We start from the raw sequence: 119,872 nt of genomic DNA on the forward strand, positions 1-119,872 counted from the left end.
CAGCGTTTTGCCGCGCATCCAGCAAAAAAGTATGCATACAACAGGACGTCACATATGCTGGATACCACATAATCGAGACGACTTGTAGGGACAAAGCGCTAAAGGTAATTTGGACGCGGCACTCGGCGGTCAGCCTCGTCTGTAGACACTAGACAGTACCGAAAAGCCTAAAGCTGGACCGGGAAGGCCGAGCGAGAGGCCGGAGCTGAAAAGTTCTTGGAAAAATCATGGGCATATGTGAGCTTTCATAGTGAGTTCTCAGATCATTCCATAAAAGCAAAGCCAAGCTTGGGGCCTTCTCTTGACACTTCCTAGCCTTACTTTGAGCCAGTAAGTCGCTTGATATGCGGGTTGCCCGGCCCGGGCCTACGGTCTACGCCGCCACGGAGCTCCGAGGAGACCTCGGGCGTCAACGCGAGGGAACTGAAGGACCAGGCCTGCACTCTCTCAGCAGTAAACGGAAGACTAATAGAGATTTTACTTACCAAATACCAACATAGTGAATCTTGATTCATTAGGTTAGGTTAGTGAAATGAACAGTTGAGGCTTGAGCTCCGCTCTGCTCCGCTCCCAAGATTACTTTACTACTCGCCGCTCCTATGGAAAGGGAAAACTTCACGCGTATTGGAGAATGCAGGGGCTGCCATATGTTCCATTTTTGAACTGTTGTTTTCTTTCCTGCGCATACGAGACAAACATTGGAATGAAAGATTTTCAGTGAAATATGTGGAATTTTGACAAAAAATCAATTATGCCTTGAATTAAACTATTATTTATCATCCAGTCGAGCCATTTACTTAGGTATTTAGATAGCCTTTAGAGAAAGTGGAAACAAATAAATATTGAGGTGAGAAGGAAATTTCAGCATTTGTTCTTGTCTGTCATAATTCTTGTTCTTTTTGTATTTCAGTACTTAGCATTCACAAGATCAACACAGCGCGTTTTATGACCTTCTAGGTCCTTTAATTTATGATATCCTGAGGCCAGGTTTACCAACGAAATATTGCCAACAGCGGCTTTGCCGCTTTTTTGCAGCTCTGAAGTCGTATCAGGATCGGTTTTGCCGGCGTAATCACTTATCAGCTTGTACTTTTCAGGTGGGTGCTGTGATTTAAATAAGATCATAAAAAATAACATCTCCATCAGCAGCCTGTGATTTTCCTTTTGATAAAGCTGACATTTATGATTTAAGTCATCTTAATTTAGGTGTTAAGTAGTTGTCAGGCCTCCAGAGTTCAGTGACTGATCTTACAAAATATCTGAGATTGTTACTGTCCCTTTTACCTATATTTATTTTACCCTGGTTACTTTTTTGTTTGTAAATATTTAAAGGCCTTCATTTTCACATCAGTTTCATCCAATAAGCCATGTAAATTGAGTATTTAAAATTTACATCCAAAACTAATATTCTTTCATGTTGAGAATTTCAGACTCAGTGCCTCGGACAACTGATGCAGTTGGTGAAGCTCTAGTGCATGGGCATCCGCAAGGCACAAGGCAAAAAGTAAGGTAAAGTGTGTTATGGTTCATTGACCTTAAGCACTGAATGCTGGAGTTAAGACACAGATGTCATCTGAATCTACAATATATGCTTAATATAAATTGCAAAGTTTTTAGAAATACTTATGTAAGGCCTTACCACAGTCCAAATAGACTATGGAGACATCCATGCAACACCACTCTGTTCTAGAATTGCCTACCTACTTATTTTGTCAGGTGAACCAAAGATAATGCTAAATTTCACCAGGTATTATGGGTATTATGTATACTGCACTGCCAAACAAAAATATTTGGTGTGAGGGAAAATGATTTAACAATAAGTGCATCACAAATACAATTAATAAAAAGCATGTGATTGTGCCCTCTGCCCAGTGCTTATGGTGCTGCATCAAAAAGACAAAGGAGAAGAACTTGCAAAGCTTGGATGCAGTGTCCCAAAATTTGCCAGTTTGGGTGGGAAGTGACATCCAAATCAAAATAATTTTCCACTCTCACCTCCAATTTTCCAGAGCGATTTTTCACTCCCTAGTTTACCAATTAAGAGCATCTGCGTGCACTTTGTACCTCCCTCCAAATTCGATTCAATGATCTTTTAAGACAGCTCCCACGTCCTCCAACACTCACAAATTAGGTAATTGTTGATATCTGTTTTCTGCTCTTTTTGTACTCTTCTAACTGGCAATTTTCCACTCTCGGCCCTCTTTATAGTGACGAATATTCCCCTCTGACACCCAAGCCAAAATATAATTTTGGGACACTGCTTGGATGGGTTGTGAAACCTCATCTTCCTTACAGCACTGACTTGGCAGTGCACTGTCTTACTTCCATCTGTTCAGATCACTGAAAGACTTTTGACATTGGCAGTACTTCTTATGTACTGATGTAATATACATAAAGACTTTGATGAGCTGCTGCCAGAATATAAATAAGGAGTTTTCCAAACAAGATCTCAGTGTTGGATGGGATGCTGTGAGAAGCATGTGCTGTTGAACCATGACTGTGAGAGGTTTGAGTTCCACAGGCCTGGGAACCTGACTGATATAGCCAGATAAAAAGATATAGCCACTTTAAACACAAAACTACAATGGACATGTGGTGCTGGGTCTAAAAACGGTCTTGAGTTAACAGTATGTGTTTCTTTCACAGATGGACCTGAGTGTGGAGAACGGTGGCGACCTGGGCCGGCTGATGACGGCAGCCGGTGACAACGGCCGCCGCCTCACCGGCTCCAGCATGGAGAGCTCACAGGCAGACGAGCCTGACGCCAGCCGGAGGAAGAGCGCGGCCGGCCGCTCCCGTCGGCGCCTTACCCTGGAGATGACTGCGGCGCTGCTGCATCGGGCCCGCCGCGAAACGCGCGGCAACGAGCTGGACTTTGAGCGTGCAAACACGCTGGCGTTTCACGACACCGCCGACACACTGTCCACCGACATGTCGGATAAGAGCGGTACGGCGAGTGCTGAGGAGCGGGCGCGCGCCTTCTTGGAGAGCGGCTGCGGCGGCTTGTCGCTCCTGGACGCCAGTCGACTGCTGGAGCAACTCCGGTCGCCACCAGGCACACGACGCACTCGACGGGGCACACGTCGCCTGGCATCGCCCCGCGCCGACGCCACGCTGGCAGAGCTCGGAGAGGACGGTGTGGCTGCTCTGTTACACATAGTCGACGAGCAGCTCAATTCATTTAAGGGGTCGCTTTCGGATAGCGAGGGTGATCTTTCGTCGTCCGAGGAGACTGTACTGGAGGCTGAGAGGACCCTCACCTCGGAGTCTCACGAGGTCGGCGGTACGAACTCTGTCGAGGCCGAACAGGAAACCGAGAACTCTCAGCCGTTCGCCGAGCCAGCGCCGGTGTCTCACCGTCTCGGGAAGTCGGCTGTGCCCGTCGGTTCACCACAGGGCGCAACGACCGGTCTGGAGCGACGCGCCGCACTGACCAATCTCAGTAACACTGCTTTCGCTCGCGACCGAACTTCGGTGGGAACGTCGGACATCAATCGCAGCATTGTGGCAGGAAGTCTGGACCAGACTGTCAACTGGTCTGGGCGTAGTTCGATCGACCGTTGCCGCCTGCGTGGTTCGCCAAGGGCCTCCATGGGTCTTTCCAGAGCAATGCCTTTATTGCAGAGCACTCCTAGGGTTTCCAAAGCTGGTTCGGAGTTTTCGTTACGACTTGAAGACTCATCTACAGGTTTGAAGGACGTCACTGAAGCCTCGAAGTGCGTTTCTAGTGGGAATGCGCTGCTTAACCGTCCACTTGGGGATAGTTCGGGTCCAGTGCGAAAAACACGAAGAAACACACGGAAGAAGAGACAGAACACGGAGGAAAGTGCCTCCGCTCTGCAGAGTAAGAGCGCTACAGACAGCGAGAACGATATGTGTACTCGACTTCAGAGCTTGTCGCTTTCCAGCACCGCAATGGCACGGTTAGCGGAGTCGTGTGTCCTGTCAGAGCTAGAGCCTTTTACACCTTCCTCTGAGCTTTCAGAGTTTCAGTCAGCAGCTCCTATGGACGTTTCAAACCGGCAGCAACCACAGCTGTCGTGTGTTCAATCTCAACCGGAGCTTTCTTGGTCAAACGCAAGTGGTCGGCGACGAGGGAGGAAACGAGGCCCCAAACCAAAACCTCAGGCAGTGAATGCTACGAACACAGCGCAGAAAGAGAATGATGCAAGTCAACACGAATCGCAGCAGAGAAGCGCCATGGGTGCCTCGGATGTATCGGCCAGTCGTGCCGCCAAGGTTCGTCGTCGCACGATCGAGGTGACTGCTGCTCTGATCCAGAAGGCTTGCTCCGGGGTCCCCGTGTCCAGTAATGTGGTCGATTCGCTCCTGTCTTCGTTCGACTGCTCGCTCGGCTCCGCCTCTGCCGGTCAGAGGCAGAGCGCCGAGGAGCGGGCGCGCGCCTTCTTGGAGAGCGGCTGCGGCGGCTTGTCGCTCTTGGACGCCAGTCGTCTGCTGGAGCAACTCCGGTCACCGCCAGGCACACGACGCACTCGACGGGGCACACGTCGCCTGGCATCGCCCCGCGCGGACGCCACGCTGGCAGAGCTCGGAGAGGACGGTGTGGCCGCCCTGCTTCATATGGTTGACGAACAGCTGAACTCGTTCAGGGGTTCTCTCTCCGATGAGGATGACGAAACTTCATCGGAAAGCACGATGTTGGAGGCTGAACGAACTCTGGTTCAGGAGGAGTCACAGGCTGAGATGGAACAGGGTAGAGATCCGTCGAGTACCGAAAATCCCACAGCCTGTGCAGATAGCTCGCCAGATTCAGTGTCGGACAAGTCCAGTATGTTTCACTCAGCTGTGGACGACACACCGGCTGATCAAATGTCGCGTGAGTCGGTTGGGGCGTGGCTGGACAAGAGTCGGAGCTACCAAGTCGGCAATCTCGAGCAGACTGGTCGCGCTGATCGCAGCTTGTCACAGGCCTCGCTGCGCCTCTCGACAGCCGCCCCGCTACTGCAGAGCACGCCCAGACGCTCCGCGACGGGCTCCTTGGCCTCGCAAATGTCGCTGAGACTGGAGGCGTCATCTACTGTCAATGAGGCGTCCAACTTCTCCAGAGCGACGAGAGCATCCACCACTTCTCGAGCTTCAACGACATCAAGGGCCTCTACAGCCTCGCGAGCGTCAACTTCTTCAGGACTGTCGGGGATGGAAAGACGCTCAGGCAATGAAGGAAATGTTTCAGCCACATGCGAAGAAGTCGATGTGCCAGTGCCAGAAGCGGATGCCGCTGGGACTGCGCTGTCAGTCGTGATGGAGGACGTCACGCCTCCTATGACTGAGGATAGCCATTCCTCAACGCAGGCCGCGGAAGAGGAGTGTTCTGACAGTGACGCCACTTTGGAGGATGAGGAGGGAGCTGACAGCGATGCTACGCTGGAAGGAGAGGCGGTCGTCAACAACTGCGACTATGTGCCTGACTCAGGGACAGTGGAAGACCTGACCGTTACACCGAACGTCGAAGAAGCAGAGAAACGTGAATCTCTTACGTCATCCAAGATTCATCAGGATGAGAATCCATCGAGCTCCTCGCCGATCGGATCTCCTCCCTCTGCCGAACCGCGAGTTCTTGCAGCTGCCTCCATCCTTTCCGAGCCAACAGAGACCGTCACAGCGCCTATCAGTGCTCTACTGTTTCCATCTGGCTCCAATCCTGGCGTCATATCGGCCACCATGAGCTCATTCCGGGCTCCGGAGCTGCGCTCCCCGGTCACAGCTAACAGCTCACTGACGGGAATGTCGGAGATATCTCTGCGTCGGCCGGTGGGTCGGGATTCCACGCTGGCTCCGGCGGTGTCGGCGGCGGCCTGCGAGCTGTCGCTGCTGGCGGGTCCTGAGGCCAGTGGTCGACGGCGGAAGGCGCGGGGAAGTCGGTCGCGTGTGACTCCACCAGGTGCGTCGTTCGTGGATGAGACACTTCACGAGGAAGGGGAGGATGAGGAGTGGGAGGATGCGGAGGAACCGTCGGATGAGAGGAAACGAGAAAAGGGCGAGGAAGAAGAACTAGAAGACCGAGGACAAGATGTCGAAACGGAAGCAACGTGTGCGGAAGAACAGATGGAAGTTCATCATCCAGGCATCATTCAAGAAGTGGATGATATGGGTCATGTGGACTACGAGGGCCACACACGATCAAGTGAATCGTACACGAAAGCAAAGAGTGTCAGTAGAGTAATGGCCTCCCCGGAATCGGTAGTACCTGGCCAGGATGCTGAGGCAGTCAATACCACCCCTGCATTTGACAGCAGTACCAGGTCTGCACGGGGCGGGTCTTCGACGCGGCGGAAGGATGGAAGGCGCTCTCGGGCCAACCGCAGTCGGGTGATGGAAGCCTCCGCAATGGATTCGTCCAACATGGACCTGACCTGCATCACAGAGACGGTGACAGCAGCTGTTCCTCTGCTCAGCTCTACAATGAGGGAGGACTCAGAGGGAGCCGGGATACGAGTGGGTGGCCCACGGAAGGGTGCCCACAGCCTGTCGTCGTCTTTCGGCGGCTCCGGCCGACGTCTGATGCTGTCGGCGTCTCCGGTCGACTCCCCGGGCGAGGTTAGTGCCCTGTACCGAACCTCGTCATCCAAACTGAGCCGCAGTCGTTTGGGGACGAGCAGCCGGCGTGGCTCGGCGACTAAATCGACCAGCCGTGGCTCCCGGTCGCGGTTGGGATCGTCAGGCAGTGGTGGCAGGAGCAGGGACCAGTCGGCGGTCTCGGCACTCCTGGATGAGACCATGGATCGGGTGACGCCGGTGCCGGCGCTACCCATGTCGCGCCTGCCGCTGGTGGGTGGAAGTTCGAGTGGTGCTGATATGTCCAGCGGAGCTGTATCGAATGCCAGCCGCATCTTTCGGGGCTCTGGAGCGAACAGAAGCCGCTCACGGGGTGCCAACTCAAGCTGCAGCTCTAAAGGAAGACGCAGTCCACCCAGCCGCATCGACCTCGGCGCGGCAGGAGACGGTGCCACTGGTGGTGACGAGTCTGATGACCTGGAGAGCACGCTGGTAGGCGAGGAGGGTGCCGTCGGCCGCACACCGACCGGCCCGGACGCCGCTGGCGATCGACGGGGACCACTGGACTACAGCTCCATCAACCTCCCGGGCGTGAGCCTCGCCCGGGCGTCAGTCACCGGCGACCCGGCCCGGCTCAGTATCGCGCCGGGGGACCCGCTCGCCTCGTCAGCGCTGCTGAACGAGTTCTCCGGCGAGCTGGACGAGCTGGATGAGGAGTCCTACTACAGTGAGGAAGAAGAGCTCGGCGCGGGCGCGGCCGGACCGCCGCAGCCTCCACGCACCGCCGCCGGCCGCCGGCCCACGCGACAGGAGCGGTTCGCCGCGCTGTTCCCAGAGGACGCCGACAAAGCTGGAGCTGCAGCTGCGCCCAATGCCAAAGCAGCTGGTCGTAGGAAGCTGGGCGCGCTCCCTGCCACGGTACGCTCCAACGTGCGGCTCTTTGCCGTGGCCGACGCCGACCACAAGCGGTGGCTGAAGGCCAACGCCACGGGATTGAAGGTCACCGCCGACGCCCAGCGCGAGGTGAGTGGGAACCGGGGGTCGTGGCTTTGCGTGCTGCAGCGGGTAATTGCTGCTTTTCTCTGTTATCATTTTTTAGCCTGCAGGTTGTCTTATTTTTCACTATTCTTTTGTCCCCGCAGGGGGCTGACCGTGGTCAGAGCTGCTGCTTAGCCGGGGTAACCTAGCCCCGGCTTTGCGGCGGCTGTGACTTCGGCCAGTAAGGGGAGTAGCGCCCCCTCGGCCCCAGCTTGACGCGCGTTTGACTTGGACTTGCCTTGCTTACTGGATGGATTGTCTGCAGGATTGGCCCCGCAGGGGGTTGGCAGTGGCTCGGGTTGCTGTCGGATTGGGTTCCTTGGGCCCTTGCCCCGCGGCGGCCCTGGCCTCGGCCAGCAAGGGGAGTAGCGCCCCCTCGGCCCCAGCTTGACCCATGCTTGCCTACGACTTGCTTTGATCGCTGGATGGACAGATGGTACGGCCCGACTTTTCTCGGTTTCCGTGGTTTTGTTTCTCTTGAGCGGTCTTTGTTTGCTTTTGCTTTGCTTCTCACCGGATGTCCGCGTTTCGTTCGATCACAGCTTTCTGATTCCTTTTCTCCCCTTTTTCGTTGTTTTTGCACCCGCAGGAACACAGCCGAGTTGGGCTAGTGTAAGGGGAGTGGCGTCCCCTCGGGTACCAGCCGGTTTTACTAGGCTAGGCGAGCCGACCCGTACCCCAGGACAACGGGATCCTGGAGGTTGAGCCCCCCACCGTGCGGAGCCAGTCGCGGTGGCTGGGCAACACGCCTCTTTGGCCCTGAGTTCTGTAAGGGCGGGACACTCAGTGGGGCGCCGCACTTGAGGAGCCATTCCCAGTCGTGATGCCGCCGGGGGTGGTGTTGGAGAGGTGTCGCCGGCGGGGTTCGGGCACTTGTGCTCGTCCTCCGTCGGTGGGGCTGATCTGTCGCTGCCCCTGGCGGTGACTCGGCGAGGCGTCAAGGGAGGAGGCGGTATCCGACCGTGGGGGGTGGTGAGCCTCTCTCTCCCCCTCGGAAGGTGCCGCCAAGTCCCGTACAGTCAGCTCGGCCGTCCCAGGCCTTGTAGCGGCGCCGTTGCGGAGCGTCGGCGGCCGAGCTGGCGGAGACCAACTCTTTCACATGGATAACTTGACCGATCCCCCTTCCCCCCAGTCCAATCCCTCGGCCTCGGCCGATCCTCGCCCGTTGGCCTCGGCCGACAGGCGAACGGTGCTCGACAAATGTCCACGATCTCCTAAGATCCTTATCTTCCGGAGCGCAGACAGGGAGCTGAGCTCTCTGTCGCCCTTCCAGCGGAAGGATGGCTGCGACCGGTTTGGTTCAATCGTTCGTTGTGACCGGATGCGTGATGGCGCGCTGGAGGTCGAGTTCAGGAAAAGCGAGGAGGCGGCGAAAGCGTTGGACGCTACTCGCTTCGTGTTCTCCGAGGGACGGGCATCCGGCCGGAGGCTCGTCTCCATCCCGCTTACAGTGGAGCCCCACCGCTCTAAGAACTCCTCACGAGGGGTCATTAACTGCTTCGATCTGAGGGGAGTGAGCGACGAGGATATTGCGGACGGGCTCGCCGATTTCGGCGTGACAGCGGCTCGCCGCATCATGACGAAGAGAGGCACGGTCTCGACCAACAACATCATTCTGACTTTTGACTCTACTGACTTGCCGAGTGAGATTCGCGTGGGCTACGTGAAGGTTCGCGTGCGGCCTTTCGTCCCAGCGCCCATGCGCTGCTTCCGCTGCCAACGTTTCGGCCACACAAAGGACAACTGCCGAGGAAGACCCACGTGCTCCAAGTGTGCTTCGCAGGACCACACTGACGAAACCTGTGACTCGGAGACCCCCCGATGCGTCAACTGCGGAGAGGGGCAGACGCCGCACTCCGCGTATGATAGGTCTTGCCCTGCATACGTCAAGGAGAAAGAGATCATGACCATCAAGGCTACCAGAAATTTGTCTTTCAAAGAGGCCCGGGAGGTGTACAACCAGAGTCACCCGAAGACCTCGTATGCCCAGAAGGTGAGAGTCACAAACTCTACCGATGCCTCCCAGATGAGTGTAGCACAGCTCGTGCAGCTTCTCAAACGATTCGGCCTCACCGTCGTAGCCACTGGTGACTCAGCGGACACCACGGCGCCTCGTGCGCCGCCGAGCAACACAGAGCAGGCTGCTCAAGAGTCAGTGTGGGGTCCACCCAGTCCCGTTCCAGCCGCGAACGGTGATGGAGACGGCTGGGCCGTCGTCCAGCGCCGACAGGGTGGTCGGCGCCCCCCGGCGCAGGGTAAGGCGCCACCCACCCCGCCCCGCCCCCGACCGTCTACGGCGGTGCAGGAGGCTCTGCGGCGGGGGGAGGAGGAGAGGAGGGCACGTGAGGCGAGGAGGGCTCGCCTCGTCCAGAAGGCCCTCGAGGCTAAGGAAGCCTCGTCTGCCGACTCCGCCTCCGGGAGTGCCAACGCGGCCGCCGCCGCTGACACCCCGGAGACACCTGAGGCGGGGACTCGGCCCATCATGGGTCCCCCGCCGCCTCCTCCACCTCCGCAGCGGCGGCCACCACCGCCGCTGCCAGAGACGCCTGTGTCGAGGACACAGGCCGCCGCCTCGACATCCCCGTCGGGGCGGCAACAGTCCTCCGTGGCTCCAGGGCGCCTCGCCAAGCGGCAGACGCCCCCGAGCTGGTCGCCCTCGGAGGGTGACGCCCCTCGGGCGAAAAAGCCCCAGCAGGGCTCGAGCCATGCCCGATCTGCCTCCGCTGAAGGGAGGCTTCACCGAGAGGGCTCGGGGCACCCCCGCATCCGTTACGGGGGGAGCGCCTCCTCGGAGTTAGAGGACCTAGTCTAGTCTTTCAGTCTAGTCATTTCCTCTTTTATCCTTTTATCTTTTTCGCGCTATTGCGCTTTTTTACCAGGTGCATTTCTCTCTGTGTTTTTTGCCTTTTTGTGGTCAGTCAGGTATCTGCGTGCGCCTTTGCCTCATGTTATTCGCGCCCTTTTTGCGCCTTTTTAACCACGCCTTTTATTCTACAGTGGAACTGTAGAGGCCTCCGGGCCAACTACCAGGACCTACAGTCTCTTATCCGTTGGCGCACACCCCTTGTCTTAGGTCTCCAGGAGACCAAGCTAGCGCCAAACGTTACCTTTGCCATCAAGGGTTACTCAGTTTTTAGAAGAGACTTAGACACCCCGACCATTGCCCATGGAGGTGTACTTTTGGCAGTGCACCACAGTGTGCCCACACGTCAGGTTCCGCTGCAGACTCCTCTGCAGGCGGTAGCCGCTAGAGTTGATTTCAACCACCGGGAGCTGACAGTTTGTTCTTTATACCTTCCACCAGGTATAGCGCTCCCGGTGGTTGAGCTGCATCGACTTGTCGATGAGCTTCCACCTCCGGTCCTGGTAGTCGGCGATTTTAATGCCCATAGCCTGGCGTGGGGATGCGACACGACTGGCACTCGTGGTCGACTTTTAGAATCTTTTATCCGCGATGAGGCGCTGTGTATTTTAAATACAGGACAGCGCACCCATTTTACAACACCCTCCGGTCAAACATCGGCTCTGGACCTGAGCTTAGTCAGTCCGCGGCTAGCTCAGCTTTTTACCTGGTCCGTCCATGACGACCCACTCGGGAGCGACCACTTCCCAGTGTGGCTGGAGCACCAGGAGTCCCCAGTGTCAGGCAACCGTCCACCTAGGTGGAATGTTCGGAAAGCCGACTGGGGCGAATTCCAGGCCGCTGTAGAGGCTTCTGTTTTATCCAGAGCCGACCCCTCTGTGATGTCTACAGAGGATTTTACATGTTTACTCATTGACTCCGCAAACGGGTGCATACCCAAGACGTCGAGTCAGCCTCGTCGTCCTCCGGTCCCGTGGTGGACCAAGGAATGCGGAGATGCGATTCGTGCCAGGAAGCGCGCTTTTAGAAAGTTTGACCGGAGTAGTACTACTGAGAACCTCATCGCTTTTAAGAGAGCGCGGGCTTTTGCCCGACGCGTTTTAAAGGAGGCAAAGGCTGTTTCATGGCGCACTTACGTAAGTTCCTTAAACCGTTTTACTCCTACGACCCAAATATGGGCACGCATGAAGCGCATTGAAGGCCGGTTCAGCTCTGTTCCGCTTCCGGTTTTAAGAGTGAACAACACGGACATATCTCACCCTTCAGACGTCGCAGAGACGATAGGCCGTGCACTCTATCAGCGCTGCCGAGGAGAGCCGTCCTCACGACCTGCACCAGCCGCCGTGGACTTCAGCACAGCTGAAAATTTGGTGTACAACGAGCCTTTCTCTATGGCTGAGCTCACGTCTGCCATCAGCTCGTTGCGCAGCGTCTCAGAAGGTCCGGATGCTGTCCACAACGACATGCTCCGTCATCTCCCCACAGTTGCCCTCGAGGCGCTGCTAGCAACCTTCAATTCGCTTTGGGAGACTGGCACCTTCCCTGAGACCTGGCGGGAAGCCATTATCATTCCTATCTTGAAGGCTGGCAAGTCGGGATATGACCCTCTCCATTATCGGCCCATCTCTCTCACATCATCGCTTTCAAAGCTGATGGAGAAGATGGTCAATGTGCGTTTTAGCTGGTTTCTGGAACATCACGGTGTTTTTACAAACGCCCAGTGCGGTTTTAGAAAGCACTGCAGCCCTGTTGACCACATTTTAGCCCTTGATTCCGAGATACGCACCTGTTTTACTGAAAAGAAGCACCTTGGAGCACTGTTTTTTGATATTGAGGCGGCCTATGATACAGTCTTACGACACAGCATACTTTCCAAAGTATATAAGTACGGCATACGCGGCCGGATGGGCCTCTTTATCAAGAATTTTTTATCGGGTCGTCGGTTTAAAGTCCGAGTTGGCAGTGGTTTCTCGAGCAGTTTTACCCAGGAGAACGGAGTTCCCCAGGGTGGGGTGCTCAGTGTGGCGTTGTTCGCGGTGGCAATCAATGACATCGTTGACGACCTCCCGGTTTCCATCGGGAGATCGCTTTTTGTCGACGATTTTGCCATCTGGTTTGCTGCTTCAAGCGCTCGACACGCGGCTAGACAGCTGCAGCTCGCCGTAACACGTTTGGAGAGGTGGAGCGGTAAGAATGGTCTTCGTTTTTCCACAGCGAAGACCGTGGCAATGCACTTTTGCCGCCGACGTTGTGACGACCTAGCTTTGGGAATCAAGCTCTACGGACAGGTGATTCCCACTCGGCCGGTGGCGAAGTTTCTTGGGATTTATTTTGACAGTCGCTTGACGTATAAGGAACATTTTAGAACGCTTCGGGAACGGTGTTTTAAATCCCTGAACGTTTTAAAATGTGTTGCTCGCACATCTTATGGTGCGGACCGCAGGACCCTTCTTCTCCTGTACCGATCGATAGTTCGGTCGAAGCTGGATTACGCTTCTTTTGTCTACGATTCAGCGAGCCAATCCAGCAAAAAGGTCCTCGACGCAGTCCATCATGCTGCAATCCGTGTCGCCACCGGAGCATTCCGCACCTCGCCCAGCAGCAGCCTTCTTGCTGAGGCGCACGAGCCGCCTCTATCCCTACGCCGCCAGATGCTTGGGATGCGCTATGCGCTGAAACTGCGTCAGTTCCCGACGCATCCGACGTATCCGTACGTCTTCTCCACCTACTACACTCGACTTGACAGAGCGCGACAATCGCTCTGCTTTGGAGCGCGCATGAGAGGTCTCTTCTCCGCAGCCAACATAGGTTTACGTGTCGTACGACGTAGCTGGGGTACGTCCTCTCCGCCTTGGAAACACGCAAAACCTCAAGTAGATCTCTCACTCTCCGAAGTTAAGAAGGATGACTTGCTGCCTTGTGAGGCGCGAGTCAGGGCCTTGCAACACATCGTCTCGTACGATGGTTTTAACACCGTTTTTACAGACGGATCAAAAACACCTGAGGGAGTGGGATGTGCTTTTATCGCAGGTCGCGATACCCGCTCATTCTCTCTACCTTCTTTTGCCTCGGTGTTTTCATCTGAGCTAGTCGCCATCGAGAAGGCTCTGTGTTTTATCGAGGTGTCGGACGGCCTTTCTTACTTGATTTTATCGGACTCCCTAAGTAGCCTTTTGGCGTTACGGAGTTTTAATCCAGTTGACCCGATCGTTCAAGACATTTTAGCTCGACTTCAGTCAGTGGAACAATCGGGAAAATTTGTTCAGTTCTGCTGGATTCCCAGCCACGTCGGCATACACGGCAACGAGCTGGCAGATGCGGCCGCGAGGCGCGCGGCCGCAGCCTCCTGCACTCGACGTCTGCCATTGCCGGCGCGTGACCTTTATTCGGCTGTGCGATCTTTCATTCTCTCTGAGTGGCAGGCAGAGTGGAGCCTACGTGGAGGCGGAAAGCTCCGTGAGGTGAAGCCGACTTTGGAGCCATGGAGGTCTTGCTTGCAAGACAACCGGTCCAACGAGGTGATCTTGTGCAGGCTCCGAATCGGCCATACATATGCCACGCATGGCCACCTCCTCCGCGGAGACGAGCAGGCCATTTGCAACGGTTGTTCCGCGCCTCTTACCGTCGCTCACGTGCTCTTATCTTGTCCACTTTTAGAACCAGACCGGACGCGCTACCTCGGCCGCATCGCTCCGGGTACCACTGTCCGCCACCTGCTGGGTGACGAGTCACCCTGGGTTTTATCTGGCAACATTTTTTCCTTTATCCGCGCAGTCAAATTCAAAGCGATTTACTCGACCTGACCCAAATCCTCTCTAGTCTCCTTGTCTAGTCAGTTGTCTATTACGACGCTCTTGCGTTGTTTTATTTTACCCTGTCTTTTTTTTTATAAAGTCTTTTACTTTCTAGTCTTGATATCTAGAAAGTTTCTTCTTTTGAAACACTTGTTTTACTAGCGCGACGTTATGGGCGCAAAATGACCTTTGCAGTCGACGCGCCCTAAAGCCCCAATAAACAAACAAACAACACTATTCTTTTGTTTGATACAGGATGAGCGACAGCTGACTTTACCTTCATCGCAACGTATTATTACTAGCTTGAAGTTCGACATGATTAGTTTGATGCCGAAACAGGTGCCAGAATTACATTTATTTACCGTAAATTAAATGATGAACTCCATCGGAAGTAAATCGAATAGGCACAGCCGTGTCTTCCGTAATAGCTCTCCGTTTGTGCCTATATTTGACCGTTTGGTGTGCCTCCTCTTCTGTCCCATCACAGACATTGTGTCGTGTCCCTCTACGTCCTGTGTTTCTCTGTTTCTCTATGCCGTCTCCGTTTTTGCCGTGCTGAGCTGCCTGTGTCCGCCATGCTGACTGTTGTGTCTCACGGTGTCATATTTCAGTGCCACGCCTCGTCTGTTTTGTTTTCTCTCAGTTCCTAGCCCATGCTTCTTACGTAATCGTATCGATAGCTGTCGTGCTGTATCCGTGTCGTTTATCCGTGTTGTGTCTCCGTGCCCTTCCTTTTAATGTTCGTGGCCGTTGTGCCATATCTGAACCTTCAAATAGTGCATCTCCGTGTGCCGTCGTACCGTGTCTCCTTGCCCCGCCGTTTGGTTTCTCAGTGTTTCGCCGTGTGGTGCCTTATAAACTGCCGCTCGATGTCTCAAGATCCTGTCGTTCTGTGGCTCAGTATCTCGCCATGCTGCGTCCCCGTGTCACGCCATAGTCCCTACCGTGTTCTTTTTTCCCTGACACCTCGCATGCTCCTCTGGCCCCCAGTTCGTGTCTCAGTATCCCACTGCACGGGGTGCCTCGTTCCCAGATGTACCAGCTCACCCTGCCATGTGTCCCTTAGTTCGTGTCTCAGTGTCCCGCCCGTGCCACCTCCCGTGATGCACCAGCTGACACCCCCCCTCCCCCCAGTTCGTGTCTGCGCTGGAGCAGTACGAGCAGCTGGTGCTGGCGCAGCTGACCCAGGTGCTGGACGGACGCCGTCGCGTCACCACCGCTGACGTCCTGGAGCTGCTGCGGCGCTCCGGCGTGGCGCCGACCGTGGCCGACGTGCGGCGACTGGTGCGGATCCACCTGCCGCTGGAGGCGCAGCGCGAGCTGGTGCGGGTCACGGAGGCCGGCGGACTCTACCCGGCCAATGATCCGCTCAGCGAGGAGTGAGCCCGCGTAGTCGGCGGGGTGACAGTGTTGGAGGAACTGGGAGAGGATGGAACTGAAAGGGAGTTAGGTGGTGCGGTGGTAAAGCTATGAAGAGCTCCTTATGGACTTATAGTGTATAGTATGTTTTCAGTGACCTCTGGGGCTCTGACTTGGGGCTCGGAGCAGAGCTTCCTGTGGCGCCCTGGCTGTAGAACAGGCCCGTTGGCCATTCGGACGCCGTATGTGAAGTAGCTGCTGGAACTTAGGGGCCTGAGTCGGGTGTGTCCGGTCCACTTAGCCCCAGATTCTGTGTCCTAACACGACCACGCTGGGACTTGAGCGATTGATCGTAAGTCGTCAATTATGAGAAGTTTTGTCTTCTTTTCGGCATGAAATGTGGAGTGTGAGATACTGCGCCGATCTGGTGAGTTGTGACAAACGGTCCCATCTATTTTAGTCCACTTCTCTGGTGCGACAGTGCTTGTAATAAATAGCTGTTTCTGTTCGACGCATTTTATGCCATTTGTCGGGTCCTCCCTGAAGCGTGTGCATCGCTTAGCTGTTGGGGGAATGAATGCACAGCAGTTAGATCTCAGTGGTATGAGCGTATTTTCGGCAAATACTTGCATGATAAAAGTTTTATTGCAAGGCGATGCCGTCACTCAAAGGTGGTGTAAAGGTCGAAACTGGGCTCGGAAAAGCGAATCATACTGTAGCGAATGAACTGCAAGTGCAAACGGAGCCCAGAGATGGCCCAAAGGCCATTGTGGTTTTATTCTACAGATGTGATATTGCTTTGATTGAGGGTTTTGAATTTTAACATTTCAGCTAACGACCCCTCTACACTGAGCTCAACTTCATCATGAACATCTGTAGATAATTCAGTAAAAGAATAACTTACATGGAAATGGAAACCTATAGAGGAAAAAAGCTACCAAATGGTGGCTTCAAAAAAGACATACATTTATTGCGCAGCTGATACGAAAGTGAAATAATCGTCCGCGCGCGTTTGCGTTGATGTTGATGTTGATGTTTTTGGGCCTTTGGTGGTAGGATCGTTCGGTATGAAATGTAGCTAAAATTTACCGTTAATTCGTGATTTTTTTTGTCATTTGTCAGTATCTAACTTCTATTAATCTGCAGATACCTGATGCTGTGTGGTAAAGTAAATGGGACGAGCTTTTCCTGATCGTATTACCCACCAAAATTTAAAATCAATCTGCTTATTGTGAAGACTGCAGACATGAGACAGGGGGGAAAGCTAGATGTGATTATAAATCCTCTATCTTCTTCTTCTTGTGTAGTCGGCTCTATCCAATGGATGCAATCCTTAGCCTTTTAAACACTTAAACACTACCGTGTTATAGGCGCCGTGCCAGAGAATCGAAGGATGGGTTTGGTACCCGCGTTTCGGTGTTGTTTTTGCCACTTTTGCTTGTAGTTTATGTACATTTTCAGGGGTAAGTGATTGTATCCACAATTTTCTAGCTCGATCTATTGTTTCTGACATTGTGATGTGGCTTTCATTCAATATAGTCTGGGGTGCAAAAGAGTGATTTGACCAAGGATGGTCATAGAATTTCGGCCTGTCTCCGTTTCTCATTTATTTCGACCTGTTTTGCTATTAATGAGTTGAGAGATCCATGTAAATGATTATTTTAGCTCATTGACATATCATTCTCTGATCTGTTTGGCAACATTAACCAAACAAATAGTTTTTGAAGATCAATGATTGTTTCTTCCAATGGACTTTCAAACCAAAGCAGTAGGCAATTTTCAATGTTTCTTTTAGCTTTAACTGCTCTGAGGGGTTAGCACTTAGCAGTATGGATCTATCAGGACAAGGCACACTGAGCTGGGACACTCATGCTGCATCAGTCATACAATGCTTTTTCAGCATACTCAGTGGTGTGTCACTTCTGGAGCCACCTGCCATCGTCCGTTCTCTCCGTGCTGGTCACGCTCTGGTCCTCTCGCAGGTCCGGTACTGCATGACGGTGTATGGCAACGGCTCAAAGAAGAACCTTGCCAAAATTCAGGAAGTTATTGATTATGGGGTAAAAATGATGTTGGGCCGCAAGAAGCGTGAACATGTATCCCACATGCGTGAGGAGCTGGGGTGGCACAGCGCGGAGAAACTTGCATCTTATCACACTCTGTCTCGTACACAAGGTGTGCAATCACGGCGAGCCCCAAGCTTTAGCCGGTGGCGGATAGGCGCGAAGCCATGGGTACACTGGCCAGGACGACTCGTCAGGACCGCGACCTCTATTGTCTATGTGCCCCGGTCACGTACCGAAATGGGGAATAGGCGCTTCTGTTGTCGCGGTCCTGCTCTCTTCAACTCACTACCATCGATACTGACTGAGCTACCTGTGACCGCGTTCCCTCACCACCTCAAACGTTACCTATCTGAACCACTGGACTAATGTTTACTTTTACATACGCCGTACTGTGACGTTTTATCGATTTGACCTATTCACCCGTTTGCGTGTATTTCCACCCCAAACTTTTTATGACTTTGTATCTTTGATGAGAGGTAGTAATAGCCAGAAGCACTGTGGATCGCCTTATAAATGGCTATGTCTATGTTTATGCCTATGACATGAAGGTGCCTCACTTAGTACTAAATTAAATGTGTATATGCATTGACACTGCAGCTGGGTTGGTTATTACAGATATTGTTATACCACCTCTCAACACACCTCTGAGATTTGACATTGGGAAGATATGCGATCCAAGCCGAAGCCACGCTCGGCGGCCCGAGGTCGCGGACGGGGCCGTGGTGCAGTAGTGCGGTACAAGGCAGTCGCCCCCCAAACAGGAGCAGGAGACTCCAAACAGGTGGTGCAAAAAGGTGAGCTTGCTGCGCACTGAAGTCATTACATGATCGCTGTGAATATTGTATTCCACACTCAGTTGCAAATGGAAAATGACCAATGAGTTAGTTTGACAAATTTGTGTTATGCTGTTCATTAACCTCTTTTTACATTAGCACTGGAGTCTGTCATTGATTTTATTCCCGCTAGTTTTTACAAACTTGTGTTATGCTGTTCATTAACCTCTTTTTACATTAGCACTGGATTCTGACATTGGTTTTACTTCCGCTGACAGCGTCCAGCGGTGTGCCCGTCTGACGCCGACCCTCTGCCCCCAGAGGCCGGTGGTGCTGTGCTCCACGAGTACCCGCTAACGCCGACTCCGCTACCGGTGCGCGCGCAGCGGCAGACCCGGCGCAGCGAGGCTGGCTTCCGACCGCGCATTGTTGAGTTAGACCCAGTGACCGACCGCACTCTGCACCCGACCCCGGCGGTAAGTTCTGCGCGGCGCCGGATGAGGACGACCTGTCAATGTTGCTGCTGCTTCTGGCGATTATTGTAAAGGTTGGGGGGGGGGGGTGGCTTGGGAGACTGTTGAAACTTCGGAACACATTTGAGACATGTGAGTGAGTTGTTGCAGCTGTTCGCCAGATCGTAAATTGTATCACCATATATGACTTCGGCTCGATGCTTTCTGTGACGAACTGCAGTACCGTCGCTAGCTTGTGCGATAAGCGTCAAGTTAATGTTCCTTGGAGATCTCTAACTCAAAGTCCCTCACCCCTCCCTTTCTCTATGACTTTCTTTCACTCACTCGTCCCCTTTCTATCTCTCTCCCGTCAGCAGCCGCCGTCGAGCGTGGGTCGGCGCTCCAGCGTGCAGAGCCGCCTGTCGTCCGTGCCGAGTTTCTCTCCGGGTGGTGTTGTCACCAGCACGCGCCTGGAGAGTCCGGCCGTGCAGGCTCCCCGCTCCAGTGTTTCCCAGTTCGTCAAGCCGCGCACCCCGCAGAAGCGGCGCAGCGACCGACCGGCGGCCGTCGATCTGCCGCCGACCCTGACACCGACACCTACACCGCCGCCGCCGCCGACGGAGCAGGAGCAGCAGCAACAGGAGGGGTGAGTGCTCCTGTGGTGGACAGTTGGGGTCGGTGCGTTTGAGGATCGATGGCGTTAAGGATCGACGAGTGTCGAGTTTGAGCGTCAAGCCATGGGATAATCCAGGCTGTTTCCAGGTAACAACTGACACAAGCTAAGTGATTTTGATGTGATTACCACATACCAGCGATTCAGCAGTTTATTGTCAGATACTCTTGCTTGTATGCCGCCTGCTTATCAAGTTGACATCGTTATTGGATTCATTTGAGTCAATGGTAGTGTACTCTACTCTGCCAGATTAGCTTATATTGTTGGTCATGGCGTATTCCACTGCCTTATCGCACTCAGACAGTCTTCCCCTCGTATTCCGCCCACTAGCTGCTGAAGCCTCTGTATATGATTCGCGGTTCCACCCCCGTAACTCCCACTGACGGTCAGTCCCTGTCTACAGTGGCGACACACCCCAGGCCAGTGGCGAACCCACGGCAAACAGCTGGGAAACGCCGAAGACGCGGCGCTCGGCGACCAAGTCAGCCTCCTCCTCTGCCTCCAACAATGGTGAGAGCACAGGCCGAGGCATACTGCAGCGAGTCGCTTTTCGGACAGTCTTTTCGGACAGTCACGCCTTCTTAGTTAAGATTGATAACGAATTTGTTATCTGATAGGTGTAACGTTGCAGCCGTGCAGCTATTTTGAAGTGCTTTTTGAAGGTACCTAGCTTTATATTTGCTATTTAAATGATTCTTTGCTTCGTTCAACGGCATTTGGGCACCTAACGGCATTTGGGTCATTTCAGATAAGTAATTGAAATAAAGAAGCATGCATCTTACGCTTAAATAGCATTGAATAGAACTCGCTTACCGATCTTTCGTTAAAAAGAATCGCTCGTATCCTTGGTGTGCTATAGTAAAAGCCACTCGCACTTGACGTGACTTGGCACGACAGCGGCCCATTTAAAACGCATTTGCTCTTTCAGAGACACCGCCAACCGCCCAGAACACAAAGATATCGGCCAAGCAGGTGCTGAGCGGCAATCGCTCCTCAGCACACGGCTCCTCTGGTCGCCGCGACCTCGGCGGATCAAGGGCGGGCTCCACCCCGGCGGTCCGGGGCGGCCGCTCGACCAGTCGGGGCCGGGGCCGCGGCGCCGCCTCCCGCTCCCGCAGCCGCACCGACCGAGACGAGGAGTCCGATAAGGAGAACGAGGAGGAGGAGCGGGATCAGGAGTCCGGAGAGTCCGCCGCGGAGTCGGAGGATGCGGAGCAGCTGGAGCAGACCTTCAACGACTCTGTGGACGACCCGTCGTTCCATCCTCCCGATGAGCCTGAGTCGGGGGGTAGCCGCGGCCGGAGGAATAACTCCCGAGTGGCCCACAGTCTGACCTCGGCGACGGGGCGCGCGAACGGGACAGCGGCGTCTAGGGCTGCCGGGGCCAACGCCTCAAAGGCGTCCAAAGGGAGGCCGTCCACCGCGGCAGCAGCACCCGATAAGGGCAAGAAGTCGACACGCAAGTCCAAGGATACGACGGTCAGTATGGGATTTTTTACTGTAAACGTACTGCTCAATAATCGACCTTATGTAGTCTAAAATGCGCGGGTGTCTCACAAGTTAGTGCTCTTACAGCCCGTCACTCAAACTTCAATATTAATTTAAATCACCAGTTACTTTTAACTCGCTTTATACGGCTCGCACTCGTACGTTTCACTAGAGTTTCTGGCACATACCCTCACCAGCTCAACCTTCCACCGCCAGGCAGCCAAGTCCCGTCGCTCCACCAACCACCCGGCTCTGAGCGCCGAGTCCCCTCCGGCGCGCCGCGGGGGTCGCCGGTCGGCCGGCCAGCGCCGCTCCACGGCCCTCCGGTGTCCTCTGACGGTGCGCGTGGCCGGACGGACCCGCACCGTCGCCGCCGACAACCGCGCCGACATGCTGGAGACCGCCGAGGACCTGGTGGAAGCGGCCCGCAGCCGGCCGCTTCACTGCTACGGCGACGTCGGCAAGTTCACCTGGGACCTGGATCAGTGTGTTATCGACCTGATGGCGCTGAAGGAGACGGGCCGGTACGGCGCACCCAAGCTGCTGAGGGCTGTGAAGAAGAACCGCACGGCCGTCGAGCTGCTGCTGAACCCAGTGAAGGTGAGGGGCGCGATACGAGGGCTGGGAGTGTCTTTAGTGGGGAGTGATTGTTTGAACCATGTCTAGATCAGGCGGCGGGTGTGTCAGATCTCAGTAATTCCTCTTCTCAGCAGTAGTGATTTGATTGGATTAAGCAATTCTACTAACTGGTTGATTCGCATTCTGCCCGGTTAGATGGAACATGGGTTTTTAACTTTTTTAACCCACGCCCGCACAGGGGGGGGGGGGGGGGTGTTGCAACCCGCCCCAAGGTTTTTCGCAAATAACTTAGGTAAAAAGCGACCAATCGCAACGAAACTTTCAGTTCCCTCGCGTTGATCAATTTTACACCTACCCTGCAAATTTCATGACCCTGACCCACTTGACTTTTGACCTGTGACCTATTTCCGAGACCATGTTTCGCCGGAATCCCGATTCGGCGTATGTTGGCTCGCATTAGCCGCGCGTTTGCAGTCTTTTCGTGGTTTCAAGCGTTTAAATATGTGATTTGATGTTGCTCCCATGCATTAGGGTGGATGTCAAGGTCACCTGAAGGTCAGGTCAGGTCATTGACCTTTGATGACCTCGGTCCACTTTATCGAATTTTACATGTTTCTATGCTAGTTTTTGGAGCTAGTTTCGAATTTAGCAACCATTTGAACATTTACGAAGTAGTTTTGGTGCCTTCGTAACATATTACGAAGCTGTCTGAGCCCAGAGGCGGTTGACACGTATATACTGCGAATACCCGTCAGGACCCCTACTGGTTGTTCTGACCTGACCTGACCCGACCTGGTCTAAATGCTTAAAGACATCATCTATGATCAAAACTAACATGATATTTGTGATCAGCACCCCGAAAACCTCCTCAGCAGCCACACTTACGACGTTTTAACAGGTCCCGATTTTCCCGACTTTTGGATCACTGACCTGACTGACCTGGAAGGTCAACCGATGACCTAGGACTTAAAAAATCGGGTATCATTGGCTTCCTCTCGTCACGGGCAGCTCGCTCGTTTTTTTCCGCGAAGCTCTAGCTCGATCGGGGGCCAAACACGAGGGGGGTCGTACCCCCCCCCCCCCTTGTGCCGTCGAAGGACGCAAAATGGCCATTGCCGGCGAGGGTTGATGCTTTCGTTTTCATGTACGTCGTAGGACTGACTTATGATCCCAACCTGTCAGGTGGAACTAAGAAGTGTTCACTTTCAGGAAGTTGGAACTGATGTTTGTAGATCTCGTGTCGTACGATATAGCTGCCAACTGGTGGACATGCCGTATTTAAGCCCTTCCAGGAGGAGCTGATGTGTTCTGTAGCACGTGATATTTACTCTCTTGTCCCCCTTCCAGGTGGAGCTAATGTGTTTTGTAGCAGGTGATATTTACTCTCTTGTCCCCCTTCCAGGTTGAGCTAATGTGTTTTGTAGCAGGTGATATTTACTCTCTTGTCCCCCTTCCAGGTGGAGCTAATGTGTTCTAGCAGGTGATATTTACTCTCCTGTCCCCCTTCCAGGTGGAGCTAATGTGTTCTGTAGCAGGTGATATTTACTCTCTTGGCCCCCTTCCAGGTGGAGCTAATGTGTTATGTAGCAGGTGATATTTACTCTCTTGTCCCCCCTTCCAGGTGGAGCTAATGTGTTATATAGCAGGTGATATTTACTCTCTTGTCCCCCTTCCAGGTGGAGCTGGTAGAACTGTACAATAAGGCGTACAAGGAAGACGCCGACCGGCGCCGGGACGAAGCCGTGCGCGCCTTCCTCTACGACGACGATTCCGACGAGTAGTCTTCCAGAAGTGCCTTCACCAGCTCAGTGCCACCCAGCGACTGTTTGTGCCTTTGGACACTGGATTATTGTTCTTGTAGTGTTTTATCATGCGCAATGAAGTGTAGAAGTGTAAGTGAACCGTCTGGATGCACGGATTCAGCGAAAAGCGATGGTTGTTTCGTGGTTAGGTTGCGCTGGGAAAGATGGGACCAACGACCGTCATTCCAGTGTAAGGTTTGCTCAGCAAGAGATCTGTGGCAAACGGGAAGTATTTTTATGTACCTACATGTTGTAACTTTGCCTTTGGTGGATGCAGAGGAGCTGCTGTTGAGTGTTTTTCATAATATGTAACTGTAAAATAGTGACGCTTGGCGTGGCCAACCATGAAGAGCTGCACTGTGCCGTTAGTTTTGCTATAAATACAATTACGCTATTATCAGTAAGCCCTTGACCGACCAGAGGTCCAGAATTCCATCCCTTGGTAGGTAAAGACGAGATCAACGCCCTGGAGACTTTAGGGCCACATATCTGTAAGTCTCACTAACGTTCAGACACTTTGCAAAAATAACTTAAAGGAAAAGGGCCACCTTCGTGAAATATGAAGATATCGTTGTTTTTCATTTTGACATTATTATTTTTCATTTTCTTTTTAAAACTGGTGCCAGAAGTGCACAATTCGCGAAAAAGTATTTAAAACTATTTAACATATTGGTACTATGTTGATACCAAGGCCATATAAGTTGATACTCTCTACGGCACCTACTGTATGATGGCATAGCGATGACGTCACACTCAAGCCAATCAGCGTTCAGGAGACAGACTCGTCGGATTGTGTCAGGTAAGCTGATTGGTTAAAGCTGAGCTGGTTGGAGCTGATTGGTAAAAAACCAAAGCCTCGCCGCGGGTGGCTGTATTGTCGGATAAGAACGCATTCCTGGGATAAGGACGCATTCCTGGCGTATTTTCTTTTAAAATTGCCGATAACTACGAATGGAGGCCGAAATCGGCCGTAAGGAGGTAGACAGACTGGTTTTCGGACACGGGCTACAAGATGGCTATCTCAGTTTCAATCCCCATGTTAAAGGTGGCCCTTTTCCTTTAAACGATTCGGCCCTCGGGAAATTCGCACCCACATCTGCTGACAGATGACAATGGTCACATCGAGCTTACGTTCACAAACAGTGGAATGCTTATTCAGCGCCGCAGAATATCAGGAATGCGGTAACACTTCGCACTAAGTAAAGCGCACTTGACTTAACGGAACTGCTTCCAAATGGTGACGACGTCATTTGCAATTCTGTGCAAAACTGGGCATCCGTTTACCAGTAGGTTCAGTAACTATCTAAACATTGCATCTATTATATGATCCTGTCCTGATAATGTTATATCTACTGTATGTAAGTGTGAGTGTGTATCAGCTCTGCCGGCGGTGTTCCTACAGTTCCCGATCGTACTCCCGCGTCACCGTTACTTCGCCACCCGTGTCGCCGTCGCCTTGGATCCCCGGGTAGCTCTCCCTGGAGCCGCCTAGATCCCAACACGTCCGTGTGGAGGCAAGGTAACTACGGCTGCAGCTGACCCGTGAGCTGCACCACCACTCTCCCCAGCACCCTCCCCACTCCTCACCGTCACACACAGGGCGGTTCGCGCGGCGCGGGATGTATTGGACAATGAATCAGTGTTCGACACCGTGCGCAGCCGCCGCCTTACGCTGCTGCACCAGCACCTGACCGAGCTCCTCGCGCTTCCTCTTGCCGCGCACGTGGCCGCCCAGCTTCTTCTTGAGGAACTTGAGCGCGCGCTTGTCGCGCGAGATCCTGAGCAGCTCCATGGCGCGCTTTTCGTAGGGCGCGAAGCCGACCACCTCGCGCACCAGGTCGCGCACGAACTTGTTGTGCTTGGTGTTCACCTGCAGAGAAACAAATCCACTTGTTAGGGGAGAGCAATGCTATGCAGCAGACATGGCGAGGGAAACTGCTGGACCGATAAATCACAAAACGGATCAAGTTGATGCATTTGCCATGGAGTGGTGCGTGGAGTACCTCTGCTATCATTGTGGGCTCGGACAGGGTCAGACTCTGTCAGCTTGTAGCTTTGATGTCGTCAGGTCGGCCAACGGGGATGGTATCCACTGGGTAGACCAATTACCTATTAGAGGTTCCCTGCTCCTGCCACCCTGCACAGTATTCACTCAGCCACTGGCAAGGGAATTTTAGAAGTGTATGCTCGCACTGAATCCTGCTGAAAATTGAAATCATTATGCATCCCACCTGCTACAGGTACTACCCTGTAGCATTGATTTGACCAATGCTACACTGATTTGACGGTCATTGATTATGACCGTCCTGCGTCATAATCAATGATAGAGTGGAATAATGTACGAGAACCTCATTCTACCTTTTGCATGCATTTTCAGATGGCTTTAAAAGACTGCCTGTTGACCTTTTCTGCCATTAACATTTACAGTCAACTAAGTTGACTTTTTGATGATTTTTTGGCCATATGTTTTTACTCTAATCTTGCCTTACATTTCCATTACATTCTTATCTAGTAATGATTTTTTGGCCATATGTTTTTACTCTAATCTTGCCTTACATTTCCATTACATTCTTATCTAGTAATATCATTGCATTGTCAAGCAGCAAAATTAGCCACAAAGTCCTAAACCAGGCACACAATTGTTTTTGACCTTGTGATTGTGAATGTGAACGATCAAACTAGTGTAACATCCTGTAGCACAGTTTACAGATTGTTGGACTCTGATGGTCAGATCTTGAGTTTGAGTCGCTCAAGTGCTTGCTATATGAAAGTGACAGGGATGGTTTTGATCAATTGTGCTCAAATTTGGTATATAGTTATGCAGGGAGTGGAAAGTAGGGTGCCATGCAAATGTCAGATACGACCAAGTTTACATATACACACGAGCACGGTGACCCTCCAAGATCTCAAGAACAGGGCCAATTGCACTCAAATTTGGCACACTTCTATAGATCGGTTAGTAGTGCCATGCACAAGTCAGTTGGAGGCACCCCCTTCCAGTCCCACTAGCTCCTCACATGCAGCCCAGGAGTCACTCCCTCACTCAGTTGTTGAACCCTAAAGGTGTCTACTAGTAAAATGGGTATCAAATCTTATCAAGAAAACCTGTTAAAGAAACAAAATAATAAGCATATTATAGGTTACCTCTCACAGGCTAGTATAGCTTTATGAAAAAAGCAATAGCATCAAGAACTACAAGCAAACTAAGCACAAACTCTTAACTAAGCACAAACTCATTACAGGATGACACGTCCTAGTGCAGAGCCAAGAACAATGGGATGTGGACGTTGATACTTACACCCTTGGTAGAGGCAGGCCTGGGCTTTAGTGTCTTCTTGGTCACTGGGAATCCCTTCTTCAGACCAACAGCAATGCTGTAGGGAGCCACCTGGGCCTTGGGCTTCTTACGGCTCCCAATCTTCTCTGCCTTAGTCTTCTTGGCCATTTTGTCTGAAATAGGAAAAAAACATGATCAATGGCAGAACTTCTACACATGAATGGCTGGAGAAATCAATGAAGCTTGTAACCTGCTCTTGTTAATATAATTGCAAACATGAAAAACTGTTCCTGCGGGATAGCACTTCTAGTCATCTTTTTACCTTTCTGAAAGGAGAAAAATATTAACACCCTTCTATTATTAAAAGTCCAAAAAAATAATTGTGCAGCTTTAAAAGAAAACTGGGAATCTGCGCAGTCATGCAAATCATCCGTTACAAAGAGCAGCATGAATGTTGGCAATCAGGCATAACTCTTACGTCCAAACTTCAGTTTAGAGCAGCAGCCAAGGCACATATACAGCATAATTTGCAATAGCATCCCAGTTTTGCAGCTAAGCAGCTCAAAAAGTGAGGCTTGGAATATCCTATTTTTAGAAATGCACAACATCTAGGATTTAAAGACAAAGGAACATCCCTCTATCCACTTTGAAGCAGCAAAACTCCCAGGTCCTTACACTAATAGCTGCTTTGTTTTTGTTGTACATAAATATGGCAGATGGAGACAATCAAATTTTTTTTATCAAATTCCTGGTAATTTGGCTATTGAATGTAAGATTATAAAGGTAAACCTAGCTGAATAAAACCATTGGCTGATGGGATAATGGTTGCTTTGAAAACTAATTGGCAAACATAATAAATACAAAAACGTGTTCACCTATTTTGTGACCCAGAATTTTGGAGTGTTAAAAATGACTTGTTAAAAGCCTAAATGCTACCTTAACACCACTCAAAACAAGGAGAAAAATCCACGCAATCGTTTGACACAGACGCGCCATTAATGTGTCATCTGGCTTGTTGTCAAAATAAGTCAAAATCGAAGGCTGATCGCCAGAGTGCATTCGTGTAAATCGACATGAAATACTTTCTTTCATTTAATCATATGAATATCACACACCGTTTCTTCGATGTAATCGAATAAAACTTACCAAACTTCAGCCTCCTGTTTACGCAGGAAACCGAGATTGTTAAAGGACGTTGCCATGTGCTGAAACCCAAAGTATTATTTTATCAACTTTATTGACACTTTTGCGAGTTTAACCATTTGAATAATTCTTAAGAATGATTCAAAATGGTGAAATGAAGTGAATCATAAAAAAGAGGATAAATTATATTGAGAAACCACCATGAAAACACGAATCAAAATTAGCAGAAAATAAAGGAATATGGTAGCAATATTGCAGTAATTTTTTTTTAGTAAATATGGCGCAGCTAGGACATTCAACAAAATGTAAACAAAAATGATTACATAAGGAAAATACAGATTGAGATAGGACGATCACAAAGCAGGGCGTTATAACAGAATTCTGAATAACTGAATTCAAGGCGTTATAACAGTGTTTTTATATAGTTACCTTGACTTAACTTTGAAGAGGCTCCGATATTGGTATGAATGACTTCTTTGAATATCCATTGATATTATCTGTCTATGTCATTGGTATTTCATTACAATTATCAAATTAATTCATTTTTTTTGAAATGCATTTGCATGTTGATACCTTACCTTACCTTAATTTGATCGGAATTTAGAGGCTACTATGCCTGTAGGGAACCGTTCTCATCGAGCTCGTAACATGTGGGACTTGTCTAACTCCTGTCAGGTATCAGATACCTGATGTTTGCCCAATGGGCGTCCAGTCTTGATTTGAACTGTTCGACAGAGACCAGTCGGTGACACTACAGGGAAATAAGCTAAAATTAGAGCGCTCTATTTATTGCTCCCGCTACTTCACCGTCTCCCATAGGGTCCTGTGTTGAGCTGGTGTCTAGGCTCTAAAAATGACGCCGATTTTTGCACCCTTCTCACGAAAACCGCTCGGACCGCCTGGAAACTAATTGTTCCGCTCTAAAAATTTCATGATCGACGGGAAAATGAACGAGGAAAAGATTGGTCCTGAAATAATTCTGAACTCCCTGTAGAACATATCGAAATATGGCTGCAAACTAGGAGCATGTCAAAATCGACAAAACAATACAAATAAATTTCCCGGGATTTTTTTATTTTCCATGCATCTGTGTATGAAATCAGTCGGTTTTTCGGAAAGATCGTCTTCTTTTTAATAAATAATTCCATAATTGCAATCGAGAAAAAAAAAACATTTCTGCTGTGACAGCAGTTTTGGCATTGTGCCAGTAGTGTGGCGTGCGCGGTGCTGCGTGGTCGTCGGGACGGAGTTGTGAGTATTTTCGGTGTTTTAAATGGTTGATGGCCATTTGAACCAGCTTTATATTATTTCCTACCAATTTTTGCATCAAATTTTTGCTTTGAATGACCATTGAAACCCCTTATCTCTTCATGAAACACGATCATATTCATCGTCGACGAAAATGGCGCGGGACTCCATGTGCGTTTCGATCGAAATAAATCGTAAATTAAATAATATTCGTTGATAAGTATCATATTCTAGTGACACGTTTTCATAGAATAAGGCATAAACTTTGCAAGGAAGTCAACATTGGATAATTGGATTCTTATTTTGCTCACATATCCTTGTAGTAGTCAAATGGCTCAATTGTTAGATAAATGTAAGTATATGTTTTGGCTTGATGTTTGCTGTGAAACCACCCAGCCACTTGCTAGTTGAGTGGTTTTCTGATAATAACCTGATAATCATTTCTCCTTTTCCTTAAAGAAACTAAAATTCTTTTCAAAGTAACCCATTTTTAGGAAAGGCGGCTTGCTCATTGACATTTCATGTTCTTGTTTTGTTATTGCTGGCAGTATTTTGATACAATAATGCAATATGAATTGTGTTTTGTAATAATAAAACCTAAGACAAACTTAGTCAATGCGTCAATCAAACACCCAACAGAAAGATTGTGAGTCCTTGTGACGTGAAGTAGAATATTCTATGAATGTGTTTTATAGAATATGCCAAATTCTAAATTAATTTATTATTTGATACTGATAGCTGAGCATGTGAATTATGCCACAATATAATTTCATTTTCTGGTATTGAAATAGCCGGCAGTATTTTACTTCAACAAATGTAATATACATGGAATACATGTTGTTATGTTATGTTAAAAGTTTAATAACAGCCAACAGAAGGGGCTGTTTCAGCAGATAATGTTTGTACCTTATGCATTACCTTTCTTTTCTGCAGGACCATGCTTCCGCTGGGTGGTCGACATTTGCCTCCTGAAGAAGTTGAGCAACATGAAGACCACCAGATGAGGTGTCTGCAGTTCATGTGGAACTCTGCAGACTACAAGTGTTATGCCAACCACAACCAAAGTGCTGTGATCATGGAGGCATGAACCTCATAACAACACTTCAGATTTGCAGTTGTACCAAAGTGTGATTCAAACCACCTGTGGCATCTCACTCAATGCGTGAACAGTGTGATCATTGTGCAATGTGCAGTGTTCAGCTGCAACTAAGACATATTTTATTAGTGACTTGTTTTGCAATTAGCCACCAAAAGCATTTTTTGGGCTGGCTGCTGTAATATGTTGTGCACTGCGCAATATTGGTAGTGTTTTGTCACTTGTCAAGTTGTCAGTTGTGCATGTTGCATGTTTCTCTGCCCTCGGCCCTCATTATCAGCTAAGTGGTGAATTGACATCACTCAGTCTCCCCAGATCTCCATTGACTGTCTGTCAACCACCTAACTTGAGATGGTATTTATTTGCTAATAGTGTCAGAAAGGAAGTGATTGTAGACATTTTTTAGGAATATGAGCTCCGTTTCATGCGTGTTCCAGTGGTCATTTTGTCACATGTCCCATAGTGTAATAAATGGAAACTGTTGTTCCCTTTTGAACAGGGATGCGGAGCCGTGGAAATTTCAGACGGCTCCGGCTCCGGCTCCGGCTCCGGAGAAAAAAATCGGCTCCGGCTCCGGCTCCGGCTCCGGGTGAAATGTTATGGCGGCTCCGGCTCCGGCTCCGGCTCCGAGTAAAATGGTCCGGCTCCGGCGGCTCCGGCTCCGGCGGCTCCGGCTCCGACTCAGTACATCCCCTATGCAATCAATTAAATACGGGTGGAAGAAAAATTGGATTGGTTATACGCGTTACTCTTTGCCATGACCGGCTCATGACCGTGTCCCCGCGCAAACGCACCTCGGAGAGAACTGGCAGAACAAAGGACTAGGAAGCGATGGCATTGGAAACGCAGTCGCCGCGAATCGGAGTTCACTGAACCATCGTAAGCTGACACCCGTCTCGGCAGAGACGGTGCTGGGAGTCGCAGTCCACTGCACTGGCTTGAAAACAATGGCCGTCACCTGATGACCGGTCCTCATGTTCTGGGGATGCAGTAGACGTGGGGGGGGGGGGGGGGAGGAGCAGACAGGAAGTTGATTGCGTACTGTGGGATACTGGGGATATTCGGCTTTTTTCATTCACTTGATGGCCCATGACGTAAGTACATACCATATGTTTCACTGCCTTGTACTGTCAAACCGAACTAGGTCAATTATTTTTTTCCTCTTCAAAAAATAAAAAGGAGCCGGAGTCGCCCCCTTTTTTGGCGGCTCCGGCTCCGGCTCCGGCTCCGGTCTAGATTGTTTCACGGCTCCGGCTCCGGCTCCGGCTCTGGGCAAAATATGCCGGCTCCGGCGGCTCCGGCTCCGACTCCGGCTCCGGCTCCGCATCCCTGCTTTTGAAGGTACTCGCGGATGCAGAAAGCGTTGGGCCTAATTAATTAGAAATCTAATTAGAAAGCGTTGGGCGCACCCTCCTATCAGCGACGCACGAAATCGACAAATATCATCCTTCTTAGAACAGGAGGAAACGAAAACTTGTGAACATAGCTGTACCTACAACAGTGCATAAGGAATTGAAATTCTGGGAGTTTTTGAAATTCGGAGAAACTCAAGTTGTCGACAAGTATGCCCCCTTGTACGTCAAAGACCGCTTAAAAAACAAACGTCTACAAATGAAGGCAGTATTCGTATGTTCGTTGTAATTGCAGCAGCCTAGCAACATGCATTGCGGTCCGATGGCGAATTACACTCGTGCTCAAAAACTATGCCGGTAACTGCCAATGCACTTAGGTCATAGGTGAGGAGAGGAAGGGTTATGTCAAATGTCAACATCATAGAAATGGCTTCATCTATTGAGCTGTGCCTATTGTACATAATTCAACCAATCTATGCATTTCGTTTCTTGCAATCTACTCATGCTTTCACTCCAGCTTCAGAGTAATCATCCCATATTGTGCGTCTTAAGATATTGATTTCTATGGCGGTTTGCAATTGCTAGCCACGTCTTACCTCAGTTTGGTGGCCCCGCATCGGCCCACTCGGCCTTGACTCGGCCGCTCTAAAATTGACTTGCGGAGGAGGATGTTGGCTTTTATTTTAGCTTCTCCGCTGACTGCGGGGAGCGCCGTCGCCGAGGTAGGAGCAATAATTAGCTTATGTTTGGGACTAATTTCCACGCTTAATTAACATTTTAATGTTATTTTAATTAATTCATTTTAATCTTTGACGCGTTCTCTTTCTATTGATACCATCCACCGGTCTGAGAATTACTGCCTTGCTGCGTAAGGGCCTATAAAAGATCACGTTTTTAGGGGTATCTCTTCAACATGGGGCAGGAGCAATAAATAGAGCGCTCTAATTTTAGCTTATTTCCCTGGTATGTCACCAACTGAGACAGCTCCGACGACCGACGAGGGCAAGCTATTCCAATCGTTGACAACCCTCACACTGAACGACTGCCTTCTTGGTCGGCTTTCAGCTCTGGGCTTCTGGACTTTGCGCGAGTGGCCTCGGGTACGATCGTCAGTGGCAGTCGAAAAGAAATCCTCCGGAGACAGGTCGACCCCTCCATTGAACAGCTGGTACATCTGGATCATATCTCCACGTCGTCGACGGTAGGACAGTGTAGGCAGTTTTAGGGTTTGCAGTCGTACTTCATAGGGGAGGTGTCTAATCGAGGCCACCAGGCGTGTTGCTCTCCTTTGGACCTTTTCAATAAGGAGTTGATCCGCGCGGTTGAACGGACCCCATGCCACATTTCCGAACTCCAAGTGTGGGCGTACCAGGGTCTTGTACAGCAGTGGGAGTGTGAACTCGTCGATAAGCTCGAATGAACGCCTAATGACTGCCAGGATCTGGTTGGCCTTCGCCGCAGCAGTGGCAGCTTGCTTGCGAAATTTAAGCGAAGAGTCAATGTGGACACCAAGATCGCGTTCTGTTTCCACCGCCTCTAGTTCGACCCCTCTCATGGTGTACTTGATTCGAGGATTGTTCCGTCCTAGATGCAGGATCTTGCACTTCCCCTCGTTAAATGGGAGCTGCCATCGGTCAGACCATTCCACCAGGGCATCAATATCGCCTTGAAGTGTCGTTACGGCTGTCGGGTCTCGCGCCTGCTGCATAGGCGATGGTCGGGCAGAGTGGTATCTGACATCTCTGACATGAGAGACAGCCACCTCTCCCTCTTCATCGTCCTCAGGCAGGGCTCCAACCGTGTTCAGACGTCGCTCTTCAGGGGCGCGCTGGGTAAGTTGAGTGGAATGGTTCCTGCCAGCCCTTTGTTGGGCGACAGCCAGTTCCACAACCTCAGCGGCTACAGAGCTCGAGTCACTGTCATGAAGCGTTGACACGTCCCGATAGAGCTTTGTATCATCGGCGAACATTTTCACAGAACAGTCTACCACAGAGGGGATATCGTCGACAAACAACAGAAACAAGAGGGGTCCCAGGACCGAGCCTTGAGGAACTCCGCTTCTGACAGCCAATGAGTCTGAAAGGCTTCCGTTTACAACGACTTTTTGATTGCGTCCGGAAAGAAATGCCTCAATCCACTTGAGAAGTTTGCCGGATATCCCAGAACACCTCAACTTTTTCAGAAGTCGGTTGTGTGGGACAGAGTCAAATGCTTTTCGGAAATCTAAGTATGCCACGTCGACGGGATCACCCCGCTCGAGCATCTTGGTCCAGTCGTCCAGAACCTCCATGAGTTGAGAGCTGCAGGATCTACGGGGACGGAACCCGTGCTGGTGCTTGGACAGCTGGCCAGTGGAGGCGAGGAACTCCACGAGGGCGTCACGCACCAGAGACTCCATGATCTTGCATGGGATGGACGTCAAACTGATTGGTCGGTAGTTTTCTGGGGCACTCCTGCTACCCTTCTTGTGGATCGGAACCACTGCCGCAGATTTCCATATTGAAGGGACATGTCCTTGTTCCAGAGATTCAGCGAACAGTGATGACAGTGGGCCAGCCAGAGCCGCAGCACCAAGTTGTAGCAGCTTCGGGTGCAAGCCATCCGGGCCAGGGGCGGCATCTGTCTTCAGGTGAGCAAGTTTTAGCCGAACCGCTTCAGTTGTAATGGGAACAGTCTCGATTGGCTCGCCTGTGAATTGGTTGGTTGGCTCCGGAATGTGAGATCTGTCCTCGTCTGTAAAAACACTGCTGAAGAACGAGTTGAGTAATTGGGCCTTATCTCTGTCATCGCACACGATGCTCCCGGAGCCATCTACGAGATTGTCCAGTCCAGCCTTAGTCTTGAGTCTTGAATTTGAATAGCGCCAGAATACCTTTGGGTTGGTTTTGACGTTTTTGACCAGTTCCTCCTCGAAGTCCCTCCTCAGCTTCCTAGTCAAGGCCCGCAACTGGTTTCTACAGCGGGTAAATCTGCTGTAGTCTAGGATATCCTGGGTTTGAGAGTATACCGTCCAGAGTCTTTCTTTCTCCTTTTTGAGTCGTAGGGCTCGGCCATTGATGTAGATGTTCTTGCGGTTAGACTTCCTCTTGCTGGTCGGGAAGCATTCTTGTGCACTTGTTTTGATACAATCCGTGATAAACTGGTACTTTTCGTCGATCGTGAGGTTTGCCATTGGGTCCCAGTCAGTGTCGTGGAGCTTCTCAATGAACTCTGCTGCATTCCCTTTGAAATAGTTTGCGTGGGCTGCGGGAGCGATTTGCTGGTAAGTGTAACAACGCAGATCGAATCTCAGGATGACATGGTCACTTCTGCCAAGTCCAGCTTCGTGATGGATGTTTTGCACCATCCCATCCGCATCTGTCACAATGAGATCCAATAGGTGGGGAGTCTCACCTGGGCGGAAACGAGTTGGTTGGGTGACCTGCTGATTGAGAAAACAGTCATCCAGTGCCTCCAGGAACCTGTGTGAGATATCCAGGGGTGGAGCCGGGGAGAAGTTATTTTCCCAGTCAATTTGAGGCATATTGAAGTCTCCCGCAATTAGTAGATGTGAGTGACCTGATGAGTAGGCAGCATGTAGAAGATGACACAGTTCATCAGAAACATCTCTTGTATTTTGGGAGGGACTTCGGTAGATGCATCCAATAAGAAGCTTGTCATCGTTTGTCAAAGGTAGATACAACCATAGTTGTTCGATGTAAGTCGTTGAGCTGACAGTTATCTCTGAAGCTTGGAGGCAGGTCTTTACATATATGCCTACTCCTCGGCGACCACTGGATCCCAATTCAGGTTGAGAGGGATCGAAGTTTGTGTACAGAGTGTAGCCAGGAATGGAGATTACAGCCTTACTGATGGGAACTGATTGTGCTTTTGGAATTACCTCTGTGACTAGAATAAGATCCGGTTCATTGCCAGCTATTTTCATACAGAGCTCGTCTCTTTTGTTTGGGAGTTGATCTGCGTTTGTGTAGAGAACCTGCATGCTTGTCATCCTTTGCGCATTGCCCCTTCCATGTAGTCAATTTTCAGCAAAGATACTTTTCTGGGCTTCATGCCCAGGGGCTTGAGCAGGTGTAGCAGTGTGTCCTGCACCCTTAGCCAAATTGTCCAGCTGGGCAGACTGCCCATTGCCAGCATCAGTTCCCATGGGAGTCTGTCCACCATTGAATGAGTGGGCAGTTTGAGCAGAGCGGTCTCTGACAGCTCCTGCAGGAGCGACAGCCGGCTCTGCGGCCACAGTCCTACCAGCTTGGGTAGCAACTCCAGTCTGCCTCTTTTCATGTAGCTGAGCAGTCTGTGCAGAGCGGTTACTGGCAGTTCCCGCAGGAGCGACAGCCAGCTCCGCGGCCGCAGGTCCAGCGGAGTGGTCACTGACAGCTCCCGGGGCTGCAATGGCCAGCTCCGCAACTCCAGTCCCATTTGAGTGGTCACTGCCAGCCCCCGCGGGAGCGACAGCCACCTCTGCGGGCACACGTCCAGCAGAGTGGTCACTGACAGCTCCCACGGAGGCGACAGCCAGCTCCGGGGCCGCAGGTCCCTGGGCAGCTCCACTCTGTGACTGCTTTCTTCCTGCTTTGGCAACAGAGTTCAGGTTGACTATCTTACCGCTCCGGATGGCAATATTCGTCTCACGAGTACCTTTGCGTCTGTTCAGCTCATCTCTTAGTTTCTTGTTTGTTTCTCTTTCTTTTCTAGTCAGGTCTGGGGTCACATATATGTTCACGTACTTCTTTGAGTGCCTAAGCTGTGGAGCCAGCTTCAGGATATCATGCTTGGCAGAGGCCTCTTCTAAGGTGATTATAAGCAGTCTAGCCTTACTCTCCACTTTCTTTCCAACTCTGAAGGACTTCTGCACTTTCACATTCAACTTCATTTCATCTCTGATCATTGACCTGAAGAGTTCCGCATCATGTGCAGCTCGTTCAGCCTGAGAGTCAGAGGCTTGTTCGGGCAGGTTATGTACAACAAGGTTTTGTTTTCTTTTTTCCTTATCCATGTAGTCGTCTAGGGCACCTGTGAGTTCGTGAGCAGCAGTCCTGTTTGACCCAGCCATGCCAGTTTTGGGGAGCGCTGAGATTTGGTTGCTCACCTTTCTCACAACTTCGTCGCAAGAACCCTTCACCATGTCAGCATATGTCCTTTTGAAGGTCTCGTTCTCCTTCAAGGACTGATCCAGGATGAGGATGTTCTTCTCGTCTTGTGCTTTGAGCTCAGCAAGCTGCTTCTCAAGAGTTGCCTGCTTCTCCCTGAAGGAGTTTTGAACATCAGCAAGATGGTTGCGAAGGGACTCGCCCAAAGAATCTACCTTGTCAGCAAGAGATGCAAGAGTTACCTGCTGTTTTCTGTTTCTTTTCATTTCGTCTTTGCAGTGGGTACAGAGCCAGGCCAGCACTTTGTGTCTGTCGAGGGCTCGCAGGGCCAGTTTGGAGATACCCTGACATGAGGAATGGTACCAGCCGTGGCACCTGTCACACTGAACACCCGAATCATCAGCACGGACAGCCTCTCCGCATGCCTTTCCTGAATCCTGGTCCACCCTTGCATACAACCCCTTCGCTATCTGCACTAGTGTCGCTAGATGACCGAGAAATAGATACAGAGTTTTGCTCCCATTTTTCATAAACGCTATCGTCCAGCTTACCAATGATTTTGTGGGCTGATCCATCCATACCTTGAGCAGTTGACTGTTGGGGATCTAGTTGAGCCGTTTTTGCAGCATTCCCCTGATCCTGCGTTGCAGAACTCGAACATTCATGTCCGTTTTCGGTTTCAACCGCCGAACCACATGCAACCGCTTTAACTTGCGACAATCTCGGAGGGGGCGTTTGAATCGTTTGAATTTGAGATCCCGCATCAGCTGATTTCGACGTGGCAGCAGCCTTCTTTTTTCTTGTTGGTGGAGGCGAATGTTGAACCGGCATCATTAAACTACAAGAAAAGGATTAACGAGGAAAAATGCTAGCTGAGTCAGGGTGCCGATGAGGGTCGGGGTTGGAGCTCGATGAGACACGTCCGTTCCCGCCGAGAGCGCAACGCGGAATCCCATCCCGACTTGATGTTCTCTAAATTTAAATTATTTTGTATCATTTTATTGCTACATATATCAGAGAGGTCTAATTATCAGCTGTAACATATGTTAGCATATTTTTTCTTGATTTTTGAAATATTTGTGGAATGTGGTGGAAAATGAAATATTTTACAAGCAGGGCTGCAGAGTTAGGGTCGGAGTGGAGTTAAAGTCAATTGGAGTCGATAGTTCTGGCGGAGTTGGAGTCATCAAAATCTTACTGACTCTGACTCCGGAGTTCAAGTTAACAAAGCGTGGCTCAACGTCATACATTGCACCTGTTTGATTGATGGTACTGCGCTCAACATCATATTTTGAAGAAAAAAGGCCATTTTGCAAGAAGCTAAAGACGGTGATTTCCCCAGAGTCTGCTTTTTAATTCTGCATGCTATTTTTAATGCATATTTACAACACAAAGTCTTGGAATGTACAAGGGATTGTTTCAGGCAAGATACAAACATAACATCTGTATTATGAATTTCAATATCATATGGATTTTGATAGTCAGAGTCAGAGTCTGAGTCGATTTTGGAAACCGGAGTCTGTGTCCAACTCCTCAGTCGGAATCACCCTAAAATCCATCGACTCTGCAACACAAAGCCTTGGAATGCACAATGATCGTTTCAGGCAAGATAAAAACATCTATTATGAATTTAAATATCATATGGATTTTGATAGGTAGATTGTCAGAGTTGGAGTCAGAGTCTGAGTCGATTTTGGAAACCGGAGTCCGAGTTGATTTTGGAAACTGGAGTCCGAGTTGAGTCAGAGTCACCCTAAAATCCATTGACTCTGCACCTGCAGCCCTGATTACAGGTGAACTGTAACTGGTACCTGCTTAGGTGCCCATATAATTTATCGGAACTTTACCTTGACCTAGGCAACTCTGACATGTCAGATATGGGCCGGTGTAAACGGAATGCCATCGGAACAGGGGCTTAGGTCGATATGGCTCTATTCCAGTTAGCCAGTCTTTGCCGTAGCGCTCCGGAGTTGGTAGGTCTCGGACCGCCAAGTTCGGCTCAAGTCCGGCTCCCTGCCACGGCGTGCTACGGCCGGGTCCGGCTGCCTTGTAGCTGTTCTTGCATACTGTGGCTGAAGTACGGTTGAGGAAGGTACGGTACAGCTGAGTGGCGCGGTTGAACTTCAATCGTGTCAGCTCCAGTAGGCAGTTGAGCCCCAGACCTTGTCCGTATTTCGGCCACAGCAAAGTACCGGAGCTAGCCAGAGTAGGGCCAGATACGGGACTGCAGCTGACACACGATCCCCAGAGCTCGTCCGCACTATTGCCGGACTTGTGCCGCATCAGCCGTGCCGTACCTCAACCGTACTTCAGCCATAGTAAGCCATCCCAGCCAGCAAATTTGGTCTGGGCCATAGCTGGTTTTACTCTGGCCAGCTCATGCATTTGCTCCGGCCAGAGTACGAGCGAGGTCTGGGGCTCTACTGGAGCTGACACACGACCCCAGAGCTCGCCCGCTCCACAGCCGCTTCTCAACGGAAGTCGTATCAGCCGTGCCGTTGCAATCGTACTTCAGCCACAGTAAGCCAGAGCAGCTACGATGCAGCCGGACCTGGCCGTAGGGAGCCGGACTTCAGCCGTGGCAGGGAGCCGGATTGGGCCAGACTTGGCGGTCCGAAAGCATAGCAACTCGGGAGCGCTACGGCAAAGGCTGACCAACTGGAATAGGGCCATATCAACCCAAACCCCGGCTCTGACAGCGTTCCTTTAGACCGGCCCAACTCTGGCATGTCGGTTAAACCAAATTGCCAAACCAAATTGCTGGCTGGGATAGAGCAGGTGCGATGCAGCCGGACCTGGCCGTAGCATGCAGTGGTAGGGAGCCGGACTTGGTCCGAAACGATATCAACTCCGGAGCGCTACGGCAAAGACTGACAATGCCTCACTTGTATTTTCACTACCTCTGTCGTAGTAGATAATGACATAAAACTTCAAATTGCACCAGCTAAGTGCCCGAAGTTGTCATGCTTTGCAGTCTGGTCCTTATCAACTTAACTTCAATAGGTAATAAGTTGTATTCTGTGTTCCAGAGATGGCTGCTCAACTGCTGAGAACAGCATTAAGTCGCCAATGCTTGCAGCTTCAAAATGAGATTCGTTTGACAGGTAAGGATAGTGATGGTGATTTATTTTCAAATGGTTCCTTATAGTACCGAAGTTATCACAAAAACTGTGAAACTTTAAGAGTTTTGTCATGTGTTGTCAGTGGATAAAACATACGTCTCGTAGCTCGTTGTCCACGAGTTCGTGGCTGGGGAGTTCCAAGTGTTGGACCCCGTTCCTATATTCAGCTAAATTCGCCGACAAAAGTACGCATAGCAAAGGTATGTGGGACCATAAACCTCTGTACACCTGGACTGAGCGCAGAAATTTCGGCCATGACTATAGTGGCCCTAACTTTCAGATGTTATATCTCGAGATCAGTAACACCGAGATAGGTCCAGTCTTCACTGTTTGATGGCCCCGTGCATTAAAAATTGAATGCAATGTCTCCGGGAGATATCGGCTGGCACAGAGGAGGGTGTGCGCGTGGCGCGTGAGGGGTGTTTACAAAGTTGGTCTAATGATATCTCCAGAACCGCGTCACTGATTGAGCTCAAATTTGGTATGTGACCAGATACAATACATCCGACACTATCACATTTCTTAAATAGGTGGTGGTGGTGCACGTGCGCACGTGCGCACGTGCGCACCCCTTCTTTATATCTCAGTAACCACTGGCCCGATTGAGCTCAAATTTGGTATGTGCCCAGATGACATACATTAGCCACTGGTGCATAAGTAGGAGGGCAAATATTCGCGCGTAAAAGCACGTAGGCGATGAAGGACGTAAGGACAGAAGTACGTATCGGTAAAAAAATTAACTTGCCCAACTCAAAAAGGCCAACTTGATCTGACCTGACATTACTTACATAACCCGTCCTAATCCAACCTAACTTACACTTTTGCCCATACGTCTTTATACATTACGTACATTAGCGATACGCGCTTTTGTCCTACGTAGGTACCTACATTTGCTGACGTACATTTCCCATATGGACATTGTCGATGCGTACTTCTTTTGTCAGCAACCCGTGGTGGATCCATGGTGTCATTCGCAACAAGCTGACTGGCCTTCCAAGTCAGGTCAATGACCTAATAGTCGGGCAGATCGTGGCCTGCTAGAACATCTTAAACTTGCTTTTACGTTTTTTTTTCCGGGGCTCTGATTCCGAAGTTCGTAAAAGATTTGATCAAAGACGATGTTTTCATGCATTTGTGGTAGGTCGTGTCAGGTCAGGCCAACCAATAGGAGTCCTGCCGGCTCTCCGTAGTGGGTGTAAACCACCACTGATAGTTTCGTAACATGTTTCGTAGACACGAAATTACTTCTCAAATGTTCAATGAACACCCCTTCCCCGCCCCTTCTAACTTGGCTACTTGGTCACGGAGTGACACGCGGTAGGCATCGTTCGAAAGAGTATCAAAAGTCGTGAAGAAATTGCCTCGGTGCTGCGTTCCTAACCACTCACAAATGCGATTAATTATGCGCTTTTTTAAATGAGCGGAGTAGAAACGTTAGTGTAACAGTGCAACACTTAACAAAATAATAAGGCATGCTGCTGCAAGTCACAACATACGTATAAACATAATTTAGAATATCAGTTCTTATGTCAATGTCTTCCCTGGTACCCTTCATATTCTAATTCATTCGTTTATTTAACTCTCACTCAGCTGCAGCTACCGCAATGAGTTCTGACATGTCATGTTCCAGCTGCCCGTGCCCTTAGTGTTTCGGCGCAAGCAAAGCAAGAAACACCCAAGGATGGAGTGACATGTGGCCGAAGTGCTACCAATAACCCGGTGAAAGCGAAAACGCCCATAGGTAAGAAAATATAGCAAGACTTGTCATGCACGTAATTTGTATGATTCAGGTAGGCGGTAGCACCTCCCTTCCCCACTAACTCATTGCGTTTAGTTGCGTTTAGTTTGGGGGTTCTAAGTTTCTCAGTGCTTGTGCGAGGATCATTTTAGAGCATTTTAATTAGTGACCTTACCCTCGTAGTTAAAAAAGTTAAGTTCAAACACTTGTTCCTTAATAATTTCTAGCACAGCTCTTCATCAGAATACAAAGCTAAAAATGTCACGATAAAATCCAATCTTTGATCCAATCTTTGAATCTTTGGCTGTCAAAGATTGGATTTTTATCGTGACATTTTATATTTGTATTCTGATGAAGAGCTGTGCTCGAAATTATTAAGAAACAAGTGTTTGGACTTAACTTTTTTTAAACTACGAGGGTAAGGTCACTAATAAAAAATGCTCTAGTTTTGGGGTTGTTTATCTGTAGCGGCGATTGCTATAGCCTACATTGCTTACTTACTTAGTCCACAAAGTGTAGACCACATGGAGATCGTTAAGTGCTTGCTTGGGATGTCGCGTTCAGCAGCTTACCATTAATTTTTTTTTCGTGATCTGTCTGTCATTCTGTCAAGCTTTGTTATATTGGTAGCGATTTTTGAGAAGTGAGATACATGGGTCAGCTTTGCCACCCCCTCCGCCATCCGGTGTCTCCCGCCGCAGCCCACAGCACCCCTCCCCCCTCGCGGACAGGTCGACTGGACGAGCCAGAAGAGGGCGCTCGCCACCCGTACCAGGAGAAGGAGCCGCTGCCAGAGTTCCCGGACGGTGTGAACCCGAGCACGGGTGAAATCGGCGGCCCGCGCGGCCCCGAGCCCACCCGCTACGGAGACTGGGAGCGCAAGGGACGCGTCACAGACTTCTGAGCATAGATCTCTGACAGAAACATAGACTTCTCAGAGGCCCAGTGTCGGGTGGTCCCTGGTACAGAGTTGAGCGATCGTACAGCGGATGGTGCCACTTTGATATGCGTAGGCTGGTTGAAGAACTCCGGATGTCATTGAATGATCTGCGGGCTCTGCGAGCTGCTTGCGCCGGTTGTGAGATCATGAAGCGCCTGTTTGAGATGTAGGGTGCTCGTGAATGTGGATTGTGTGCCAGTCGTTCCCAAGCTTTAGTGGTTTTCTGACAGGATTCATGCATACGTTATGCTCACCTTAGCTTGTTAGCCAGCAATGTCCCAAAATTTGTCGATTTGGGTGGGAAACGACATCCAAATGAAATTCATTTTCCCACTCACACCACCAATTTTTAAGAACAATTTTCCACTCCCACAAAAAACTAGATTTTTTACCTATAGAAAGAGCAGTTGGGCGGATGCCCAGATCAGCATCAAGCATCCTACATTTTTCACTTGTTGGATCTAATCGAATCAGCAGTTTTTCACTCTCTCCCCTCTTTTTGGTAGGTAATTTCCCCTCTGACACCCAAGACAAAACTCAATTTTGGGACACTGTTAGCCAGGAGATATATAGCACTAGAAAGACAAGAGGCTGCAGTTTTTTTTTCAAACGACTGATATTCTACTGTGACTCGTAGTCAATTATGCTGAATGGTAGTGCAATACTGTGCAAATACATGTCTTGTTCTTCATCAGCGTTGTCATGAGATGTCGAAAAACAGTTATTGACAGGAACTTTCACCTAATTCATAAAGCAATGATCAATGGATGGAATATTGCGGCTGCAAGTCCTGTAATATTCTCAGATTCGTCAGAAGCTCATACATGTATTGCGCAGTACATTCACACATTACATTGTCATCAGATGAAGTTGCATGCCATCAGACAGATTGTACAAAAAGTACCCCCTTCTGAATCGAACTCAACCGTGCTGTGAGAAGATAACTAATAGTCGCATGAAAAATTCCTTCTAACGAAGGGTAGAGCTGCAAATAAATTGCAAATGTAGTAGAACACCACGGTATAACAGCCGAAGAACAAGGCTTCCAGCAGTTACGTGCGTCGTACATTCCACGCTCGCTAACTTCTTCCTGCTCTACGATTATGCTTCTCTATGGATGCTTGGAAAAATTGATGTGCCCTTTGTCTAAACTGGATATTTTCAGGCATGGATCCCTAAGCTGTCTACACTCTACACATGGTATGATACATGGTTCTATTTGTTTCTTCTATTGATTATATGGACAATAGCAAAATAGACTAAGTCTGGCTAGCTACGATAACAATGAGCCATTTACCTCTTCAAGCCATGCATCCAATGTGGAGAGTATTTATAACGCTTGCTACCGGCCACAGGGCGAGCGTTTTTCGCTTTCTGACTCTCTTCCTTTCCGATCACGAAAGCGACGTACCTGTCTGTAGTGAAAGCCGCTGCATACTAATGCATAAATGTCTGATGAACTTATGTATGGTCGTCACAAATACATGTGGAATTAAGACTGTAAAGCTAAAAATTAAGATGCTTCTGGGGACGAAAAGCGTTTGCCCTGTAGCCAGTGGTCGTCCGCACTAAAGTGTCGGATTGAAACACGGTGTTAACCGTGACAGCGATGAGAAATCCTAGTTCAGAATGTCATCGATACTCCTAGAGTTGGAGCATTGGGTTGGACATAACACAGAGCACAGTTTTCATGTTTCAACACACTCGACACAGCACGTGATACACCGGATCATTGGACGGCACCCCAGCAGGGCGATATTCCCACGGTCGTGCTATTCGGGGACAACTGGCTGTAAGACGACGCCTGGACGAGCTTGGCCACGGGCTTCACACTCTCCCGTGTACTGAATAGCTCGAATATGAACCGGCCCTCTTACAATCGATAGAAGATGAAGAACACGTTACAAATCAGCAGATCCACCTCCCTCGTCTACCACCACTGCCGGTTGGACTTATCCTCTCTTGGTCTCCCACCTTTCCTCTCCTCACTCTCTTTCTCTCTATCTCCCTCCTATCGTTCTATTCCCCCTCCCCCTCCCCGTGCCGCACAGGCCGTCCCCCACGCCTCTCACAGCTTGGTGTCCATCGAGTCGGTGGCGTACGCCCGGTTCTCCTCCCCGGTGGGTTTCTCAGTCATTGCCGCCGCCTGACCCTCCAGCTTCCTGCAGTGGGGACGGATACACTGGTTAGGTCAAGTCACGTTACTGGCGTGCAAAAGCAAAAACTATTATGTTGAGCCTCTGCCCCAACACGACCTGACCCAACATAGTAGTTTCTGCCTTTGCACGGCAGGACTTAAGTCACGGGGCCATATCCCGAAAGATCAACATGGGTATTTTGTTTCGAGTGACCTCGAGGAGAGTGTCGATTATCAGGAAGAGAAAACCAAAAAGATATTCCTCAGGTATTTGGGTATCGCATGTCGATCTCGTCACTCACGTTCCGAAGACCTCTCCCTGTTCGATGGTGTCCGGCAGCGCCTTGCCCTTGGTCTCGGGTAGCAGCAGGGCCAGCAGGCCGGCCAGGATGGACGTGATGCCGAACAGGATCACCGGCAGGTACCGGTACGCCTGGGCGCCCTGTGATCGCGAGTACCGAGTATCCGTCATCTATCCACTCAGACTCAACCACATACCATCAGACAATGGAGTATCAGTACCGGCCTACGGATTATCAATCACCCATTTATCCATCAATGCAGTACCGCCTACGGTCAGCGGCGTGAAACAGCGAGTCGGTTTTAATCACAAATCGGCAGGTTGACGCCTCTTCAATATGTGATCTCAATCGGAGATCGCAAATATGCAATATGAAATTATGAACACGGAAGAATGACGATCAAACGATTCTTCTTTACGGGAGCTCTTTCCTGCACGTACTCCATCTCAAATGAAGACTATAGCACGGCTACTCATACGCATTCACTTGTCGTTCCATATATACACTTTTCTACTGAGTTCGCCATGACGATGCATTTCTATCAGATAACGCCACCACCTCTGGCCTCCGTGTACTCACGTAGGTGCCCACGTAGGGCGCCACGATGCTGCCGATGCGGGCGCACATGGACGAGCTGCCGACGCCCGTCGTTCGCAGCACGGTGGGGAACACCTCGGCAGAGTAGACGTACACGATGGCGAACGAGGCAGAGATGCAGAACTTGCCGATCATGGCGCACGTGACGATCGGCCAGTCCAACGTGTAGACGTCTGTGGGCGGAAAGGGACGGGGTGTGGAGGCGACGAGACAGGCTAGACACGGTCGGCAGTGGGATCCTTCCAGCGTGCTCGCTGTACTTAGATAACTGGGTGTACAAGAGTACGCTTGGACACTTAAAAAGTCACGGACAGGGAGCAGCAATGATATCCAATCGCTTCTGTTCCTGCAGCCCTTCCTTCACGTCACCCAACTCAACCACAAGTCATCCCCGATGGCCTATTAACATTCCCGCCCGACTCACCCTTCTCGAAGATCATGGTGCAGAGGCACGCCACGCCGCCGATGACCATGCTGATGCAGAGCGGCAGCCGGCGGCCCGTTTTCAGCAGCGCCAACGTACTGAGAGCGTAGGCCGGAATCTCCACCGCGCCGCCAATGAAGATGTTGACGAACAGGTCGCCGCCCAGGTTACCCGAGTTGAGCGACAGGCCGTAGTAGACGAAGCTGTTGACGAACCAGTTGTAGTAGAAGTTGAGCGTGCGTATGCGCAGGTTGGGCGTCCGGAACAGGTCAAGGATGGTCACTTTTTCGTCCTCGTCTTCGGTCGCCCCCTGTAAAAGAAGGATTTGGTCAACGACCGCTTCACAGAATCCAGCCAGATTAAGAAATTAAGAAATGCCGAATCGAGCTTCGCTGAATCGTGAATCGTAAAACTGTTTGTCATTACAAAACTGATGAAATTTTCATCAATAGTGGCTGCAGCGATGCATAGTGCGGCGGCAGTGTTATATCACCGCCAGGCAAATGCTCGCCAATCTGGTTTTCGAGGGCGAGTGTCGGACCTACCTCATCCACCACTTTCATAGTGGACTTGTAGGGCCGTCCGTTCTTTCGGCAGATTTTCTCGATGATCTCTCGGGCCTCCTCCTCTCTGCCCTGAGTCAGAAGCCACCGCGGGGACTCTGGGATGACGCTGCGTGGAAAGAGAACGTATCGTGGTTTAGAAGAACGAAGCCAAACTTGAAGTTCGCAGCGCAATTCTGATTTCTGACGAGGTAAAAAGCTGAAGGATCTTTGGCGCTCGGCGGTCTTGGCCACTTACTGAATGTGTCGCTTTTTTGGTGGAGGTTGGGATGGAGGTCGGTGACGCGGAAATATCAACGGGCAGTTCTCAACGTGTTTAAGTGTGATTATCGAGACGTGAATTAGCAAGATGAGTTGAATAAAGATTGGATATATTGGAATATATTATGAAACGTAAATGAAGAAAGGGTGCCGTCGGACTGCTGGCCCTCAGGTCGATGATTGAATTTGCTAAACAGTAAACGTGACTACCTAAATATGGATACGAAATACCTAAGAAGCATAGCCTACATATTGGGCAAATCAACCGGCAGCTGCCAACTGAAATATAATCGGTCACGTTAATCTATAAAGATCTTGATCGCGGAACACAATCAATGAAGCATTCAGTATTCAGGTGAACAACGAATAACGATATAAAGCCTTGAAGAAGGCTTATAAAGCCTACATCATTCCGTCTCGCGAGTCACCTACCTACTCTACCAACCGATCGCCTTTGTCAGATGACGGCTTACGCAGACGGAGTAACAGCAGCTGACACCTCTACCAGGCGTAGTTAACAGGTGCACACATGAACTGACACATCCCACCTCCTCGCATACCGGGTGAAGAGTCGTACCTACCAGACGCACACAGCAGTCACACCCCCACTCACAAGTAGAAGGAGAAGAACACGACGGCCGGCAGGACGACGCACAGCTGCAGCTGCATCCACGGCTTCAGCACGTAGGCGATGCCGGCCAAAGACATGAAGCCGATGGCGAAGGTGTACTCGTAGGAGATGCCGAGAATGGCGCGCCACGGTCCGCCCACAGACTCCAGAGCTGCCGCACGGGACGGAGCGGGGTCAGCGGCGAGGCAAGGGTGGGTCTACTCTATTCGTACTTTTGCTCATCCTATTATATAAAATGAGGGCCTTGACGTACCCAAATAAGCATATTCAAAATGTAAATGATATATAAAAACCAGAGAGCAAAACCGTCCACTCATTGATGACAAAGCGAGCCTAGACGGACGGTGGGTGCTGCACGTTATATCGTTTCGATAAAGAAAGTATCATTCCCGATGTCACCACAGATGAAAATGATTTATCCATGTTCATAGCCCTTAGCTTTTACGGGTCTCTGCGCTACACTAGTGTAAAAAGAGCATGCATACAAGAGGTCATCTTTCGCTCGACACACGCCGTTTGCTGGCTCCCTCCTGGCCTGAATCGTACCGGTTTGTACCGGGGATCTGCACGTACCATATACGAAGCCTGTGGTGAAGAGGGCCATCATGTTCAGCGCCACGAAGAAGCGCAGCACCATGAAGGTGAAGATGTCGGTGGAGAAGGCGGCGGCGATACCGAAGATGAGGAAAAGCGCCGTGCCATAGAGAAGGACGCGCCGCCGGCCGAACCTGGAAGAGCGCGAGGTGAGGAGAGAACGAACGGCAGCGTCAGAGGACGGCTCCGATTGGTGCTGTAGACACTGAACTGAGCAGTCACTTAGTGTACGCTCAGTGTAGAGCAATTAATACACATTTGTATTTGTTCTGTTAAAAAATGCAGATTGAACGCTAAACGGCATGCTATTCCATATAAGGGCTTTTAGTTCACGAGTCATGAGCACTTTGTTACAGAACGTCAAAATCAAGAGAATCGGCATTTCGATGACCTTTAGTGGCCCGACCTTTGTCCTGAGTTGAAAAGTGTCCGTGGTAAATTCGTGATGATTATTGAAGCCGTATGAGGGCTTATGCGTTACGTGCTATATTTCTCAGGATTTGCATAGCACCCCAAACCATATAGGTATACCTATGAACAGAACATAACACATATAGTGATCTACATATAGCGAGTAGCGCATATGAATTTCTGCATCGCTTCGACAGATTATCATTCCACGGACTATTCAAACCGGCATTGGTCATACCTATTTCTCATTACATTGCTAATATGATTCAGCCCACGCCCGTCACGCAGAATCATTACCAGTTCGTAGCAGACCTAACCGGGAATAAATGTTCTGACCCATCCTGCAAAAACCCCGAGCAATGCCAATGGTAACATTCGCAGAAACGGGACGTCACAGTTAGAATACGTCAGCCGGCGGCGGCGCTCGTCGGTCTCTCAGGAACTGGAAATACAGGTTTTAGGGGGCGGATGAGGGGGGGGGATGTCTCCAGCCTGTCCTCCAGGAGCGCTCAGCCGCGGTAGCTGTAGCTAGCTATAGACGCTATGGGTGAAACCGGACGGCCCGGTCCGATCATACTCGTGAATGTCTGGCACAGTATGGCTGATACGGAATCCGCCTCTGTCTGAGGGCCATTTTGACGATTCAGCAGTGAGTCAGTGTTTCTTTAAAAATACGAACGGATCCGATGTGGTGTAGTGATCTGGGAACGGGTGCTATCACGTTCATGCATCTCACCCGATTACATAGGAGCCGAGGTAATGCACGTGTGCATAGATAAAGCAATGTCACTTTCATTGAGGCTTCGTGTTTGCAGAGGTCGGCATAAAAACGCTCCGGCATAAAGTTCCTCACTAAGCTGGTTTATGTTTCGCTTTCTACTAAGGTCACATAAGCAATCGATCATGTATATAATACCTATAGATATTCAGGAACATGTATCAAAGTACAAACCAGTTGGTTTTGAAACGGACACCGTATGCACCTCAATGTCTACTCATACCTAAATATACACCCCACGGCCACGGCCTGCACTGTCATATATTTGTGACTAATCTGTCGTGTTGATTTGGAATTCCCTTACCGGACGGTTGGGCCTTTCAGTGGGCCGTTGACTCACCAGTCGGCCAGCATGCCACCGAGCACGGCGCCGAGCAGAATGCCCACCATGTAACTGGACTGGGCGTGGGCCACGTACCCGGCCCGGTCGCACACCAGGTCAAACTGAAATGTGGCAGGTCATAGACCAGGTCAAACGGCAGGTCAAGCTGAAATAAACTAGGTCACATACCACGTCAAACCGAAACACCCTGCCGGGTCAAACTGAAATAATAAGGTCAAATACGAGGGGGTATCGAAAAGTTCTGATAATCACCATGAATTAGATGCGATAGAAATTTGATTTTTTTACATGATGTTCATTGCTCTTTTACAAGTCACCACACACGACCGCAAACTTATTGCATCGTTTCTTGAGCTGCCTCAGGCGGTCATTGTAGGACCCTCGCACTGTCCCGTAAATCACTGCTCCAACTGATCAATGACGTCATTTCTGTCCTTAAATCACCGGCCATACTGTGGATTCTTCATCTCCCGTAACAATCAAGAGTCAGTTAATACCCGGTCAGGTGAAGTTCTTAGATGCGGTAGGATTTAATGTCCACATCATGTTGTTTCTTCAATCGCAGCTCAGGACGACTGGGCGGGGGCGCTGTCAGTGCGGATAAAACATCTTTCTTGGGCTTTTTTGCGGCGATTCTGCTTGAGGCCATCTCAAAACTTCTTTAAAAGTGTGCAGCAGTGCTTGCTTATAATTATCCGACCATCATCAAGACAGTCGGTAATGACTATCCTACGTCAGATCCAGAACACTGATAGCATTGACCTTCCATATCGGCTTCTGCATCTTCGCCTTTTAAGAAGGACAGATGTGCCGTGCTTAAACTTCTTGATCATCTTTTTGTCTCTGGATCATACACATAGATCCAGCATTCGTCACAAGTCATCAAATGATCGAAGATGTCTTCAATTTCCTAAAAAGGCCTAGTTTTCATTTCGAAAGGCCAAGACGCATTTTTCTCTTGAACAAAGTAGACACACGAACTTCTAAGCGGGCTGACTCCTTTATCGTCTGCAGTTCTTCGCTGATAATATTTTCAGGCGCTGCCAGCATTGAAACCTTTCTGTTGCACAATCATATGAAAGGTCACACGACGATCTGTAAGGATGAGGTCCTCCACTTCCTTCACAATCACCACCTTGTCAGTCACTGGTAGTCACTCACTTCTTGACTCCCCTGCAAGGGCCATGCAACCAAGTTGAAAATTATTTCTTCATTTTCGGTAAGTGCATGAGATGGGCTTTCCTCGCCATAAACTAATTTCACGTTCTTGATGTATTTTCTCAGTGTGATACCGTTTCAAATGCATTACTTGGATGACGGTTCGGTCCTCAATGGGCCCAATACTCATCTTTTTTACTTTTAAGTCTCTCCTACATAAGATAAAACCACTTCTCAGGATTTTCTTTGCGGGAACATTGTACTTAAGAACTAAATATAATACCAACCAAAAATCATCAAAATCGGTCTATATCTTCTATGTGATGATCAGAACTTTTCGATACCCCCTCGTACCAGCTCAAGCTGAAACACAATACAGGGTGTCCCATAAGTTCGTTCTCACCTAAATTTTACGTTTTTAGGCTCTCTTGTTTAAAGGCACGCTGAAATTGGTTCGTAATTGAGCTTACGTGGTTGCCATGGCTAGTAGGAATATGCTCCACAGTAGCTAATTTCTGTAGACAAAATAGTTTTTGCTAGAGAGCCCGCTTCCTACAGAGACGGCTAACGCCGCAACATAAAGGTCTCTGATACGGGTAGGGGAGAGTGGGGCAAAGCGGCCACCCGGGGCAAAGCGGCCACCCATCGTTTTAGCCCTTCGTAGCTGGCGTCAGTTCCAATTTATGGTTTCCAATTATACTTCTCTTCACGGTCGTTCGAATGAGCTAGACCGGGGTTTCAGGCCCATCACCATTGTTCTGTGAAACACGGAAAAGCATTTCTTGCCATGTTACCAACTATGTTTACAATTTTCAAATGTTATGTTATTCCATAACCGTTTGGAATTTTTTATAAGCGTTCTTGTCCATGCATTGCATGGTTATCGTACATGCATTCTACCAATTTTAATGTTTTTTACCCCACTAAAAGCTAAGCTGGAATATTTTTGTCTCGGACGGTATGCGCGGGGCAAAGTGGCCGGGGCAAAGTGGCCACCCCCCTATTGGCCATAAGTTGTTTCCATCTGGATAAAAAACATTATTTATATTCAAATGTGTCGTCATGCATTCATCTTGGCCACTTTTCAGTTGTATGAGTTACCAAATAATGCAATTAAATGTTTTTTCATGAAAATCCTTTCTTTGTTTACCTACAGGTGGAAGATAATAACGTAAACATCCATCCTCGCTTAAACCTTGTCACCATCAAATACCCTAGTCGTACATGAGGCAACTATGTTGTTTCTCATATCGGGACTTGAGAAGACGCCGGTGGCCGCTTTGCCCCAGGGTATGGGGCAAAGTGGCCAATATGCATAGGTTTAAAGTTTTGTCGATATCTTTTATATGTGAACGCCTTTGGAAATAAAACGCAGTTGAAATGAAAGGCAACTTAATAGGGATCACATTGGTATAGAAAGAATCTTTCCAAGTTTAAAAATCAAGCGTTGGCATCGTGAGAAGCGTTAGGGTGGCCGCTTTGCCCCACTCTCCCCTACGTCTCAGTATTTGGTCAGCACGTGACCATTCGCGACGATTGAGGGTGATTGAGGCCTACCAGTCTGCAGCCAATGTCCATCGCTAACTGGACGCACAGTCAGCAAGTGACGCCGATGATTTGTCGGGAGTCAATCACTGCAAGTTTATCCTCTTTCCAGTCAGCCCTCAGGAGTGAGCCAAGTGGCCAAAACTGTGTGGCGCCAAAGTGGCCATCAAAAAGGTCAACGGGTTAGAAAGTTGGTAAGCAGACTTTTCAGGATGGATTACCAGCTGTTTAAGAGTGTTCTTTCGGGGTACATAACTCGAGGTGACTTAAGCTTTGCTTACCGGAGGGCACAAAACAGTCAAAAACGTCTTAAAATGGCCAAACATGAGTTTCGTTATGCCTTAGGCTAAACCAAACTAGAGGGCTGATGACATCAACCAGGTCATCTGGACTAACTAGTCCACATTCGAGATGAAACACCCGTCCAAGCCCGAAAACAACCCCATAAGGGCGAAGGAGGAGGCCTCCGTTTCGTCCCGTTATGCTCCTATGCAAAAGGCCAGGGTCACTGTGTTGTGGGATTATAGGCTTTCTGGAGTTGAACAAGCTGCAAGTGGCAACCAAGAAACAGTTTTGGGAAGCAGAATGCTTTTTCAAGAACATCTAGGAGGATTTTTAGCCCTCAAGCTGAACTCGAACCGCGAGTATGCACACATTTATAGAGGAGAAAATGGCATCCGGGAGGTCGTAGGCCCATCTTCAGGCAAGACAGTGCATCAGTGCACAGGTCAAGCAATTAAAAGCGGTGCAAGGAGACTGTGACAGGCGTTTGTGGCAAGATCACATGCCAGGCACTTCATCGGATCAAAATTTCATAAAAATTTGTTGGTTATGCTGAAATTGAGGCTCGTCGAAGCGTAGCGCTGTTCCAGCCTCGAGGAGCTCACGGCGCATGTCAAGTCAGTCTGGGTTAACTTAAAGCCTGCTATGCAGCCAAACATGCCGGTTGGCATGCCGCTGCATGTATTCATGTGTTTGCCTATTAAATGGGGAGCACATTGAGGGGTCATAAACATATCAAAGCGCAATGTACTCTGTTTCACATGCAAACATAATGTGAGAACGAACTTTTGGGACACCCTGTAGGTGAAACAAAAATACACCGGGTCACCATTAATGACAACAGGTCAACCTGAAATATACCAGGCTAGGTCAAATTGAAAGATACCAGGTCAAACTGAAAAAGACTAGGTTATGTTCCGCGCACTTATTTGATTTGATTTTGCCTCTAGGCGTATCGCCAGCTTATACCTATGGAAATAAATCTACATCAGCTGGAAACGATCTTTTGCGCACCACAAAACGCAAAGAAGATATCGCTGTTTTCTCTGCTCCTATACACAGCCGATCTGTAAGGTATAGGTGTGGCTATATTATCAGCATTGATAATTTACTTGTCCAAAAACGCCAAATCTGTAGGAACCACATTGACCTTTACAGTTTACATAGTAACTTATGGCGTCTTTGCTAACGGACATAAATATCTTTTTTTAAAGCGCACTTTGAAGTTGCCTTTGAAGAACTTTGAAGAACGCTCCCTCCCTCCCTCCCTCTCTCTCTCTCTCTCTCTCTCTCTTTCTCTCTCGCTCCCCTCTCTCTCTCACTCTGACTCACTCTTTCTATCTATATCTTTGTCTTTCTATCTATATCGTTCTCTTTCTCTTTCCTTGTGTACATGTGCCCGTATTTACTTCCCGTAATAAGTTTCGGAAGTTTGCATTGTTGAAACACGTCATTCTAAAGATCATTGCAGATTTTCCCGATCACTCCTCGGGCGTGCCTCCACTTTCTGCGCTCCCTTGAGTGCGCACTAATGCACCAGCCAGCAGCCGGTGCCGATGGGTTTTCCGAGCGGGCTGCGTCGCTGCCGGGCCCGCCGAGCTGCCAGCCGCGACCGCGTGGCCTTGGCCCGCCAGCCCCTCCGAGCGTGTGTGTGTGTGTGTATGTGTGAGTGAGCCCGCGGCGTGCGTTGACACAGTGGGCCCAGCCGGTAGTTATTCCAGGCTGTTGTTTTGGGCGGCAGCGGCAGCCGGCCGGAGCACGGAACATGCAGGGAGAAGCACCGCCGCCGCAATGAGCGTATTATGAGTAACCACACCATTGAGAGATAAACGTCAATCTGAGGGACAGCTGCCCTGGCGTGACGACTGACGTCAGAAACAGAACTGCGCGTACGAACTGACTCATGTCTAAGACGTGCGCCACTCGGGATAAACGATGTCAAAACGCTCTGGTTTATAATAACCGGCTCCTAAAAATAAACAGTCGGTAATTTGTAGAACCACTTGTTGTGACGGCAGCATGAGTGTAGGAATTTTCCTGCGAAGGCCAGGGGACTGGCGACGACGCACTGCTCCATAGATAAAAAAGCAGCACGCGGTTGTAAACGGATGGACTTTGGAGCGGGTCAGACGTAGCGTAAATGTTTGCAGACGCATGTGTCTGGCGCTCTTAGTGTCTAGGCGTCCGCAGGTTATGAAAACGATATGTTTCGACATCTTATGTCGTGCAGCGAGATTTTGATTCATCGCTTCAAAACGTACTTGCTACTGCACATCTAACATGGTAAACATATCGTTGTGGAAGGAGCTGAAGTCTGATTTCGCAAATAATATGGATGAAATGAACTAATGTAACTGAAATGGAACCACCAGCGACTTCGCTGCTCACAGCTGACCAATAACCGGGAATTGATATATTTGCCTCTGTTGTGTCTTGTGCGCGCCTGTGTGCATGAGTGTTTGCACTTCACCGTCATGTATGTATATGTATGTATATATGCAATATGTATGTATGTATGTATGTATGTATGTATGCATGTATGTATGTATGTATGCAAGTATGCGAGGATCAAGAATGGGTGCATGAGTATTGCGCACACATACCTCTATAATCACTAATCACTTATTGGCCCTCACCTCACTGACGGCCGAGTCGACGAAGCGCGTCTCGTTGTACTGGTAGGTGCGGTTGGTGCCGCTGCCGACACTGACCGGCCACGAGCGGCAGGGGATCACCGAGCTGGCGGTCAGCTCCTGCTCCGGTATGGCCGGACCCCGCACCACCGGGCCGGAGGGCACCGTGTCGTAGCTGATGTTGAACATCCGACACTGGTCGAACCGCACCTTCTGCCGGCGGCGGAGGGAAGGGCGGTGTGAGAGGCGGGTGCATGATGACGCCTAGGCGAAGACATTGACCGGCAGAAAGTGTTGGTGACGGTGATACCAAAATAATGGAAGACAAGTAATATGAGCTTTTTGAAACTTGACCATGATTATTTCTAAGAGAAAATGTAGCGATTTATTCCATGAATGTAGACATAGTCTCCTTTAATTTCCAAGTAAATTGTGAAAAGAAAGATAAAACAGTTAGTGATAGAAAGTAACTAAACATAACTAACGAACGAATCGTCATATTTTCTACCACTGAAGGAGTAATAAAAACCTATACCACTACCTTTACTCCCTATCAACTCCCGAGTTCAGCATGCCGTCTCACTCACCCCATCATACGCCTTTGTGGTGGGGATGGCGTACAGTTTCCACTGTTCGGGGGACCAGTCGGCGAACGCCGGGGGCGGGGCACACCAGTGGTCCACTCCGGTGGGCGCCAAGAAAGTGATGGCCAGCATGTTCCACGCGGCCGGGATGCCTGTGGGGCGGGTGGCCACCGGTCAGAAGAGACAGTTGCTCATTCATTTCATGTGAGAATAATGATTGCAAGCCGCTTGCGTCTCAGTTTTCGCTTATCTTATTCACCAATTCGTAAACACTGCAGAATCTGAAAATGAATGCCTTATTGAGCAATTAACTCAACCTGAACGATCATCGAGAAACAGCTCCAAACAGAGAGCTGTGTGGATGTCTCGGTAACTCACCCAGCAGAGAGAGCACGAGAAAAGTCAACAGCTGCCATCTTCCCTTGTTTCCGATGACTGTGAGCAGGCTGTCTTCGGCCTTCAAAGGCTCCCTGAAACAAAATAATCGGCACATTTAAAAAATCGCATTAAAACGAAAACGGCATTTCTCTCGATGTTAAGTTAAATTTGGAAGAAGTAAGAAATGCTCCCATAATTAATCAGTGTTCATTTTCAATATCTTTGCATTGAGGAACGCCTTCAGAAGTTGACTGTACAAAAATGAACCTGAAAACGTTTTCCATTTATTGCAACAATGCGAATTACAAATAATCATGTTGCATTCAGTATAGGCTGAAACTTCTTTGCTAATTGCAATGATTAATGGCAATTTCCCTTTCCTTGCTCATTTATGATTTATCTATAGGTACAGTCAACTTTCAACACGGGGAAGGGGACCAAAATTTCTGACAGTTCAAAACGAACTATCACTGCACAGTTTCCAATCATCACATTACCTTGTGCATATTATAGTGTTCAATCACTATGCATGAATATAAACTTTATCGAACGTTTTTTTTTAATCGTTCCCAATTCCCAAATCAAGAGTCACCTCTCTGTGCCATCACTCGGAGCGACCACGCAGTGTCGGCTTCCCGTTCTTTGACTCGATAGCGCTGAGTCCTTGTAGTCACACCCGTCCCTGTTCTGCCGTCATGGTGGTGAGGCTCGAGTCGCGCTGCACAGCGTATTCAGCAGGCCACAATGGCCGTGAGTTGAAGGTCGGCGGTACGTGCGATTCACCCTCCGTGAGTGCCACAAACACTCCTGTGTTGGACGGTCCTGGTTCACACTAGCTTATGTAAGGTGCGTGCATTTGTTTGCACAAATATCACTTGGCTACTTTTGGAACTTCGTACTTCCCCTGTCCTGATTTGTCTGAAGCATTGGGCGTTGTGTATGTGTGTGTACTTTTCAGTGAACTTTAACCCGCGCTTCTCGGCTCAGAAAGTAGTCACTTCACTTTGTACTATTCAGATTAACCCTATTCCTGGCGGGGGGGCTCAGGAGCCCCCCCTGAGGTTTTTTGGTTATTTCTCCCAAACGCGTTGAGCTAGGAAGCTCAAATTTTCTGACTTTTCCTAAAAGGCTTCTACGCAACATGTCTGAAAATTTTGAGTTGATCTGACCTCAGGTCAGGTCACCAGAGGCGGTTTGGTGACCCTACCTCAGAAAAGTTTGCAATCACGCCAGAGCTAGAGTTTTTGACCGATCAATTTCTTCTCTTCAAGCTTTAGTTAGGATACCAGTATGTGCAATTTGTATATCTCGGAATTTTGATATCGGTGACCTAAGGTCAGGTCAGTTTCGCGACCTCCCCATTGTAAGTCAATGGGGGAAAAATCAACTCCCTGTTTTTACCACTAAAACGGGTCGGAATGGCCCCATATACCATACATGACTTCATATACGATCAACCTTCACTACCTTGAGGTCTGTTTTGCTGTTGGGCAGCTGTGAGGTCATGTGACGTCATCAAAGGTCACCAAAGGTTTTTGGCCAATAACTCCGTACAGGAACAAGATACAGACGCGTGGATGGTCTCATTGTGTTCAGCTCGTCAAGACGCATCGAATGATATACATGATGACCTCGAGGTCACGTGCCCTGAGGTCAACCTTTGACCTTGACCTTTCGAGGTCAACATATATATCATTCGATGCGGATTGACGAGAGGATCACGATAATGCCCTTAGTTTGTTCCTATCTTGGCTAATTCGAAAGTTATTCGAGAAAAACTCTCTCCATATCTAGCGCCGCCATTTTGACTTTTTCGACCCCTGTGACGTCATCTTTGACCTGACCTGAAAATGACCTTTGTAAAAATTGTAGATCTTGACCGTGCGTATCCGATGCCGTTTACCGTTTGTCGCTGCGATGTGTAGTTTTTGAGATCTGAAGGGGGGCCGAATCGGCCCCCCCGCCAGTTTCTTGTCCCGGCGGAGCCCGCCAGGAATAGGGCTAAGTCTCTTGAATAAATACACATTACACGTGCTTACACGTCCTAATAATATTACAAATAATCTTACACTTGTAACCATTTTGCCCATTTCCGCCAGAATGAAACGTGTGTAACGTCATGCCAAGCGAATTGTCCAAGTCGACAATGATATCGGTCACTATGTCTAGAGAGTGAACAAAAATGACGTACCATTTTTGAAAACTTTCATTCGTTTATTTGCTAGGAGGAGAAGCCTCGCTGGCCTTATCACGTGATTCGTGCCCCTGTATGTGTCGTATGCTCGGGGTCGGCGGAGCCAAAGGAGAGCGGTGTTTTCGCTGGTGTTCCACTGTCGACACGATCAAAACAGTCGACCCGATCAAACATAGGCCGCCTCTGATCGGCGCCCCAAACACGCCTGTCGACTTCTCGTGACCCCTGAGCTGACCGGCCACCGGTGTAGGTTTCCGTGGGCCTGGTATTCGGACCAACTGACCCACTATATAGCACAATCTGTGAGATCGGTAAAAATCGCAAAGCTTTAGCAGTGCTGTGTCAAAGACAACTTTCGCTGAACTCACTTCTCTCGGATGTTATCAATGCAACCCGCTGTACCTCTCATCTCAGTTTCTCCGAATCCCTGCCTGAATTATCATATGCACAGCTGACATGACAGATGACCATCCCTACCTACTGTGCACGGTAAAGTGAAAAACTAATTTCTGATCCTCATATCCCGTTTCACGGTTTCACTTCTCCCGTCGTGAGTTCACTAACCCGTGCCCGTGGCGACCCGGGTCGTCTGCACTGTTTGTGCTGTTTAACCAGTCCTGACCGCTCTCACGGACCCACTGTCAGTCGGTCAGCGCATACACACACCACGGGGGGAGTGACACTCCTCAGCCGACGTGACACGGACTCGGCGACACGGCGGTGCGACGCGTCACGGGGCGCCACGTCAGAGCACGTGCCCCGTGCACGGAGTGGTGGGGTGCATTTGCTCACGTCGCGTCGGTCCCACTCGACTGCAGGTGACCAAATTCCGGAACAACAGCATGTAACATAAAAACTACGAACGAAGAAAAACGATAAGACAAATCTCAGCAACTTTAAACTTCAATGTTGTTCAAAGCAAAAAACAAAAATAAATGTTGATGAGTGGGATAAATGCAGTCCCTCAACTGACTAACTGTGGTCGCTGTATGAATTGTAAAACCAACTAAATCGCACGCAAATAACACATGCACGAAAAGCTTGTTATTGATACTTCCGATGCAGATGGTTGCCAGTTGTACAGCATCGATTAGATAAACGGAATGACATCGATTTTCTACACACTTGGCTCACAAGTGTTTTGTCGCAGGTCATGGGTGAGGCTTGACCCAGCGCCCGTGGGGGCCGAGTGGGTATTCATTTAGTTTACCTACTGATTTTGGCGGCTGTTTTACTCAGTAAAACCGGTCACAGTCAATTGTTCACATTATTATAGCATGTTGCGAAAAACGATCACACGAAAGGTGTTCAGTGCAGATATGAGTTATACACGTAACCATAAGGTAATGTTTCCTTTCTTCGGTGCTCGTATAAAACTGATGACCGAGTAGGTATACCATATACATTATACAATACAAGCTCATGGAATAAGGATGGATGTGCCTATGATGATCCACTATAGGTTGAATTGAAAACCAATACGGTAGGTCATCAGTCATGAGTTTGTGATGACCATTTTATTTGGAATCGGGAGCCCTTTTCCTTCAGTGGAAATAAACGTATCTATCGAGTTTGGCGTAATGTTTTGGACAGTTTTACATCATTTGGGTTATTGGGTTCTTGTTGATGCTCATTGCTCAGTGATCCATGCGACAAGGGTCCTTCCTCAGTGGGGTGCTCGGGACCGAAACTACCAAACATTTGCAGTTTGTTTGATCCAACAAAGACGTGATGATTAATGCGTCTCTTCTCATGTGATGCCTTTATTTCTCAAGCGAGAGAACGTAGAAAGCTTAGTTATAGATTTAAGCAGCCAGTTAGAGTCATTATTCGGTTCATGGTACGTAATGCACCAAACTTCCGTTTCACTAAAACAATAACAACGCAAGACTTTAAACAGCCTTGCGTTATTATTCCACAAGAAGTCCACTATGAACATCACAGGAAAAAGGCTGTCATATGTGGTTAAGCTTTGTGCTTCTGTTAGCTGTTGTGAACTGCTGCGGATTGCGCACTTAAAGGATTTTTTAAACTGAGATGCTGGAAGCGATGAATTGTGAAGGAGAGGCAGTGAGGATTCACATTGCTTGAGCGCATTGTCCAGTTAGTTGTAAAAGCAATGGACATTGGACATACACTTTTGTTGATGAGAATGAAATGTAAACGGTGATTTCGTCACTGATTGCATTTTAATTTTGATCAATAATTGGCACATTGCGAATTTTCAACGTTTTTGCTGGGCTGTAAAACAGGAATGAATGAGCGCGAAATGCAAACTTGGGACTATCAAGTGTTAACTTTTTTGAAGACAGTATAAACAAAACGCACCTAAAACGGTGTCTCGAGCCGACCGCTCAAAACCCTCCCCTCTCCCCATCCCCACCGTCGGAGAAACCCGGACGCTGCTCTGCCCAGTCATCTAACCCGACACGGGCCATTCAGTGCTGCTGACGCGGTCGGCGATGGCACAGACGGCCGGCACCGGTGGACGTGCTACCAAAGGTGCGCACTCATCCCTGCGCGTGAAAATGACGAGCGAAAATACACGGCATCGGCGACAAACACAAGTGGATGGGTATTCATCCGTAGAGCTGGACTATGCAGACATGGGTGGAGAACCTGCCCCGGCCACCCCGGCCGTTGCCGGGGTAACTTTCAGCCGACCCCGGCGCGGCCGGGGTAACTTTTTCCACTTTTGTAAATCCTAAAAGCTGTCTCCATACGAAAAAAACTGCCATATATAAAAGCGTCTCTCATTATTCTTATCTACCTTGAAAAGTTCTTGAAAATTTACTTATTTTCATATTGGAGCTTCTATGTTTTGAAGTCTTTTCATCGCGGAGCCCGACATGTTTCATCAAACAGAAGTAAATCATATTTAACCCTCGCCGGCACAGGAGGGGGGTGGTTGATGCAACCCCCCCCTAAGGTTTTTGGCGAATAACTCGCGTAAACAGCGGCCGATCGCGACGAAACTTTCAGTACCCTCGCATTGATCAATTTTACACCTACCCTGAAAATTTCATGACCCTGACCCAAATGACCTTTGACCTGTGACCTCTTTTCCGAGACCATGTTTGGCCGGAATCGCGATTCGGCGTATGTCGGCTCGCATTAGCCGCGCGTTTGCAAGCTTTTCGTGGTTTCAAACGTTCAAACATGTGATTTGATGTTGCTCCCATACATAAGGGTGGGTGTCAAGGTCACCCGAAGGTCAGGTCAGGTCATTGACCTTTGGTGACCTCGGGTGACCTCGGTTCACTTTTTCGAGTTTTACATGTTTCTAGGCTAGTTTTTGGAGCTGAATTCGAATTTAGCAACCATTTGAACATTTACGAAGTAGTTTTGGTGCCTTCGTAACATGTTACGAAGCTGTTAGAGGCGATCGACACGTATTACGAATACCCGTCACAGCCCCTACCGGTTGACCTGACCTGACCTGACCCGACCTGGTCTAAATGCTTAAAGACATCGTCTCTGATCAAAACTAACACGATATTCGTAATCAGCACCCCGGAAAACCACATAGCAGCCACACTTTACGACTTTCTAACAGGTCCCGATTTTCCCGGTTTTCGGGTCATTGACCTGACCTGGAAGGTCACCCGATGACCCAGGACCTTAAAATTGGGTATCATTGGCTTCCTCTCGTGACGGGCAACACGCTCGTTTTTTCCGCGAAGCTCTAGCTCGATCAGGGGCCAAAGGCGAGGGGGGTCGTACCAACCCCCCCCCCCCCCCTTGTGCCGTCGAAGGACGAAAAATGGCCTGTGCCGGCGAGGGTTAAGGGCCGTTATCGTAAGATGGCACTGTAATAACATCACAAGACAGGACGAGGGTAATATCAGTGAGATAGAAGGACGAGCTGCTGGGGCTCAAGGCTCCCCCAACTTAACCCGCGCCAGGGTGGTGGCCTTATCGTAACACGTTGAGTCGAGTGGTGGGCTTTTCACGCTCCTTCTAACTCGGCTACTGGGCTACGAGGCGAGAAGCGGAACGACGTTTGAAAGAGCGACAAACGTGACCAGAAAAATCTGGTCATGTTTTAGGCAAGCTCAATAATAAAATCACCATAGATCATCAAAAGCCAAATTTCTCTGATTTTAGCGTTCTCCGACAACTTTTCTCACAGTTCATGAACATAACAGAGCTTAAACACTGCAAACAAAACATTCGATTACTCGTTAAAGGCTCGGTCGCGAATAATATTTCAGGTGCGAGCTCAAATCAATAAGAGGGTCAAAACGGTCAAATTTGACATTTTGTTTTGTGTGGGAAGGTTGCAACTTCCACGGAATAAGCTTTGCCATGGGCATGATGGCATTTTTAGCACGATCATCCAGCAAGCTTGACCTGATGACCTGACCTAGCACTAGGTGACATGCGTCCGAAATTTTAAGGCGTGTTGCAAAATTGTTGTTACAATTACGAAATCTTCCGCAAGTGCGTGCAGCAGTTTTCCCTAAAAACGTACAAACGGCAGACATCCATTATTCTTTGCCACAGAATAGGGTTTTTTTTATAACCGTTGACAAATATTTGAGCATCATTGTCTTTCTGACTTTCGGTCGCCGGCCGGGGTAACTTTTTCAAACATTCTCCACCCGTGTATGCAGATGTGGTTTTGTAGTCTCTGTCCTCGGAGCCATGATGAGGTCCAGTAAACAAAGCGGATACAAAGGCTTCGGCGATGAGTTGACGGGGAAAGTAGCTTGTTTTTTTTTAGTCTTTGAACAATACCACTAGAAACAAGATGTTTTATCCGACATGTTTTGCGCCACACTCACCGCAGCCTTCGAGTCCCTTTTCAGGTTTGATTCGAGTCTGAAAAATTGACGTACGCTGCTAGAAGAAGTAGGTAATTATATCGCATTGGAAAGTTCCAATAATAACGTCCTATTAAATGAGGCAGATCCACCATTTACCACCGACAATTTCTAACTAATCATCAGTCCAGCTCCAAACCTCACGTCCGTTATTCACTGACCAGCCCCGACTTCCTCCGAACGCCGTCCTTCAGCGCGGACCAGAGCGGGGCGGAAACAGTACCGTGGGGTGAATTACAGGGTGGTCGGTCCGAGCCGCTCCACTGACAACTCTGCCGCCGCTGTGAGAGTGTGCCCCCTGGCCCGTGACCCCGCCAGGTGCTTTTTACGCCTCTCCGCCTGTCGCACGGCACCAACTGAGTACCTACGCCGGTGAGCAAACTGAGCATAACCAAGGCTTCATAGCTGCGATTGCTGTTCGATTTGCGTTGAAACTTAATTCGTTTCTAACTAAAACAAATAATATCAATAGACATATACAATTAAATTGCTTAGTTTTACTACTTTAAAGCAGAAGGCACTACTATGCATTTCAGACCCCATGAGACCCTAATTTTGGCGATAATTTGTTCAATATTTGTCCAATTTGCTTCAAATTTTCACAATGCACATTTCAGCTCAAGCGCCAATTTTCGCCAATATGGTCTCTTAACAAAATATCAAATTTTAGGGTACTTGTCGTTGCCTCGTAATGTTAAAATCGGCTCCGTAAATCCGTCAGTGGAGTAGAGGCTATCCGTGCGTAGGTGTGACGTCACAAACACGTGACCATTAAGCTCCGCCCTCCCGGCGGACGGGGTAGTGACCTTGGCCGGTCAGTCGATTGCGTGGAGCGGGCGGGGCAGTAGCTGTCGCACCGGGGCGGCTCGCATGGACCGTAGCTGCCGTGCAGTTGTCGTTGCAGCCGTAATTTCATCGAATGAGCTAAATAGCGCGCATAAGTAACGCACCAGCTGAAGCCCTCGACTAATTGTATCTATCACAAATGTACGTACACCTTGTTCAGTCACAAAAAAATATATATTTCCACACAAGATTCGGGGCTTGTGAAAAACGCGCATAAAAGACGCTGTTGATTTAAAATGATTGCGTAAGATTATGTATCGCGTCAGACTACGTCAAAATTGCAAAACAGAATCACCATTAACATGCTGCAATTTATGTGTTTGATATATGAAATTTGATTAGGAATGTATGCCGGCGTGATCGATTTATATCATCCCGGAGCAACTAAGCATTGAACACCTTCAGGACTAATCCATTTGATCATCGACTTAGGTTGAGGAGGTCGCCAGACTAACCTCGCCCCCAGAGCTTGTGTGTTGAAATGCAAACATGAAAAGTAAAAGCCTAGAGATAGTTTCCTCACCATTGAGGACATACCTACTGTTACTTAAGTTTTACAAAAAATATACGAGTTTATTGATGATCTTTCTCGTGTAGTGCCCAACGTCCGCCTGCCACATTGCTATTTCTTTTTGTGCACGTCTTAACAATATATCACACACATGACACCGCGATAAAGGCCATTTCTACCATACGACACATTACGCTTCTGCCCCACCCGGCGCCCCGCACCGCTTCACGAATCACGAATACGGTCGTTTCGCTGGAGCGATGCCCCAGGCAATCGGCCGTGCCCGAGACTCTTCATCCTACTTTGTTGTTTTCTGCGCCTTCCTAAGAAACCTTTATTGGCACTGCCAAATATATCAATATTTTTGGGTTAAGCACAGGCTTACACATGATCTTAGGTAATCGGGTAGTGACCTGACCCAACCTGACGATGAGATAGGTGCAACTCCGGCTTAAATAAATGTTCAGAGTCCAAGAGTCTATCCATCTTTCCTTCTACGGCCGGTTCCGTTCCAATAGATCCTACCTTGATTCTGATCATTCTGAATATTCTGAGCTGGTTCGACGCTTAAATACCAAAATAAGGTGAAGAGGATACCAAATGCCCTCAAACGGATAATTTTTTTGGCTTTCGTCCCGAAACAACTTTGCCAGCTTCACTTGTCTCCAGTATGTGGTCCCGCTCCGACCTCTCCGCGGTGCTGACACCGACTGAAGCGGCATAGACCCATCCCGGTCACGGCCAGTGGGCGGAGTTTAGTTGGGCCCGGCGCAACGTGATTGGCCAGCGCTCCTATCCAATCCGGTGCGGTAGCGAGCGGCCTCTATCCGGGTGCAAAAACCGATTAACATTACGAGCCAACGACAAGTGCTCTAAATTTTGATATTTTGTTAAGAGACCATATTGACAAAAATTGGCGCTTGAGCTGAAATATCGTTTGCCAAAATTTCAAGCTAATTGGACAAAAATTGAAGAAATTATCGCCGAAAAGTAGGGTCTCATGGGGTCTGAAATGCATAGTAGGTAGCGTAAAACCCGTCACTTTCCTCTGCACCAGGTATCACTTTAGCCCGTAAGTACATACGTGTTATCATTCAGCGCACACCCGAAAACAAGGTCGAAGGGAAAGCTCTCGCGCCGGCGCGCGCCCGAGTCCGACCTCGCGGCTGCGCTGCAAGGTGACGTTAGTATGCCATCGAGGCCTACATCCTTCCATCTGCCGCCCTTCTCGTGCAGATCGCCTGTTCAGAACAAAAATACCTGCACCATCCAGCCGACCAACCTTCTGCGATTGCAGCAATAGCCTTCATGTTCCGATCAATCATTCTTGCATGAGTGTTTCCACGGCTTTAGTTTTGACGCCTGGGTGAGGATTGCCAAGGCAAGTTTGCGACTGATTTTACTACAAACGGATCAGTCCAAACGTCGACCTTCGATTCCAAATGAAAGCCTCCGCGTACCAAGCCGACCCACATGCGACTGCGAGGTAGGCTGGTCCATCGAGACCTCAGATTCACGGAGAGCATCCTATGCATAAATTTATGACTCGAATCAGCGGCGTGCGCGGAGTCCGACCCGTGAAGTGCGGTGACAGAGGACTGACTGACCGCGGCATCAAGGTCATATGATTCGGCTGGGATGGACACTGATAGAGGCTGGTCAGGTGAGACAAGAGAAGGAGAGAGTGAAAGGGAGAGGGAGAGAGAGAGAGAGAGAGAGAGAGAGAGAGGAGGGACTATGGAGAGAGGAGAGAGATAATAAGGAGAGAGGAGAATGAGAAGAGGTGAAAGGGATGCAAAGAAAAAGAGCGAAGGAGGGTGTGCTAGAGAAAAGGAGAGTGAGAGAGAGAGAGAGAGGGAGAGAGAGAGAGAGAGAGGGAGTGAGAGTGAGAGTGAGAGTGAGAGAGAGAGAGAGAGAGTGAGAGAGAGAGAGATTAAAGAAAGAGAAAGGGAGTGAGAGGCGAGGAGGGAGAGACGAGAGAAAAACGGATACGGGGATATACAAAAGCAGACGTAAGCAGACAGAAAAAGACACCAGAAAGAGGAAGGAGAGAGAGAAAGAAAAAGAGAGAGAGAGAGGGGGAGAGAGAGAGAGAGAGAGAGAGAGAGAGAGAGAGAGAGAGAGAGAGAGAGAGAGAGAGGAGAATGAAAGGAGTTGAAGGGATGCAAAGAAAAATAGAGCGAAGGAGAGTGGGTTAGAGAAAGGAAGAGTGGGAGAGAGAGAGAGAGAGAGAGAGAGAGAGAGAGAGAGAGAGAGAGAGAGAGAGAGAGAGAGAGAGAGAGAGAGAGAGAGAGAGAGAGAGAGAGAGAGAGAGAGAGAGAGAGAGAGAGAGAGACGAGACGAGAGAGATAATCAAGAAGGATCATAGGATGCCACTATAGTCCTGCCTACACGGCTAGTTGTTTTGAAACAGACAGTTGATGTGACGCCGCGCTTCCACGGCCTTCAGATAAATGTGCGCGATAAACGCACTTCCTTAGTGTGAGACGATAATGCAAGGGCGTAACGCAAGGGCAGGCTGTAACTTTTTCAGAGTGCTGTTTTTCTACCGAACAAAGTCTCATTTTCTGGTTTCAAGTTTATCGTGAAACACAAGTCTAAAGACATTTCGCTCACCTATATCCGGGGTAGAAGTGTCGGAACAGCATGCTGTCATTGTGCCTGAACGAGCTGCTGCCTCCTGACGCGCGAACCATGTCACCACTCTCTGAGATCACAGAACCTATCCGAGCGCCGTGTCGACGGAAAATGCCCGGAGTCTGGTCCGAGCTCACTACCTCAGAGGGGTGACCTGAGGCGGCATAAAGTGCGTCCCGGCAGCGGCACACATCGGGAGTGCTCGTGTGCAGACACAGGATGCGTGCCCCGTGCACGTGAATGGTTTAACTGTGATGAGACGTGCAAACGTGCGGGCACATTTTATTCGTTCAGTTCGAGTACACACGATTGTCAAAGTTTTCAAGGCACGACTGACGACACCTTTGGTCATTGAGCAGGTTTGAATTGTTTCGTTGCTTCCACTTTTGAATTAGTTACTTAGAAGTATCACATCTTGTCTGCTTCACTAATCGGCTGCGGAAGACCGTGTATTGTAAATCTGCAGCAAAAAAAAAGCTGAAAAAAGCAAGTCGCTGCGTCCTAGACGGTCTTTTTACTTGAGATTGTTAAGTAGGTAAATAGTTGTTTTGGTTGACCTTAATGTTAACTGCCTTATTCATGACCAAAACGAGGAAATTAACGCGACGTGACATAAAGGTTGACATAGAGCTTAGGAGACTAAGCTCTACCCACAATAACTGCAGCGATGAGTGCTGCTAGCAAGCTTACAACACCTCTACTGAATATCATTACCAGCAAGGCTCATGAAGATATTCAATATTGCTCAAGTATTTCGCAAGTCTAGATGTGACTGTGGGTATGTTTCTGCGCACCCAAAGCGCTTCATACCCAAATACCTCACACCTTAGTGGGTCATCACTGCTCCACCAGTCTGTCTCTCTCGGGCCATCACATACGTTGGCCCGCAGTTCACTGTTGACCGCGGGTTCGGTTCAGTTCAATGCAGTGAGTCACCTTGGGGGATAGGTAACCGCCCAGTCCCTCTCTTGCAACAGTATAATATTTACGTGCAATTAACCCGTGGCTCACTGGGGGGCTATTTATAGCCCCCTCTCGTTTTTCTGCAATAACTTCTAAACCGCTTAACGTATCGACGAGAAACGTTGAGTATTTACGGCTGCATCAATTTGACATTTTTTGTAAAAATAAAACTTCGAAGCTACCATAGGCCGGCCGGAAATGACGTCAGGGTGACGTCATGTTCGGCAGATTTTGATGCAAAACATTGAGCTACGGCAATCGCTCTCAAGAGCTCAGTTGTTAAGCTAGATCCAACTTCCTTGCATGAGATGACTCAGAATACACAGGGCTATCGAATTGCGATCTCAGATTTTCAAAATGCTGACAATTTTAACATAAATATAAAATAAATCTCAAAATTTATTTTTTTTGCTTTTTCTGCAACTTTTTGACTTAAAAAACGGAATATTTGTGATAGGACACATACCGATGATATACTCTGGAAAGTTCTAGCCCGAAATCGTCAAAAATAGCTAAGTTATACGCAACATATAGTCAAAATTCTTCCATAATAAAGATTTGAAGTCAATTTTTAAGTACGTTTTTACGTTATGCATCAACATAAATAGCACCATTGTGTTACGCACCTTAAATTACATCCGATAGACATCCTCTTTGTTGAAAATTGTCAACTCGTAAAGTTGACCTTTTTAACTGAAAGTGACCTGACATCAGCTATATTCAGCTGAAAATGACCTCGAATGACACAAACGACACTGATTTCGAAATCTATGGTCTAACTAAATGGACCATCATGTGTCACGTGACCGATGCATGGTATAAGATTTCCGACCCGTGACTTGGGGTAACCTGGCCTTGGCCTTAACCCGCGCCCTGGTGGGGTCTGTTTATTTCACGGCCTGGGGGTGGGCTATTTTTTGCCCCTCCCCCACGTATCTCAGAAACTACCTACTGGACGGATGCGCAAAGTTCAAACGGCGTTCGCTAGCCCTGTCAAGTTTGTTGAGGAAAATCCAATTTCATTGACCTCGGTGTCACAAATGACGTCACAGGTCAGGTCAAAGATAACATGTTTTACCGTTCACGGGGCTTCTGCAGGGAATGCGCTATAACATCGAGTAAAACGCATTTTAACGAAAATCAGCGATAGGGCGTCAGTTGCCTAGTTCATATGCTGCTATTAGAGGCCACTGATAATACCAGGCCAGGTCACAGGTCAGGTCACCAAGGGTCAGCACATGAACCCAACTTTGCTAGGGCTGTGCGATGCATGTTTTATGGCTAATTTCCATTCCCAACTCAATGGTGTTGGTTATAAGACCATCAGGAACGGTTTAAGTCACTTTGTGCTGGAGGTCAGGTCAATGTCAGGTCAAAAAAGATTAACCCGCGCCGGGCCGGGGGTGTTTTAACACCCCTGCGGTTTTTCGCAGATATCTAAAAAAACGGCGACGCGGAGCGCCGCCGTTTTTGGCACACCTGTTCGTGCATCTTTTCCGCACATGTTGTGAAAATTTCAGACCCAGGTCGCCTTAGGTCAGGTCACCAGGTCACGCCAAATGATCTCACCTCAGAAAAAATAAGAATGCTCGTCATAGCTACACCGACTGATCGATTGCCTTGAAACTTTCAGCGATTGATTAAAGCAACATTATCTACGTTAACCCGCAGATACCCCCAGATTTTTAACCCTCGCCCGTAAACGGCGATCTGCCACCTTCGCCCATGCAGGGGGGGGGGGGTTGGTGCGACTCCCCCCCCTTGGCGTTTGAAAACGGAGCGTCGTAGAGCTTAGCGGAAAAGACCATCGGATTGCTCTCGCCGAGATCTCGCGATTGGTGGTATATTTTTTGGTCCTAGGTCAACATTTGACCTACTTTTGACCGGTCAAAGGTCAAATTTTCGGAAAAATAGACTTTTTTCAACTTTCCGCGGCGATTGCGGCAAAACGGTGGGCGATATCGACTTGAAACCTTCACTATCGTGTTCCTTGATCAATTCTCTATCGTTTGGTATGTATTTCGTTTCCCTAGCTCTAAAAATGGCGCGTTGGGAGCGCCGGAAGTCGGCAAGGTCACAGTCGGCGGCAGAAATTCGAAAAATCAGAATTTAAATTTTTGAAATCTGATTGTATTTTTGGATTTGGGAGGTCCATTTGCTCCCTATAGAAGCTAATATTGCTGCATATTCCCATTGAGGTGACAAGAATTAGCAAAATAGTGGTTCGGGCGCTTTTCAAAAATAATACCGGACGCTGTTCCTCTTGTGACGTCATAGCTCCGTGACCTGACCTGACCCGGTCAAGTTTCTTATACCATATGATAGCCAATACTTGCCCCAACATGCATGGGAAGTTTCATCACGATCCATCAACCGATGTCCGTACCACCGGCAGGAAACCTCGGGCGTTGGCACTCAGTTTGTGAAAATCCGGCCGGAGTCTGTTCCCTTTGTGACGTCATAACTCCGTGACCTGACATGACCCGGTCAATTTTTTTTATCAAAAGATGCGCAAGGTTTGCCCCATAAGGTACCCAAAATTTGGCGGCGCTGCGCGCCGCCGTTTTTACACCATTTCCGAAAAACCTCAGGGGGGGGGGGGGGTTGCACCAACCCCCCCTACATGGGCGAGGGTTAATCTGGCAGAAAATTGAAAGCGTCTGTTTTGAACGAACGCTATTCTAGACAAGCTCAAACATCGAGATGTTGGTAAAATTGACACACTGAACCGTAAAATGGCAACTGTGACCCCTCGTTATGTCCCCGAGGTCATCTCAGGTCACGAACGGAATCTAAAAGTCTAGAGCGCTGAAAACGCCTTAGAAGTGTTCGGCTCGACGTTGCAGATCGACTAATATGCAACATGACGTTTTCCGGTCAGGTCATGACCTTGATCTGAGGTCAAATTTTCAAGTTGACCTTTCAAGGTCAAATTACAGTACATTCGACGCGTCTCGACGAGAGGAACACGATGCTGGCAAAAGTAATATCATGGCTCTTTTGAGTCAAAAGTAATTGCCGAAAAAACGTATTTCGTAAAAACGGCTATTTTTGAAGTTTTTGCCCTCTGGAGGCTAAACCGTTGACCTGAGGTCAAATCTGAGAGCATTATTCAGAAAGGTCTGTAAAAGGGCTATCGAATGCGCTTTTCCGCAGCGCTGTAGCTCTATCGGTTCCCGAGATAGCCGTTGGCAGTTTCCAAAATGTTGAAATAGTCAACATTTTACCTTTGGTGACCTCTGGTGACCTGACCTTTGACCTGACCCGAAAAATGACCGAGTGTTTTCGTCCTTATTTTGGACGTTCTTTCGATTGTCGCTTACCGCGCGTAGCTACGTGGCCCATGAGCCGAGTTAGAAGGGGTGGGGGGTGTTCAGACACCCCCGGCCCGGCGCGGAATCTCAGAGCACCGGCCCGGCGCGGGTTAAGGAAATTTATTAGGTTCGTTTCAGTTGTATGCTATGCAAGGCCCGAAGTAGTAAGCACATTTATCAAATCTTTTAAGTTACTTTTACTTTAAGCTCAACTCGGATTTCCTTTGCGCATGCCCGATGCTTTCACTTTTGCTGCATGCCTGTTAGCGTCTAATCTGCTTCGAATGCATTACGTTTCGAATAAAAGCCGGCGCAAGTTGAACAGTACGTAGGTACTCATTATCGACTCTAAATAGCTATTTTTTTCCTGGGTGCACGTGCAATACGAAATAAGTTGTGAATATCGGAACACCTTACTTGAATAATTGAATATGCTTTGGACGATTTGGAGTTATTTCTATCCGGCTATCACCTATATCTACCTATACATATTTGTGCCGTAGGTACCAGTGGTCGTACCTATCTATGTTACAGCCAACACGGGGGACATATCAGATGCAGCGTGTCAGCACCAGATAGATGGAGCATTCCATCATCCCAGCACTACCGAGCCTCACGAAAAAACGGCAGGTGGTATTTGAATGCTGATTAAACATTGTTTTCCAAGTCGCTCCGGTCATTCTTAGCCAGTTTGGCTGCATGTTCATCAAAAGGGAGGCTTCCGGTAGATATTTCTCGACAGGTATCAAACATTGTAACAAACTTGAAAGAATCGAGTAAGACATGTTACCTTCACGATATAAGGCACCCTAGATCCGAATGCATGCCGGGGCCCAGGACAATACAAAACGCTTACATTTCGAAATGGAGGCCAATGCGTTTCCATGTCGAGTTCTCGCCCCCCCCCCCCCATTTGTTGCCACTTGAACCAGAGAGCTGATTAAAAATGTTTTGCATCTCGACAAATAAATAGTGTAGCACCGCACACATGTCTTTTTTGGGCATGTAAACTTAAGAACAAACGGTCAACACGAAGGTAGGCACTGAAGTATTTATAGGTCAACATTGCAAATACAATAAACTCGGGGAACTTGAACTCTGAGTGATGGCTGGGACGTTCAGACGTGTTTTGATAGTAAATAAAGAGCTTGCAAGTCCTTAGTAACAACTGATGATAGACGACAGCTCTCGACCTACCTAAACACAATTCAGATGATGATGATTTTCCGGCACTGTAACCATAACGAGTAACAAATGACGTTCCAGTTCTTATTTTTACGACTATCGGTTTTAAATCCAGAAGTGAATAGGCATAACAGAGAAACCCAAAAGCTTTCTCCTTTGTTAGCGTAAACTGCCATAGCGTATTCATATGATCTATTTTATAAGCATGCTCTATTTATATTAATCCCCCAACACGTTTCTTATTCACTGTATTGCTCGTTTCCACCCTTCTAGTCACCTTTGTGTCACCGTGAGGCGAATGGTAGGAGTAATCGCTAAGCACAAACGTAAAAAACGTATTCTTGTAACAGGACAAGAAACGCTGCGCATCGTACCTTGTAGCCACCTCACTGAAACACAAATAACACCTGTCGATGGCAGATTGACTCCCATCACTTACTCACCCCTCTCCTCTGGCCATGGTGCTCCCGTCTGCTGCCGGTTCAGTAAGACACTCAGTTCCCCGGCACCTGCTCGACCGCCGCTCGCCTCGCTCGAACACCACCACCCCTCGCGGACCACTGCCGAAGCTGCCGCGCTCCGTGAGCCACCCGGGCCGCCGCCGCGCGGCGGCAGGGGCCTGAGGGCACGAGCCAAGGCCCGGGCCGGCCCGGCCGGTCGGCCGGCCGTCACCGCACCGTGTTTTCACTGCCAGTCAAAAGTGCCGCCGGCTCCTCGCGAGGCGCTGTCAGACAGGTGCTGCCAACTGCAGGGCTGGGATAGAGAACGGTGTGTGATAAAGCTCCGGGCTTTACAGAGTATGCGTATAGTTCGGTTTTTGTTTAAAGACAAAAACTATCTCCGAAAATCGATCGATCGTTCGGATGAATCTAAATAAAATGTTTCTTTTTGTTGAGATTCGTAAAACACTTCGCCGCAGTTTCGGTACGATGCGGTTTGACAATATTTAAGTTTGTGACCTTGATTGGATTGACCTGAGCCCACCGGCATTATATATGTACCTATATTTGCATTTTTTTCATCGCCTTTAGGCCACTTAATTTTTCGCAAGAAATTATTGATCTAACTATAACGTGTGTAATACTTACTTCTCAAAATTCTAACTTCGAACTGTTCTGCCTCTTGACGTTTTTACGCCCCGACTTTTTACGTCCTGACCCTTCTGTTCACTGCTGCACTTATAAGTTATAAGTTATAACCATCAGTCATTTCCTAGACGGTCCCGTGATGTATCTCTTCCGCTCGGCGTGCATGTGATAAAAAAAAAAAATCAGTCTCAGCCCCCAGGTGATGCATAAATGTCAAATCAACAGGATACGACGAGTGGTGCTACATCGCTGAAAAACTTAATGCTTTACTCATTACAGATATGTATTTCCTATTCTACTAGCACTGATACATATCTGTCTGTCTGTATATCTGTGTGTGATATATCTGTATATCTGTGTCTGCATATCTGTGTATATCTGTGTCTGTATATCTGTGTGTGATATCTGTCTATCTGTAAAACATGCTCTCCAAAATTCCCACAACTGTATTGCACTACAAACACCCACAAAAGTACAAAATACAATTACACCACAACAGACACATCAAGGCCGTAAAGGTGCACGAAGCCTAGATAAAATATAGACGATGTTATAACAGATAACAGATGAATGATTACATCGAACCTGAGTCTAGCACACGCTATTGCACTAATTGTTAGACCTACCTTGGTATTGACACTCTGGCTGAATGTAACAGACCGACCGACGTAAAAACTTTTGCGTTTGAGTTGAGACAAATCCTCGGTGTTACCCTCAATTAGAGTGTAAACCTATTTCGTCACCTTTACATTCAGTTAAACTGTTTGGCATCAATGAAACTGCTTTTAACCCCCTAAAAGACTCGGCTGGCCGATATCCATCTAGTCAGCTAAACGCCTGTCGCCGCAAAACGGCCACAATTGGCAATTCTCCCATATCGTACGAGCAGGTTCACTCGTCGGATTCACTGCAGCCTTATAGCCAGTTCCATCTAGGCTGCTGAACATTGCACCTGTTCAAGTTTCATTATAACATCGACGGCAATATCATAAGCCTATCACCAGTGATGCAACAGGACCTCCTGCTGAGCTGCATCTCTCCTTGTCCTCACCATTTGCCCCGTCACTGGACCTAACGTTCGACCCGTCTCCTGGCGTTACGTTCCGCCCGCAACGATGGCAAATTAGACAGTGTCGCAACGCCCGGCCATCTGCCCTCCGTGACGTCATACTGCTGAGTCTGTGTCGGAGCGAACCTGGCGGACTGTTCTCGTCATTCTGCACTGAGCTGAACGTGGCAATGTCAACAGGTAGAACGGCGACTCAGCAGACGGAACACCCGACGACAAGACGTCACTCAAATCCTGTCTTTTTCCACAGTCCATCACAGCTCAGTGCTCTTCAACCTGTTACACCACCTTGAATGTCTCTCAGAGTCTATGACCTCATATTCGGTGAGCAATGTTGTGTTGACCCTACGGAACACTTTTGACAGTTTTGCGGCATGTCGCAAGTCACAACACCGTATCACGGTCTTTGTTGGCTGGTGGCGTCACCTAGAAAAATCTGCCTCAGATGCTAGCGACACCTGTGGCGACTTTCGTCATTCAGTGCCTCTGAGCTCCGGCGACGGTGTGGCCGTGGAGGATCTCGTTGAGCGCGTACAGGCTGGGTGACTCGGCGCAGTTGACCGAGTACCACCAGTCGCAGATGAAGTACTTCTGGTTGAAGATGGTGCCCGGGGGACAGAGCATCGAGTCCTGGCGACCGTCCGGATGACAGATGTGGAACACCTGACGAAGAGAACCCTCGTCAACACAAGCTGATAGATAAATCTCACGGCCCGTAGTCCGCAGAATATTGGCAAAATAACTAACTATTGAATCATTACTTCAATATTATATCGACAGCGATTTAGTTTGCTTTCCAGATCCAAAACGGTACCCAGGAGCGAGGCTTGGGTTGTAGACTAGAATGTGACGTAAGCTCTTTTCACATACCACGCAGCTGTTAGTGAAATCAAACCTAGCCATTAATCAGCATGGACATAGCTGGGGAGGCGATATCTAATAGAAGAAGGAATCGATTCTGTTGGGCTTGTGTAGAATGGTTTGTAATTCTAGGTAGCATCATGCAAGTTCAGCAATTAGTCGTCTCCGGCCTTAACCCGCGCCCCACTGGGGGGGGGGGGGGCTATTTATAGCCCCCCTCCCGTTTTTCTGCAATAACTTTTAAACCGCTTGACGTATCGACGCCAAACTTTCAGTACCTTAGGCTGCATCAATTTGACACCTTGTGTCGAAATTTGAAGTTCGTACCTACTATAGGTCGGCCGGAAATGACGTCAGAGTGACGTCATGTTCGGCCGATTTCGACGCAAAACATTGAACCACGGCAATCGCTCCCAAGAGCTCAGTTTTTAAGCTAGATCCAATTTCTTTGCATGAGAGGACTCAGAATAGACTGCGCTATCAAACTGCTATCACGGATTTTCGAAATTTTGAAAATTTTGAAAATTTTATATAATAATATCCAAAATTTATATTTTTACATTTTTGCAAGTAAATGGCGAAGTACTTGTATGAACAGCATTATGACATATATATGTTTTCAAATATAACCTTATGTTCAATGATTGCGAAATGCAAAAGGTTCCAAAATTAATTACAAAATGAATATATTTCGGACACTGTCCTTCTTCAGTTCAGAATTGCAAATTAAATCATTTAGTCACAACAGCGCCAGAATATGTCGATACCAGCTAAGTTAGGAAGTCTCACATTGGTAAATTCTCGCGCAAAATAGACAACCATCTTACAGTTGAAATGTTCACAAGGTACCTCTTTGACTTACAGTTGAACATTTCAACTGTAAGATGGTTGTCTATTTTGCGCGAGAATTTACCAATGTGAGACTTCCTAACTTAGCTGGTATCGACATATTCTGGCGCTGTTGTGACTAAATGATTTAATTTGCAATTCTGAACTGAAGAAGGACAGTGTCCGAAATATATTCATTTTGTAATTAATTTTGGAACCTTTTGCATTTCGCAATCATTGAACATAAGGTTATATTTGAAAACATATATATTTTTACATTTTTTTCAAAAAGTTTTTGACTTTTCGAAAAAAACGGAATATATGTGATAGAACGCATTATTATGACTAATTCTAGCAAGTTTTAGCTAAATATCTTCAAAAATGGCCAAGTTTTACGCATTATTGCAAAAAATTCACAATTATTAATTTTTCAAATCAATTTTTCAGCACGTATTTGACATCGTACGCCCATATAAATAGCACCATCGTGTTCCTGAGCTCAAACTGCATCCAATAGACACCTTTTTTGTTGAAAAATTTCAACTTCAAAATTTGACCTTTTTTGACCTGAAAGTGACCTAACATAAGCTAAATTCGACACAAAATGACCTCGAATAACACAGACATCAAATTCGAAATCTCTGACCTAAATGGACCATGAAACATGTGTCACGTGACCGAAGCATTATATAATATTTTCGTGACCTGTGATGACCTGACCTTGACCTGAAAATCAAAGTACAAGTTTGGTACCCTCAGGGTAACTAGAGCATCTGTTCCCGAGTGTGTGATCCAAAAATGAGCCTGATCTGACTTGTAAGACGTCGGCCAGAGCCCAAAAAGTGATCAAGCCAAAATGCTAATAATTTTTACTTTGACCTGACCTGTGACGTCATCGGTGACCTCGAGGTCAATGAAATTAGGTTTCGCTCGACAGTTTTTCCGGGGCTATCAGACGCCATTTGAATTTTGACGATCGGCCCAGTAGTTTCGGAGTTAGGAGGGGGGGGGCTATGAATAGCCCCCCCCCAGTAGGGCGTGTTATACGCAGACCCCAGTGGGGCGCGGGTTAAGGCCGGAGACGGTGGCAACCGAGCAGCTGTTAAAGTCTCAGGTGCAGCCCGAAACGAGAACAAATTGAATTAAAAGATCAACCCAGGCTTGAGTGTGCTATACATGACCTCAGCTAGAGGATCGTAAGCTATTCGCATCAAAAGCAGTGCGAATCGTGAGCACTATGGAGTGGTCATGACCGTCCGGAGGGCAGAGAGACGTGCACGTCCAACCCGGCCCTTAGTTTTTATCGGTGCAGCCGAGGCTAAGAGTTCTGTGCCGGTCGGGTCCATTTCATCCCGTACAAATCCGAGCCGGTAATTGGGGATGACGTGACTGCGACGGCACTGTACCGACGGCTGTGTGATGAGCCGACGGTGGCCGGCACGGCACCACCCACCGCCAGGCCGCGGTTTCACCCGATCTGCCGGCGACTGAGGAGCGGCGGCCCAGTGGCGGCGGAAGGTAATTTTGGATGGGGGTGCAAAGTTTTCTCAAGGGGCCCCTCTGGAAGCTTTGGGCCCCCTTTTATTTTTTTGAGTGGTTATTATTAATTTATGAAAAATGCGAAGAATTTGGAAAACTATCCCCATACACACAAGTTCTGTAAAAGGCTAGAAATTGCAGTATAGGTACCTACCTATCTCAAATAATGAAAGCATAAAGAAGCAAATGCAGCTAGTTTTTTTATCGGCTAATCTTTTAGTCTAGCCACCACCTGCAGCGTCTCAAACCACTTTTCTGGATCCGCAGTGGACCATTGAGGGCCCTACGAGGCCGTTCCAAGAACTAAGAAGACCGTGTTTAGAAGCCCATTGGAAACCGACCACATAGGGACTCCTCCAGAGACCTACATGACTCCCCATGCAGACTGAATGAGCCCTCCGATCAGGGTCGGTCCCTTGAAAGTGGCTGAAAGGTTTCAGAAGGCAGTATGAGCTCGAAAGTCTTTTGAAGGCTCTCAGAAACCGGCATCGGACCCCAAAAAAAGCCTGTATGGAGGCCCTCAAAAGCCGAAATGGAGGCCACAGGAGCCGATGTTTCGCCTAAAGAGCCGGTATGGAGGACTGAATAGAGGAAAGGAGTCTCAGTGGGGCTGGGGACATTCAGGGGCAAGCGTTTGAGCCCCAAAAGTATGTGTGGGGTCTTAGAGGCAGGTAGACCCCTGGGGTATGCACGGGGTCCCAGGAGCTCGCGTGTGAGCCCAAATATTCGGCTGGCGGCTACTAGAACCAACATGGGGATTCTTAGAAGCCGCTTAGATCCACATTTCATGGGTCATGAGTCCCAAGAGTCGATGTAGGGGCCATAAAAGCCGGTGTAGGGCCCATGGCCCCATAAGTTCCGACATTGAGACTCTCAGAGGCCGGCGACGGGGCACCAAGAGCAGATTAAGTGCCTCAACAAGCCGACATGGGGCCTGAGAATCAGTGTGGAATTCCAGGAGCCTGCGTGAGCTCTCGGCGACCTTCGTATTTCGTAAGGTCCACAAAGGTCGTTGGGTCCTGTGAATCTGAATTCTGCGGGGCCCTCAGAGGCCAGCATGTCTCCTGGCACCTGCCTGCGTTGAGTTGAGAGTTGAGACTCTCTGAGGCTAGGGTTCTTCAGAGGCCAGCGTTGGCCCTTGAAGCCTTCGTTAGGCCCTAGAAGCCGTCAAGAGGGCCCTCAGAGGTCAGCATAGCCCCTGGAGCCTGCCTGCGTCGAGGCCCTCAGAGGCCGTCGTGGGGCCCTCAGACGCCAGCGTGGGCCTTTGGAGCTTGCGTTGGGTCTTAGAGACCATCGTGAGGGCCCAGAGAGGTCGTCGTCAGGGCCCTCAGCCCCTCAGGGACCGTCCTGGTGTCCTCAGAAGTTGTTGTGAGGGCCCTTAGAAGCCTTCGAGAGGATCATCAGAGGTCGTCATGAGGGTCCTTGGCCATAGTGAGGGTTTTCATGGGCCCTCAGATACCTTTGCAGGGCTCTCAGAGGCCTTGGTAAGACCGCTAGAGGTCATCGTTAGGGCCCTCAATAGACCGTTGCAGGGCCCTCAGATGCCAGCATAGCCCCTGCAGCCTGGTTGTGTTGGCCAACACAACCAGCGACGGCCTCTGAGGGCCCCGGGGCCCTCAAAGGCGGTCGCTGGGCCGTCTTAAGCCAAATGGGCCCTCAGACTTGAGTTGGGTCTAGGGCCGTCACGAGGGCCCTCAGAGACCGTCGTAGAGGCCCTCAGAGGCCAGCGGGGCCCCTGGAGTCCTGTGGGACCCTCAGCGGTCGTCATGAGAGTCCTTAGTGGTCGTTATAGAATATAGGGCCCCAGAGGACAGAGGTCGTCGTGAGGGCCCTCAGAGATCATCGTAAGGGCCCTCAGAGGCCGTCATAGGGGCCCTCAGAGGCCAGCGTGGCCCCTGGAGTCTCGTTGGGACTCTGGAGTCTCTGTGGGACCCTCAGCGGTCGTCATGATGGCCCTTAGTGACCGTTATAGGGCCCCAGGGGACAGAGGTCGTCGTGGGAACCCTCGGAGATCGTAATAAAAGGGCCTTCTGAGGCCGTCGTGGGGGCCCTCAGATGCCGCATGGAGCACCAAACGCGGCTCGGGACACTTCTAGCCGGTGCGGAGGCCCCAAATACTAGCATGGGTCCCTCCTGCTCATAATTGGACATTCCGGATGATTCCACATCAGTGTTCGTTTCCCGATCACTGGTTTTCAGTAAGAAATGTATTGGATGGTGCGACGGGCCCCTTGTACGGATTTTGGGGGTGCAAAAAGATATGTTTGCACCCCCATGTTTTTCGATGGGGGTGCAGCTGCACCCCCTGCACCCCCTATTCCGCCGCCACTGCGGCGGCCACCGAACGGGACGGGATCAAGCTGGGGTAGTGCACGACAGTGGCACGTGACTGATACGGAGAATTGACATATCGGGAGAATTTGCCAACTACCAGCACTGAACCCCGAATGTCACCTGCATATACATATGACTCCGTCGCCTGTCTACAAAAGTAATTGTTTCGCGGAGATCCGAAATCCGAATAATAAGTTATCTTGCATATTTCGCGAAGACCTTTCCTTAATTGTTATTCTAAAATCGTCATAAGCTCGCAAACCGTTAATCGCTAGTCGTTAATTCGTTATCAAGTTTAAATTAGACACATTAATTGCCCACTCGTTAATTCCTTATCAAGTTAAAATTAGACACCTTAATTCAACGCGTCAAATTCAACTTGATAACGAATTAACAACGACTAGCGAATACCGACTTACGTTCTTATGACCATTTTAGAGTAACGATTAACGAATTTTTTTTGCTGCATCTATAGGTACTCTCATCAAAGAATATGTTCGCTTATTTGGCTACATCTAACCCCAGACGTGGCGGCTAGGTTCATGAGACTCATTACGCTCCAGACGTTTGTGGTAACATTGTGGTAGGTATGGTTCGGGGCGGGGCTGGCATGAGGCTGTTTGCTCTGTATGAACTGGGACACGAACATAAAATTAAAACGGTTCAATTTCCAGATTCAGTTTATCTACACTTTACATAACCTAACCTAACCTAAAGTTTCGCCAAACTATGTAAGCGCGCTATGGAAAGAATTAAGAAAACATTCTGAAGTAAAATATCTTTATTGATGTATCTAGATCCTACATCGATGCATCAGCAATCACCATTGGTAGGTACGTTACTTTGCATTTTGCAATGAATTCCTCTCGCGCCAACCGGTTGGTGGACACTGTGACAGTTTCGGCGAGGTGTCGTCAATGACGGCGCTCATGTCACGCTCGACCGGCGCGGCGGCGGGTGGCGCGACGGCGGCAGATGACGCACTTTCTCTCGTCTCTCAGCTCCCACCAGTGGCGGCTGTGCGCGCGTTTCCCGTTTCGGTCCTGTTTCGTACTGCTCACCAGTGGACAGAACCACGGTTGCGAGCGGCGTCGACGAGAACGACCGAAGCCGAATTCCAAACTGGTCCAGTTAATTGGGAGAGTTATGCCTTTAAACTTCGAATTTATGTTTGATGCCTGTTGCAAATAAAGCATCAATGTGCCGAAAAAACGATTAAGTGAAATTTCTACAGACAAATCATCATGCAACAACTAGACTAACAACGGCGGCTGACGCGGAACTTACATTCAAAATGTTGTGTGCACTGTACTCGAACGCTTTGTGTTTTAGCTTTGCAGCTTGTTTCAAAACGAATTAGACCGCATCCACTGTTGTCTGTTGATGCCCTGTTCGGCTAGGTATATGTCCGGTAAAGCATGGAGCGTCGAATGTCCGATAAAAGTGGCGAAATTCGCCCGGCTGTGGGCATTCTATAATCAGTAAAACGCCTTTTGGGCGAAGAACGAGCGAGCGAGATAGTAAGCCCTGCACGTGCGGGAGGGCGAGAGGGTACTTCCAACGGGCTTGTGCAAAGCACCCTTCTAACCGGTCGCTAGCGGTGTGCCAAATTTGAACGCAATCGGCCCAGCCGTTCCTGAGATCTTGAAGCGGCATTCTGCACGTGCGCACGTGCAAAAGGGGTCCAAACTGACTTTTGCACGGCACCCTACTAACTGGTCCCCAACCGTGTACCAAATTTGAGCGCAATCGGCCCGGCCCTTCTCGAGATCTGGGAGCGCCCCCTGCACGTGCGCACGTGCAGTAGCACCCTAACCGCAGCACATGGGAATGCATTGCCTGGTGGGTGCCTACCTGTATGCCAAGTTTCAGCGAAATCGCCCCAGTAATTACCGAGTTATTGAAATGGGAACAAATTTGGCACCTCTTCTTTTTGCATTTTGCACGTGCAGTGGGGGTCACTCACATAGATCAAGAGTATCCGACCTTTGGTATAAGAGATGCAGCTTCCCTACAAAAATTACCGCAAGACAATCGCCCAAGCGGCTGCTGAGATATGGGCCTCTCAAAATCACTACTTTTGCAAAACAGCTTGAACACCCTTGACTTTTCACGTGGCACGTGCCACGTCGGTCACTAAGATGTATCAAAAGTAGTCAATTACGGGGTAGAAGGGATAGGGCTACCCAGCAAAAAAGACCGCAGGCCAATCGGCCCAGCGGTTGCTGAGATATAACACTCGCATGTGTAGGGGGGGGGGGCGGATGGACCCCCCATGGTTTTTCGCGAATAACTCGCGTAAAAAGCGGCCGACCGCAACGAAACTTTCAGTACCCTCGCATTGATCAATTTTACACCTACCTTGAAAATTTCATGACCCTGACCCAAATGACCTTTGACCTGTGACCTCTTTTCCGAGACCATGTTTGGCCGGAATCGCGATTTCGCGTATGTCGGCTCGCATTAGCCGCGCGTTTGCAAGCTTTTCGTGGTTTCAAACGTTCAAACATGTGATTTTATGTTGCTCCCATACATTAGGGTGGGTGTCAAGGTCACCTAAAGGTCAGGTCAGGTCATTGACCTTTGGTGACCTCGGGTGACCTCAGTTCACTTTTTCGAGTTTTACATGTTTCTAGGCTAGTTTTGGGAGCTGAATTCGAATTTAGCAACCATTTGAACATTTACGAAGTAGTTTTGGTGACTTCGTGACATGTTACGAAGCTATAAGAGGCGGTTGACACGTACTACGAATACCCGTCACGACGCCTACTGGTTGACCTGACCTGACCTGACCCGACCTGGTCTAAATGCTTAACGACATCATCTTTGATCAAAACTAACACGATATTCGTGATCAGCACCCCGAAAAACCCCTTAGCAACCACACTTAACGACTTTCTAACAGGTCCCGATTTTCCCGACTTTGGGTCATTGACCTGACCTGGAAGGTCACTCGATGACCTAGGACCTTAAAATTGGGTATCATCGGCTTCCTCTCGTCACGGGCAACACGCTCGTTTTTTCCGCGAAGCTCTAGCTCGATCAGGGGCCAAACGGCAAGGGGGGTCCAACCGACCCCCCCCCCCCCCCCTATACACATTAGAAGCTGGCAAACGCCGCACACATGCGAGGGATAAGCCTCTCAAAAGCGTTACAGGCCAGCCCGGCCGGGCCGGGCCGCTCATACTGAGATTTTTCCGTTATATTGAGAAGACTTCGCTGCGCTCGCTCGCTCGTAATTCTCATACTGAGATTTTTCCGTTATATTGAGAAGACTTCGCTTCGCTCGCTGCGTCACAATTGTCGACTAAATATTCCCGATGAGAAACTGACCACTGGCCAAAACTATTGCCTTACGTTACGAGGGTTATAGTCAGCCCTAGGAAATTTTTATGAACGACTTCAATCCACGACTCTTCAATCCTTATTCACCAAAAAGAGATCATTTGATAAATAGGAACGTCAGTCCGTCGCGATCCCCACGTTCCGTCTCGTGCGGCCAGTCCCACGCGGACCGCCAGCCCACAACCACAGCTCGACCACCGGCGCCACCGACGGATGACCGTTCCCGCCCCGCCTCGACAATCACGGCGCGCTCGACACACTAACGGCGCACTGCGGCCGCCGCACCACCAGCTGAGCTCGGCGGGTGGACTGGTGGCTGGACCACATGGTTAGACCGACGGTCACCTGAGTGGACAGAATGTGGCATCTAGCCGTGCAAATTAATTACTGATATCCAGGGTTGTGCTTGACTCATGAGTCGAGTCAGAAATTTGACTCAACTCTGACTCAAATGAGTCAGATTTGAGTCGAGTCGGATAAAATGCTGAGCTGTTGAGTTGAGTCAGAGTTGAGTCGGACAAAAATATTAAGGCGTTGAGTTGAGTCAGAGTTGAGTCAGTAAAATAACTTTTGACATTGAGTTGAGTCAAAAACATTTAGGAACATGAGTCAGCTGACTCATCTTTCTAGAAACAATCTACATAAGCTTTTCATTCTCCCCCTGCTTAACAACTTAGGCCTGGCCCTGCTGCAGGATTTTTTTCACCCCCACTCCCCGCTCAACAACTTTTTTATCTGAGTCAATTTTGAGTCAACTCACTTGACTCAACAAAAATTTGAGTCAAGTTTGAGTCAACTCATATTTTCATTGAGCCACTTGAGCCATGAGTTGAGTCAAGGGAAAAAATCAGCTCCTTGTTTGAGTCAGAGTTGAGTCAGGGCTTTCTGAAGTTGAATGATGAGTCGAGTCGGCAAATTTTTTGAGTCGAGCACAACCCTGCTGATATCCCCCATTACCATTTAATAGTAATTACACTTTTTTTCGGCCGTGACCAGTCAGGTCAGTATCGTATCTACGCAATATGCCACATGCAACGTCATTGCCAACGATTTTGCGGGCAGACTTCTTTGTATCTGAACTTTTATTCCATTTATTCTACATTGGTGAATTGAAAGGCATCGTCCATGAATATACATTGTGTAGAAAAGTGGTGGCGCACGGGAGTCTATATCCAGCCATTCGCGACAAATCACCCACTACCAAACCTAAGTTACTTTCTTTATAAACGATCGCTAAAGACGTGGCTTGACCATCAGCCTCTGTGACAATGGATCCCGCCAAGATTCGGCCGCCGGTCAGCTTTCTCGGTTGGCGCACTGGTTCTATTTGATAAATGGTCCAACAACGCTCGGATCAGAATCAGCTGACAGAGCGGACAAGAGAGCCGCTACAATCGACGCCGACACGCCACATTTGTCACCAGCCTCCTTAGAGCGCTGTTGAGACGGTCAGCCGCGTCGAGTTCGTCGCTAATGATCATAAGCCACTAGATCGTTTGCTTTGATGGTCAACACTAACAGTGTTTTAGAGGAAATCCAGTGACCGTGAAGGAAAGCTGGCGAGACCGCAGCTTCAAGTTAACCACTCCCCCAGGCCCCATGTCCTAATTCCCTTTCAGCGCGCCTTTTCGGTGGTCTTCTCAATCATTGCAAATAAACATGGCCCGCCTACACACTCCAAGTATCGCCTGACATCCGGTCTCCGGTGACATCCGGACATCTCATCTCTCCAGTCTCCATGTCTCACCTGTACTAAAAAAGAAACTAACATCCCGCCTCCACCCATCACGTCTCACCTGGCATCCTGCCTCGACGTCAGCGTAGTAGCCTCCGGTGCGGTACTGGTGTTTACAGGTGAACCTTGTCAGTGGCACCTGAGTCAGGTTCGGGTAGTCCAGACCGGTGGTGCCTGAAAGGTCATACGACAGGTGAGGGTCTAATGACGGGTGTCAGGTGTGGTTATGCTGTAGGATCTAGGGCTGGCTTCAATTAGCTGAAAATTACGGGATGCGAAAATAAGTCGGGCATGATCAACAATATCATAACTAAACGAAGCTGTTCAAGACAAGGCGATCCAAGTTCCCATGTCCCAGTCTGACATCCCCGCCCGGGTGTTTCCCACAGCCGCCGTCACTCACCTGGCACGCTTCCCCACAATTTGCCGGCGCGGATGAAGCCCGGCGAGTAGCGCGGTCTGCCGCTCTCGTCGTGGTCGGCGGTGCCGTCCGCGTGGCTGCGCTGGTCGTCCCAGTACGGTCCCTTCGTCTGGAACTCTGCTCGGTACCGGCCGTTGTCGTAGTGACGGGTATGGTTTCGCGGTCTGTCGTACTGGCCACCAGGCCTGCCGTCATCAGAGAACTGCGGGGCCGGGTTATTATACTGGGAGGGAGAGGCGTGCGAAGGGTGAGGATGCTGCTCGACCATGTGTGCCTCGTGGTCGCGAGAAGGACCTGCGTAGTCACCTGATGGTGCGTTGTAGCCCGAAGACGGAGCGTTGTTGCTTGTGGGTGGGTTGTAGTTGGAATCTGGAACTGGGTTCTTCATAGGTGATTGGTATTTTGAGGGAGGGTCTTCGTATTTCGTCGGTGGAGCCTGGTAGTTGGAGGACGGTGCGTTGTACTGTGACGTTGGTGCTTCGTATTGAGATTCAGGGACTCGGTGGCCCGATGGCGGTATCCTTGGCATTGAAGAGGGACTTTGGTATCCGGAAGGTTCTTTGTAATCCACAGGAGCTTTGTCATATTCCTTAGATGGCACCTTATAGCTGGAAGACGGTGCCTCGTAGTTGTTTGAGGGCGCTTGGTAGTGTGATGGTTGAGAGTTGTGGTTTGTTGCGGGGACGTCATAACTCGAAACTGAGGCGTCATGCATGGTTGAAGGAGCATCATACTTTGTTACAGGGGATTCGTAATTCGCCGACGGCTTACGATCCCTAGTGGGTGCGTTGTAGCTCATGGCAGGCGAGTCGTATTGGGTTGAAGGTGTATCATATGTCTTGGAAGGATTGGTGTTCTCTGAAGTCTTGTAGTTGGTTGAAGGATTCTCATAATCTTCCGATGGTGCTTCATAAGCTGATGGCTGGCCATAAGTCGTTTGAGGAGGCTTGTATGCAATATTCGGCAGTTCGTATTGCTTCGATGGCGGTTTGTAATCATAAGCGGCATCTTTCTGATGGTCATTTCCTGTGCTTGAGGACTGATATTGTGTGCTCGGTAGGTCATATTCTGTTGTGGGTTTCTCGTGTTCATGATAATCCTCTTTCGGCACCATGTGTTGTTCTCTATTGGGCAGATCATACTGCTTGTTGGGCGCCTTATAATCACTCCGCGGAGATTCATATTCACTGGCTGGCTTTTGATAGGTCTTCTCAGGAAGATCGTAGAATGGATTCGGACGCTTGTAGGAGACATCTGGTGTTTTGTACACCGTATCAGGTTTTGTGTATTTGGTCTGGGGATGTTCATATCCATCATGCGGTTGTTGATGCACATTGGAGTCCTCATAGTCGGTCGATTCCCTGTACATCTGCTTTGGTTCCCTGTAGGAGGTGTCTGGAGCGTGGTATTGCTGCTCCGGTGCCTTCTGAGGCAGGTCGTAAGTGCGACTATGCTCTGGATACCCCTCCTTCTGTGGTGGCACGTATTCCTTCTGCGGGAGGTCGTAGAACGGGCTCGGAACGGCAAACATTTGCTTCGACTTATCATGCGAAGCCTTCGGTGGTGAATAGTCATCCTCAGGCAATGAATACCCCTTGCTTGGCGCTTTGTAACTCTCTTCTGGAGCATTGTACCTGGTAGCTGGAACTGCATGTTGCTTTGATGGCTCCTTGTACTCAGCGGCTGGTGGGGTGTAATGTTGACCAGGCGCTTCATAATCGCTGACTGGAGCTTCATATTCACTGCCGGGCGCAACGTACTCGTCGCTGGGAGCTTTGTAGCTCTTCTGTGGCGCGCGGTAAGACTCCTTTGGTGCTGTGTACTCCTGTTGCGGTAAGTCATACAGTTTGTTCGGAATCTTGATGCCGTGCTGAGTTGGTCTTCCCTTTGAGCTTGGAGCACCGTACGTTTGAGACATAGGTCTTGAGTGCCCGTTATAAGTGGACTTCACACTGCCGGTGCCGGGATGAGGGAGTTCGTACCGCTGTGGGGGTATAATCAGCTTCACGTCGTAGTGTTTCACCGATTTGTATCGCGATGCGGGTGCGTTGTATGTTTGCTCAATGGCCTCTGACGTGTCTGCTGGTCCCTGATACACATTCGACGGGGCTTGGTACGCCTGATCCGGGGATTCATAGCTTTGTTCTGGCGCATCATATCCTACGTCGGGATCTTTGTGTGCCTGAAGAGGTACATCGTACCCCTTGGCAGGGGTTTGGTAAACCTGACCAGGAGCCTCATACTCTTCATTTGGAGCCTGGTATGTCGGGTCAGACGTCTGGTATTCATTTTGGGGAGCATGGTAGGACTGTTCAGGAGCATTGTATGTCTCTTCAGGCGCTTGGTATTCTTTAGCAGGCGTGTTGTAGTTCACCTCAGGCTTTCCATGGGCAATACCAGGAGCAGTATATTTCTCCTCCTGAGTTCGATGATGATCACCTGGTGATTGATAATCCTTAACCGGTGCCCGATTTCCTTCTGCAGCCGTGTAGCCGCTCTCAGGGCTTTCATATTCCGTTGGTGGAATTCCGTATTGATTATCCGGTGCGCTGTAATCCTGTTCAGGGACTTCGTACTGCTTCTCAGGTTCCCGATAGCTCTCAGATGGTGCAACATACTCTTGATCTGGCCCAGAGTATCCTTCGTCGCCTGGTGGAACATATTCCTGATTGGGAAGATCGTAGACCTTCGAAGGAGGATTATAGCTGACCTCAGGAGCAGCATAATCGTCGTAGGGCGCATCAGGATGGGTGTCAGGAATCGCATTCATGGCAGTCGGAGTACCCTGAGCAGAGTCATGGTAGTAAGCAGCCTTGACTGGCGCTTGGTACGTGCTTCCTACCGGCGCTTTGAACGCTGCATCCGGGTCCTCATAGTCAGCCACATGTGGCAGAGGTCGCGACTTCGGGGAGTTGTACCGGATGTGAACAGTCTTCGGCTTCCTGATTGGCACACGGACATTGCCAAGCTGGATGGTGCTGGGAACACTGTAGTCGCTGGCGGGTAAGTCGTATGATTTTGGAGGGGACGCAGCGTAGTCAGATGATGGCTTGGGTCGTGGAAGCTGGTACTGACTGACAGGTGCCTGTGGTTGTTGACTATGCGCATTAGACTTCGTCAATGATTCCGGTTTATATGATGATGGAGGAGCCTTATATTGATCTTGCGGTGCTTTATAGTCATAGCCCTGCTGAGGCTTACTTTTGTGTTGTCCGATATGCTTCTCGCTGGGGTATGGAGCCTCGTAAAACACGGACGGTGCTCTGTAGCTTACCCCAGGTCTGCCATGGTGCTGAGGTTTCACTTCGTCATATGCTTGAGGTTTGGGCTCGTGCTTGACGGGCTTACCATATTTTGATGCAGTCTTGGCCTTTTCAGAGTTTGATTGTTCCCTATAATTACTTTTACGTGAACCGTTTTTGTAGTCCGTGGTTGGTGTTGCATAACTGTTGGAAGGTTCCTTCTTTTCAGGTTCTGGCAGTTTGTAGCCCGTACTAGGCTTGTATTCATCAATGGCTGCTGGTGCTTCGTAGCTGCTTTGAGGAGTTTGATGGGCCTTCATTCCCTGTTCTGGATATTCCTGATGGTGTTCCTGTGGCGGACTGTAGGTGCCTCTTGGGGTCTCGTAGTTGTTCGGAACACTTGGCCGGTGATCGGTGTAATCAGCAGGATGAACATCTGGCGATTGGTAGGGCTTGGAAGGCTGGTAATCAGCGGAAGGTCGTCGAGCATAAGTCTGAGCAGGTAGATCGTAGAATTTAGACGGAGACTTGACCTTGGTTTTTGTTTTGGGCACGCTATAGCTAGCCTCCGGGGCTTTGTAATCGAGAGGTATTTCGTATGAATCTTTTGGCTCTTCATATTGATAGCCCTTATCTTCATAGTTTCCAGGCCTTGATACTGTTTCATCTTGATAACCCTGTCCACCGTTAGCATGAGGAGCAGCATATTGGCCTGCCGGTTTCTTGTATCCCTGCTCAGGAGCGGCGGGAGCATAATCGTCCTCAGGAGCTGCGTAATCACTGTGAGGCGCCTGGTACTCATCGAATGGTGCGTGGTAGTTTGAATGTGACTGCTTGGCTGGTACGCTAACCTTAGGTCTATATGTGGTTGGCCTCTGCTCATGCGTATCCACTGGGGCGTCATAAACACCGTCGGGTTTGTGCTTGCCTGAATGTCCCACAGGTCTGCGACGACCCTTTATCACCTTCGCCTCTTCACGGATCAGGGAAGCACTCTCCGGCCTGCGGCGCTTCAGGCCTTCGATGGTGAACTTCACAGTGTAGCCGTTCTTGTGTCGAGTGACGGGGTCTCTGATGACAGGACGCACCACAGGACTGGAGGTGGTCGACACCAACTCTGTGAGCGGGGCCAGGTAGGACGTGACGGGTGGCGCTGGCCGAGGCGTTGGCGTCGGTCGAGAGCGGTGACGCTTTCCACCGCGTTTAGCCGATGTGGGTGGCTTCGGAGCTGCAGTATCAGGACGTTTGCGAGGTTTCAGGCGCGCCCCAAAGCCAAAATCCTTTCGCACTGGATCCTTGTAGTCCAGGTTGATGAACATCGATGGATGCGGATAAGTCAAAGACGAAGGAATGTACTCAGTAACGATTTCGGGAGCATCCTTTACTCTGGATTTGTGCGTAGGACGATGACGCTGATGCTTTGAATGGCCTTGATTATAGTCGGCAGGCTTGTTATAATCCGTGTCAGGGGCGGTGTAGTCGTTTGAAGGCAGGTCATAGGTTTTTGATGGGATGTTGTATTCGTTGCTGGGTGCATCGTAGTCCTTCGAAGGCAGATCATAGGTCTTAGATGGGGCACTGTAGTCCTTTTCCGGAGCCTTGTACTCTTTTGGAGGTAGGTCGTAGGTCTTTGATGGTTCGTCGTAGCCCTTGTTTGGCGCATCGTACTCCTTTGATGGTAGATCGTACGTCTTCGATGGTGCTTTGTATTCTTTCGAAGGTAGATCATATGTCTTGGATGGTGCGTTGTATTCCTTGTTCGGAGTACCGTAATCCTTTGAAGGTAGATCATACGTCTTGGATGGAGCGCTGTATTCCTTCGAAGGTAAATCGTAGGTCTTGGATGGTGCGTTGTATTCCTTGTTCGGAGTACCGTAATCCTTTGAAGGTAGATCATACGTCTTGGATGGAGCGCTGTATTCCTTCGAAGGTAAATCGTAGGTCTTGGATGGTGCGTTGTGTTCCTTGTTCGGAGTTCCGTATTCATTTGAAGGCAGATCATACGTCTTGGATGGAGCGTTGTATTCTTTCGAGGGTAGATCATATGTCTTGGATGGTGCGTTGTATTCCTTGTTCGGAGTACCGTATTCCTTTGAAGGTAGATCATACGTCTTGGATGGAGCGTGGTATTCCTTCGAAGGTAAATCGTAGGTCTTGGATGGTGCGTTGTATTCCTTGTTCGGAGTACCGTATTCCTTTGAAGGTAGATCATAGGTCTTGGATGGAGCGTTGTATTCTTTCGAAGGTAAATCGTAGGTCTTGGATGGTGCGTTGTATTCCCTGTTCGGAGTACCGTAATCCTTTGAAGGTAGATCATACGTCTTGGATGGAGCGCTGTAGTCCTTCGAAGGTAAATCGTAGGTCTTGGACGGTGCGTTGTGTTTCTTGTTCGGAGTTCCGTATTCATTTGAAGGTAGATCATACGTCTTGGATGGAGCGTTGTATTCTTTCGAGGGTAGATCATATGTCTTGGATGGTGCGTTGTATTCCTTGTTCGGAGTACCATATTCCTTTGAGGGTATATGATACGTCTTGGATGGAGCATTGTATTCCTTCGAAGGTAAATCGTAGGTCTTGGATGGTGCGTTGTATTCCCTGTTCGGAGTACCGTATTCCTTTGAAGGTAGATCATACGTCTTGGATGGAGCGTTGTATTCTTCCGAAGGTTGATTGTGTGTCTTGGATGGTGAGTTGTATTCCCGCGAAGGTAGATCGTAGGTCTTGGATGGTGCGTTGTAGTCGTTGCTTGGTGCACCGTATTCCTTTGTAGATAGATCATACGTCTTGGATGGAGTGTCATATTCAGAATCTGGTTTAGTGTATTCATTTGAAGGCAGATCATAGGTTTTTGATGGAGCACTGTACCCTTCGCTTGGAGCGTTGTATTCCTGTTCTTTGTATTTTTCGGTAACACTTTGTTCTCTTGAAGGTAGGTCGTAAGTCTTTGATGGGCCCTTGTACTTTTTACTGGGAGTATCATATTCCTTTGAAGGCAGTTGGTAGTTCTTAGATGGGGCTATGTATTCTTTGTTGGGGTCTTTGTAGTCTTCCGATGGCGAGTCATAAGTCTGAGGTGGGCCGCCGTATTCCCTTCCAGGTGATTTGTGTTCTTGTGCTGGTAGGTCGTACGTCTTGGATGGAGTGCTGTAGTCCTTGCTGGGAGCCTTGTACTCTTTAGAAGGTGCCTTGTATGTCCCATCTGATGGACCATAGTCTTTTGCGGGTAAATCGTATGTCCTGGACGGGACCTTGTATTTGTTGCTAGGACGGCTATGGGCCTTGGAAGGTGTACTGTAGTCATCTTCCGGAGACTCATAGGATGTGGATGGTGTCTGATATTCTTTCGGCAATTCGTACTGCTTAGATGGTAGGTCATATTCCTTGGAAGGCGCGTTATATTCGCCTCCAGATGCGGTGTTGTAACGTTCGCCACTATGCTTGCTCGAAGGCTTTTGTTCTCTGGGCGGATGTCGTCCTCTATCTGGTAAATCATACAGCTTTGAAGGTATCCGAATCTCCTTTGAAGCTTTCTTCTCGTCTGGTGAAGCATATTCATGTACCGGTGCTTCGTAAGCCTTAGGAGGGGATTCCAGACCATACCCTGGTTCGCCCGAATCCTTTTTGGGCAGCTCATACTTGTCACGTGGAGGAAGGTAGCCTATGCTTGGCGCTTTCTCCTCCTTTTCTGAGCTATATTTGTTGGCTGGAGGGAGATATCCTGGCTTAGTTTCGCGGTGACCATCCGAATCTTCGTATTTATCACCAGTCTCACTTCTGCTGGGGAACACATACGTCCTAGCCGGTGTCTTTCCCCTTGCCTTCGGTGCCCTGCGCCCACCAAAGGGGCTCTGTTTCTTGGATGACCCATACTGAGTCCTCGCCCTTGTTCGACCTCGGCCGCGTCCGCGGGTACGAGGAGTGCGTGTCGGGATGGTCGGTCTCAGCGACTTGTGTTTCGGGTCGTCCTTCCCCGGGTTGATTCTGTGCAGCAGGGGACGGGGACGGACGAACGGCGCCCCGGCCGGTCGGGCCACGATGTAACCCGGCGGGGGAGGCGGGTGCCGACTGCTGGACGTTGCCGCGCTGCCGGCCGGCGAGGAGGGACGACCCGCCGCCGGACCCACCATCGGCCGACGGTCGCTCGGGATCTGGTCGTTGAAGGCCACGCGGTGAGGACGCACGCCCTTGTTCACCTGCCGCACGATCACGGTCGCCTCGTAGATGTCGGCGGGGCTGATATCAGGACTCGTTGTCGCGTCCCTGTGAAGAGCCAGACCCCGCTAGGTCACGTTTCCCTCGCACACTTTTTGCACATTCGAAGGGATGGCCTCTGCGTGATACATGAGCTACTGTTAGCACAATAACATGATCAGAACGCATGTAAATCCGGAGAACAATCAAGGTCGGTCATTTTGCATGAGTGTGAACTTAAAAAAAAGATAAATGGGTAGGGTTGAAAGCGTTGTGCGCCTATACCATAGAGCTCACAAAGAGTTAGAGCACTTCATGGGCCGGATAAATCCGTTATCCACGGATAAATTCGCGGACCGGATAGGATTGGATTCTAAATTTGTTAAAAAAGAACGGATATGGGCGGGCCGGATTTGGGAATTGAAGGTTGAACCCGGATCAAAACGGATCAAAATTTTAACATTCAACATTGAAGTTCTTAGAGAACTTCTTAGAGACATTGTGTATTACTATTGAAGGATGATACCTAGTTTACCAATGTGGTGATTTTCATGTGGTTTTAGGTTTATAAGCATGGTTTTTGGAACCATGATGGTCTGTGAGATGTATGGCTGTCTGGTCCCTTAGATTGAATTTGTTAGTCCAGTTTTGGGTGAAACCAGTTATTGGTGAAACGGATTATTACGGATATTTGTTTTTGGAAGTTTGGCTGCAATACGGGCCATGGGTGGGCCGGATTCTGATATTCAAAGAAAGGCGGATAATGGGCGGATCTGGATATGACTTGCCGGATATGGGCCGGGCCGGATCCTAAAAAGCCTATCCGTGAAGTGCTCTACAAAGAGTCTTATGAGTCTGCGCCACCTATACCCACAAAGTCCCACAATGACAATGCACTCTAAACCGTCACAATAGGGAGGGCACTGCTAGCCATTACTGGCTATTTTGCACTTCACCGCGTCCCTAATGTCCAGTCATGTCACGGTCGCTTGACCCCATGGTGTTATGTGAAGACTCGCCTCACAAAATCATCATTACCGGCAAACAAATGACCAGACGCCGTCACGATTGAACAACGGCTAGATTCCGATTCTCTGTTATTAATGATTTCACTTGCAACCTGTATTGACGACTTTGGACTCTATTGGTCAGTTAAATAGAAAATGGGTACAGTTTTTATCGGTGCTACTATGCATGGCTTCTGTCGATTTAATCAAGCAGACTGAAGCCCAACGAGATATTATTTGAAACAATATTCATTTGCCCATTCTCATCCAGCATATACCACCACCAGACCCAAGTTGCAGACATTTTTATAACCCTAGCGTCCAATCGCACTTCCGGTGCTTCTCAGCCTGTGTGGCTCTGCAGGCGTCCCGCACCCACCTGGCTTTGTAGACGGCCTGCGTGCCGCTCTCGACAGCCAGCGAGTCATCGGGCCGGACGGCCACGGACACCCTCCGGCTCTGACCGGCGTCCAGGTCATCCTGCCGCCGCCCGGAGCCCTCAGTCGACTCCGGCGGCTCCTCGCCGAGGCCGAGAATCAGCTCGGTCAGCTCGGCCAGAGAGGTGGCCGCGTCGAGCCGGACGGTGGTGGCGGCCGGCGCGGCGGCCGTGCTCGTGCCGGCCGGCTCCCGCACGGTCACTGTGTGCCCGGCGGGTACGGTCACCTGCTCTGGAGCCGTGCTGTCGGTGAAGGCAGCCGCCGGCCGCAGCAGCAGTAGCAGCAGCAGACAGAGGGGCGCCATCGCGCCCGCGATCCGCCCAACACCCTGTGGGGAGAGGGACTGTCAGCGGGGCACCGCGGAGGCGGAGGCCAGTGCAAGGTGCTGCGCATTGAGTGTTTTTACAGAAAACAGACATCCGTAAAAACCCTGGACTTTTTTTTGGAACGTCATTGATACTAGCACGTCACGAACTAGTTGGGCATAAGCTGATCGGTAAAGTATTGTTATTTGATGAAATGAAGAAATAGCGTGTCGTATGACTTCCCCCCATTCCCCGTTTCCCATTTCCCCATTCCCCCATTCCCCCCATTCCCCGTCGTGTCGTATGACAAAACAAAGGATGAGGCCGATAAGGGCCAAAGAAGTTTCATGTCGAATCGAAATGTTTTTGCATGTAAATGTTTTATTTCTATGTGATCCGTGCAGTTCGCTTTACCTAATATTTATACAGGCGAATGAGATTTTTGGGTTTTTGTTACAAGAGCAACGTGTACAAGCATTGAACAACTGGTCAAGCTCAGAATGGTTTGATTCTATATTCTTAGCGGTCTCTGACTCTAACCGGCCGTAAACGGATCAGATTGTGTGTGTGCGTGTGTGGGTGGCTGAGGGGCCTTATAAAGCCCAGCTAGAGTAGTTACCTCGAATTAACCCATTTATGCCCAGGAATATTGACCATCATGAAAATCGACGAAATCAAAATATGTTATGCTCCTACCAGGGCCTTGTATGGAATCGAAAATAATTTTTGCCTGCAGCAAAAGTTTCTCGAGAAAAACGTAAAAAACATGCGTTGCGAAATCGCAACGAAGGGCACACCGGGCGCCATCAGCGTTGCGAAAACGCAACGACGGGCACATCAGACGGATATAAAGTACACTGAACTGCCGTATATGCTAATATGTTTTGACAAAACATCAATCAACTGTTGACAACTATTGCTTGAAAATGCGGAACCCACATCCGTCATGCTCTATAACCCGCCTAAGAGCCTCAGTGAGGAAGCATAACTTCATGATTCGCGAACGGGGAGATGGCAACACGGTCATTATCAACCATTTACGTTGTCCATTGCTGTTCATTTAAAGTTGTGGTCGACACGTAACCAGGGTGATGCTTTCTTTTTGGAAGCTAGACAGATCCATTACCTCCACCTATCAGACCCTGCACAGTGCACACTGAATACAATTAAACGGAGAATTGGGAGTAAACCAGTGCCTCTCGTATGCGCGTATATCCGCAATCATTTTTAACCACCCCCCTAGGAGTAAAGTTAAATTCCATTGCAGGTTAGTCGTACCCACTCTCAGCAAAAAGAAAAAAGGACCGATCCGGCTCTAACAAATTACCCGCGTAAGGCGTAGCGCATCACAACAAATCAACTCCAAGTTTATCATGTTTACACCTAATCCAAAATTTTCATGGCCCCACTCTCAGCGACCTTCACGTGTAACCTCTTTCTCGAGACAATGCCAGGACAGAATGGTGATTCGACGTCAATCCGTCCTTTCCATCTTCAGGATAGTTGAATCCTCCTCCACGCCTCATCCCCCTGTTCCGGGCTGGACCGGCAACGTATATCGCAATCGGGCAGCTCACATAGGAGCGCGCCTGTAGCCGGGTGCAGTGGGTGCTTGGGAGGGGGGAAGGGGATGGGTCATGGGTGGCGGCTGCCCACTGGCTGGGCTCAGTCTCCAGTCTACGATTGACCGTGTCCGGTCAGACAAATGTTTCCCCTAATTCCAATAATCCTGCTAGCTCTAAAAATGGTCTGATTAGATAAAAAGCCTATCAAAGTAAGAAAACAGGCGTATACTCCACATCAAGCAGCTTATGAATCTATGCGAGTTATGAATCCTAAAAATCATTATTTTCCCATGGGTCGCCCTCATTACCCCTGCCGAAGGGCTCAGCTACCCTCAGAGGGGGCCTATCCCACTATTTGCCGACCCTCAGTTATCTTTTCTAACGTAAATGCTGGTAGTCAGCAGATTCTATCCAGAGAATGGCGATGCCTATCTGTCGCCTAATACCAGAATACATCCCCGTTATTCATTATTTATGCACAATGTACATAGTAGATCCAATTTCCAAAGGACCTAATTATCTCTCAGCTCCGTTAGCATCGCCGACCGTTTGATGCATGGGTCCTTTTCCTACCATGCGATTTTCAGATGCATGGGAATACATTGCTTAGTGAACGAACAGCCCGAGGCCGAAAATCTGCGAGACAAAAAGAAAGGAGTGTTTGTGGCTGTTTGAGCCAGCAAATATGAAATGTGTCGCAACATTTTACGTGCGAACGCACCTTGCACTAAACATACCTATATACGTCCCTCATGGCATAGGCGGCGGAGCGGGGGGGAGGGGGCACCGGGGCACCGTGCCCCCTTGATTTTGCCATTTTAACATTATCCCGATAGGCGTTGCATGGAAATGGAAATGGAAAGAATGAGACCAAAAGTCAGCAGTGCTCCCCCCCTTAATTGAAGATGTTCCGCCGCTACAGCCTCATGGCTACAAAATGAGAGAGAGAAAGAAAGAGAGAGAGAAAGAGAGAGAGAAAGAGAGAGAGAGAGGGGAGAGAGTTGGGGAACGAGGAGGAGAGGGAGGAAGATGGGGGAGAGAAAGAGAGAACCCACAGCGTATCACGAGTGAAGTCTACTGTTGATATTCATACTTCCGCTACCCTGCCAATGTGCCCATCGTTGCGTTTTCGCAACACCGCTGTCTTTCCGATGTGCCCTTCGTTGCGTTCCCGCAACGCGACCGTAGTCATATTTGAAAATAGTCACAAACCCTTTTTGTAGCATTATTTCTTAACAAAATGCATATCTACGCTATTGTAGGGACTCTGCAGAATATGTTCACACAATTTTCATTACGATATTATTAAGCACTTAGCCTACTTATCTTGGTTTTCGTGACGTCATCACTCACAAAACCTTCGACTTCCCTCTGGGAGCTCTAGGCAGTAACTTACCGGCCGCACAGACTTGTAACTGCGTAGTATCATGCGCACAACCATGCTACACACGCTGAAACTTGTCTCATCGGTTAGTCTCTTTTACACACTTCTCAAGCTTCGATCACGTCGACGCTTGCTTGCGTTGCGAAAACGCAACGAAGGGCGTAAATGGGTTAACAGAAACAGTCAGTCGCAATATCTCCTGGAAGGACATTTCCTTAGAGTTGTTGATCGGCGGTATCCTTTCTTACAAGTTAAACATTCGACGTCAGTAGTTTTGTAAGCTACAGACCTCCAACCAATTTGGCTCATGGACCACACCGTCGCCGGGCTGAGCTGGCTTTCTACCGAGTCTGTCTGCGGGCCGATTGGGAGCAGGTGTTCTCGACGCTCTGTTCGCCAGGACCCGAGGACGATCGCGCCGCAGGGTGGCCACGCGGAGCGCGGCCAACAGGTGCGCGACGCGGCCTCAGCGCCCAGCCCGCACGCAGTTTCACTCGCAGTTTCGCCGACACACCCGTTTGGCGGGGAGATGGGGTTTCCATGGGCAGCAAAACGGAGTCCTTTGATATCAACTTTAACGTGACTTGAGTGCACTGTGTGGACGCGACATGTGGAATGTGAGAGTTGCGGGATGGAAGGGAGAAGGGCGGCGGATGTTCGCACCAGAGCTTATATTCGTAGCTGACCTTTCAATCATGCATTGTGGAAACTTGTACCTATCAATCGTGTGTTGCCGACAGTAATGTGTAATTTGCATTCCCTTGAGCAATTGGTTTATGCAATAATTACCATTGCATACACAGATTGCAACACATGTAACTACGAAGATTCGCGATCTCATCCGGCACTCCCTAGGTTCTATAACTGTAGATAAACAAAATAAAAAAGAACCACACTTTTACGTATAGCTCAATGGTTTTCGGCTCGGTCATAGTGGGACAGCGTCATCCACATGAAAATTCATTTGTTAGCTGACTGAATGATGCTAATATTGCTGTTGTTTCACTGTCTAAAAGAAATCAAATCGACATTCCGATTCATATCCATTGCTCCTCATGATGATATGGATGTGTGACGTCCTATATACCGGTTACTGTAACTATCAGCATGCTGCCGGCATTGCCAATCAATCTGGAGCTGGAGAGAGGCGTAACACGTCAGCTGCAGAGGTCCCGTGCGCTGCGCAGATGGCGCGGCGGCACGGACCCTCCATCTGGCATATAGCTAGGGCACGGGACGGACATGCAACGCCTCCGGGCATTAATGTAACCGGTCACCGCACTGCCGAGTGGGTAGCCAGCGCAATTATCGGCGTCTGGCCCTCCCCTAATTGGCGACTGGTCTAAATCCGCACAGCCGTAGGCAGTTCAATGTTCACGGTAAGCCATAGTTCACGAGGGACGAAGCATGTTAGCGTACAGCTCAAACTACAAGTTTAGACAAGCACTGCATGTTACAAGTCCAGGCAAATACCTACCTAACAAATGATGAAACAAGTAGGCAACTCATAAATGAATACATCTGAAAAGAAAACTATGCTGACGCTCTTGTAGGTCCTCCTTGCGTCACTCACTCCTATTTTCCGTCTAATAGACGTTGCTGAGTCAATCCTGCGTCTAGGACGGGGGTCGGCAGCCTTTTTTTGGATGCGGGCCGGATATGAGATAAGAAAGCAGCTGACGGACCGGAGAATACCTAGTATGGGGACAGTTTGCTACAAGCACACGCAATATTTGGGAAATGTGACAGATGTATTAACCCGCGCCCTGCTGGGGGGGGGGGTGTTTGAACACCCCCCCCTGTGGTTTTTCGCGGATATCTCAAAAACGGCGGCGCGGAGCGCCGCCGTTTTTGGTACACCTTATCATACATCAATTCTACACATGTTGTGAAAATTTCAGACCAAGGTCATTCAAGGTCAGGTCACCAGGTCACTTGAAGTGACCTCACCTCATAAAAGGTTTCAATGTCTGCCATAGCTACACCGAGTGACCGATCGCTTTGAAACTTTCAGCGATTACTAAGAACAATAGCATGTACAAAATGTATATCTCAGAATTTTGATATCGATGACCTAAGGTCAGGTCAATTTTGCGACCTCCCCATTATAAGTCAACGGGAGAAAATTAAAATGCGCCTCTTTTGGACGAAAAGCATTATAAACACTCCCAAACACTGAATTACAAGTGGTTTAGACACACTGAACATGAAAATGGTGTCCGTGACCCCTGGTTATGCCCCTGAGGTCATCTTAGGTCACGAATGGTATCTAACAGTTTTTCGCAAATAACTTTTGATAGAGGCATGCTAGAGCGATGAAAACGCCTTAGATGTGTTCAACTGGACGATACGGATCGACTGATATGCAACATGACCCTTTCCGGTCAGGTCATGACCTTGACCTGAGGTCAAATTTTCAAGTTGACCTTTCAAGGTCAAGTTATAGTTCATTCGATGCGTCTTGACGAGAGGAACACGATGCCGGTAAAAGTAAGCTCGTACAAGGTTTGGGTCAAAAGTTATTGCAGAAAAACTGTTTCCGAAAAAATCGGCTATTTTTGCAGTTTTTACCCCTTGCAGGCAAAACCGTTGACGCTAGGTCAAATCTGAGAGAATTACTCAGAAAGAGCGTTAATAGGGCTATCGAATGCGCTTTTCCGCAGCGCTGTAGCTCTATTGGTTCCCGAGTTATGCGTTGGCTTCTTGGAAATTGTCGACATTCGACCTGGAAATCGGCGAAATTTTGCCTTCAATGACCTCTGGTGACCTGACCTTTGACCTGACCAAAAAATTGACCGAAGTGACTTCGTCATTATTTTTTACGCTCTTTCGAACGCCGCCTTCCGCGTATCGCTACGTGGCCCAGGAGCCGAGTTAGAAGGGGGGGGGGTGTTTAAACACCCCCCCCCCCCCAGCAGGGCGTGGAAATCCAGGACCCCCAACAGGGCGCGGGTTAACCCGCGCATGACTGGGGTATTTTCCATTACGTGAGTGACAGGAGGGGGGGGGGGGCTCTCCAGAGTCCCCCTCCTATCTCCGAAACTCTGGGCCGAGCGTCAAAATTCAAACGGCTTCTGATAGCCCTGGAAACACTGTGGAACAAAACCTATTTTCATTGACCTCGAGGTCATCGATGACGTCACAGGTCAGGTCAAAGTAAGAAATAATCAACACTTTTGCCTGTTCACAAGTTAGGATCTGACCGCCGGCTGACAAGTCCGATCAGGCTCATTTTTGGTTTACGCACTCCTTGATATATGCCTTAGATACCCTGAGGGTACTAAACTTTTACTTCGAATTTTTCAGGTCAAGGCCACTCAGGTCATCGTAGGTCACGAAAATTGCATATCATGTATCGGTCACGTGACGCATGTTTTATGGTCCATTTTACTCGTAGATTTCGAAACCAATGTCGTCTGCGTCATTTGACTTTTGAGGCCACTTTTAGCTGAAGCTAGCTGAAGTCAGGTCACTTTCAGGTCAGAAGAGGTCAAGTTTATAAAAAAAAGAAATTTGTCAAAAAAGGTGCCTATCAGATGCAGTTAAGCTCAGAAACGCGATAGTGCCATTTATATTGCTGCACGATGTCAAAAACGTACTGTAGAATGGTTTTGAAAAATAAATAATTGTAAAATTTTGACAAGTCACCTTAGACAGTTAGCTATTTTGAAGAATAAGATATTGGGCTAAACTCTTGCTAGAGAAGTTCATGAGTGTGTGTTTTATCTTATAGAGTCCGGGTTTTGCGAAAAATGTTTTTTTTTGAAAAATTATAAATATATTTTTGTAATTGTACCTAACACTTACTACATAATACATATTTTTCAAAATTTTCAAAATTTCGAAAATTCGAGACAGCAGTTTGATACCTACCTACTTGTATTTGTAGTCCACTCATGCAATGAAATTGGATATAGCTTTAAAACTGAGCTCTTGAGAGCGTTTGCCGTAATTCAATATTTTGCATCAAAATCGGCCGACATGACGTCACTCTGACGTCATTTTCGGCTAAACTGTGGTAGTTAAAAAGTTGAAACTTTAACACAAGGTGTCAAATTAATGCCGCTGAGGGTGCCGCAAGCTTCGTGTTCATCCGTCAAACGGGTTAGAAGATATTGCTGAAAAACGGGAGGGCTCTGTAGACCCCCCTTTCCCAGCAATGCGCAGGTTAAATAGATTTTTAGCTGTAACAGCTCGCATACTTTGCCCTGTTTTATATGCCATGATAAAACACACCATTTTAAGGCAGACTCAGGCAGAGGAAAAGGCGTAGGTATTTGAAAATAGAAGGAATCTCTGTGTCTATTGTATTATCTGATTAGATACCTATATATACCTATAGGTAGATGTCAGATAGTGTAGGAATAAATGTTGTGCCAACGCACACTCTAGTCACTTTTGTATGGAAAATAGTCGATTGCTGAAGGCACTGCTGTCCAGGATACAATGCTAGTTGCTGATATCAGCCGCGGGCCGGACGTCAGATGGTCGCGGGCCATAGGTTGCCGACCGGGCATCTCAAAACGGAGCCACGTAAAGCCGCCTTTTTACGCACTTTTTGATACATTTCTTCTGCACATGCTGTCTAGGACGGCAGACGTATAAAAACATAAATGCGTCAATCCAATAGTTTTAGGGCTTTGAATACACCTAGCTGAAAATAGTAGCACACCTCGTTCGATCCAGACAGGTGACATTTGACTCTGTCGCCTCTGTCCGAACTCGGCCTGTTTCACGACATATTGCTAGCGGCTTCTATCGCCAATAGCGCTTTCGGTTTCCATGCAAACATAAGCAATCCTTGTTACGAGCGTCCTTATTTGTTACCGATTTCTTTGAAACCGAAAGTGCTAGCAGTAGCAACCCAATACTCGTAAGATCAAATCTGGGTTAAATGCTGAAAAGGGTTGGGACTTGGGGCAGCCAGGGAGGACAGCTTAAACCCACGCCCTTCTGGGGATTTTGAACATCCTATATGTGATATTCCGCGGGCATTTCAAATCGGAGTCGCGTAGAGCCGTCTTTTTTGGCGGATTTTTAACACGCGCAGTGGAAGGGGGGGGGCGGATTTCGCCCACCCCTCCTGTTTTTCGCCAATAACTCGCGCCGCAAGCATAATATCAATGTGAAATTTCGGCTACCTGTCCAGAATTGAATTGCGGATCTTCTCGTGCAAGAAATAAGAAAATCGGTTCACAACTTTTCTGGTAATGGCGGTGTAAAGTCAAACATCCTGCCGCCGCGGCGGCGCGTCGGCGCGGCGGCCGGCGCTAGCCACGCGCCGCCTGAATTGTAGACTGTGCCGGGGCGGGACGGTTCCGTCTTTACATCGCGCTCCTTACCGCTGATTATATCAGATTCGCGTCAAATTCGGTGAGAAGACTGAGAAATGTATAGGCAATCATATGGTCAAAGAATTTTGAAAATCGGCCAGTAACAACTTGAGTTATGAGTGTGTAAACACAAAATTGTGATTGCCGCGTTTCCCGCGTCGGCCGATGCCGCCTCAGCCGGCGACATCTTACCCTTCGCAGGCTTCTAACTGCCATATTGATTGTTGGATTATCTAGAAATTCACCATACATACTCACAAATGTTTGTTCTTTCGTATAGTGAAAGATTAAAAAAAATCGGCCGGTAACTTTTTGAGTTATCGGCGTGTAAACGCAAAAAAGTCGCTAATATGGCAGATTTGACCACATTTGACCTCATTTGACCTTGAAGATATTGACCTAGGGTCATGAAATTCACACACAACAGAGTTCCCCATGGCCCCCACCTACCCTCCAAATTTCGTCTTTCTAGCTCCAGTGGGAGCTGAGATCTTAGGGGGGGGGGGGGCGACATCCGCCCCCCCCCCCTTCCACTGGGCGTAGTACTCGCAACCCTTCCACTGCGCGTGTTAATGCATTTCATCTGCACATGTTGTCAAAATTTAAATCCCAAGTTGTGACTTCATCTTGATGTGACAGTAAATACAGTTTTAATGATCGCCATAGCTAAACCGACTAAAATATCGCTTTGAAACTATCAGTATCAGATACTCATAAGGGAAACAGCAACGTAAAACCTGGTATCTTGGATCTTTGCTTTCGGGTACAGTATATCTAAAAAGTATGTCCCCTGGTTTGGCTCTCCCACAGGCGGCGAATCGGTAACTTGGCTGAATCCCAGTTGCGGCAGCCGGCCGCCAGGGTCGCTGCCGCGCGAGCGGCCTTGACCGCTCGCATGTCATTGGCAGTTCGGTCCCTCCCCATCTATACCGAGGTGGGGAGGGGAGAAGAGGGGAAGAGAGGGGAGGGAGCGGCATCCGCTCGGCACTGGGCGATACCTGGCTGACCCCGCGCTCCCTTGCTGACCTTTGTCCTGCCCTCAGGCGAAGACCGACTTCCTGGCCTGTAGCGGCCCAGCGGAAAACCGAGCTCGCGGGGCGCGACTCCATTGGCCCAATCTTATAAATGGAATGCTGTCGTATTCACGGCATTAGATAATATTAATAGTGATACCAGCAGTGGATGTGGTAAAATACAGTCCAAAACAAACGAAAGCACACGATTCGTGCATAATGTGCCCTCCCATTCAAATAAGCCCGCCCACTTCGATAAATGGTGTAGTTTCTTAGGGCGTAAAAGATGCAGAACACTACCGATTTTTTTTTAGCTCTGCCGCTGGGACCGACAATATACAATTGACTGAAATGCATGAAAACCATTTTGCATTTAGGTAATAGCCGTTTTCTGCACCCAAACTTTAGCCAGTGACGCCCTGTCCATTCTAAAACGTTTATAAGATTGGTCCCAGCACCCGATTTTATATGAGGAAGTCGTTTAAAAAGTAGCTTATTTCTAACGAATTTATTATTATGGCCACTTTTACAGGACGTCTATAGAGCTTTGACTTTTACATCTTCCTCGTTCAGGAGCAACGTTTTAACCCTCACCGGACCTTCAGGTTTTCTGAATACCGAGGGGGCGTTGGGGATTGGAAGTGAGGAAACAACCCCCTTCGCCGAATCGCCCCTAATTGAGCTAGAGCCTCACGAAAGAAACGATCGTGTGCGTCGTTACGAAATGCAGCGATTAGTCTCCAATTTAAGGACCAGGGTCAGCCGATGACTTCGGAGGTCAGGTCAAGTGGCCCAAGGCACAGGTTCGGTTTTTGGTAAATAACTCCGCTAAAAATGATCGCAGATCCGCGATATTAGCAGCATCGTGTTTGTCTAGCTCAGGCGTGTCGAATGGTATACTTTTTCTTCGGGTGAGATCAACTTAACCCGGCAGGCGGTGGGCCTACCAGCCACCTTCCGCGCGGTGGGGGGGGGGGCACTTTTTTGCCCCCCCCCCGTATCTCCGAAACTACTGGACGGATCCGGAAAATTCAAACGGCGTTCGATAGCCCTGTCAAATTTGTCGAAGGAAACCAAATTTCATTCACGTCGGGGTCACCGATGACGTCACAGGTCAGGTCAAAGATAAAATGTTTCACCGTTCACGGGGCTTCTAGGGAAAGCGCTATAACACCGAGTAAAACGCATTTTGTCGAAAATCAGCGATAAGGCGTCGGTTGTCTAGTACATACGTTGCTATTAGAGGTCACTGGTCATACCAGGTCAGGTCACAGGTCAGGTCAACAAAGGTCACCAAGGGTCACCACATGAGCCCAACTTTACTAAGGTTATGCGATGCATGTTTTATGGCCAGTTTTTCATTTCCAACTCAATGGTGTTGGTTATAAGACCATCAGGTACGGTTTAGGTCACTTTCTGGTGGAGGTCAGGTCAAGGTCAGGTCAAAAAAGGTCAAATTTCAAATTTGATATTTATGCATAAAATGGGTATCGATTCGATGCAGCTCGTCACGGGGAGTCTAATGGTGGTCTTTGTTTTGCGCTACGAGGTCTAGAATTGCTAAAAATTGAGTTTGAAAATTTGACGTCATCAATTTTAAACAGTTTTTTCGCTATAACTTGGCCAAAAAAAGAGGTATCGATCTCAAATTTGGTATGTAGATAGAAGGCGGTAGGGGCTATCACATATACTCCGGTTTTTTCGAAATTCAAAAAACTTTTTGGAGTTTTTGGCTATTATATTCAAAAAATATATTTTTTGATTTTTGGGGGTCAAAATCCAAAAAAATCGAAAAACTGAAATAGCAGTTTTGTAGCCCTTTTAATTTTACATCTTTTATGTCTGAAACATTTTTCTGTATCTCTAAAGCTGTAGGCCTGACAGCTCTTCCCGCGAAACTTTTTTTTGGGTCGAAAATGGCAAAAATGACGTCACTCTGACGTTATTAGCGGCCAACCTATCATAGCCTTTGGAAAAATTTTTGGTCACCATGTGCGCTAGCTGCTCCCGGGAGGGTACTGAAAGTTTGGTGACGATCGGCGCAGCGGTTCTCGAGATATATCGAAAAAACTAAAGGGGGGGCAAAAAATTGCCCCCCCCCCACCGCCTGGAAGGTTAACACTCGCCCGTAAAGGGGGGGGGTCGAACGGACCCCCTCCCTCGGTTTTTCGCGAATAACTCGCGTAAAAAGCGACCGATCGCGACGAAACTTTCAGTACCCTCGCGTTAATCAATTTTACACCCACCTTGAAATTGTCATGACCCTGACCTAAATGACCTTTGACCTGTGGCCTACTTTTCGAGACTATATTTGGCCGGAATCGCGATTCGGCGTATGTCGGCTCGCATTAGCGGCGCGTTTGCAGTCTTTTCGTGGTTTTAAGCGTTCAAACATGGGATGTGATGTTGCTTCCATGCATTAGGGTGGGTGTCAAGGTCACCGGAAAGTCAGGTCAGGTCATTGACCTTTGATGACCTCGGTTAAAAAGTTAATTAACAATTTTAATTAGGATAGTTTAATTCAAGTGGGTATAATCCGACTTGACAATTTACTAGGAGGGTTTTGCAGCGCTATTAGTTCGGCATGTAATTAGAAATCATTGCTAATTTCGATCCGGATATCGTTATTCAATGCTGGCCTTCGCGTCCTCAGAAAAGTTGTTTATAGTCATGAAGGCTTGCATTGACCCATACTTTCCATTTTTCAGCACCATTATTCGCCGTAGTTGACCAGGTGTTTTCTTCAGCTCTCCCCTGAATCCTTTGGCTTAGACCTGGCGTATCACCCGAGCATCGCAAGACGCACCTACCACACACAAGTTTATGATCCCCACGAACCCACAACAGCGTCCGTTCGCTTGGTGTGTGACCCCTTGACCTTTGGCCGCGACAACTGCCAGCTTGCCGGAGCACCCCTCCCTACACGCGCTGCCCCGCCCGCTCCCGCTCACTCCCCCCCCCCCCCCCCGGGGTCGTGTCACGAAGGTTCGGGCTTACGCTACTACCGGCCGCTGCGCAGCTGTCACCTAGCGCTTGGGAATGTGTGGTCTGGTGCGGATTCAGCCAACTACCGGCTCGCGACACCAGCGCCACGTAGTGGCGACGGTACATTCTTTTTAGACATACTGTACCTAAGATCACGCCAAATTAGCAACCTTTCCATTAAACGCCACCCATTGAACTGCGGCTCCTTTTGGCCGTAGAGACTCATACTGAACATTCTCAAACATCCGGTTACTGGTAAAAAAATTAATGAATATTAACCCTCGCCGGACCTATTGGTTTTCTACATACGCGCCGGCCGAGGGGGGGGGGGGGGGCGGGTACGACCCCCCCCCTCGCCGTTTCGCCCCTGGTGGAGCTAGCGCGTCGCGGAAAAAACGAGCGTGTGCGCCGTTACGAGACGCAGAGATTGGTACCCGATTTTAAGGTCCTAGGTCAACCGGTGACCTCTGAGGTCAGGTCAAGTGCCCCAAGGTACGGTTCAGTTTTTGGTGAATAACTTCGCAAAAAACGGCCGCAGAGCGCCGATTTTGGCAGCATCGTGTTCGTCTCGCTCAGGCGCGTCGAATGATATACTTTTTGTCCGGGTCAGGTCAACTTGGGGTGTTGACCTCAGGTCAAGGTCAGGTCAGCACCCCCAGGTCACGAAGTTAGTCGAAAGAGGTCATGTCGCATATCATTCGATTCGGCAGGTCTTCCGGAGTCCATTGGTGGCTTTCCCGACTCGCTAGCTCAATTTGATCAAGAGTTATTGACGAAAAACTAATATGACCTTGATGACGTCATAAATGACGTCACGCAAGGTCAAAATTGCAAAAGTGACGCATCTAACCTTGCAAGGAGTGCATCAAATCACGATTCTGTGTGCTTGAGATAGTTGGAGATCGTTCCCGGCGCCAGAATAGCAGTTTTCATTTTTCCCCATTGACTTATAATGGTGAGGTCACGAAAATGACCTGACCTCATATGACCTTTAGGAAAAATCCGAGATACACAAGTTGTGGGACTCATAATGGATACTAGATCCTGCAAGTTTCATTTCCCTGTGACATCTCCTCTGGCAGTGAGGGCGTTGCGAAGTTGCGACATCTGAAGACCGTGCAGAGGTTCACTTATGACGTCATAGGTCAGTGACCTGACCTGACCCAAAAATGCGGTTGGTGTCAAAAGATCCGGCTTGGATCAAAGGTCAGGTATGCCAAGTTTCAGCTCTCTATCGCCAGCGTGTTCGGAGCTATCGCGAAAAAACCCTATGGGGGGGGCGGCACCCGCCCCCCCCCCCTCGGCCGGCGAGGGTTAAAGGGAGATAATGAGCTTTCTTTTTTCTTAAATAAAAATTACTCGACATCTATACTATTTCTACTGTAGTTTCTATAAAATATGAAAATTTCCTAGCACATTTTCGTATGTGAAAAAGGTTTTTATTTTTGCAAAAAGAAGCAGTACTTGCAGTACTTGTAACACCCACCGAAATGCGTTGTCCTTCTCTATAAAACCAGTATAGCGCCTTTTGGGGCGACTAACGGAGCGAGCGAGGGGGTGAGTCTTGCACGTGCGAAATTTCGAGGGGGTACCTCCAACTGACTTGTGCACGGCACCCTACTGACCGGTTTCTAGCGATGTGCCAAATTTGAGCATAATCGGCCCAGCCGTTCTCGAGATCTGGGAGCGGCACCCTGCACGTGCGCACGTGCAAAATGGGTCCCAACTGACTTGTGCACGGCACCCTACTAACTGGTCCCTAACCGTGTACCAAATTTCAGCGCCATCGGTCCAGCCGTTCTCGAGATCTGGAAACGACCCCTGCACGTGCGCACGTGCAGCAGCACCCCAACTCTGGCACATGGATATACAGTGCCTAGTGGGTACCTACCTACATGCCAACTTTGAGCGCAATCGGCCAAGTAGTTACCGAGATATTGCAACAATTGCAAAACTGACACCTCTTCGTTTTGCACGTGGCACGTGCATAAGGGGTCACCCACATGCATCGGGAATAGTCCAATACTTGGTAGAAGGAATGAAGCTACCCTACAAAAATTACCGCGTGTAAATCGGTCAAGTGGTTGCTGAGATATAAGCCTCGCAAAAGCGTCCGCACGGCCGGCCGCTCATACTCAGAAATTTCCGTTAATCTAAGGAAAGACTACGCTCGCTTCGCTCGCTCCGTAAAGAGTCGCAGTATATGGCGCTTTTGTTTCAAAGGGTGAGACTAAATGCTTACTTCGAAATCTAAGCTGCGTTGCGGCATTGGCGGTTATGTGCGGCGTGTATGCCGCATGATTAGTAAGCGGCGACCACTAAATTAAAAATTCAATAGCTTTGACCTGTTTTCAATGGATAACACTGCATACCAAAAATGTCCATCGCTCTCGTCATAGGATATTTAGATTTAAATAACTAACTTATCTACATCATTGTTTTGAACCAAATTAATACTCAGCCGCGAACGTATTCATTCATATTTATTTTGCACCAAACATTGGCAAATTCCCAACAGCTGATAACATACAATCATCAGAAATGACAAAACCGTCATGTGTCAGCACGGAGCTTAGGTCACAGGGGTCCCGGCCCCCGGTGGGACGTAGCAGGTCAGCAGTCGTAGTAGGCGACGCGAAGCTTGGCTGTTGTCCCTCATCAAGAAGCGGATGCTATCTGCCAGTCCGTCTGGGGCGCGCGATGGCGTCACCCTGTGACTGCACGACCGTCCGGCAGCTGCCTCGAGCACGGCAGAGAAGTCGTTTTCGCACATGCGGGACAGTTGGAGAAGCAGAGAGTCGCCAAGCAAGTCGGGGCACATGGCCAACTTCGTCAGGCCCGAGAGGAATGCCTGCTGGAGACGGTGCTCGGACCGTAGAGCACCACTTGCAGCCCGGAAGCATGCCGACCGAATCAGCTCATGTGCAGGGGCTATACCGGCAGCAGCGAGGAGCGCTGAGTGGTGGGCGCGGCGAGGCAGCCCCAGCGCCGTCTTGAGGGTCGCTGTCTGAGTGGCGTGCAGCTCTTCGATGTCAGCTGAGTTGAGTGGAGCGGACGAACAGCCGTACGTCAGTGCTGGCTGAACCACAGTCTTCCAGAGAAAACATTTATCTGCTGGACAGAGCCCAGATGCCAGCATGCCGGCAGGCGCAAGGCTGTACAGGCTAGCCCGCGCTCTTGCCGTGCGGTGTCGGACATGCGGTGCGGCCGACAGGCTGCCGTCCAGTAAGACGCCGAGGTGTTCAGACTGTTGGTGGTTTCTCAGCCTCTGACCCGACAGACTCCATCTGGGCTCTTGGGCTAGTAGCTCTTGACCGAAGATAATGCAGTGGCTCTTAGTTTTGGCTGGCTCTGGGTGGACGAACTCTAGCCTCCAGCGCTGAGCAAAGTCGCCAACCAGCTTCAGCATGGTATCAAGGTTTTTAGCATTTGTAGCTAGGAGGAGCAGGTCATCAGCGTAGCATACAGCCGGCGCATGATGACCATATATGTCCGCGCCGAGGTCGCTCGCGTCCAGTGCTGTCACAAGAGGACGCAGGAAAGCGTTCGCGAACATTGGTGACAGGATAGCGCCCTGCCTGGTGCCGCGGCAGACACGGAAGGCTCTAGACGTGGAGCTAGCAAATGTCACGCGGGCTGTGAGTTGACGATACCAAGTCAGCATCAGCAGCCATGAGCTGGGGCTGAGGTACGAGGCTAAGCGCATAAAAAGCCCGTCGTGCCAGATCTTATCGAAACATTTCCTGGCGTCCAGGTTCGCAGCATAGACAGGTAAGCCGTGATGCCGGTTCCATTGGATGGTCTCACTGACAAGAAGTGAAGCCTCGCTGGTGCCGCGCTGCGTGGCGAACCCGAGTTGAAGCCCATGGGGCCTGAAGCTGCCGTCTAGCTCGTCCAGTACCAGCATCTCCAGCAGCTTGGAGGTACACGTCGTCAGGCTGATGGGCCGGTAATTGTCCAAGTTGTTTGGATCGAGCTGCGATTTTTTCAGCAGAGGTATAATGACGCTCTCGGAGAACGCGACCGGAACGTCACATGTAGTAAAACAGGCCGACATAAGGCGAGCCAGGGCGGTCAGCAACGCAGGTGAGCAGCCGTGAATCAGGTGCTCCCCTGTCACTCCATCCGCGCCCGGCGCCTTACCGGGCAGAAGGCGTCGGAGCAGGCCGGCGACTTGGTCGGGAGTGACGGTGCGAGGACGAGCCGCCGACAGGCAGAGCTGTGCTCTTTCTTCAACTGCAGCGGCAATCCGAGACTGATCGGCATCTAGCAGTGTGAAGTCGTCCCTGTGAACCGCCTCAAAATGAGTAGCAAACTCTGAGGCCGTGCGCGTTGTCCCACTGGATACCTCGCCTCGGCGGACTCTCTTGACACGGCGCCAGAATCCGCTCACGTTGCCATCTTTTCGAAGTTGATGAAGCAGCCGGGCCTTTTTCTGAACAGAAAAAGGTATAAGGTATAACCTTATATAATATATATAATATATATAATATATATATAATTATATATATAATAATATAATATAATAATATAATATTATAATATAATATAATATAATATATAATATATATATTAATATATTATATAATATATATATTACATAATATATTATATTATAATATAATATATAATAATTATATATAATATATAATATATAAGGTATAACCCCTTGCCGTTTCGCTCCTCATCAAGCTAGAGCTTCGCGGAAAAAACGAGCGTGTTGCCCGTGACGAGAGAAAGCCGATGATACCCAATTTTAAGGTCCTAGGTCATCGGTTGACCTTCCAGGTCAGGTCAATGACCCAAAAGGCGGGAAAATTGGGACCTGTTAGAACGTCGTAGTGTGGCTGCTATGGGGTTTTTCGGGGTGCTGATCACGAATATCATGTTAGTTTTGATCACAGATGATGTCTTCATTCATTTAGGCCAGGTCGGGTTAGGTCAGGTCAGGTCAACCAGTAGAGGTCCTGCCAGGTATTTGTAGTAGGTGTCAACCGCCTCTGACAGCCTCGTAACATGTTACGAAGGCACCAAAACTACTTTGTAAACGTTCATGTGGTTGCTTAATTCGAATTCAGCTCGAAAAAACTGACCTAGAAACATGTCAAACTCGAAAAAGTGAACCGAGGTCACCAAAGGTCAATGACCTGACCTGACCTTCAGGTGACCTTGACACCCACCCTAATGCATGGGGGCAACATCATATCACATGTTTGAACGCTTGAAACCACGAAAAGACTGCAAACGCGCTGCTAATGCGAGCCGACATACGCTGAATCGCGGTTCCGGCCAAACATGGTCTCGAAAAGTAGGTCACAGGTCAAAGGTCATTTGGGTCAGGGTCATGAAATTTTCAGGATGGGTGTTAAATTGATCAATGCGAGGGTACTGAAAGTTTCGTCGCGATCAGCCGCTTTTTAAGCGAGTTATTCGCGAAAAACCTTAGGGGGGTTGCATCAACCCCCCCCCCCTGTGCGGGCGAGGTCATGTTTTGATAGCAAGACTGAAACAGACTTTTTTGGGTAGCCAGGAAATCGCATGCCAGAGCCTATTCAAATTCTTTTATCGGCCTTTATATGCACCAGTCGCATACAGGTACGGGATTTAGCATACGATTTCCAGACAATCGAAAGACTGTTTGGAGACAACAAAGGAAGGAATGAGTGAGTTAAGTTGAAAGTATTAATTTGGTTCAAAATGATGATGTAGATAACCTAGTTCTTTAAAGCTGAATATCTTATGACGAGAGCGGTTGGCATTTTTGGTATGCAGTGTTATTCATTGAGAACCGGTCGGAGCGTTTGAGTCTTTAATTTAGTGGTCGCCGCTTACTAATCATGCGGCATACACGCCGCACATAACCGCCAATGCCGCAACGTAGCTTAGATTTCGAAGTAAGCATTTAGTCCCACCCGTTTCAAACAGCGACGCTTGGGTTTTTGTTTATGTTATCGCCTTGTCGTTGCTTGGTTGTAAGGATTCTAATTTGAATTAGAGTTAATTCGGTTTAGAATTAATTAGATTCTAATTCGGGGGTACATAGTGCCTACTCTTCTTTGTATCCAAGTACCTATTATTTTGCGCCACAAATGAACGGCATGCGCCAGAAACGCAGCCAAATCTTGCGATTGCGACTACGAAATTCATTATTTTGGCGTCAGAGCCTGAAGCGAAAAATACAAGCATATTTATTTCAAAAAGACTTCAGGTTTGTCGAACGGTGTTATGAGAATTTTGATAACAGTACTGCATAAGTTTTTCAGTGATGCCGCAAAAGTGTTGTATCTATCTTCTTTTATTGTGCAGTCGACGGGACCGATTCAAAATTGAGTCGTTGCTACTAAAATAGCAGCATATGGCGTCAGATGATGAACAGGAAAAATAGTTGCGTAAATTTAGACATAAACCACCCCCAAACCATGAATATCTTTTGAAGGCACTATAGACGACCATTAACTAACTAGATGTGATGAAGATCAAATGTAAGGAATACGCTCATTTTACAAAATTACATGCAAGTACCAAAAAGTGATGTAAGTACTTATTCAACGGTCATTTTCAGCGCTCCCCGCTAACGTGACTTCAAGTTGAGATATTTGCGGCAAGGTACCGAATTGAGCAAAATGGTTTTAATTTACATTATAACTTGTTGTGTTTTGTCAGAAAATGGTCCTAACTTAGATTTTGTGGAAAAAGGTCATTATCTCCCTTTAAATCAGGAAAATGTAGCCGTGATATTCTTTTTAAACTTGAGGTCATCTCAGGCTTTAAAAGGTCCCCACTCCCCAAGAGATTTTCGATAAGAACGTTTGCTAAAGCGACATATTAGAGCGATGACAACACGTTAGATGTGTTCAACTCCATAATGTGGATCGACTAATATGCAACCTGACTTTGTTCCCGCAGGTCAGATCATTGCCTTGACTTTGAGTCAAATTTCCAATTTGACTGGACAAATTAAAGATAGTTCATAAGACGCGTCTTGACAAGAGAAATATGATGTCTGTGGCCCTGTAAATATGTTGCGCAAGTCTTGAGTCGGAGACTATCGCAGAAAGCATTTTTTTTTTCGCAAAACATCAGTTTTGACAGATTTCCCTTCTGAAGGTTAAACCGTTGACCTAATGTCAAAGCTGAAGAGAAATTAAATGGAGCTTTGAAATAGTAATCAAATGCGCTTTTCCGATGGGCAAAGTTCGTTCCCGAGTAATGCGCAGACTAGTCAAAACTGTCGAAATAGGTATGCGAAGTTCAACCATTGATGACCTATAGTTAACTGACATTTGACCTGACATAAAAAATTATCGAAATATGTTTTCATTATTTTTGACGCTGATTCAATCACCACGTGTGAAAAAAGCAAGGAACTCTCAATTGCGTCAATGACCAAAATCAGACATTGCACCATATAGTTTGTTGATAGATGGGCGATGTCAGTTCTTACGCCATCAAAGCACGGAATCCTCACTGAGTGTGACAAAAATCGCCTTGCAACTGAATTGCCAGCTGAGGCAATATGCCGTTGAAACAACACACGTCACGCTCCCGCACTTGTCTGTTCTCGGCTCTCAGTGCAGTGGCGGTCACCGAGGCTTAACCCGCGCCCCACTGGGGGGGGGGGGCTATTTATAGCCCCCCCCCCCTCCCGTTTTTCTGCAATAACTTCCAAACCGCTTGACGGATCGACGCCAAACATTCAGTACCTTCGGCTGCATCAATTTGACACCTTGTGTCAAAATCTGAACTTCGTAGCTACCATAGGTCGGCCGGAAATGACGTCAGAGTGACGTCATGTTCGTCCGATTTCGACGCAAAACATTGAACCACGGCAATCGCTCCCAAGAGCTCAGTTTTTAAGCTAGATCCAATTTCTTTGCATGAAAGGACTCAGAATTGACCGCGCTATCAAACTGCTATCTCGGATTTTAAAAATTTTGAAAATTTCGAAAAATTTATATAATAATATTCAAAATTTATATTTTTATATTTTTTTCAAAAAGTTTTTGACTTTTCGAGAAAACCGGAATATATGTGACACAACGCATGATTATGACTAACTATAGCAAGTTTTAGCTAAATATCTTCAAAAATGGCCAAGTTATACGCATTATTGCAAAAAAATTCACAATTATTAATTTTTCAAATCAATTTTTCAGTACGTATTTGACATCGTACACCAATATAAATGGCACCATCGTGTTCCTGAGCTCAAACTGCATCCAATAGACACCTTTTTTGTTGAAAAATTTCAACTTCAAAATTTGACCTTTTTTGACCTGAAAGTGACCTGACCTAAGCTGAATTCGACTCAAAATGACCTCGAATGACACCGACGACATCAAATTCGAAATCTATGGCCTAAATGGACCATAAAACATGTGTCACGTGACCGACGCATGGTATAATATTTTCGTGACCTGTGATGACCTGACCCTGACCTGAAAATCAAAGTACAAGTTTGGTACCCTCAAGGTATCTAGAGCATCTGGTCACGAGTGTGGAAACCAAAAATGAGCCTGATCTGACTTGTAAGACGGCGGCCAGAGCCCAAAATGTGCACAAGCCAAAATGCTAATAGTTTTTACTTTGACCTGACCTGTGACGTCATCGGTGACCTCGAGGTCAATGAAATTAGGTTTCGTTCGACAGTTTTTCCGGGGCTATCAGACGCCGTTTGAATTTTGACGATCGGCCCAGTAGTTTCGGAGTTAGGAGGGGGGGCTATGAATAGCCCCCCCCCCCCAGTAGGGCGTGTTATACACAGACCCCAGTGGGGCGCGGGTTAACTCACCGTGCTGCGGCGGTGTTCCGTATCCGTAACTGCCTGTATCCGTAACTGCCCGTATCCGTAACTGCCCGTATCTGTAACTGTCCCAGCGCGTCACCGCAGCACTCACTGCCTCCGTCACTGCTGCTCGCGGCCTCCGCGGCCAGTGTCCCCGCTCCACCCGCGGTCACTCAGCGGCGTCCCTCAGGTCAGGGGAGTGCCAATCGCCGCTCTGCACCGGCACTCCACACCCGCTCGCCACTGTCCGTCCGCTCACGGTGCCGAACGCGCGCCGAGTCCCCTCCCAGGAGGTAGTGTGGCCGGCTTTCTTAGCGCCAGAGTGCGGCGACAGATGTGCTCGCGACACAGATACAGCCGAGCCCCACCCGCGGCGCGACAGAACGCCCAATCAACTGCCCAACAGGTACAGTCGAGCCCCGTGGTGGACCACGAGAGCGCTGTATAACTTTGAAACTGATTAGATCATTACGTGTTTTGCGGGTCATGCTATCGCAATTAAAATTGTATGCTGGTGTGAAAGCCTCGCGTTTTAGTTTGCTTGGGTAAAATTTGCAATATTCGGTGTTTCTTTCCTCTTGAATTCAGCAAAATGTTTGAGGGCGGATGCGGAAATCGAGCTCTTTTTTATAAAACAATTTCCTGTCTATTGTGTGCAATATCGAAGAAAATGATCGTTCTAAAGGATGTGGAGAGTGGATGAGAGGTGGAAAGAGAGATGATGGAGCTGAATTATTCCATTTTAGATATCGCATTGTTTGATTCATTGGTTGATTTTTTGAAGGGGAGTTCAAACACCCCCTCCGGCCCGGCGTGGTTGGCGCCGAGCACCGGCCCGGCGCGGGTTAATAGAAAATAAGATTATCCTTAGCAGATTATTCACATCCCTCAAAAGTCAAAACTGTGGTTTGCTATCGTTCAGCGAGATAGAAATACGTTGCTGACCTCACACCATGTCTTAGGAGAATGACAAAAATGTCCAAATTGATGTTAATGATCGATAACACGTCAAAAATTATATTGTTCCACTTTAGCAGGCATACTATATAGCAATAAAATAGATGAGCTATCCACAGCGTTGTCATCTATCATCATCAGGTGTTCGCTTTAAGAAAATTAAAAATGACAACTCAATGATGTTTGGCAAAGTGCTAACAATATTCAAATTTTTGGGCCATCGCTCAAGGGATATATCTAACAAAGGAAGCACTACGTTTCTGAGAATATAAACAGCAAACGTTCAAGACAGGCCATTGCCTTTTTCAGGCCCCCACCCATGCCATAAGACGAGAGCCCATTAGTTCAGAAGTTAATTGCAGCATCCCAGCAGAGTTGTGCTAACGTAACTTAATGACAACATCTGATCGTTCAGAAATCAAACAGTCGTCCAAAAGTAGCCGAGGCATGTTAGGTGGAGTAGGTACGGCAATCTACTTACGCGATATGTTATGGCAGCTTTTTAGGTTCTATTTGATCCGACTGGAATTGGTCATGCAGAGATCGGTCCAGTATAACGATTTTTTTTTAGCTAATATGTTCAGTGCCCTTAAATTCATCTTCGGCCTTTCAATCGCTTTTCAATTCCATTACCCGGGGTTACACTAGCGATTGGAGCGTCTTATTTAGTTAAGTTCGCCTCTGAAAGAGAAATTTTATTATGTCATTGACGTGAAAATAATTCAATTGAACTGTACATTTTGAGCTAAGATAAATTTTAACGAAAAATGACTAAGTTGCAAAACGTATCTCAGTTCAGCATCCAACAACAACAGCAACAAGACACGTCGAAAGTGAATGAAGGCGATACTCTGTTAATGTTTGAGGAAAATTTGTTTCGACAACAAAAGGTTATGCAACACCAATGCAACAGTGCATCTGCAGTTGCAGCTCATCTGACACTGACATAAAACAACCGGAAGACCCGAGACAAATGATCGCCATCTGCCATTACATCGTGCTATGTAACCGGCGCGCCCAGTCGCCAATACAATAGCCTGTGAAGGAGCGACGTTTTTCAAACAGCTGATTGATCACCCGGCACCCCGGCTCCTTCCGAGGAAAGCACTCGCCCCACAGAGTCACGTTGCAAGGCCCGGGGCGACGGAGAAACTGTCGCAGCTGCGCCGGATTTGTCGCGACGTTGCACGTGCGGGAGTGGCGGAGAGTGGCTCATCAGAGCGCCGGTTGTCATGGGACAGCTCCAGACGCGTCATGATGACGTCATTGGCGTCCTGCGGCGACGCCCGTTGAAATGGCAGCGGTACGAAAGCGGCAGTCATTTTTTCGGGCCATGTGTACGATGCTGGTCGAGCGGTTTCAAAACGGCGCCCAGAAACATTTGTCGCAGCGAAAGGTGTAAGTCCGGCTTTGAGCGTGTTGCCTAATAGGTTCGAAATTTCTCTTCCTTTCGCACAAATCGCTCTGCCATGCATAACGGTGGAAGAAGGAATAAATTAAAAATTTGAACAAAGAAGAAAAGACGCGCTAAATGTCTTCACCTGTCTGTTTTTTATCATGCCAGCAGTAGACTGACATCAATCCTACGCAATGTTCGGTGTACGCGGCTAGGCATGTGTGACTTTTGGCGTAGGCATACCTACTGGTTACTCTCAATGCATGCGGGTGACCACTATTGCGCGTGCGGCGTGCTACGTGTCAGACGTGTCATTTTAAAAGGTGTCAGTTTGAAAATAGCTGTTGGCTGCGCTTCAGTATAGGTTTCATCCCATACCTACTTCATGACTTCTCTTTGTAAAGCATGCACAATGCACGCGATAATTTTCACTGATGGTCGACCACGACAGTATGTGGCCTGTGGGAGGTAAATTTTACGGTCACCACGAGTATGAGAACCAGCCGCCCCATTGCTCATTGGTGCCTGTCTGCCAATGACCGGCACAGTGCCACATTGGCAGCCGGGTCAGCGATGCAGCCAGCGGAAATGATATCATTGAAATGTTGTAAAATGTTTACAATGTGTACACTTTCTTGTGTGTACAGTTACACCGTCTTTTCATTTCATATAGGTAATGTTTTTACAAATTCCCTAGGTTAATCAGGTAGGTTAAGCCGACATCCGTTCGTGAGATGCTTGACACATTTATACTTAACAGGTCATTGAATTGAACCGTCAATAAAATGAAAAGGTTTCTTAAGCTATTTGATGTAAAAGATTAAATGCTTTCCAGAGTCAGAACTCAAGCTAAACGGAACATCTTCTATTGCTTATATTCATCTTAAGGCTAAATGTGGCATTTGTCGACGGACTCGCAGCATGTCAATCGGTAATGGACAAAAAGCGATCCAAGTTTCTTGGACGACGTAATAGAAAAGCTCGTCAAGGCTCGACAACATTGACAGTACTCGAAGTCACAAAAATACCGAGTTACAAGCGGTCTCTCGCGCTGAACTTAGTAAATTCCGCCTGCACTCCGCTCGTGTCCTTTGATGACCGAATGAAACGCCGGATGTTTTCAATTAAGAGGCGTGAGCTTGTTTGGATTCTGTTATAAAGCGACCCGGAAATTTGGATGATTGAAAGTGCATATCATTATTGACGTTCAAATTCGTGAATGCCCTCTCTCTCTCTCTCTCTCTCTCTCTCTCTCTCTCTCTCTCTCTCTCTCTCTCTCTCTCTCTCTCTCTCTCTCTCTCTCTCTCTCTCTCTCTCTCTCTCTCTCTCTCTCTCTCTCTCTCTCTCGCTGTCATTCAATGAAATAATAGTAGGTGAAATCTATTTGTGATCAAACGGTAAAATGCAGTTTTGAACATAATATTTCAAAACCACGACAGAAATAACTATATTGAGGTAGTTGTAATGATATATTGACAGGCACATGCTTTAAATTGATAACCAAATGGTTTGCAGCGTTCCCTGAATCATGCCTCCATAACAGTTA

At 48.7% G+C, this 119,872-nt stretch overlaps 6 protein-coding genes across 9 annotated transcripts; 3 read left to right on the forward strand and 3 right to left on the reverse strand.

Moving 5' to 3' along the window:
• The first annotated feature begins 660 nt into the window (after positions 1 to 660).
• Positions 661 to 16,077, forward strand: LOC122365626 (flocculation protein FLO11-like). Of its 2 annotated transcripts, none has more exons than XM_043336999.1 (3): positions 661 to 847; positions 2,647 to 7,539; positions 15,346 to 16,077. In XM_043336999.1, the coding sequence occupies exons 2-3, from the start codon at positions 2,647 to 2,649 to the stop codon at positions 15,592 to 15,594; spliced, it is 5,142 nt and encodes a 1,713-aa protein (XP_043192934.1). In that variant the 5' UTR covers positions 661 to 847; the 3' UTR covers positions 15,595 to 16,077. The 2 variants fall into 2 exon arrangements, with proteins under 2 accessions (XP_043192934.1, XP_043192935.1); XM_043337000.1 differs by lacking the exon at positions 661 to 847 and adding an exon at positions 850 to 1,097.
• Positions 16,078 to 16,573: 496 nt separating this feature from the next.
• On the forward strand, positions 16,574 to 23,801 carry LOC122365620 (serine/arginine repetitive matrix protein 2-like). Of its 2 annotated transcripts, none has more exons than XM_043336990.1 (8): positions 16,574 to 16,635; positions 18,252 to 18,430; positions 18,731 to 18,885; positions 19,236 to 19,507; positions 19,938 to 20,044; positions 20,463 to 21,013; positions 21,239 to 21,622; positions 23,278 to 23,801. In XM_043336990.1, exons 2-8 carry the CDS (start codon positions 18,304 to 18,306, stop codon positions 23,380 to 23,382), a joined length of 1,701 nt encoding a protein of 566 aa, XP_043192925.1. In that variant the 5' UTR covers positions 16,574 to 16,635; positions 18,252 to 18,303; the 3' UTR covers positions 23,383 to 23,801. The 2 variants fall into 2 exon arrangements, with proteins under 2 accessions (XP_043192925.1, XP_043192926.1); XM_043336991.1 differs by having other exon boundaries at positions 19,239 to 19,507.
• Positions 23,802 to 25,007: 1,206 nt separating this feature from the next.
• On the reverse strand, positions 25,008 to 27,976 carry LOC122365635 (60S ribosomal protein L36-like). 2 transcript variants are annotated; one of them, XM_043337019.1, is made up of 3 exons: positions 27,827 to 27,976; positions 26,702 to 26,853; positions 25,008 to 25,273 (listed from the first exon to the last, which is right to left on the reverse strand). In XM_043337019.1, the coding sequence occupies exons 2-3, from the start codon at positions 26,846 to 26,848 to the stop codon at positions 25,040 to 25,042; spliced, it is 381 nt and encodes a 126-aa protein (XP_043192954.1). In that variant the 5' UTR covers positions 26,849 to 26,853; positions 27,827 to 27,976; the 3' UTR covers positions 25,008 to 25,039. The 2 variants fall into 2 exon arrangements, with proteins under 2 accessions (XP_043192954.1, XP_043192955.1); XM_043337020.1 differs by lacking the exon at positions 27,827 to 27,976 and adding an exon at positions 27,796 to 27,824.
• Positions 27,977 to 32,594: 4,618 nt separating this feature from the next.
• On the forward strand, positions 32,595 to 43,100 carry LOC122365625 (succinate dehydrogenase assembly factor 4, mitochondrial-like). The gene is made up of 4 exons (XM_043336998.1): positions 32,595 to 32,619; positions 39,639 to 39,713; positions 41,362 to 41,472; positions 42,201 to 43,100. Exons 2-4 carry the CDS (start codon positions 39,641 to 39,643, stop codon positions 42,371 to 42,373), a joined length of 357 nt encoding a protein of 118 aa, XP_043192933.1. The 5' UTR covers positions 32,595 to 32,619; positions 39,639 to 39,640; the 3' UTR covers positions 42,374 to 43,100.
• A 122-nt stretch (positions 43,101 to 43,222) lies between these two features.
• On the reverse strand, positions 43,223 to 73,193 carry LOC122365624 (organic cation transporter protein-like). Its single transcript, XM_043336997.1, has 13 exons — positions 72,950 to 73,193; positions 56,031 to 56,122; positions 55,656 to 55,804; positions 55,072 to 55,281; positions 49,448 to 49,551; positions 47,898 to 48,052; positions 47,307 to 47,475; positions 46,415 to 46,541; positions 45,870 to 46,179; positions 45,428 to 45,618; positions 44,849 to 44,988; positions 44,464 to 44,571; positions 43,223 to 44,420 (listed from the first exon to the last, which is right to left on the reverse strand). The coding sequence occupies exons 1-12, from the start codon at positions 72,964 to 72,966 to the stop codon at positions 44,478 to 44,480; spliced, it is 1,758 nt and encodes a 585-aa protein (XP_043192932.1). The 5' UTR covers positions 72,967 to 73,193; the 3' UTR covers positions 43,223 to 44,420; positions 44,464 to 44,477.
• Positions 73,194 to 75,111: 1,918 nt separating this feature from the next.
• Positions 75,112 to 87,334, reverse strand: LOC122365632 (extensin-1-like). The gene is made up of 3 exons (XM_043337015.1): positions 85,709 to 87,334; positions 85,367 to 85,479; positions 75,112 to 75,326 (listed from the first exon to the last, which is right to left on the reverse strand). The coding sequence occupies exons 1-3, from the start codon at positions 87,255 to 87,257 to the stop codon at positions 75,141 to 75,143; spliced, it is 1,848 nt and encodes a 615-aa protein (XP_043192950.1). The 5' UTR covers positions 87,258 to 87,334; the 3' UTR covers positions 75,112 to 75,140.
• Positions 87,335 to 119,872: the final 32,538 nt, after the last annotated feature.

Source organism: Amphibalanus amphitrite, unplaced genomic scaffold (assembly GCF_019059575.1).
Source record: "Amphibalanus amphitrite isolate SeventyFive unplaced genomic scaffold, NRLGWU_Aamphi_draft 000752F_arrow, whole genome shotgun sequence".
NCBI classification, from domain to species: Eukaryota; Metazoa; Arthropoda; class Thecostraca; order Balanomorpha; family Balanidae; genus Amphibalanus; species Amphibalanus amphitrite.

What these genes read in the sequence shown, in the direction of transcription:
- LOC122365620 (XM_043336990.1), top strand. Translation starts at nt 18,304, where the DNA reads ATGCGATCCAAGCCGAAGCCACGCTCGGCGGCCCGAGGTCGCGGACGG. An exon ending in CTCTGCACCCGACCCCGGCG is followed by an intron (nt 18,886 to 19,235) that starts GTAAGTTCTGCG and finishes CTCTCCCGTCAG; the next exon opens with CAGCCGCCGTCGAGCGTGGG. An exon ending in TGCTGCTGAACCCAGTGAAG is followed by an intron (nt 21,623 to 23,277) that starts GTGAGGGGCGCG and finishes TCCCCCTTCCAG; the next exon opens with GTGGAGCTGGTAGAACTGTA.
- LOC122365626 (XM_043336999.1), top strand. Translation starts at nt 2,647, where the DNA reads ATGGACCTGAGTGTGGAGAACGGTGGCGACCTGGGCCGGCTGATGACG. An exon ending in CCGCCGACGCCCAGCGCGAG is followed by an intron (nt 7,540 to 15,345) that starts GTGAGTGGGAAC and finishes CCCTCCCCCCAG; the next exon opens with TTCGTGTCTGCGCTGGAGCA.
- LOC122365635 (XM_043337019.1), bottom strand. Translation starts at nt 26,848, where the DNA reads ATGGCCAAGAAGACTAAGGCAGAGAAGATTGGGAGCCGTAAGAAGCCC. An exon ending in GGCCTGCCTCTACCAAGGGT is followed by an intron (nt 25,274 to 26,701) that starts GTAAGTATCAAC and finishes GTTTCTCTGCAG; the next exon opens with GTGAACACCAAGCACAACAA.
- LOC122365632 (XM_043337015.1), bottom strand. Translation starts at nt 87,257, where the DNA reads ATGTTTGCCGTTCCGAGCCCGTTCTACGACCTCCCGCAGAAGGAATAC. An exon ending in ATTGTGGGGAAGCGTGCCAG is followed by an intron (nt 85,480 to 85,708) that starts GTGAGTGACGGC and finishes ATGACCTTTCAG; the next exon opens with GCACCACCGGTCTGGACTAC. An exon ending in ACGTCGAGGCAGGATGCCAG is followed by an intron (nt 75,327 to 85,366) that starts GTGAGACGTGAT and finishes TCTCTTCGTCAG; the next exon opens with GTGTTCCACATCTGTCATCC.
- LOC122365624 (XM_043336997.1), bottom strand. An exon ending in TCTCGTGCTCTCTCTGCTGG is followed by an intron (nt 55,805 to 56,030) that starts GTGAGTTACCGA and finishes CCCGCCCCACAG; the next exon opens with GCATCCCGGCCGCGTGGAAC. An exon ending in CACCATGATCTTCGAGAAGG is followed by an intron (nt 45,619 to 45,869) that starts GTGAGTCGGGCG and finishes TTCCGCCCACAG; the next exon opens with ACGTCTACACGTTGGACTGG.
- LOC122365625 (XM_043336998.1), top strand. Translation starts at nt 39,641, where the DNA reads ATGGCTGCTCAACTGCTGAGAACAGCATTAAGTCGCCAATGCTTGCAG. An exon ending in AAATGAGATTCGTTTGACAG is followed by an intron (nt 39,714 to 41,361) that starts GTAAGGATAGTG and finishes GTCATGTTCCAG; the next exon opens with CTGCCCGTGCCCTTAGTGTT. An exon ending in GAAAGCGAAAACGCCCATAG is followed by an intron (nt 41,473 to 42,200) that starts GTAAGAAAATAT and finishes CCTCGCGGACAG; the next exon opens with GTCGACTGGACGAGCCAGAA.